Below are 144179 nucleotides of genomic sequence, written 5' to 3'. Positions count from 1 at the left end.
CCTTCTTTCGCTCTCTCTCTCTCACTCTCTACTCTCTTCCCCCTCCCCACCTTTCACTCTTTTGCATATACCACACACACACACACACACACACACACACACACCATGCACACACATACACACACGCATACATGCACACACACATGTGCACACAGTACTGCAAATAAAAACTGTCTATAAATGCTCAGCATTTATCATTTGGAAGCTCCAGGTCTACAGATGCCATTAAAGCAGCTTTTCTCTCCATGGTCAGCTTCATCACAATAACATGTTTCCTCCGTGAGGCTTGAGAACAATCTCACCCTGCTGGAAAGTGAGGCAGGCAAGCATGGAGAACAGTTTAACAAGCTGGCATCCCAGTTGCTATGGGCTATGTACACATACCTTTTCTAATACTGCACTTGGCAGTAGGCCCCTTACACTCAGTTCCTAGGTATACTCCCTCTTTGAACAGTGCACTTATCAACCTGTTGACCTAGGGTCTCCACCAGCATGGAACTCTATGCACATCCCAAATGTAAATGATAAAGTAGGTTTCTTCTCCCTTTGACTTAGAGTCTAGTCAGTCACACTCTGCTTATGTCTGAGTGGGAGACTAGCAATGCTGATCTCATCTGAACTAGTTGTAAGTGCATACACAGCAAGGCAAAACTGTGTCCTCAAGGCAAAGTTTTAGGGTAAAATCCTCTTATAGCTTATGCTTATATTTATGCAAAAATTAGATGTGCATATGATAACAATTTAGTGTATTGTGGTAAGTTGACTTAGGTGATTTTCTATTGGTATGGAGAGATATCATGACCAAGGCAACTGATAAGACAGGGTTAGAGCCCATGACCGTGAACAGAGCAGCAGAGGGTGGGCATGGCAATAGAGCAGTAGCTGAGATCTTCCACCCTGATCCAAAAGCATGAGGCAAAGTTGGGGAGCTAAATAAAAATGCTGTGGGCTTTTAAAGCCTCAAATCCCAGCCCCAGTAAGACACCTTCTCCAATAAAGCCACACTTCCTAAACAGTTTCACCAACTAGGGACTAGATATTCAAATATATGAGCCATGGAAGCCATCCTCATTCAAAATACCATGTAAGGGTTGTGTGCAGTAAAGAAAGAGTTATATCACTTAACAGTTTAGCAATCATTCCCCTTAGTAACCAATCCTCTGTCCCATGGACTCCAATAAAAACATTGTCTACAGTATAACTTTGGCTCTTGAGGACTCTCACGTGACCTGCTATCAACCTTGACAATACATTTCTTGTTCATTTGTACTATTGTTTTTCTTTGACCAAAGTTTCCCTGGAGCTTTACAATCTGGGTGTGCCTTTATTTAACTCTTAAGTAATAACCAAGAACCTAGAAATTTCCAACCCCAACCGTTGGTAACCAACCATTGGTAACATAAGGCATATCATAAAACACATGCTATATTATGATTGTGGATTAAACATAAAGACTCTTAATTCTAGTTCTGTTGCAGGGTTAAGAGACTCTAGTACGATTTGAAAAGCTTGGGATTTGAAAAAGAACTAAGGGCCATGCTTCCTGGAGTGCCACATGTGGCACCAGTGAATTCACTTTAGCAAGAGACTTATTATAAAAAGCCAGATCTGCAGGACAATCGCAAACCTTCATCCTTAAAATGAGTCTGAGCACTGAAATGACCACCATCCTAGAAACTTAACATGATCCTTGATGGTCTCCTGTGATACATGCTCTGTAAACAGGCTCTATGAGTGTGAGGTGGACCTGGTGACTGCCATCCAATGAACACAAGACAAATATGATGGAGTCTCACAAAGTTACTGGCTCTTATGGGGTTATGAAGAAAAAATGGTCAGTTTCCTGATGGCTGCTGGTTGGGGACTTCCATTTACATTCCCATTGACTAACCCCACATCCCAGGTTGACTGGGGTTCCACATCACCTTTCTCTAAAGACCAAGGAGCGAGGGATCTATGTTTTTAAAAATGTTTTTAAAGATGTATTTTCTTTTATATGCATGAGAGTTTTCAAGGAGTGTACTTAATTGCTGAGCTGTCTCTCCAGTCACATTTTAGCCCTTGTACAAGCTAACATTTCAAGAAACAAGTTACAAAGAATAAACTGTTTTCACAAGGACAGAAATAAAAAGAGTTCCTCTTTATGGGACACATTTCAAAGAATTTTTAGACCTCTTTTGAAAACTATATTCCTGCTCCATCACCTGACTGGCTTAACAGAGAACTCCAGCATTATTTGGCTTACACTTTCTCTTATAGATTCATACACCCAATGTCCATGGACATTTCACGGAAAAAAAGAAAGAGGCATTTATTCTCTCAAATTATCTTCAGCTAACATCTACAAGATTCCTTGCAACTGAGTTTCACCTTTTTTATGCATTTTTGGACCACAAAATGGGTACCAAGATAGGACTCCATTCTGTCTAAATAAACATTGGTTCATTGATCTCTGAACCCTGCCTTTCTTGGAGGTGTTATTCTTGAAATGTTCAAGACTGCCAACAATGTTAGGTAGACCTCTCTGAGTCACACCTGCCTGATGAGCTGCTTTTCTACTTTATGGGGAAGTGATGACTGTAGCTTCATTAATATGCTGTCTCTACAAAATGGGAGCACATACTGCCTAACCGCCTGGGTGAAGGGAAGTGAGTAAAAGAAAAATTAGTGTATGTCTCAACCCTTCTTCTGTGTTACTATGTCACTAGAAATTGTCAAGTACCATGAAGACCAGTAATATGTATGAAAATATTTTAAAAGTTTTTATTTTCCTTTCATGCTGTGGGAGTTGTAGAAGGAATATACATGCTTGGCATTAGAACCTTTTGGCTCTAGGGAAGCCAAAGTTGGGTTCATTGAAGCAGAAGCTATGACCAAATTTTACCACATCTCCCTTTAATAATTAGGTCTCTTCTGGTATTCAAAGACTTTATACCCTGGGTATGTGTTCTTTATTTCTTGTTCTCCCTTATTCAAAAAATGCTATCACCTCAATTCTGCTGCATGTTGGTCCATAAAGTAACCTTTGGGATTGTTTTGCTTTGAAGTAAAAAGTCTATGAAACCTACTCAAGCACAACAATCACACATTATCATCCCCTTAACTCAGAGGAGTGAAGAGACCAAACCATCTCCATCTTCGAATGTGTTCTGTTGGAAACTTTCTCTGCTGTAAGTGCAATCCACAAATTTATATATTAAGGATATTTAGAAATGAGTGTTTGTGAGGTAATTGGGCTGAGAAGAGGTCAGGCGGGTGACGTTGCCTTGATGGCATTTGTAATGAGAAGCGAGAGAGTCCTAGCCCAGTGCTTTTGCTTTGCTTTGTTATATGAAGTTCTCTACAAGGTGATGATGCAGCAAAGGGCCCTTGGCAATGCATCCAAATGCAAGCACCACACTCTTATATTTTCCACACCCACAAACAAAATGAATTTCTATTCTTAATAAATTACATGGTTTTGGGATATTTTGATACAGCAACAGAAAGCATTACCATATCGTCTTCCTTTTCCCTCAAGATTCTATAACGAAACCAAAACTCACAAGATTCCATTATTTCTGTTTATATTTCTGTGCTCCTTTAAGGTTTCCCATAATAAAGATAAAATGTGTACACTGTCTATTGCAAAGGCTAAAGGCAACTCACACAGTTCTTCAGAGGAATATTCTCTCCTGTATGAATACTAGTTTGTGCAGAATTTCTTATAATAAATGAAATAGAAAGACTTTTATTTTCTCACTAACCTCAAAAGTTTTGAAATCATCATTAAAATAAAAGTTAGACATGTGGTTCCTGTCTCAAACGTTACTAGCACTAGATTCCAGTGTCCACATGAATGTGATGGACTTGTGGTGGCCTGGGAGCATCCCCTCTACTCAGACACCCTCAAACCCAGGCCTCGGATAAAGACGCTATGGTGAACTCCTTATACATTGCTTACAAGTTAGCCAAGAAAGCAAACTGAATTCAGAAACACAGGATACACGCTTTGAGCAAAATCTGGGGGAGTTGGGGGGGGGGGCTTGAGTGTAAGTTACATTGTTGTGTGAAAGAACCACAAGTGGACTTGAAATTTAACAGGCACAAAATTGTGCCAATTTCAATTAGAAAAACCTGTGGCACTTTGTGTCAACATACCATCAATATATTCCCCCAGCATCACCTGTCTCAAGCAACTGTGCACCCTGACAGAGTGCAGGCTTTCATCCTTACTTTATTTTATTTGAGTAAGTTGCAACTTACTTTGAGCTGGCTACAAAAGAGTTCAAAAATTCTATTATAAACAACCAGAGAAAATGTATTCAGGCTACCTAAAAGTATACGAGGATAATACATTCCTAAGTACTTTGAAGAAAAACTGAAGCAAATGTACTGACTTCCTACTTTTTCATAATGGAATGAACTAAATTACCCATTGGATGGGAACCACACATAAAAGCCTTTCTCTACATAAGTGATAGATCAAAGGGAGGGAAGATGAGTGGTCCACGGGCACAGACCACGCCTCTGGAATTCAGAGACCACGGATCAGCAGTCTGCATTTTAACTACATCTCCTTGACATGAAACACTATTCATGCAGCTCCCACTGAGGAAAGTCAGGTAGGCTCAGCTACAAAGATTTTCTTCGGCTCATCCCTCCCTCCCTCCCTTCTCCTTTCCATTCCATCAGAAGGATGGCAGGTCCCTGACTGAGTTCAGGTGACTCTAATTTAAAATCTGGATTCCATGAGCTCTCCCATCTGAGCTTGCCAGGAGGGCATCTGTCAGCATCACAGTGTGGGTCCCTGGCATATTTACGGTTTCAGTGATGGCTGGCCCATTCCCACAACAGCTGCACTAACTCCCTCACCCCACTTTCCAGCTGCATGAAAACCCAACAAGAGATTCTCAGTGCCAGTGACAGAAGAAAACATGGCACATCCTTGTGTTATCCCATGGCCCTGGTCCCTCTTCCCAAACAATGAGAGGCCATTGGCATGTCTTTCAAATAACCATGTTGCTGCTGTGCCACGCATTTGTCAATATTCTAAAGAGGCCACTCCTTCACTCACCTCTCATTTAACAGACATTTTTCAAGGGTTCCCTATGGGCCAGTCACTGACACACCACCGTAAACATGCCAGCCCAGTGTTGGCCCTGCTGGAGCTCTCTTCTCTCTTACCTTCCTCGGAACTGGATCCTTAACCGATGACCAATCTTCTGTTTTTCTAATTTCCTAGAAATGGAGGAGGAAATGACAGCTTGTCCTCTGCTGGGAACTTGTGTACAGAGAAATGTCTTGAAATAAAAGGAGAGTTAAAAATTTTAAAACAATCAAAGAAAGAACTACTATCCAAGATTTACATTATCCCTGAAAGACGTTGGAAAGATGTAGCAGAGGCAGCCAGGCCAGTGGACTGTGCATCACTGAGGGGTTCCAGAGCCTCAGTCAGCACCAACAGTGCCCACAGTTCTGGTCATGGTCACCCTGACTCCTACAGCTCTCTAGAGGTTGAAAGTCTAGAGGATGAGGAAATAGACCAGAGAGCAGGTGACACCAAAACTATGAAAGAGGTCCTTACAGTTGACAATGTTAGAATTAGGAGGGCAGGGAAGGGACTCCAGCAGCCGGAATAGGGAGCAGGCCTTAAACCTCTGACCTCTGCATCCTCATTTATGAGAGAGACTCTAGATCACGTTTATGGTCTTTTCACTTGCCCAGAATTCTTCCATCTTCTCTCCAAATGGACTTGTCCACCTTTTCTCTGTACCTTATTTTAGGACGTTCTAGATATAACCAAGTGTCTGAGTACTCATGCCCAGCAAAGAATATATAAATGATCATTCATCTTTGGAGATTGCCTTTTTAATTTAGAAAATATCATCTTTACATGTACATGGATCAAGGCAGGTTTTGCTCTTTCCATCTGACCTATCGAAACCCTCGAAGCTGAAGGAAGTGAAGTGACTGACGATCTAAGAGGAGATGAATATATTAGCTGAGTTTGAACCCAACCCTCTCGTCTCTACTATAACACCCACACAAATTGTGTTCAGGGAAATAATTAAGGGATACAAGGGGAAAGGAGGAAAACCTGTGTGTTTGGCCAATGGGAAGGCAGTCAGGATAGTCAGCCCAACTTAAATCACAGTCAGAACAGCAAAGTCTAAGGCCCCAGGAGCTGCTTCCTGGACTAGCATCCCATGGGAAGGCTAAGGCCACTCCATCCCTGTCATCAGCATGTGGACAGTTAGGCTTTATTAACTCCACAATCTGTGCGATCTTGCAGATTAGGTCTGTGGCCCAACCAAGGGCACCGGCAGAAGGGTGTGTTTAGAGACTCTATTCCCTAACACGTTTAGGGAATTTCCTGAGAGAATCTCATGGGCCAGAAGTGAAATTAGATGTGAAACCGAACCATTCTGCCCAACTGCTTCCACTGACACCAGAGATCCATCCCCAGGGATCACTTTGCCCTGCGTCGAGCTATGTGCAAGCACGTATTGTGCAGCGCCAAGGGCAGTACGTCTGTAACCAGTCTGGGTTCCACCTACTCAAGGTCTTCCCTCTCTCACAGAATAGCCCCAAAGTCCTCATGAGCACATGAACTCAGGCCTTTTCTTATTCCTCAACCAAGTTCATACATATATGATTATCCCAAATTCTGTAGGGTTTTCACATATCAACCAATGCTGCATCCTAAACGTTTATTAGCTAATTAGAGAAAAGGAGTAACTACTAACCAAAAAGCAATTAAGAAGTTAGTCTCAATAATGCAGCTGACATTTGACATGGCACCAAAGGCCTCATTTCTTTTATCCTACTTGCTTCACGTTTACTTCTCAATTTCTTACATGCCCACCAGTTGAGGCACCTTGATGTACCCTTGCACATCTTTAACATGGACATAGTTCTCATCAGTGCAGTCTTCACATGAATCTTGGGACCAGATCATTACTTTCCTGGGAAACTGTAGCTGTTGTTACCATCGAGCTAAAGGGAGGGGCTCTCTGCTCACAAAGTACCTACCCCCTCCAAGGTGTTCCCAGGGATATATTCTGTCCAAATATGACTCACTTATTGCTATAAGCAAACACAACTGAGAAGAACTGTAGTCATCCTGGTCCTCAACCTATAAAAAACTACACTTGCCAGGTTGTGAGAGAGTAAAGTTGAAGAAGGCTAAAATAGTTAACACGCATGGAGGTTTAACAGGTTAAACTGTAGTTATCTCTCATTTGTCTTTTAAAAACTGTGTCTGCTGCAAACCCCTTCAGCTCCTTCAGAATTTTCTCTAATTCCTCCAGTAGGGTCTCCTTGTTCAGTTCAATGGTTAGCTGCAAGCATCCTCATCTGTATCAGTAGGGCTCTGGCAGAGCCTCTCAGGAGACACCCATATCTGGCAACTGTCAGCAAACACTTTCTGGCATCAACAATAGTGTCTGGGCTTGGTGACTGCACATAGGATGGATCCCCAGGTGGGGTAGTCTCTGGATGACCCTTTCTTCAGTTCCTGCTCCACTCTTTGTCACTGTAATTTCCTCCTGTGAGTATTTTGTTCTCCATTCTAAGAAGGACTGAAGCATCCACATTTTGGTCTTCCTTCTTCTCGGGCTTCATATGATCTGTGAATTTTTTCTTAGGTATCTCAAGCTTTTGGGTTAATATCCACTTATCCGTGAGTGCATACCATATGTATTCTTTTGTGACTGGGTTACCTCACTCAGGATGATATTTTCTAGTTCAGTCCATTTGCCTAAGAATTTCAGGTAGTAGTTGTTTTTAATAGCTGAGTAGTACTCCATTGTGTAAATGTACCACATTTTCTGTATCCACTCTTTTGTTGAAGGACATCTTTTTGCAACACCATAGGAACGACAATGGTATCAACCAACCAGACCCCACCAGAGCTCCCAGGAAACCACCAACCAATGAGTGCACGTGGAAGGACCCATAACTCCAGCCACCTATGTAGTGGAGGATGTCATCATCCAGCATCAATGAGAGGAAAAGCCCTTGGTCCTCTGAAGTCTCCTTTCCCCAATGTGGGGAAATTGCCAGGGCATTGTGGTGGGAGTAGGTTGGTGGGGCTGGGAGAGCCTCATGGAAGAAGTGGTGGGGGGCAGGTATAGGAGGGGGATAACATTTGAAATGTAAATACATAAACTATCCAAGAGAAGCTTTTCATGTGTATTCATATGTATGGGTATACATGCATATTACTCTAAAGGCCAGCACCAACCTGGTGACATATATCAGGCACTGCCCACCTGTTTTTGAGATAGGATCTTTCCCTGGCCTGGAACTTACCGAGTAAACTGCCTCCTTCTCCCTAGTGAGTGCCATCCCAGATGAGTGCCATCATCCCTGGCTTTTTTATTATGTGTGTTGTGTAGATTTAACAAATGTAAGGAAATGGATTTACCAACTGAGCCATCTACTCAACCATCCATTCACCTTTTCTTCCAAGGGTCAAAGTGCTCTCTCAGCCTCTTTACAACTTTAACCAATGAGACAGGTTATAAGGTTTCAGGCCCAACCCCCCCATCCCCATTAAAAAGTTCCAAGTTGAAGTTAGGTCAGTAAACATTGCAGCTTATGACAAGAAATATATTTCTTGGTTTTGCTGTTAGTGTGATATTCTCTTAAAAAATGGATCTATGCTAAATATTTGATGGTTAATAACCAAGAGCATGGGCCAAAGGTCACCTCAAGTCTGTTCTAGACCTCAGAAGGCTTGAACTGGCTGCTTTGAAGAACTTTAGTGAACTGAATGTATCTTCCCAAAGGACACAATCATGTACAAAATATATAATATATGACTGTGACATTGCTTGGGAAAGGGTTCTTGCATAACTAATTTAGTTCAGAATCTTAAGATGAGGTCATCTGGGATTATCTGGGACCTTTAACCCTATGATGCTGTCTTATAAGAAAAAGGCAGAGGGATGCTTGAGGTACCTGGGAGGAGATCACAACAGATGACAGGGGGATTCAGTAGAGCTGTAATGCAAGCATCTGAGGTCAGCAGAGGCTAGGAGAAACGTCTGGACTCCAACAAAGAGTCTGTGGTAAAATCATGGACCTGCCAAAATCTCAGTTCCAACTTTGGGTCCACAATGGTGAGTATTATTTAAGTCACTTCATTGGTGGTCATTTGTTATGGTCACCACAGAATACTAATTCAGGAGTCCAGATATTGGATATGAAGAGTATGCCTACCAACAGATTGGGAAAAGATCTTTACCAATCCTACAACAGATAGAGGCCTTATATCCAAAATATACAAAGAACTCAAGAAGTTAGACCGCAGGGAAACAAATAACCCTATTAAAAATGGGGTTCAGAGCTAAACAAAGAATTCACAGCTGAGGAATGCCGAATGGCTGAGAAACACCTAAAGAAATGTTCAACATCTTTAGTCATAAGGGAAATGCAAATCAAAACAACCCTGAGATTTCACCTCACACCAGTGAGAATGGCTAAGATCAAAAACTCAGGGGACAGCAGATGCTGGCTAGGATGTGGAGAAAGAGGAACACTTCTCCATTGTTGGTGGGATTGCATACTGGTACAACCATTCTGGAAATCAGTCTGGAGGATCCTCAGAAAATTGGACATTGAACTGCCTGAGGATCCAGCTATACCTCTCTTGGGCATATACCCAAAAGATGCCCCAACATATAAAAAAGACACGTGCTCCACTATGTTCATCGCAGCCTTATTTATAATAGCCAGAAGCTGGAAAGAACCCAGATGCCCTTCAACAGAGGAATGGATACAGAAAATGTGGTACATCTACACAATGGAATATTACTCAGCTATCAAAAACAACGACTTTATGAAATTCGTAGGCAAATGGTTGGAACTGGAAAATATCATCCTGAGTGAGCTAACCCAATCACAGAAAGACATACATGGTATGCACTCATTGATAAGTGGCTATTAGCCCAAATGCTTGAATTACCCTAGATGCCTAGAACAAATGAAACTCAAGACGGATGATCAAAATGTGAATGCTTCACTCCTTCTTTAAAAGGGGAACAAGAATACCCTTGGCAGGGAAGAGAGAGGCAAAGATTAAAACAGAGACTGAAGGAACACCCATTCAGAGCCTGCCCCACATGTGGCCCATACATATACAGCCACCCAATTAGACAAGATGGATGAAGCAAAGAAGTGCAGACTGACAGGAGCCGGATGTAGATCGCTCCTGAGAGACACAGCCAGAATACAGCAAATACAGAGACGAATGCCAGCAGCAAACCACTGAACTGAGAATAGGACCCCCGTTGAAGGAATCAGAGAAAGAACTGGAAGAGCTTGAAGGGGCTCGAGACCCCATATGTACAACAATGCCAAGCAACCAGAGCTTCCAGGGACTAAGCCACTACCTAAAGACTATACATGGATTGACCCTGGACTCTGACCTCATAGGTAGCAATGAATATCCTAGTAAGAGCACCAGTGGAAGGGGAAGCCCTGGGTCCTGCTAAGACTGAACCCCCAGTGAACTAGACTGGTGGGGGGAGGGCGGCAATGGGGGGAGGGTTGGGAGGGGAACACCCATAAGGAAGGGGAGGGGGGGATGTTTGCCCGGATACCAGGAAAGGGAATAACACTCGAAATGTATATAAGAAATACTCAAGTTAATAAAAAAAAATTAAAAAAAAAAGAAGAGTATGCCTGTCCACCAGGGGAAGAAAGAGTCCTGAGACCTACAAGGAACAACACCCAAGCCATTGTCCCCTCTAACAGAAAAGGAAAAAGATTCTCTGGACAAATGTCAGTACTGACATCCCTGCATGTGAATTACATGAATATGAAGTATGAGCTATACATGGTCAGACATGTGAGCTTGCAGATGCCACACTGTATGCTAGAGAGGAGAAGCACAGAATGAAACATTTCCTTCAACTGGCATATAATGCAATCCTGTAAAATCAGAGTTCATTCATTATTAAACTATTTAGTTGCTTTTCTCCAAGTACCCAACTGTGGAAGAGACTCAGATTGGATTCAAATATCATATTGGATCAGCCTTTGTGGAGAAAATATACATGTTGACTGGAGTCTTGACAGTATTCTAGGGTTTTAGCTGCCTGGAACTGGCTTTTAAGGAGAAAAGTAGACTGTCATTGATTGTAAGTGGTCAAATAATGGGGAATCAAGGGGAATAAGAAGGCAGTTCAAGGAAGAGTGGGGATAGGGAATGTAGGAACAATGCCAGCATTCAATTCAAATGGTCCAGTGAGTCTTCGGAAGAGGATAGAAGTTATCCTTTGAGGATTGGTGCCATGGAAGAACAAGTGTCTGCTCCTTAGACTGATCCTCACAAGACATCAAATGAGGAACAGTGATTGGATAAAAGTATAGATCTATAGAGAACAACCTCAGGGGAGTATCTAGTAGAAAGGAGCTACATATTTATGTCTTTTCTCTAAAGAAGCATGGAGAAGGAGAACTGTGGGTGGTAAACTTCACAAGAAGATCCATAGCATTGTTCTGGGTCGGCTAAGCTACTCAGATCCAAGTCTCTCCTATTTCCACCTCTTGCTCTCCTTGCTTGAATGTATAAGAAGTTGTCTTTTCCATGATTGTGGAGCATCCTATGGGAGCCAGGCATTTTGCTTACATAGCTCATGCATTCCTGCTTACCTGCTGACTATCAGCTGTGAACACTGGAGCTGTTTCACTTCCTCTACCCTCCCCTACATTCCCTCAGCTTCTCCAGCTTCTGGACCATAGCTGGTCATTTCAACCCATAATAAGGTGACTCAGTTTCCTCTGGCACCCATACCATCACATTCACCAGCAACAAGGGCTCATGTAGATATCACTCCATCCGGTTTTCTCTTGCTACCATGTACCTGACATCCATCTCCCAACCCTGACCACCTGCCACCTGCCTTACAGGCTGAAGCCCCAGCATTAGATCTGCGAACAAAGTGAGAAACCTTGTGGGAACTGTTCTACCCACTCTTACTGTTACATAGCACTCAACCCATGTGGATTCTAGGAGGCACAGTACTGCCCAAGCTCAAATGGTTCCACTAAATTCCACTCAGAATGGCATTAATTAGCTCTACTGGGCCCTTTATCACAGCAGCAGGTGATTTTGCTCAACTGTACACCAATATTCAAAGTTCTGAGTATGTTCCAACCAAAGCTAGGTAAACGATGGTGTTCAGCAGGTCACAAATACTCAATGCGCTTTTCACTTAAGATAGTTTCAGTTATGAGAAGTTTATTTGCACACAAGCCCATTATAAGTCAAGGAGTATCTGTATAGGTATTTATATGCATATGTTTACATGTACATGCAGATTTGTGTATAATGTATTTATACACACACACATCACCCCCCCGCCATTTTTAGTCTAGCTCTGACTCACACAGAAGGGCAACTTAAGGTAGCATTGGGGATTACTCAATGCAAATGCTTAATGGCCTTGAAATTATAGCTGGCAATTCTTGGACACGTTTTCAAGTGATATGTATGGCATGTTACACAGTCTTACTAATCCCAGACAGAGCCATAGGAATTGCAACAATTACCTCTGGTTTGTAACAGATTACCTTAGTATCTCACCAATCCAGAAAATTGAAGCATTTGACTCAAAGCTGGGTCCCAGTAATGTTGGGTGACTGGCTGGCCACTAGCATATTTGTCCCTACCGGAGATTGAAGGAAGGCACCACATAGTGTATCACCTGGAGACTGAAGAATCTTGATGCAATGAGCAGAAATTATGGCATATCCAAAAAGGGGGATATACATTTATTTGATTGCTTGTCCAAAAATTACACGTGTATGTGTGGAGGTCAGAGGAGGGTATTTGAAACATACAGAAGTTGTCATAATGAGAAAAAAATTAAAGAAATTGGATATCCATATCCAGGTAAGAATTTGTGTACTAATTTCACTTCATAATTGATATTTGATTTGTCCTAAAATGAGATGAAGGTGTTCTTGCCTTGTGAATGATGTGATAGTGGATAGTAAATCACAAATAAAAATACCGAATAAGGCATTATTTCAAGTCCAGTTCTTCGGGAAGGAGAAATAGTTCAGCTCTCGGTAGGAAAGAAAACTGTCCTCATGAAACAATGAAGGCCTCTAGGCCAACACTTTCAGACCTGCTGGAAGAGCATGCACAGAGGCAAGCAGTCCTCTGTAAACTCTGGGTAACCTGGAAGAAACCAGACACCAGACAGGAAGCAGGAGCTGGGAGCCTCCTGATGGCCAGGTGATACGACTTATAAAGACAGAGGCCAAGAGGCCAGAGCATGGGAAATGAAATGGGCTAGCAGCAGGTCAAAGAGCGGGAGGGACAGTAAAAGTTGAGTGATTTCTTGTGTGATTACCGGTTTATTTGGTGTTATCTGGAGTTAGAGGGAAATATAATAGGGGGAACCCAGTGTCTAGGCCTCTTCGCATGCCTACCCAAGTTTTATAGACTAAGGCAGCCCCAAACAGGTTGTATGGAAAGATTATTATTTTAACCTGTTGACCCAACTCCACTAAAATAAATAAATGGCTAAATGCCCCCATCTGTGATTGCTAACATATGGCAACTGGGAGAATAATGTTGTCTAAATCTTCTCACAGACTGGTGTCAATAACTGATGGATGCCACTGCCTTGACAGTGCAATTCACCAGTGCACTTTCCTCCAGGGTTGTGTATTTCTATAAACTTATCTTAGAATTTAGAAGCGGTATTTCAAACTCTCCCTTTTCCTTAAATAGTCATTTCTTTCGGGAGATCTCTCTCTCTCTCTCTCTCTCTCTCTCTCACACACACACACACACACACACACACACACACACACACACATATTTTCCTTCAGATTATGTTTTGGTTGGGAACCTCGTTAATGTAAGAAAGGCTCATTGGTATTAAACGTAGCTGAACACTGGAGAGAGGATTCACGCAGGAAGCAGGTCAATGTTAGTTGCTTACTCAAATCTTAGCAAGCGTGACAAGAATTGTCTCCTTGCTCCATTGAAAATGGGTAGATTTTGAGCTTTTTCCAGTAGATTATATTTTTAAGTGTTCTTAGTTTCTAATGGGGAAAAAAAGGTCAGCGCTAGTGCTTCAGACCTCACACGTTTGCAAAGACATGAAGAAAAGTTTTGAAAAGCTCGTGTTGGAGTTTAGTCAGTGTGCTTGCCGGAGCTGCTAGACGGACGTGTTCCTTGTTCTTCTGACATCGTAGAAAATATCCATAAGTTGTATATCTATAAAGAACCTTTTATACACAAAGATCATTTAAAAGATTTAGACATTGTTTCTCACAATGTCTTTAAAAATCAATATTTGTAAGTATAAATTCCGATTTTTTTTAAATTTAGGAACCAATATAGCTTAGTGGCCAAAATTTTAAAAATAAATAAATAAATACATAAGTAAATAAATAAATAAAACTTGAGTAAAGAAACCCAAAGCCGCTCTAAATTCACAATGGGATAGAAGTGAGCATCCTCGCTTCCTCCCATTCAAAGGATGGCCTCGAGGCTCAGCAAAGAAAACAAAACTGATACTTAGGGGGAAAAAAACCTTGAGTGGTTCTAATGCATTTGGGAGCAGGTGTAGGGCAGCCAAATGGAACTTTAGGGTCACTGGGAAGGAATGTCAGAGCTGAGTTATTAAGTTTAAGCAGAAATTATGGCCTGAAAGTTTAGCTTCGAATGAATTAAGGATGTGCTGAGGAGTGGGTGAAATATTTTCTCGCGGAGTCACGGGGTTAGGCAGCAGGTTGGGATCCTGCATCTGGGGCTGATTATGGGTGCTTTAGGTGGCAGGTGGCTTTAGGAAATGGAGCCTCACAGAGCTTTTAAAATATTTTCCTGGGAAGGGTAAATAATTCGATGCCTTGCTGGCTTCCCTTCTGCAGGCTGTTTGAAATACTCGAGCACTTCCTAAGCCACATCAAAGCAGTTTTGCGCTCCGCAAAGACAAACACCCTCTGCTCTGACACTTGGCCGCAGCCCTTTCACTTCCGGCGTTTTGAAATCTGTTCAGCTCACAACCGGGAGAGATCAGTTACTGGACCCTGTTGTGATATTTACGCAACTAATATTTATCAGTTGTCTTTTTAATACCGACTTCCATAAGCCTGAAACATTTTATTGCACAATTAGTTCCTTTGAATAGCCACAGATGTTGAGCCTGGAAAAATAACCTTAGCTTTGACGCCAAAAGTAGCCTGGTGATGAGTCATTTCAACTTCTGGAAATAAAAAGGAATGCCCTGTTCAGTATTTACCGGGTCAGGAATCATTACGATGAGATCAAAGATGGTGGGTAATTGATTTATTCATAATTATTTCCCATTGACTCGATCTTTAATTTTGTCTTTTTGTGGTTGTTTCTTATTGTTTTGGGAGTTTCGGGAGGGTTGCTTTTCGTATTTTTATTTTTGTTTTCCTTTGAATTTTACTTAAACAATGCTTACTTTGATGTAACAAACCTGCAGCAGTCTATCCTGCCCGGTTGGATGCATCTCAATTAGAAAGAGTTGCATCAAAAATTTTCCTGATGATCAGACAACTTAAATTAATACTCAAGAATCTGTAGGAAACCCCCTTGCTTCTGCTTCAGAATGAGTTACTTGTTCAGCACCCTGGAGTTACATCAAGTGGGCTATTACCCTTGACAGTTTTCCTGGATCTTTTTGTAAAACCACTAATGCATTTGGAGTATGCAAACGTTCCTGATGTGAATTTCACTCTTATTTCTATTCTACTGGAATTCTTGTCCTGCTTTGTAACAAATCTCTGGTTTTTAATTATGTCTACAAGGGGCCCCTACTAAGCGGTTTCTTAGTAGATCTGATATAGCAGATATCTGCTTTCCACCCCCCTCTGTCTCAAATTGTGTTTTTGGAGCAAACGTCATCTTCATTTTTGCACAGGATCGTTTTGCACACATCTCTGAACACAGACAAGGTAGTTTATAAAGTACTGCCGAGCGTTTGGAATGATGAAACATCTCAGGGGCCTTGGAGGTCAACAAAAGCACAAAATTTCAAGCTCAGGACCCGTCACATCAAAGCCACCTGGGACTACTTTAAAATAAAGATTCCTGGGTCTTTTCACGAGAGTAATTTAGCAGGTGTGTCAGTCGGTTTGACGTCACTATGAGAAATATCCGGGATAATCAATTCACAAAGAGAGAAAGGTGTACTTCGGCTGACAGTTTTGGAGGTTTGTCTGTGGTTGGCTCATTGCTTTGCATCCTGTGGTGAGGTCACATGTCATGGTGGGAGTTGGGGGGGGGGGGGGAGTCTGCTCACTGAGAATCCAGGAAGCCAAAGAGGGGTGAAGGAAAGAGTCTGGCCCAAGGTCCTCTCCCAATGCCTTTCTGTAGGTTCTACCTTTCAGAGGTTCCAATGTTTCCCACCAGCATCACAAACTGGGAAGCAATTCTTAACAGGAGACATTAATGTAAGTCACAGGAGGAGAGCTTGTTCAAGAGGGAGAGGTTCTTACAGGTCACTGACATGGGAACAGCTCTAGTAGATTCAAGAACTGATCTGATTTCATTTTCATGACGTAAAACCCTCCAAGTAGCCCCAGGGAAGATTCCTTTAAGTCTGTGTAAATGTAAACTCAGAAAGTGTAGCATGAATTCTTCTTGCTTTATACCCAGAGTGGAAAATTTATGTAAACTCTCAAAGTTATGAAACAGATTAGAAGGACCAATTAGAACTGCATTAGAAACTATTAGAAAGACCAATTAGGATTTTTGTGTTTACCAGCATCTTCTAGGGAGTCGTGGGCACTATCTGCATCTTTCTCAGCTAATATCCCTGGTTTCTCAGTTTGCCACACTGCTCTTCCGGCCTCAAGAACATGCCTCATCTTTACAATGACTGGGTAAACAGGAAACACCAGGTAATGGTGTTGTCATGAAGGATTCTCAAACTCAAAATACCACTTAGCAAAACACGTCACACGCAAGTACAGTTTTAAATAAATGTTAAATAATGCACTTTCCAGTTATCGATCACCAGAGGAAATTAGTGTGTTCATATACATTCATAAATTATTAAGAATACTGATGGACTGCTTATCAAATTAGAAACTTCAGAGAATTCCACTGTACTGTAGCATTACCCCAGGGAGAGGTTTGCCTTTTCTGAAGAGCCTGCAGAGTTTATAATTAACGTGTTTCCCACTTTTTGCCTCCTGCCCCAGTTTTGTGCAGCATTCATTAAGCAGAACCCACCGGCATTGAGCTTGTCTATTTCCCTTACTCATTAACGGTGCACACGTCTCGCGTCAATCCAGGTGAGACCTCAGAGTCAATTTTTCAATATTTTAGAAAAATTCTAACTTTCTGCAGGAAAATGTGAGAAGGAAGCCAAGCTTTCTCACTCACTGCCTCAACTGCTATGAGCATCTGCAACACATTAACACATGGGGGAGTCTGCAGAGGGTTCTACATTGAGACATCATTATCCAAAAACTTTACACCAAAGGCTACCGTCGTGCTGCAAATTCTAGTTTTCATAAATAGGTTACGACTTGTACCTACTTAATATTATAATAACATACAAAACAGATCTGCTGCCATACAAATCCTCTGTGTTCTTCTCAGATATGTCTCCCTCATCCCTAAATCCTGCCAACCACTGACTTTCATTGCCTTCACAATTTTGTGTTTCCCAGGATGATCTGGGGTGGCCTCCTCAGACTGGCCTCCTATACATAGTAGTGAGCACTAGGGTTTCCTTCAACTTTCTGTTGTTTAATAGGTCACTTTTTTCCCGAGGACTAAATATTATCACTTGTCTGGATGCACTACAGTGTATTAATCCATTCATCTACTAATGGACATCTGGATTGCTTCCAGGATGTTGGACTGTCTGCCAACAATGAACGGAGCTACTGTAAACACCCACATGCAGACTTTTGAGCGAACATAGCTTCCAACTCCTTTGGGTAAGTACCAAGAATTGTCATCACTGAACCATATGGTAAGACTATGTTTAGTTTTATCAGGAATTGTCTTCCAACGTGGCTCACCATTCTTGCGCTCCTATCGGCAGTGAATCAGAGTTATGGCTGCTTGATGTCCTCCTGGCATTTAATATTGTTGGTGTCCTGCACTTTTGACACGTAGCAGTACCTTGATCGTGCTCTCATTAGTATTTCACTGACAGAATATGAGATGGAATGCCTTTCTTGAGTTTATGTGCCTTCTTCTGCTCCTGTCTTGCTGAGGAATTGAGTCAGGTGTTTGGACTATTTTTCCTGTTGAATGTTAAGGTTAGGTCTTTATATATTTTGGATACCAATCCTATCTCAGACATCTCTTTTTCAAAATCCTTTCATTGTCTCTCTAGACACTATCTTCAACAGAGCAAAAAAAATATTAATTTCTCTGAAGTCCAGTGTATCAAAGAAGTTCAGCTCTCAGTGATATATCTAAAGTCATTGCCAAATCTAGGATTATTGGATATTTCTTTTCTATGTGATAATTAAAAAATTTGTAGTTTTAAATTTTGAATTTAGGTCTGTAAAACCATCTTTAATTTTAAGAGTGTAAAGTCTGTGTCTAGATTAATATTGAGTGGTGGATACTCAATTATTCCACTATCCCTTAGCAAAAAATAAATGATTTGTTCCTTATGTTGCCGTTACTCTTCTCTGCCAAAGATCATTTGAACAGTTGATTTTACTTCTATGATTCATTTTAGAGATTTCTAGCCTATGATCTGTCTGTATATTCTTTTCACCAACTCCCAATTGCATTGATTACTGTAACTTTATAATAAGCTCTGAAGTCAATTAATACTGGCCTTCCAAAATATTGTAGTGGTTATTTTGAGCCTTTTGTTGCCTCATCCAGGTTTCAGGGTGGTTTGTTGATCCCACAAAGTAATCTTTGAGGACTTAGACTGGAATATCATTGAACTTCTAGAATAAGATGAGAATTGGTATTTCAACAATACTGAGTCTTCCTATTCAAGAATATAGAATATCACCCCATTTATTTAATTCTTCCCCTGTTTCTTTATCCAAGTTTTGCAAATTCTTCGCAAAGATTATTTGCCCGATTTGTTGATTTTGTTGATTCATTTTCAGCTGGTACTAAGGTAAATTACACTTTCCCAAATTACAGATGTCCAGTGATTCAGAAAAGCCATTAATGTTTATGTGTAAACCTTGTCTGACATATCCATACTATTCATAATTGTTTTCTTAAGTCGGGAGAAATTAGCAAAATTCACCAGTGAACATACTTGAGACTACTACTTACTGTTTTGTAAGGTTGTCCTTTGACAGACAAAGGTGAGTACAGATTATTTAAGTTTCCAAGATATTGGTTTTGAGGAGTCTAAGAGAGTTCCCAAACCATACAAGCCATCTTTCAGAACTTGAAGATAAAACCCTACTTCTGAAGATACTATATATTTCAAGAGTCAACATAGACAATTTCTCCATTAGGATTAACTCATAGTATCTAAACATACTTTGTTTTAACTCTTCTTAAAATGGAAGTCCTGTTGGATCAAGCCTTTCTATATTTATGTCTAAAAGGACAGTTCCGTCAACTTCAAAGGCTAATTCTTCTAAGTACAAGTCAATATCTTTCTTCCTTTGGTCCTGGAACTTGACTTCACATCATTCTCTTCTCTCTGGAACAGTCTTGAAAGAAGTCATATGTTTCTTACCCTTTAGAGTTAAGTCAACTAGCATTCAGTAAGTCACCTCCTGCCCCTACCACAGCCAACTTCTTTAAGGCTTTGTTTAATTATCACTTATTGTCTGTACTATGCTTAGCATAGGATGTTGGGAATTTTCCCAGCTTGATGTTGCTAAGATTTCTTGATTTATAGCCTATTGTCTAACATTAATTAAAGTTGCTCATTGCTAAAGTACTTCATTTTACTTGTTTTTCTTTCTGTGGTCCTGTGGATGGAACATGAGGCCTCTTGATATAAGGTAAGCAATCTACCATGGAGCTACTGAGCCATGCTCCAAGCTCTCTCTTCCCCTCACTTCATCATTATCCTCCCCACACTTTTTGCTTCTCATATAGCTATATATAATATGTAATAAATATATATTCATATGTTATATATTTCATAGTTCATGGGAAAACTGGAACTAATATAAAAGATTTATCCCTTATGATTAACTCTCATAGTACCCAAACCATCTTGGATGGTTTTCTTTATTATTATTATTTTTTGCTGTTTGCTTGTTTGTTCTCTCTCTTTTAAGTCTCTTTTTCTATTTGCAAACGTGCATGTTTCTATTGAGATATTCTCAAAAGCAAACACATTTTCCTCAGATATTGGTAAAGTAAATTTACTAAGCCCATCAAAGGCAGTCTTCATTTCTGCTGCAATGTGTTTTATCGCCAGCATTCTTTCTTTTTCTTTCCTTGGACTGCCAGCTCTCTCCTTATACTGTCCTCTGCTGTTTCATACTGTCTACTGGATCTGTTAGAGCTCTTAGCACACAGACTGTATAACCACCACGTTTTTAAACTTCAAGTAGATCTCCTAGTATACCTGAGTCTATTTCTGCTCCTTGATCTGTACACATTTGTATGAATTGAATTAATTTGTCACTAGGCCCCCAAAAATGTGCTGGTAAAGCAAAAAAGAAGTATTCTGAACTGCAACCGTGGGGCTAGTGACCCTGTGTGTCATATGCTTCTCAGTCTTTTATCTCTACTGGTCCTTCAGCGAAAGGTCTGAGTCTGTCTTCCCTTGCACCAGTTCTATTAAAGGCTTTTCTTTTTTATTGGTTATTTTATTTATTTACATTTCAAATGTTATTTGCCTTCCTGGTTTCCACTCTGCAAACCCTCTCTATCCCATCCCCACTCCTGCTTCTATGAATGTGTTCACCTACCCACCCAACCATTCCTGCCTTACCACCCTAGCATTCCCCTATACCCAGGCATCAAGACTCTACAGGACGAAGGGCCTCCCCTCCCATTAATGCTAGATAAGGCCATCTTCTTCTACATATGCAGCTGGAGCCATGGGTCCCTCCATGTATTCTTTGGTTGGTGGTTTAGTCCCTGGAAGCTCTGAGGAACTGGGGGATGCCAGGAAAGCAAGAGGCTCCCAGGACCCAACAGGGATAACATTAGCTCAAATATCCAATAAAGAGGAGAGAGAACTTGTACAGACCATATATAGACTTTAGGCATTGCCCTGGTTGAGGGATGGGGCCACTCACTCATCTCAAAAATGTTAACCCAGAATTGCTCCTGTCTAAAAGAAATGCAGGGACAATGAATAGAGCAGAGATTAAAGGGAATGTCATCCACAGACTGAGCCTGGAATAAGTGTCTCCTGAGAAGCTTTGACAGAGCCTGACCAATACAGATGCAGATGCTTGCAGCCAACCATCAGACTGAGCACAGGGACTCAAAGGAAGGAGTTAGAAGAAGGACCAAAGGAGCTGAAGGGGTTTGTAACCTCATAGGAAGAAGGAAGGCTTTTCTTATAGCTATCTCCTCCAATTAATTGTGGTTCTCTGTGGTTCTCTCTCTCTCTCTCTCTCTCTCTCTCTCTCTCTCTCTTTCTCTCTCTGTGTGTGTGTGTGTGTGTGTGTGTGTGTGTGTGTGTGTGTGTGTGTGTCTTTCTCTCTGTGTCTCTAACTTTGAAGTTAACAGCTTATTTCCAGTTCTCATATAGAGTGAAAAGGAGATACTGACCTTCAGTGTGATTTTAAGTTTTTCTACTTGGGGTGGAGAGGATGTAGAAGCTCCTTAAGTGCTAGACTGGAAAGCAGAAGACAGCCTCAGAATGGTTGTTAAGATGTTGCAGTCTTCAGTTTGCAACTGATGACTCAGTGGTCTGAGTGCAGGGGATGAGTGGCCTCGCTGTTGTTCAGCCCTTAAATGAGAAACCTAAATCACACTCCTGTCCCACATGGCTCTAAGGAATTGCCAGGGAGTGGGTGAAAAGATGGAAAATGCCGGAAGTTAGGAAAGACAGTTGCAAAATAGTGTCTTCTGCTGATGGCAGGGCCTTTGCACATATGGAACCACAGTGGATGTGATTGCCTACCTAACACAGGCACAAGATCCAGCCAGTCAAAATCCGAGAGGAGCCAGGGGAGGGCTAATAAAGCACAGCATCTAGCTGAGGAGCTTTGACTGCTGAGGGTGGCTGGAGTAGGGAGAGTCAATGCTCTTCAAGAAAGAAGCCTCTGTAAATTGTCCATCCTCCGGTAGATGGCCCCAGCTCCATGCGCTTATGGAGGATTCTGATTGGACTGAGTTCATTATAAAAACAAGGACATAAAGATGGGAGGAGAGTATGGTGGCTATGGGAAGAGTCTAAAGGGAACTTAGGGTTGATAGTGTCAAAACACATCATATTTATGGACGAAATTCTGAATGAATAAAAATAGTCAGAGAGGAAGAAGAACCAGTCTTGGACTTGGGTGGCAGCTCAGTGGGTAAAGCACTTACTATGCAAATGTAAAGCCCTGGGAACAGATCCCCAGAACACATGCACAGTCACACTTCCTGGTTTGTGTCAATAATCCTAATGCTCCTATAGCCAGATGGGGGTGGGCTTAAGACAGAAAAGTGCCTGGAAGCTCATACATCAGCTAGCCTGGCATTTTCAGCAGGGGACAAGAGACCCTGTCTCAAACAAAGTGGAAGGTGAAGGTGTCTTTTCTCCTTTCCCTGTGCTTCCTAACCTGTGTAACAACACACAGGCACAGGCACGCATAGGTACATGCGCATACACCCACACACATAAACATACACATGTATACTGATATTAAAAAAATCTGTCTCCTTCCTGGGCTATGTGGAAGTAAACCATGTGAGTTCAAAGAGCTTTTCTTTGCATTCTTTTCTGGGATGGACACAGGTCTAGATTTTCAACTGCATTCTGAATTTAATAAACAGCTTACTACGTGCACCCACTGGGGAATTGCTTTATTTTTCTGGAACTGGATACAATAAACTATTCCTAAATGTACATTTAATTTGTTTTAAAGATTTAGGAAGGGCAGAATTTTAACACAGTGAAGAGTTTTTGCTAGCACAGTAAAGATCTTAATCCCATAGTTAAAAAAAAATAGTCATGATTTTGACAATAAAGCCATAGTCTAATAGAGACGTGCAAATAAATAATTAAAATGATAAGCACTAATTTTTATCTGAAGAAAAAAACCTTGGGGTTGAAATTATGGGGTCCTCGTTCCTGGTAAAGGGACGTAGATGCTCACTGTCCGATAAAAAGGAGCTATGGAAGAACGAGGTACAGTGACCACTGGAGACTGGAAACTACTAACAGGAGTGTTGAAGAAAGAAAACACATTTTGTTTCTCCTTCCTTGCTTTGCCTTCACAGCCCAGTTCCAGGAAACCCCCCCTGCATAAAAGTAGTAGCCACAAAGCCAGTATCAGCCCAAACAGTGATACAAGCAGGCTTCTTCCCTCTCTAGAGTGGCTGTGGTCCAGGAAGATGAGCTGCTCCCTTCTGCCCCTGGCTTTACGGTTTATTCTCTGCAATCGTCTCTCTGGTAGGACTGCACCTGCCTTCCTGTATATTCCGGGTCTAAATGGCCACTGCTGACACGTGGCCTCCATCTTAGCTTCTCTTCCGTGTGTTGTGATAAAACAATAAGGCAAAGGCAGCAAAGGAGGAAAGCCTGACTCTACATCCCAGTTCAAGTTTCAGTCCACCATGGTAAAGAGACACGGGGACAGGAGCTCAAAGGAGTGGGTCAGATTACATACACGGTTAAGAAGCAGGGGGACAAAGGCATGTCTGAGGTTGCATAGCTCTCTTTCCCCTGTATACAGCTCCACATTCCACCCATAATTAAGAAGGGTTTCCTCATATCAATTAATGTAATCAAGATAATTCCCCCCATAGGGACACCCAGAGGTTTCTTTCCCAGATGAGATCCTGTCAAGTTGACACCATTAACCATCTAAGGACCTATCCCATCCATCAAGTAGGATCTGCCTTAAACATCATTCATGGATCTTCAGAGGGGGCCACAAGAACATGGAAGGAGTTGGCTCACTCTCTACTTTCCGTTTACAATTTTAACTTTATGTGAAAGTAAAAATTAGTGAAACACCACAATGAGCCTGAATTTGAAAAACATTTGGTTTCCAGGCAAAGCTAAACACCTTGCTTGTCCTTGAAGCACAGAATGAGAGAGTGAAGTGAGGTGGGGTCCGAGACACAGCACTAGAAATGATGGAGCTTCTTGATGGTCTCTTTGAGCCACTCACTTTGAGACTTGACTTCTCCCTGTGCCCACAGTCCAAGACAGCTATGGGCAACTTAGCAGTTGTAAGGTGGAGTCAACTGCAAGCCTCTTTACAAAGGAGTGTCAAAGTTAATGATGGCTGCTGACTAGGAATAAGCCAAGACATCCCTGAAGCATCTGCAGGATTTCTGTGAAGCTTGAGTGTCCTCCCAGCAGGGGGCCTCTCAGCTATTGGGATTGTTATATAGAGGGGCAAACTTCCAAACATGAATGTCCCACAGGCAGAACAGAAACTACACGGCCTTTTATGACATGCCAAAAGTCACACTGTGCCATTCTTACCATGCCCTGATGGTTAAAGCTGTTACAATTCCTCCCCGATCCAAGAGCATATAGAAGAGACTTGACTTCTTAAGGGGGGGGGGGGGGAGTGATTCTTGAGACTCTTTTAAAGAGGTCCACACACTATTGTCTTATCAGTCTCATGTATGAAGAAACTGGAGTATAAAGCCATATTTGAACCAGAATTAAGTCATCTAATCCCAGAGCCAATACTTGTAACTTCAGAACAACTCAAACTCTATGTCCAATTTGTAGTAAATATATCTATTGTGTCTTAAGATTTCTTAAACTTTTTGATCTACCCTTTCCTCTGTAAGATTCTCTTACAGCACATAGCCTCACTTAACTGTCAACCCTGAGAACCAGGATGAATCCTTGTCTCTGTCTCTCTGTCTCTCTGTCTCTCTGTCTCTCTCTCTCTCTCTCTCTCTCTCTCTCTCTCACACACACACACACACACACACACACACACACACACACACACTCCTTTCCCTATGAGGTAGATTGGTCTGATTCTCACCTGTCCTCAGTAGTCCAGCTCTCCTGTTTCCATAGGTGACACTAAAATAATCTCAAACATTCATTCATTTATCCCATGGATATTACTACCCCATTAAAAAGCAAAGTGAGCCATGGAATGGTCAGTGCCCTTTATGCACAGGTCCCAGTGGTAATCAGTTTACTGGTTTCACCGCTGTGTTTATACCCCATCAACACACGGCATAACTAGAAAGATTAGATACCTTCCCTGGTAATGTCCTTTGCTGTGACCCTAGAATATACCTGATTGACCATGGTCTCTGGCTTCTTTCCTTTTAGGGTCTCTCTGAGGTTCCCAGGCACAGCGCTTCCTGCTTTTGTGAAATTACATACTCCTGCTTCCATCTTCTAACCACAGGGATTTATCAGCCCCTCCCTCGCTCCACCCACGGGGGCTAGGGGGGTGTCCCAGAGCCCCTCTCACAAGGCTCCAAACTGAGAAGCGTTCAAATGTTTCTTCACAACTGGAAAAATACAAAGTCTGCCATCTAGGCTTAAGCACGGGACTCTGTTTTCTTAAGTGTTGAAGTAACCGACTGGAATCTAGTCCACCTTCATCAGGAACCTCACCACATCCATTAGTTTTCCTTCTGGATATTTCTTGAATCTCCCTCACACTGCATGAACTCTGGGTTTTTACCACTTCTTCCCTATAACTGTCTAAAGAGACATGTATAAGGATTCCAGGTCTATAGGGACAGGAATCTCAGCCCTAGGGACCAAGCTCTAAACACAGTGCCTCCTCACTGTCCCCAGTCCTACTTGTGTCATGGTGTAGGCCCTCTACTAAGATGGGACTTGGCAAACAAGAAAGAGTCAAGATACCAAAACCTTTCACCTGAAACAAAAAGATTGACTAGAACCCACCACTACTTAAAACCCTATGGTGGTCATCCCTGAGCTCCATTTTCTAGATCTCTGTGGTGATTGTACAAATAATAACACAATACTGCATCTCCTCTCTCTGCTGATCCTGCTCTGATTCTAAACTCCGGGAAGCTCCCAGCAGATATTACAATGTGTCATATCCCTCTATGTTTTGTTTATCCTCTGTTGTCTGCCTAGAATTCTCTGTTCCTCTCAATTAGCCATTGGAAACTTTGTAATGAATATAATCACTGTGTGCATTGGTGCATGCATTGGAAAGCCCCAGACCCCACCTTTCACAAGCCTCTGGCAGTTTAGGTGCCTAGGCTCTGTGAGCGCTACCAAGCTGTGACTCACCATCACTGTGTTCTAACGCCAGCGGTCTTCTCCGTACTAAGGGCCTATACACACTGACAGCTTGAGTTTAATCTATCTTTGTATCTGTGGTCCCTGGCAGATGTACACACTCAGAACATATGTGCCGGATACAGGCACAAATGATGGGTAAATACTAGTGAGAAATCACTCTGCAGCTGAACAAGGGAATGCCTCTTTTTTTTTTCTCACACTTCAGCTTGTCTTGGGCTAGACACTGCTGGGCCTCTCAAACTGCTGCTTTGTCTCAGGTCCCTAGAGAACCCTTACTCCACCTATACAAAATGTCATGTGATCCTATGTGATGCCAAAGGCACCTGGATAGCATCAGAGTCACAACGATGAGCATCCTTTATCCCACTACTAGTAGAGAACAGATGCAAAAGTTAATAGAGTTTTCTGGATGACAGAATGCTAGGTAAATAAATCTGTGCTTCATTATAGAGAGAGAGATTCCAAAATGTGGAGAGATGAAGAGAGGTCTGAGCTAAGCTGTGACAGTCATCATCTGGGAGCTGAACATCAGAGCCACCCTCCCTGATTGATACCCTGATCACAGGAATCAGAATTTGAGATACCAAGAGATAGCCATGCAAATACTCAATTAGCATTCCAGAACACACTCAGGGAGTTTCAAAGAGCCCAGCACTGCCGCACCACTACAAGGAGAGAAATCTTGTCCCAGCCAGCTTCTCTTATTATCTAGTGCTGTGTAATACCCTCCCCAAGACGCTGGAAAATGCCCCATCTTCCCATGCACCAGGGTCTGTCACCCAGTACTCCTCTGCTTTCTGCTTAAATCTCTTGCTCTAAGAATCTTACCCCCTTTTCACGTGCAAGAGGTAATTTTCTATACAACTTATTAATTTATAGTTTTATAAAAAAAATTGGTTTGATTGCTATGTCTGCCCATAGCTGTAATGGACTTAAAAGGGTTAGAACCTGTCTACAGGTTCTATGCAAATCTACGAATGAAATCCTAGCCGAGCAAGGCAGCCTTACCACAAGCCCACAGAGCATCTGCAGTTCCAGACAAAGAGAACCCACCTCATATTTCTCACTCGCCATGGCTGTTTGGATGTGGACAATAGGTATCCAAGCCACCGATTTGCAGACGAAGTCACGTAGCAACACTACTGAACAGTACAACTAGCTCCTCTGAATACATTTGAGCCTTTGGGAATTAAGTTTAAAATGGGAAGAAAAGCCCGTGTGTATGTGTGTGTGTGTGTGTGTGTGTGTGTGTGTGTGTGTGTGTGTGTGTTTTCTCATAGGTTTTCAAATACCAACAGAGCCATGTTCATATACTTCACAGTAGCCAATGCGAACAACGTACTTTGGGGGGCTTTAATTTGCTTTGTAAATACAAATGTAATTGGTATTTAAGGAACTACTCTAAATCACCAGCACCCTCCTCTGCTTGAGCATGAGTAATCTAATTTCTACAGAGCACATTGGGTTTTGACAGACAGATCTCTGAGGACTGCCTTGTGTGTCAGCGCCGGTGAAAATGAGTTCTGAAGTAGAGTCATACCCCCACGCATGCGTGGAATCCCAATAAACCACATCCCATGCATTCATTTGCCTGCGTCTTCCTGCTGATGGCTAATGTATTCTTTTGCTTCTGGCTAAAAAAAAAAATGGTGAGAAACCGCTGGTGCATATTGATAGCATGAGTCCTCAAGGAACCATAATTGGGAGAAGAGACACACAGCTCATGGACATGCCAGGGGACCTCAAACTGCTGTCGTCCTTCAATCTGCAGCCAACTGGAAACAATGGATCCCCAGACTGTCAAGGGATTGAAACGTTCTCTCATTTTAGGAGTGGAAAATTAAAATTTAACTCCTTGACAAAAGGGGAATCTGCCTGCTAGCGCCACTCACCATTTCAGCTGAGCACTAAATAGTATCTGATTAAAACCTGAGCACTAAATAGTATCTGATTAAAACCACTCCCTGGGGGGGACTTGTTAGCCTCCTTGTCTGTTCCTATTGTGTTGCGGATTATTTGCGATACATGGGTGTCTTTCTATATTTAAATACCTAAATGAGAGTGCAGAAAAAGTAAAGTTGCATGGTGGGAGCCCGATGTTTACAGGGTAGGATGAGCCTGTTTGGGGAGGAGCAAGTCACCAGTAAGTCTACTTCCCAGGCAGAAGCAGGGTGAATTCCCAGACCCTTCTCATTCCCAGCTGGTGAGCTATGTGAAGGGAGGAAGATATTCCTGGGAACTTCTACAGCTATTTGCCTCCATCATCGATCCGCCCTTTATTACTGAGCTATGGTTTCCCATTTAATAATGTGCTATGCGTCCTATAATAGTAGACCAATTGCTTTAGTCATACAACACAAATTATGATGATAAAATGTTTTTGCCCAGGCTCATTGATTTGGTTCTCTGCTACTTAGAAGAGATCGTGTTGATGACAGCTTTTCACGTACAAGGATGTAGTTTCTGGACGATCTGGAAATGAATGCTCCTCTGTATGAAACGCAGCCTGGTATCCGTTCTCTCTGATCTCCCCGACACCTTCTAGGGTAAGATGCCCAATCACCTTTGGAAGCGCTGAATGAACTGAGTTAGGCAAAGACCAGGACTCAGTGCCTCGGCTGCCTCAGAATAGCCTGGATCCACACGATGGCATTACAGTATGCTAGGCACTGACATTCAATTCTGCAAAGAGATCTCACACTCTGTTCCACACCCCAAATGCCAAACAGTGTGCCTGCCAGCTGTCGAATGCTTGCCAAAGGAGGAGAAGTATCTCGGGCCTTTGCTAGTTTTGATAGGGGTCAAACGTGTCTGTTAGTCACATTGCATGTCTGTTTTGGAGGGGCACATGCATCGCCAACACCTATGCATTTCCCAGCCCTCTAAGAACAGGCTTGGGAGAAGAGAGCGTGCTCGAGAAACAGTGTGCACACCAAAAACAAAAAAGTGCCTTAGTAAGAAGGGAGCATATGAAGGCTCATCCAGGACACAGAAGGACCAAGGTCTCAGGGTGGCTATGCTGCCATCTGTTACAATCTGCCCAGTTTGCTCAATGCTTGGTGTCCCCTCCTTCTGCTTCTCCTGTGCTCTTCAGACACAACCTTGGAACATGGAGCTATCACACCATCAAAAACAGTGAATTATGGCTGTGGCTCTATTGTGTGAGTGTACTGCTCCCCTGCAGGGTCTACTCTCAGGATAGTTCTACATACCCATCTCGGTTTCTAACCTTATAACCTTTCACAAAGCCTTGTACTAAACTCCACCATCATATGTATACAAATGTCTGTTGTGCCTATAGTGAGCATGTAGGTTCTTTAATTAGCCAGATGTACCAGGGGCAACTATAAAACTGATAACTTGTAAATATTTTGCCACTTAGATGAGATGAATACAATTGACTTTTGTATAAAACTTCCCTTTACTGACCATGGTCCATTTCTCTTCCTTTTTAATTCAAGGGCGAAGGGATGCTATTCTGGTTTGCTTTTCTGTTGCTGTGGTAAAACACTGACCAAAACCAACTAGAGAAGGAAAGGGTTTCTTTCCTCTTACAACTCCCAGGTCACAGCTCATCGCTGAAGGAAGTCAGGGCAGGAACACAGAGCCTGTACCCATGACCTGAAGCACAGACAATGGTGAAATTTTGCTTGCTGCCTTACTTCCCCGTGGTTTGCACAACTTGCTTTCTTATACATCCTGGATCACCAGCTAAGGGGCAGCACCACTCACAGTCAGCTTGGCCCCTCCCTCATTAGTCACTACACGTGAAAATGCCCACATATATTCCCATAAACCAACTATAACAAATATGTCATCATATCATGAGTATTAATAGAAGTTTCAAGATATTTTGATGCCTGAGATTTGAATTATAAGTATAAAGGAGAATTATTATCATTTTGACATGATTACATTTTAGTTTTTAATGATCTAGATCATTACTGCAGCATGACAAAGTTCAATGACAGCTTCTATTAAAATAGATCTTGCTGAAACTATGGCAAGAAAATATAAAACAATGCTAATTTATTAATATGCCACCTCCAATCTATGCATAAAGACATTATTTAATACAGTATATGAAAGAATAGATAGTATATACATAATGCATATAAGACATTTTATTAAATCTAAGCATAAGATAGAATTATAAACATTTAGTAATTCAGCATTATTTGGCAAGTTTAAAAGTTTGGTTTAAAGGTATTGTTACAACAGGATTTTACAAATAGATTTTTTTCACCCAAGTCATATTTTTTCTGATTTTTTTTGTTAATTTATTTAATCACGTTATATCCTGATCACAGTCCCCCTCCCTCCACTCCTCCCTGACCCACCTTTATAAATCCCTCTTCTACCCTTACAAATCCATCCCTTATGACTCCCATTACCCCCTCCACTTCTTCTAAGAGAAGGAAAAGACCCCCCCCTTGGGTACCATCCTGCCCTGGAGCATCAATGGAAGCAAGACTCAGCCCATCCTCTCCCACTGAAGCCTAATCAGGCAGTCCAGCTAGGGGACGGAGATCTAATGGCAGGCAAAGGAGTCAGAGACATCCCCACTCCAATGGTTAGGTGACCCACATGAAGACCAAGTTTCACATCTGCTACAAATACGGAGTGGGGCCTAAGTCCATCATCCCCTGCATGCTCTTTGGCTGTTCAGTCTCTGTAAGCACCCATGGACCCAGTTTAGTTGACTCTGTATGTCTTCTTGTGGTGTCCTTCAAGTCTCCGGCTCACTCAATCCTATACCCCATTCATCCACAAGGTTCCCTGAGCTCTGCCTGATGTTTGGCTGTGAATCTCTATATCTGTTTCTATCCTCTGCTGGGTGAAGCTGCTCAACACAATTATGCTAAGTTCCTGTCTGAAAGCACAATAGAGTACTATTAAGAGTGTCAGGGGTTGGCTCTCTCACCTTGGGTAGGTCTCAATTCGGGTCAGTCATTGGTTGTTCCCTCCCTCCCTGTTAACCCCTGCTCACTTGTAGGAGGGACACATTTGGGGTCAAAGGTCTTATGGGTGTGATAATGTCCCCCTCCCTCTCTTGGATGTCTCACCTGGCTACAGGAGATGGCCACTTCAGTCTCCACATCCCTTGCTGGTAGGAGTCTCAGCTAGGTTCACTCGTAGACTCCTGGGAGCCTCCCAAGTCATATCTTTGACATCCACCAGTGTTCATGCTCATCATACTCATTAAGTTTACAGGTGTTTTGTACTTTATTTGTGGATCACTTATTTACCAACTCCCCTGTTGTTAGATCTGTAAGTCGGCCCACTGGTAAGGAGAGCTGCTGTGATCTTCATTGAGTTTCTACTTTTACAAATGAGAGACTATCTCTGCGCTATGTGTACCTAGAGATAGGAATGTTGGGACCTGAGGAATATGATCCTTAACTGGACTCATTATTATATTACACAACAGGATGTCTCATGTTTGGAGTATGAATGCATGCAGATCAATGTTGTCTGCTAATTTCAGATAGTTTTCATGCAATACAAATTAAAAGGAATGGGAAAATAACATAGCAATTGTAGTTGCCTTTTCTAAGAATAATTTAAGAAATGGTATACATGAAATTTCAGATTATGGAAGATATAGATATTTTCATACTTTTATCTATAGCATTTTGTATAACTAAACTATTTCCTAGAAAGGTACAAAATAAATATTGAAAAATCAGAGAAGCTTCAAAGAATTCAGAATCAAAACGGAGTCTACATTTAGGTAGTTAAGCAGCAACGTCCACAGGGTTGGCAAACATGAAAATATAATAATTTGTAGAGCTGTAAATTGATACAATTGAGATTATATACCTCTCACAAGACAGCGCCCTAAGAGGAAGTAGTCACTTTCAAGCAAAGAGCCCTCATTTTTTTGCAGCCATCTGTGTCACCAATGTCTTCTTTGAACTTCAAAGCAACAGCCATTAGGATCTAGTACAATAGGGGAGAAAAGTGATTACATTCTGCATTTATCTCAAGGCAAAGCATCAACTGGGAGAAGGCTAGGACAGTGTGCCCCTTAGTTCACAGAACACTGATGGGAAAAGACACTGTATGTAGAGGATCAGCATCTGATCCTCTATACTTGGGAACCACTAGAGACTAAACAAAAACCTTAAGGCAAAGCCTAAACATAGGCTGAACAAACACAATGATAGCCATGCTAACATGGACAGGAAAACTTCATGAGGCTACAACCCTGCACATAGAACTATAATGGCTCTCCCCAGAAAAGAGCACACCAATTGGTTATTCAACAGCTCATTAGCCCTGAAAACATACATACGAATAACATTATACAGATAAAACATTATATTTACATATTTAGGAATATATATGAGTATACATATACATCTCTGTAGGCAACAATAGCTAATGAAAAGGGGGTCCATCCATGTATTTGAAAGAGAGCAATGAGGAGTCTATGAGAGGGTCTGGAAAGAGGAAAGGGAGGAAAGAAATGATAAAATTATGTTATAATCTCAGAAATAAAGGAAATGATCATTTTAAAATGAGTAAACTGAGCTGGTGACATAGCTTACTGAGAGAAAGCTTAGCATTAACAGGGTCCTGAACTCAATCCCCAGCACTGAAGAATAAAAGTAACCCATGATATGTTAATCAGTTAGAGTGGTTCATAACGTTCATATGCAGAACAAACTAAGAACTACCCTGTCTTCCGCATTCCCCAATTATGTAGCTATGTTGTCATTGGCAACTCTATGCTCACTCCCGAGACAGGTAGGATACTTCCTGCTACATCTCTACAGTAAACTCAGGAAGGAGTAAAGCAGTTACTGTCTTCCAAAGAGTTGTCGTACATGAAATTTGTTGAAAGCAGTGGTTCTCAACCTTCCTGACACTGTAATACTTTAATACAGATCCTCATGGTGCGGTGACCCCTAACCATAAAATTATTTCACTGCTACCTTCTAACTCTAACTTTACTACTGTTATAAATTAGAATGTAAATATCTGATATGGAGGATATCTGGTATGTGACCTCCAAAGAATCGCAACCCACAAGTTGAGAAACACTGGTTTAAAATGCCATTAGTCAAGTCTCATGGGTTCTTACAGGAATAGACTGATTCCAAGGAAGGAGACAAAAAGAATTTGGTGGCAAGCCCTACGATGAATCAGCTACACATCTTTCCAATAAATATTCGGGACTGGATCCAGAGCAGAAACATGTTCTAAACCCATTCCTCCCATGTCAGGAGCCAGAAAATTATCAATAAATCCTGAACCCAGGTTCTGAACATTTTTAACCTCTGATGGTTGAGGGAGATTTAAAATGTCCTCTGAGGAAAGGTAGCAGAGCCTGTAAGAGCTTAAGAGAATCTTCAGCTCATAAGCTGCGCAGACCCTCCTTCGACAGAGATGGGAAACAGAAAGCAGACATCAGAGAGTCATGAACATGCAGATACAGATATAGGAAGATGGTCATTGACCTACATTTCACCACAGATTCACAGCACCCCAAAATTCCAAGTGGGTAGCATCTTCTCATACACCAGTCCACACTGGTTTCTATTCTTTGATGTCCCTGCTCTCATCTTATCTATCCCTCTGTGAGAGATCATCCTGTTGTAGTCTCTCAAAGAAGAGTGTCACCCTATTTGGTCTATCCAGCATTTGTCAGGCACTAGGAAAGGAACAGTAAGACATCCCACAAAATAAGACTTCGATCTTTCAAGACATTTCCAGCTGTGTGTATGAGGAGCACACATGCAAACAGACTGAAGCCACCACACAGCATATCCAGTTGACATGCCACATTCCTCGGACCCAGAATGTGCTGAACGTGAAACTGAACTATAGCGCATGACCGTTCCTTCATCCAACCTTGGCTGCCTCTGAGCATGGGAACCTCAAGTGTAGTTCAAACGATTCGGTCTAACCAGACATAGAAATCAACTTTTCCAGACTTCCACATTTAACTCAGAGTAAAGTAAATGGTATATTTGCTGAGATTCTCATTCTAAACACAGAATACTTAGTCACCCTGACTATGTTTTACGTGGCCATCATGGGAGCAAGTCAATAACAAGAAGAAATGTTGAGTTCCTTTGAGAGAAACTAGAGATTACCAAGTGCTAAAGAGCCAAAGGAACTCAGAGCATTCTAAGCACTGTTCAGGTCTTTTTTTTTTTTCCAATTCATTCCTATTCAATGCGGTTTCAAGGAAATCCTAATGCATTGATGGTAGATTGACGCTACAAAAATAAGTCATGAAATCAGAAGGTCACAAAGTTGAGGGGAGTGATAGGGCCAACTTGAGCTGAAGAGGTGATGCTTCGCATGTCTCTGGTTTACCTTCTGTCCTCATGAAAACGGCAAACTGTATATTGTCCCAGAGCAGCAGAAACACAAAAATTGTGGGTCACAACATGCTTAGTTGTTCCTGCACACACTTAACAGTGGAATTGCTATTTGACAATGACATTATTCCTCATTCTCTGTGAGAACAGAGACAGGAAGGAAAGACACCAGAGAAAGATTCCCATGGAGGTATTGCTGCAACGCCTAGTCACTTCTCTCCAGGGTTTGCTTAAAACATAGCAGGTGTGGAGAGAGGTTAAGATGGGAAAATGCTATAGGAGGTGAGGGATTTTCCCTGAAGAACTGAAGCATCTCTGTGGGGTATCTCAGTGGATTCCAGACGTCTCTGAGGTTTTAGAGCCACCCACATCTCCCTGTAGAAAAGTTGAGCTGAAACAAGAAATAATCAGAATAAATAGAGAAGTACAAAATAGTGGGGATGTGGTCCATCAGGTTTGAACATGGTATGGAAATTTAGGGAGATGTACAGCTAGACTTTAGAGCTAGACTGCAACCTGTAAGCTGAAATAAACAATTTTGTCCCCTAAAGTGGTTTTGGTCAGTGCTTTCCACATGTCCCTTTAAAAAGTGAGACTAAGAAGAGAGCTGTAAGGGGACCTCACAGGTTCTGGAGAAAAGGCCAGGACCACACAACTTTAGGAAGACCCCAGGCACTTGCCATCTCTGATATGTATGCCCACTCCAAAAGCCAGTATAAATTGTTTACATTGAGACATGAACAACCCATCCCAAAGTGTTCCCATAAAGTAACATTTTTCCTTATATGGCCAGTAATGTAATCATGATCCCACTATGATCCCTTTGTAAGCCTCCAACCTTCATGACGCTATCCAAACCAGGCTACTTTCAAAGTCTCTGTCTCCAAGGAGTAGCAACATGTGCACTTATGAGGGAAAAATATTCAGTTACTAGCACTCTGCTCTTGCCCCTGCCCAAGCCATGACCTTCTATCATGTCCCCTGCAAGTCTTAGGTCACTGTAGCATCAACTCTAATGCTTCAGGTCCAAAGTCTCCTTAAATATCACCTAATCAAACATGTGTTAAAATTTAGGTGTGATCAATAATAAGGCAAAATTCTTCTCTAGCTATAACCTTGTGCAACTAAACAAAATGTAAAGATGAAAAAAAAAAACACAGACTAAATACTGCCATATCCAAAGGGATGAATAGTAAAGGATAAAAGGTGGCAAATGGTAAACCAATCAAAAGTGTGTCAGGGGGGTTGGGGATTTAGCTCAGTGGTAGAGCGCTTGCCTAGCAAGCACAAGGCCCTAGGTTCAGTCCCAAGCTCCGGAAAAAAAAAAAGTGTGTCAGGACAAATCTATGATATTCATAGATGCACTGGAAAGTCTGTCACTCCAAGGTTTGAAAATGATCCAGCTTTTCTGAAGCTCCACGGAGGTGGGGCAGTACCCCATCCCACCACTCGGTAGTCTTGCAGACAGAATCTATGCATTCTGGGTCTGTGTTTGTGACAGCCCAGATGACCTTTGGGCTGCTCTATATTTTTATGGGGTACCAGGTGTCAAAAACAAAACATCTCAGTGTTCCTATTTATTCCATTTCTGTCTTTCTGTCCCTCTGTTATAACAAGCAATCGTTTTATGGTACAGTGCCACCTCTGCTCTTTGCTGATTAAGTTCGCATGTGCCCTCAGGACAGCTTTAATAAGAGGAATGCTCAGTGATGCCCTTAGAGTGATCCACAACGTAAACTTAGTCATCGTTTGCAACATGTTAAGACTGAGAGGTTTTCAAATCTCCAAGTTTTAATTGAGTTTGCTCAGCATTCTGCTTCCTTTTTTATTTTTATTTTATTTTATTTTATTTTATTTGTATAATCATTCATGGGGACCAAGCAAACCTCCCTTCAATGTTTTGCTCAGAGATCTCCTTGGCTGATAACTCAGCAAATGAAGCACTTGCTGTGCTAATGCGATGCCTTGAGTTGGGATTCACAGAACCCATGCAAAAAGCAGGCATAGGTTTTTCTGTGGCCGTGACCAGCACTCTTGCAAAGAGACAGAGGGGGAGACAAGAGCATCTTCAAAAGTTCACAGGGCAGCTGTCCTAGTGCATGTGGTTGTATACAGCAAAGAGAGAACCATTTAAAACACGGTGAAAGGGGAGCAACACCATCCCAGCTTAGCTTTTGACCATCACACAGAAACCACACAACACACACATTCCCACAGTCACATACATACCAGTAGGCATATATTATCCACATACACAAAAGTAATCTCCTCGAGTCTTATAATTCAATTGCTTGTAAGTGCTACCCTCCATCAAAAATATCAAACAAAAATGCACCCGTGTTCTTTGGCCCATTTTTATAAAATCTCCTTCCCTTCAGTCCCTCACTCCACCTGAGACTTTCCCAATGATCTTTCCATCCATAATTCCACACACATTATATTTATAACTAACTCTACAGCTTTCAAGAAGGTAATGCTATCTTGAAACCATCCCTAGTTTTCTCTGAGACTTTGCCAAAATCACCTTTTAACACCTCCGTGGCATTTTGATGTTTTTTTTTTCTTGCATGCACCTCAAAAATGCTTATAGTCTGTACCCGATTCCCGGTTCCTTCTCTGCCTTCATGAACTGAGTATTGGTTGCAGCCGAATCCTACTCAGTACTATTTTCTTCCGTCACAGGAGAGAAACATTTTATTCTTAGAATAGACAGTTACTCTGGGCTGACATTTCCTCTCCCATCTATCCCAACTACCATCTGTGGACTCGCTACCTGCTCTGCCATAATTATATTCCATGTAAGATAATTCCAATCAAGAGGATCACTTCATAGTGAAAGAAATGCAGTGATAGGTTCATGCTTAGAGATTTCCACAGACCTTACCATGTTTCACACCACCCCCGAGGCACTTGCTTGATGCAATGTTAGAGCAGCCCCTGAAGACTCAGTTACAGTACCATACGGGTAGCAGTAACTAGCACACCTAGGGCCATGTTCTCAGAAGTTTTATGAGCCAGCACTCAGCATAACTGTTTTTATCCAAGAACCTTGTCCAAAATAGCAGTATGGAAATAGGAATATTCTGATCAATTTTACCTGATAACAAATTCTATTTCCTCTACAGATGAGAGGTCTTAACTCCAAAAGGGTGAATGCTTCTACCAGAAGACATATTCATGATCCAACAAAATGAAGGTTAACACAAAAGTCAGGCCACGTTTGACTCCTCATGCTGCTGACTGGACATGAAAAGCAGATAATTATTGCACTAGAGTGAGTGATCAAACTGACTGCCAAAGGGAAGCTACAGTGCTCACCCACAATGGAAGTACAAAGATTATGTCTAAAATATAGAAGATCTTCTAGCAGTTCTAATGTTAGTACCATATCCTGTGAATAAAAGCCACAGCCAGCAGAGCTACGCAATCCAGTCAAGATTAACAATGGCCTGGACAAGTCAGTTCTGTAGGTTTGGGTCATTACCTCAATAAACAGCTATGACTAGTCGATGTACTTACTATAGACAACAGCAAGAAGGCTGGGTAGTGATAACAACTACAACTATGTGCCTTAGGGTTTTACTGCTGTGAACAGACACCATGACCAAGGCAACTCTCATAAGGACCACATTTAACTGGGGCTGGCTAACAAATTCAGAGGTTTGGCCCATTATCATCAAGGCAAGAACATGGCAGCATCCAGGCAGATGTGGGGCAGGAGGAGCTGAGTGTTACACTTCCTATTCTGAAGGCAGCTAGAAGATTGCCCTCCAAGCAGCTAGAATGAGCATCTTAAAGCCCACGCCCACGATGACACTCCTACTCCAACAGGGCCATACCTCCTAATATTGCTGCTCCCTGGGATAAGCATGTACAAACCATCACACTACATCACTAGCTATATGACCAGTCATGAAATTACTTGTAACCTGTCTTTATTACTTTGTGAGTTCTTCTTTTTCCTGCCCTTTATATCCCCTGGATTCAGTCCCTATCACTAAATAGAAGAGAAAGAGGAGTGGGGGAGAGATCCTTAAATCTAATTTCTTTCCTTTTGTTTCTTCTTTGAGCATGTCTATTAAAAAAAAACCAACCCCTGCCCCCATTACCAACAACCACCATACCCTGCCTACTGGGGCTCTTGCATTTAAATGCCCCGAAAGGTTCCAAGAATTCCAAATGTTATACTGTCACAGAAATTATCTGCAGCTGGCAAAATCAAGCTTCTGCTAGAGCATGAGGCAAAACATAGTCAGCCACTGAGACAGTACAAAGCAGCCCCACATCCCCACATCTGGCATTAAAATAAAATTACATTCTTATATTTCTGTGATTTTTTTTAAGAAACCAAAATTCCAGAATTGTTCCTACAATAACTGTCATGGGTGTGACAGTGTGATTATGTGAATGTTTGGGTGATAGATACAAACACATGCACATGCCAAAACACATATTTTAGTTTTCTTATCTCCAGTATTTGCCTGACATGCAGAATTAAACTTATTGACTCACATTATTGAGCTGGTACTAATTCCACATCACTCTATTTAAGATTTCTCTGCCCAGGGTGGGGGTAGTTCAGATCTTATTCAATCTATTGGAAGTATAAATAGAATTTAAATATTTGGGGAAAATGAATGAATTTTCTCTTTCTGGCTGTTTATGACCTAGTGTCTGTAACTTTTCTAACACTCAAACCAGAACTTTTTAGAACTAGTTTTCGTGTGTGTGTGTGTGTGTGTGTGTGTGTGTGTGTGTGTGAGTGTGTGTGTGAGTGTGCAAGTTTCCTCCCTATCTCTCTTTATCTAAAATCCTATTTGAGCTATCCTTTGAATGTGATGGTTAATTTTAATTATGGATTTGATACAGTGAAGAATCACCTGGGAAGATAGTAAGGGCTAATCTGTATCAGGTTGGTTCATGTCTGTGAGGGTATTGCTTGATTTTATTAACTGAGGTGAAAAGACCAACCCATTGTGGGTGGCACAGTTCCCTAGGCAGTGACTCCTAAAGTGCAGAAGAGTAGCAAAACTGAGTTTAGCACAATCACTCATTCATTCATTCATTCTCTCTCTCTGCTTCTGACTATGGATTCAATGAGCTGTTTTAATGTCTTTTTCACTTTTAGTTCCCCATAATGATGAACAGCAACTTAGAATTGAGAACTACATTGACCTTTATTCCCTTAACATTCTTTTGTCAGTATATTTCATCAAAGGAAGAAGAAACAGATCTAAGACATTGAGAAAACTTTGCTTACTACAGACAATACAATCATTATTCTCCACTAAGAAGATATTTCAGTAATTATGTTGTTAATAGAGCCTTTTAAAATGTACTCATTCAGTGCAGTTAACAAAATTGCAAATCCTTAACAAAAACATAATCTTTCTTCTCTGTCATCTGTTTTTCTGAAAGGCAGATGGCCAGTGTCCTCATCTGTATGCACTGCATCAACAGCACTGTGTGATAGGAAAGGGTCCTACCAAGTGACTGATTGACCAATGAGGAATGTAAGCTCCCACACTGAGTTCAGTATAAATGCTCGAGTCTGACAAATTCTGGACCAGGAAGTGAATGGTACCTTGAAGTGTTTGTGTTGATGAGTGTGGTGGGCTACCGAGCCAGACTCAAGTCTCCTGGTGATATATTGATTTATTTACAGATGTTATATGTGTTTATCTCATGTATGAGAGTGTTTTGTATGGATTTGTTATGTAAGTGTTGGTATATGCATTCCCTATTGCCCAAGTGGAGTTCATACTATAACTTCAAGTGTTGATCCTCTTCTTCTACTTTGGTTGAAGCAGGAACACCTACTTGCGTACTCCAGGCCCAAGGGCTTTTGAGATCTTCTGTCTCCATCACCCATATCATTATAGAAGCTCTATAATTACAGATGTGCGCTACTGCATCTGATTTTATATGAGTTCTGGGAATTTGAACTCGAGTCTTCACACTTGCACACCAAGCACTTTAACCACTGAGTTATCTCCCCAGCCAACTTAGTGATATTCAAAATGGGAGCAGTCATTGAGTATGCACCAATTTGAGACTGGACTTCCTAAAATGTGTGACTGGTTTTCTACAACAAGTGGTTTATTCTATGACATTGTCACATGACCAAATGAAAAAAGAGCTAATTATAATAGGACAACATGAAGTGAATTATGCTGTATAATGTAAATGCTAGGTAAGAGGGATAAATCCAAGAAATTGAGCCTCAGGGTGGAGAAGGGGTGTTCAAAAATATAACAAACAAACAAACAAACACACAAGAGAAGGTCCAGTCAAGACCCTAAGGCCAATACAAAAAAATCCAGATACAGGTCAATAGCCAAGAAAGTAAAAATGGATCATATTGTTGAGATCACACTGTACAGGAGAGATTGTGTTTACAGGTTATACAGGCAACCTATAGCAAGCAAGGAGTTAGTCTATGAAGAACTATCTGAGTAGTAAGCTAAGAGGAGTTCCCAGGAATGTATGTGCTCATATGCATGTGTGTGAATGGATAGGGTTAGTAGTAGCAAGAGTATGAAAAGAGATACATTCAAAAGAACAAACACAACTTCATTCTTGCAAGTATTTTGCAGGCAAAAAACAAAATCAGATAGAACAAGGCCAGAGTTAAAAATATTTAATGAATAACCATGAGTCTAAAAGCAAAATTTACCTCATAATCCAGAAAAATACAGTTCCAAGTTCACAGGTAGAACAGAACCACAGCATTCATCCCTCCAGTCATTATTCTCAGATAGTTGCTAACAGAAGTCAGATTTGGCAGGGAAATGCAAGCTATCATGCTGTTCTGACAAGTCTTAGTTAACCAGAACCAGCGCCTCTCAGTTAAGATAGAGAGAATCCCTTTATCAGTTAAAGTGGTCAATGCTAAGTTTCTCTACTGCATTTAGTCATTGGCTGGGCTACGGCCTAGAGTACATGGTCTTGTTCAAGACCACAGATCCTGATAAGTTGCAGTTGGCAACTCGCTCACTCCTTGTAGCTGAAGGGCAAGTTCTTTATTGAAGAAAGAGGTAAGGAACCCCTAACACAACAAGGAAATGTGACGTTCAGAAAGTCTATCTAGGCTGAAAGCAATGTTTTACCTCTATAGACACACAGATCATATCTAATGGCATAACATAGCCTTGAGGTCAGAGACTAAAAGAATAGCAGTGGGACTGGGGAGATGGTTCAGGAGGGAGTAGCCTCAGGTCTTGCTACACAAGCATGAGGATCTGAGTTCAGAAACCTAGAACCCATATTTAAGCTGTAGATCTGTAATCTCAGTGTTTAATGGAAAAAGTTTGAAACAGGCAGATCCCCGGGGCTCCCTGCTCAGCCAATCAAGTAAAAATTAAGCTAGCTCCAGATTTAGGGAGGGGCTCTGTCTCAAAAAACAATGTGGAGAAATTTTTGGGTGCCATAACAGTGTCAACGCTATACCAAATATGGGCAAGCTTGCCTAAGCATACATGTATACAAATACACACAGAGAGACAGGAGGGGGAGAAATGAAAAAGGAGAAAGAGGAAAACAGGAGGAGAAGGAGGAGGAGAAAGAGGAAGAAGAGGAAGAGAAAAAGAAGAGGAAGAGTAGGAGGAGGAAGAAGAGGATGAAGAAGGACAGCAGGGGGAGAAAGGAGGAGAATGAAGGAGGAGGAAGAAAGGAAAGGCAACTGTAGGCTTACAGTTGTTTGAGTTCCTTGGTTTAGGTCCATGGTGATGCACCACATCGTGGCAGGGGTTTTGTAACATGGGACCATCACCTCTTGGCTTCAAGGAACCTAGAGAGAAGAATAGGAGACCCAGGCTCCTAATATCACTTATTCCTTTCTACTTCTCCGTAGCTCCTAAAGTTTCTATCACATGTCAGCAGAACCTCAAGATGGGGATCATGCCTTCAACTCATGGGCCTTTAAAGAACATCCATGATGTTCTATAGCCTCTATAGCAGAGATGGAGGAAGCGTGATTTTTGAGCTAGATGGTGGGTGAAGGCAAGAGATGTTTTGAACATGATGTGAGCATAGTGTAGCAAGTTTCGCTTCTGGTCAACTGAGAAAACTGAGACCAGCCTTGGGGTGCAGCAACAGGAAAGTGACCTTAATAAAAGGCATGTACGTGGGGAGCAAGGTAGGCACAGCTGTAGAGAGGATGAGAGACCAGAAGTGGGAGACAGATCATAGGACAGCTGTCTGGAGGAATTCTGCCCCAGCTTATATGGGGAAGAGTAAGTCGGTTAAATGAGGAAATTGGTTGAGAGAAGCTGGTCAGGATTTGTTGCCTTCAAGGTGCGTTTTGCCAGTGGAAGTTTGGGTATTTCCCATTTGGCGAAAAGATTCTGATTTTCGTTAACAAAAGCTGCCTGTGAGAGTGAGCAAAGGGTAGCACTGTGCTTAAACCTCTGGAGAAAAACCTCAGGACTTGTGTCATGTATACCTAACAAGAACTATTAGAACCCATTTTTAAAGTCAGGTCCAGGCTAATCGTGCAATCGGACACATTCCACGGGTAACTACAGCTTTCACACATTGTATTTGGCCTCTTGGCGTCTCCCTTCTGAGAATGACACCAGGAGCCAAGGAACACTGTAACACTCCACACTGTACAATTCTAATCAGACCTGAGTGATACCACATACTAGTTTAAGCACCACTTGGCACTGTGAATATCTGGTAAATGAAAGACAGAGGAGGATTACACCTGGTGGTATGGAAAATGAAAGAAAAAAACTCCCTTGATTAAAATTCAGCACCTTTAACCTTCCACTGAGCTGTTAAATACCAGCAGGTTTCAGCCCATTATGGAAATGAAGCCCCCTTCAAACAGAGTCATTTTAACTGGGTGTTAGAAAGAATATTATCCATTCAAGAAGCTGAGCATGGGTTGCCAAGAATAAAATATGAACAGTGGGACGACTTCAGAGGGTTCTGGGACCCATGGAGATGACTGCAGATATTGGTCAGTGAGGCTGTGTAGAAGCTAGCAGGGGTGTTATCATAACCCCAGAGGCTTTGCACATCTTTAATGAACAAAATGTATTATACCCAGGAGCCCCAAATCAATTACTTATCTATCCATTTCTCAAGTTGACTCTTCCAAATATTGTCCTGTTGCAGAAATACCTGGATCTGTTGAAGCCTGCTTAGCGCCTGTGAACAATGAGAGAAAGAATACATTACCTACTTCTTTTCTCCTCTAAGCCTGGTCCTCTCTATTCTAACCTTGAGAAAGAAAGATTGTATTCATCTGTTCCCCTCTTCCTCTCTGCACTCCATAAATCTAAGTACTCACATACATTGTACTTTCTGAGTCAGAAATGACAAAAATCTGACAATTATGCCATCTCTCCACTCCTGACTCCTCCTGCACCACCAGCACTTGCAAACACAGAGCTCAGACACCAACAATTAGTATTCATATTCTTGGAAGTTTCCTTGTCTAACACTCCTAGTAGGAAATGTTACTGTCTCTAACATCGTCCTTTCTTTCTATTCCTTCACAAGTCCACAAAAACCCCCACACAGACACACATGTGCCCATACACACAGATACACACAGTCACACAGACTCACATGCACATACAGACATACAGACACATGCAGTCTTATAAACACTCACAAAAATCACTCATACACAGATATACACACACTCAGTAACACACACTCACTCACACATACACAAACCTACACTCGCAGATTACACTACATACACCACTCATATCCATACTCACACACCCTCACACTCACACATTATATACATATACATGCACACACACAAAATACACACACTAATGCACATACTTATGCACACATATGCACACACTAACACACACAAGTACATATACTTATATACATATATACATGTAAATATACATACACACACTCACACACAGACACAAACCCACACTCACACACTATAAACACATACACACACATACATGCACACATACAGATACACACTAACACATATACTTGCTCATACACACAGATACACACACACATAAAGTCACACTGACATACATAAATACACACAACATTAAACACACACACACACACACACACATTGAGATACTTTACTGTGACTCCAGTTTCTACCTTATGACCTTGACTGCATTCTATTCAAGGCTAAATGCCCTTTGATCACTTTCCTATGTGTATCTTCCTTCTTGCTATTCCATAGGATCAAGTTGAAGGTCCTCAGAAATGGCCTGCAGTGTCCTACAAGTCAGATGCGAGTTAACTACAACTGCAGTACCTGCAGGAAGTTGTTTCTTGTCTCTGCCCTCACATACTGCTCTCACCTCCACACAGTTGCCAGTGACTCACTTCCCCTTCATCCTGCTTTCATTCTCTATGTAGGTCATCCTGATTGAAGCTTCTTTGCCTTAGAGACACAATGACACTGAAACCCTGAACTTCTCCTAATGTTGCACTCACCAGATTGCATTTTATTCATGCCTGCCTCTTCCTTAGGGTATGGCATCCACACTTACTCCTTAAATTTACCATTTGAGTTTCTATGTCAGCACTTGAGACTTAGCATTTTGCCAACAAGCCAGCAATTAGAGCTGTCAATGTTTGACTCCAGAAGACAAATATTAAAATGTTTCAAAGTAATTGTAATAGGGTCTAGGTGGCTGGAGAAATATACATTCTTGTAATCCTAGAAATTGTTTGATTTCGGGAGGGAGGATTTGGAGTTTGAGGCCAGCCTGGGCTACATACTAAATTTTAAGTCAATATGGTCTACATGAGACCCTGTAAAAATCATCTATAAAAATGAATCATAGAAATGAGAGTAAGAACTAAAGTAAACTTCAAAGGCCCTCAGAAGATACTTCACATCATACTTTCTGTGACTTCAACAAGTCCTTATGTAATGTCTCACCAAACCTAGGAAAGCCAGAACACCACGGGCTTTCCTCACCCCTCTTTTGTGCTTGAGATCATAACCTGCCGTTATAATAAAGAGCATGGTTTCTGAACATCAACATTCCTTACTTTCCTGCTTGGGAAAGGTGGATTTAGATTGTCAATTCTTATAGACCCTGATAATGGGTGTTTACTAGTGTAAGGGTCTGCAATGTCCCCAAAGGACCGTATTAGTGCATAGCCCACAGCTTGATTCTATTGGAAGGTGGTAGAACTTCTAGAGGTGACGCCCTAGAGAGAAGTCCTTGGTCATTGGAGCTATGCCTGCAAAAGGACCCTTTCCCTTTGGCTTTATCTATCTCGTTGGCCCACCCTGAAGTTAATAGTTTTGCTTTTCCAAATGCATCAGCTATGCCTCCCCATAGGCCCCATATCAATAACTCATAAATTAGAACATCTAAAACTATACCCCCAAATACATCTTTTCTCTTTATAAGTTGGTTATATAAAGGGTTTAGCTGTAATTTGAATATGAAATGTTGCTCCTGGGGTCACATATTTCAAGCCCTGGCCCCCAATTAAAGATGCTGTTTTGGGACCTTAAGACTATGACTTGGTAGAATAAGGATGACTCTGGAAGTGGGGTCTGATATATTATAACCTGGATTCTACATCCTGTTCTTTGTTGGTTTCCTGGATGCTGATGCAGTGTGATCAGCCAGCTTCCTCTTCCTGATACTGTGTCTTCCCCACCATCATGACCTACATCCTACTGGAAACATAATCCAAAATAAACCTTTGACCTTCACGTTGTTTGTGTAAGGGTTATTTTCAGAGATAGTTATGCACACTAATGCAGTGTTGGACAGTGCATCCCTAAGTTTCTGCAGCATCTTGGATCTCAGATGACCTCCCACCTCAGAGGACCAGGTAACTTTGACTGTATATCACAGAAGTCACTTTAATTCCCAAGGGCCTAGGACCTCACATAATAAGGATATAGCTTCACTGTCTCTTTTGCTGTAAGTTCTATTTGTTAAACAATGAGATTTTGTGCTAAGGGTTGCAACTAAACTGAAAGGGAGCTGATGGTAAGAGGCAACATAGAAAAATCTCATGAGAAAGTCTGAAATATCCTTAGCTGGCATCTTAAGGTCCTTAAACAGTGCTCCAAAAATATCTGCTCATGTAACAGATCAAATGACCAAGTGGCCTACTTTTGTTTCTGTTGCTGTGACAAATACCTTGATAAAAATTAATGTAAAGGAAGATAAAGTGATTTATCCTGCATAAAATTTCAGATTACAGTCCATTATTCCAGGAGAGTCAAGACAAGAACTTAAATGATTACATCTACAACAGAGAAAATATGAATACTTAAATCCTTGCTTGCTTGCTGCTTACTTAATTTTCTCTACTCTTATACAGTTCAGGGTCCAGCCTGGGGAACAGTGCCACCTACAGTGGCCTAGGTCAATTAAGAAGAGGATACCCTAGAGACATGCCCTCAGGCCAACCTGGTCTAGATAATTCTTCATTAAGACTCTCTTTTCAGATGATTATAGATTGTATCAAGTTGACAGTTTAATCTAACCAACAGCACATGATTATCGTATTTATTATCAACATTTATAAACATAGATGATTAACATTTATTTTACTAAAACTAAACTGGCAATTTGTTACTCCTCAATGAGGAATTTTTGGAAGGCGATGGATTCTGGAAACAGGTACTCATGTTTCTTCAGTGTTGTAGCCATGTGTAAGTTTCCCAGGATCCAGGAAACACCATAAACATGTACACACAAGCAACTCTAATTAATCTCAGTGAGTCATTTTAAAGATACATAAAAGTAGGAAGAGAACTTGTTGGTAGAATATAGAGGGAAGGAAAGAAGAGAAGGTAATATGAATAACTGATAAAAATACATTATATACAAATACTTTAAAATTCTAATACATAGAATCAGATAAAATGGAGAAACATCACAGATAATAATAAATTATTTTAAAAATAAAATGTTTAAGAATAGCTCTGTAAAACAAAATGCACGGAGAAGCTGGAAAGATGGCCTATTGTGCAAAATGCTTATTCTGCAATTCTGAGGACTTAAGTTCATATACCGAGATCCACAAGAAAGCCTGTTTCCACTGTTGGTACTACCTCCAGCAGGCCTCTGTATCCTAACCTCCCAAAGAGTGACACCAATGAGAGACCAAGTATTCAAATACATGAGCTTGCGGGGGTCATTAAAGCACCACCAATGCATTAAAATTAATAAATATTCTCTTAGCAATCTAAACTTGGAATGTCTGAATACGTGAGAAACATCATCAACTCTTCCACTGCTGACCCAGTTCCCACATCCTGTCATTGCAAAACTAAAGAGGAGCCTTGACCTCATTCCAGCATATAAACAGTCATGCCCATTTACACCAATGCCAATGTGATTTTCTTGCAGAAGATGTATCTTCTCCAGTGGAACTTTCTGTTGTAAATACTTTAGCAAGCAATTGGCCAATTTTAATACAGGATGTGCACAGCATTACATCACAGAGTGCACATATGTCATTCACTAGACATCATGTAATAAAAGGACTTCTGTATTAAAACATAAATCAGAAGGGTTTTGGAAGAATTATGTTTTGAATACCTGAAAACCTTAAGCTCAAGAACTAGAATTACAAAATTCAAGTCTCATGAAATGATGATGGCTTCGTCAACCAGCAAAATTGGATAGCTGCCATGTTAAAAACAATATATTATGCAAAGGAAATGGGAAAACAATGGAAATGCGTCTCCTTTTTCTCTGTATATCCTTGAAGCTCCCAGCAGCTACATTAAGATTTTTTAAATGCTTGATTAATAATAATATGAAATTCCCAGGCACTTCATAAAGATAAAGAAGAGGTCATGGACTAAAAAATAACTTAAGTCAGTACTTTAAAAGAAGGTTTATAATGTTATAAAAATTTCAAGTACACACCTTAAGAATGTAGAGAAGGCCCTGTGAGTAAAGTGATTGCACAAAAGCACGAGTTTCTGAGCATGGATCCCCAATACCTACATAGAAGCAGGAATAGTAGTGCATGGTTATTCCACTAGGGTGGGGAACAAAGACAAATGCATGCTGGGGAAGTGCTGACTTGAAAGGACAAGTTCCAAGTTCTATGAGAAACCATCTCAAACAGTGTTGTGCAGAAGGACTACAGGAAAACACTGCAAGTTTACTTCATTCCTCCACATGAACATTTGCAAAGAGGAACACTTGTACACACACACACACACACACACACACACACACAAAAGAGCACACTCGAGCATGCACGTGCACATGCATGCATAATCATGCATACAACACATGTGTACACACATACACATAAATAAAAGCATGAATATCAGAATAACAATTTAATAAAATGCTTACAAACTGAATACATTAAAAAGATCATCCACCATGATTGAGTAGGCTTTATCTCAGAAATACAGGGATGGTTCAATATACAAAGATGAGTAAATATAATCCACTATGAAAGAAAGAATGAATGAAATAAAAGAAAGAAGGAAGGAAGGAAGACATTCAAAGGATTTCTTCATGCCAAAAGTCCTGGTAAGGTTAGGGATACAAGGGACATATCTAAATATAATAAAGCAGCATAATTTATAGCAAGCCTATAGCCAATATAACTTTAAATGGAGATAAACTTAAAACAATGTCACTAAAATTAGGACCAAAACAAGGTTTTCTACTCCGTTCATATCTATTTAACATAGTATTTAAAGGTCTAGCTAGAGCCATAAGATAGCTAAAAGAAATCAAGGGAATGAAATATAGAAAAGAAGAATTCAAAGTATCATTATTTATAAATGACATAATAATATACAATAGCAATCCCAACGATTCTAAAAGGGAGCCCCTATAGATGATAACAAAAAACTTTACTGAAGTGGCAGAATATAAGATTAACTAACAAAACAAACAAACAAACAACAACAGTAGCCCTTTTACACACATATTACAAATGAACTGAGAAAAAATCCAGAAAAGAACACCTTTAATAATAATAAATAAATATCTTTGGGTAACTCTAAACAAGCATATGAAGGACTTGTACAATAAGAACTTCAAGGACCTCCACATCAAACCAGATACACTCAAACTAATAGAAGAAAAACTAGGGAAGCGGGGCTGGGGATTTAGCTCAGTGGTAGAGCGCTTACCTAGGAAGCCCAAGGCCCTGGGTTCGGTCCCCAGCTCCGAAAAAAAAAAAAAAAAAGAACCAAAAAAAAAAAAAAAACTAGGGAAGCATCTGAAACACATGGGCACTGGAAAAAATTTCCTGAACAAAACACCAATGGCTTATGCTCTAAGATCAAGAATCGACAAATGGGATCTCATAAAACTGCAAAGCTTCTGTAAGGCAAAGGACACTGTGGTTAGGACAAAACGGCAACCAACAGATTGGGAAAAGATCTTTACCAATCCTACAACAGATAGAGGCCTTATATCCAAAATATACAAAGAACTCAAGAAGTTAGACCGCAGGGAAACAAATAACCCTATTAAAAAATGGGGTTCAGAGCTAAACAAAGAATTCACAGCTGAGGAATGCCCAATGGCTGAGAAACACCTAAAGAAATGTTCAACATCTTTAGTCATAAGGGAAATGCAAATCAAAACAACCCTGAGATTTCACCTCACACCAGTGAGAATGGCTAAGATCAAAAACTCAGGTGACAGCAGATGCTGGCAAGGATGCGGAGAAAGAGGAACACTCCTTCTTTGTTGGTGGGATTGCAGACTGGTACAACCACTCTGGAAATCAGTCTGGAGGTTCCTCAGAAAATTGGACATTGAACTGCCTGAGGATCCAGCTATACCTCTCTTGGGCATATACCCAAAAGATGCCCCAACATATAAAAAAGACACATGCTCCACTATGTTCATTGCAGCCTTATTTATAATAGACAGAAGCTGGAAAGAACCCAGATGCCCTTCAACAGAGGAATGGATACAGAAAATGTGGTACATCTACACAATGGAATATTACTCAGCTATCAAAAACAATGCCTTTATGAAATTCATAGACAAATGGTTGGAACTGGAAAATATCATCCTGAGTGAGGTAACCCAATCACGGAAAAACACACATGTATGCACTCATTGATAAGTTGCTATTACCCCAAATGCCTGAATTACCCTAGACGCACAGAACACATGAAACTCAAGACAGATGATCAAAATGTGAATGCTTCACTCCTTTAAAAGGGGAATAAGAATACCCTTGACAGGGAATAGAGAGGCAAAGATTAAAACAGACACAGAAGGGACACCCTGCCCCACATATGGCCCACACATATACAGCCATCCAATTAGACAAGATAGATGAAGCAAAGAAGTGCAGGCCGACAGGAGCCGGATGTAGATCGCTCCTGAGAGACACAGCCAGAATACAGCAAATACAGAGGGGAATGCCAGCAGCAAACCACTGAACTGAGAATAGGACCCCCGTTGAAGGAATCAGAGAAAGAACTGGAAGAGCTTGAAGGGGCTCGAGACCCCATATGTACAACAATGCCAAGCAACCAGAGCTTCCAGGGACTAAGCCACTACCTAAAGACTATACATGGACTGACCCTGGACTCTGACCCCATAGGTAGCAATGAATATCCTAGTAAGAGCACCAGTGGAAGGGGAAGCCCTGGGTCCTGCTAAGACTGAACCCCCAGTGAACTAGACTGTTGGGGGAGGGCGGCAATGGGGGGAGGGTTGGGAGGGGAACACCCATAAAGAAAGGGAGGGGGAGGGATTAGGGGGATGTTTGCCCGGAAACCGGGAAGGGGAATAACACTCGAAATGTATATAAGAAATACTCGAGTTAATAAAAAAAAAAAGAACTTCAAGTCTTTGAAAAAGAAATTAAAGAAAATATCAGAACATGGAAAGATCTCCCAAGCTCATATGTCAGTGTTATTGACATAGAAAAATGACTGCCCTAACAGCAAGCAATCTACAGACTCAGTTCAATCTCCATTAAAGCTTTCAACACAATTCTTTTCAGACTCTGAAAGAACAATTCTCATGTTTACATGAAAAATACAGAATAGCTGAAACAATCCTGAATAATAAAAGAACTGCTGAAAGCATTACCATTCCTAATTCAAGTTGTACTACAGAGCTATAATAATAGAAACTACATGGCATTGGCACAAAAACAGACACATTAATTAATGCAAGCAAATTGAAGCCATGAATCTGCACACATACAGACACCTGCTTTTTTTTTTATAAAGACAGAAGTATGCAATGGAACAAATGACGGCATCTTCAAAAAATGGTGCTGGTCAAATTGGATGGCTGCATACAGAAGAACGCAAATGGATCTACATTTATCACTCTGCATAAAACTCAAATCCAAGTAGACCAAAGACCTCAACATAAAACCAGAAACACTGATCCTGATAGGAAAGAAAGTGGGGAATAGCCCTTGATTGCATTGGCACGGGAGACAACACTCTGTACAAAACAGTTACAACACAGACAGTAATATCAGCAGTTAATAATTGGGACCTCATGAAACTGAAAAGGTTCTGTAAGGACACCATTAATGGGGAAAAGCAGCATCATACAGAATGGGGAAAGATTTTTCCAACTCCATATCTGATAGAGAAATAATATCCAAAACATATAAAGAACTCAAGAAACTAGATATCAAGAAACCAAATAATACAATCTAAGTATGAGATACAATATAATCGTAGAATTCTCATGAGAAGAATCTCAAACACTTAAAGACATTTTCAACATCTTTAGCCATCAGAAAATGCAAATCAAGCTACTTTAGTATTCCATTTTACATCTATCAAAATGGCTAAGATCAATAACAAAAGTGACGGCTCATGCTGATGAGGATGTGAAGCAAATGGAGCACTCTTCCATTGCTGCTGGGAAAGCAAACTTGTGTAGCCACCATGGGTATTAATATGGCAGTTCCTCAGAAAACTGAGAACAGCTATACCACTCTCGGACATACACCTAAAGGATGTTCTAAGCTACCATAAGGACATTTGCTCAGCTATGTATATTGTGGCTTTATTCACAGTCTCCAGAAACTGAAAACAACCTAGATGTCCCTCAACAATAAAATGGATAAAGAAAATGTGGCACACTTACAAAATGGAATATTAATCAGCTGCTAAATGCAATGGCATCATTAAATTTGCAGGAAAATGAATATAATTAGAAAAATCATGCTGAGTGATGTAACCTGGACCCAGAAAGAAAATTATGGTTAAGTATTCACTTAAAATTGAATATTAACCATTAACTAAATAATAACCACGCTACAATGTATAAACCAAGAGACGTTAGGTAAAGAGAAGGGGTAGGTGTGGAACAGGATGCAGGGATAGATCTGTAAAGAAAAATTAGGATAAATTCTACAGATGGACTGGGGAGCAAATGGAATAAGAGCAGCAGGCACAAGTTTGAGAGAGAAGGAAGGAGAGAGTATACAAAGAAATAGATAAAATAGTGGGATATTATGGGATGATATAGAAACCTAGAGGAGGGGAAACTCCCTGCAACCTATGAAGATGGTCCCAATGATGACTCCTAGTAATTGGGAATTCAGTTGAGTTCCATGGAAATCCCCAACTAACTCAGAATGAGGCTAAGACAAAAGGTTGTTCTCTGCAAACTGACAGGTTGGCCTACCACTGAGGACAACATCCACACAATTCATTGAACTCAGGGAAGTCAAGCTAGTGCCTACATAGAATCTTTACCCCTACATTCCAGTCATTTTGTTGTGGGAAGGTACTCTACAGACTACCAAAACAAAAACATGGACACCAACACAGCCACAAAACCTTCCACCTACAATCTATCCTGCCTATAACATATGAATGAGATGGGAATGGTAACACAGCTCTTGTGGGAGTGGCCAACTAATGACTGATTTGACGTAAGGCACACTCCATGAGAGTGAAGTAAACCAATTCTAGCACTGAGTAGGTACCCAAGAACCAGAGACTATGAGCCTAGAGACCTCAGATAGAGCCAAACATGACTGACCTAAGAAGAAAATCAATAAAATGATTCCTAATGATATTCTGTTGTACTTATATATCAGTGCCTTATCCAGTCTTTATCACTGAGGCTTTCTTCAGCTGCTGAAGGAGACAGAGGCGGAGTCCCATAGCTAGACATAGTCCCATAGCTAGAGAGAACCTAAATTTTAAGTCTCCATCAAATCCCTTGCCTCAAAACTCAGGAAATTCTACAAGAGAGGAGGCTGAAATACTGTAAGAGTCAAAGAGACTGGATGACACCAGAACAACATGGCCCTCTGTATGAAGGAAAGGTGTATATGATCTCACAGAGACTGAGGCTGCAATCACAAGCCTTGTGACTCTGTACCAGGTCCTCTGTGTGTGTGTGTGTGTGTGTGTGTGTGTGTGTGCGCGCGCGCACGTGTGTGTCTGATGCTTTTACCGGATCTTGGATTCTTTTCCTCCTGTTGTGCTGCCATGACCAACTTCAATATGATGTTTTTTTTTTTATCTTGCTACATTTTATTTTGTCGTTTGATGTTATCTCTTAAGACACTGTTTATTTTTAATGAAAGACAAAAAGTGGAGTTGGAAGGGTGGGGAGGTGGGGAGGGAATGGAGGTTAGAAGGAGGGAAAACTACAGTTTGAATATATTACATGAGAAAAAAATGTATTTTCAATAAAAGAAAATGAAAATAAAATACAAAGCGCAACTTGAAAGAAGATAACCAAGATAACCATAGATATATGTTCGTTTTTGATAATTTTATACATTATAATGTGGAAACTTTCTATTTAACTACTTCATGCATTTATATAACCTGGTTTTTCTTCTATTTAATAGATGTACACAATGTAGTTTGATAATTTCACCCTCCACATGACTCTGCCTTACCCTCATCTTGCTCTTTGTGAATTGTTCTTCCCAAATAAGTTCCTCACCTTTTATTAATGCCTCGTTCTCTGTGTATGTAACCCATTGAACGTAGTTAGTATTTTTTTTTCTTTTCTTTTTTTTTTTTGTGGAGCTGGGGACTGAACCCAGGGCCTTGCGCTTGCTAGGCAAGCACTCTACCACTGAGCTAAATCCCCAACCCCAGAACGTAGTTAGTATTACTGAACTAATGACAGACAGATGTATGGAAGTTTGGGAAAATGACTAATGGCTCTGTCACCAAGAAATATGATTCTATCCTAACCCACAACCTATTAACTGCCAATGGCTCCTTAAAGACAAGTGGACCCTCATGAGCATCTCCTCTGTCTGTGACAGACTGTTCAAGAACCGATTGTGTGAGGTTACTTATGCAGGTAACTGCAGCTTCTTTGAGTTCATGATTGCAACGACCATGAGGGCATTTCACAGCACTCGTGTCTACCTCATTGTTACATTCTTTCTGACCCTGTTTCTACCAGGTTCACTTTTCTTAGAGGGGATGATATGATATAGGTTTCCTGTTTGGGTACTAAATGGTCACTTAGCATGTTTATCAGTTATAAATCCTTCTGTTAACCAACACCCATGATCAAAAGAAAGTGCTTTGACAAAGACAGAGGTTAGAAGTAATCTGTGAGTAGAAGATAAATATTCACAAAGCATTTTGAAAAGAAATGTACATTGACCAAAGCAAGCAATAGCAGAACTCACTCAAGGGCTTACGATCTCAATCCTGGGCTTATGAGCAGGTTTACAGTAAAAGGCAAGAATTTCCTCCTATGAAATGGACCTAAATGGAAAGTCGCAAGTCATTGGTTGTCCCATAATAGTCATGCCTATACGGCACAGTGGGCCTACCCAGTCTGGCAGGTCAGCAATTTTAGAGTGCAGGAAGCACACCTGGGTTAGACCTTTAACCTTTATCACCCGGTTGCCAGCATGTCACCTAGTGACCTAGTGTTGTGAGCACTCACCGAGAGAAGACATTTTCTTTCTGTTCCAGGTTGATGTCTCTGTGTCCCACTGATAAAATGCATTGTGTCTTCAGTAAGAAGTTTTCTGATCTAGTTCTGTATAATCACCAAAAGCAACAGAGTTGCTTCTTTTTTTTTTTTTTTTTGGTTCTTTTTTTCGGAGCTGGGGACCGAACCCAGGGCCTTGCGCTTCCTAGGTAAGTGCTCTACCACTGAGCTAAATCCACAGCCCCAGAGTTGCTTCTTATATGGTTCTTTATTTCCCTTTTGAAACCTAAGGCTTCTAGGGGCAGTCTTATGCATTCACACAGAGTTCATTCAACCAAGTTTTTGAGGTATATGTGTGTGTGTCTGTGTGTGTGTCTCTCTCTGCATGTGTCTGTGTATGTGTGTGTGTATGTATGTATGTATGTATGTATATATATATATATATATAATTTTTGACAGTTTTTAAATAAGGCATTTTATTTTTCATGTACAATTTTGGCTATCCCTCTCACATCTCTCTTTCATTCTTTCCCCAGTCGTTTTTTTTTTTTCTTGGTTCTTTTTTCCGGAGCTGGGGACCGAACCCAGGGCCTTGCGCTTCTTAGGTAAGCGCTCTACCACTGAGCTAAATCCCCAGCCCCTCCCCAGTCGTTTTTTAACCACCAGTATTTGCGACCCTACTTTCATAGCCCATATACTTTGCTCCCTATCCTCCATAAGGCTTCCACTACCCCTCCAGCTCCAACATAACTACCATTAATTATGTCCAATATTTTTAATCATTATGGAAATTTAAATTAAAAACACTTTTGAGATTATATCTCACTTCACTCAGGATGGCTGTGATGAAGAAAACAAATAACAACTAATGCTGGGGAGGCCGTGAGGAAAGATGAGCTGTTACGAGCATTGTGGATATCAGTGTGGGGTTGCTGAGAACACTAAACCCAGAAGAACCTTATCACCCAGGTGAAGCACTCCTGAAAGACTGGATTGTAAGACAAAGATCCCCGTACATCCCTGCCCATTGCCGAGTTAGTCAAAAAAGCTAGAAAATAGAATCAGCCTAACTATCCATCAATGGCTGAATGGTTTTTGAAATTGTGGTACATGTGTATGACAGGATTCTATCACACTATAAAGAAGAGAGAAATTATGAAATTTGCATGAAAATGAATGGAATTGGAAAATATTATACCGAGCAACGGAGGCCAGGCCCAGAAAGACAAACACCATATGTTTGTTCTCATGTGTAGATGCTAGCTTTGAATTTTTAGATTTATGTGTTTGAGTAAGAGTGTGAGTCTGTAAAGGCCAGGAAGCAAGAAAGGAACAGATGTACTTTCAAAGAGCATATTCCCTTGGCTACCCCTCTTCTCCCTGACCTCACCCCCCTTCACTTCATGTTTCCTCTCAACCTTGCTCTCTTCTGCAAGAATCCATACAACTGTTCTCTACGGTGCTGTTCTAAACAGCAACGTGTGCTGTGTGTCTTCTAATTACACCACATCCTCACCAACACTTGACTTACCCACTTGTAATGGTACTCAGTCTATTTCATGTTTAATATTATTTTGCATTTCTAATTTGTATTTTCTAAGAATTGATGGTGTTGAGAATCTTAAGAGCTGTTTACTTTCCATTCCTATATCTGCTTTGGTGAAGAATCTGCCTGAATGTTTCGTTATTTTAATGTTCTCAGTTTTCATATTGGATTCCGAAGGTCTTTAGCTATTCTGGATAGTAGTCTTTTATGAGACTTTTGTGCTTTGCAAATATCTTCCCCAGTCTATGACTCATCTTCTTACTGTCTTAGCGGTGGCGCTTAAAGAAAGAACTTTATTGTTGTTGTTATTTTATTTTTATGATGTCCAATATATCTTTTTTTCTAGATCATGTATTTTGTGATCTTTTAAAAGAAAATGTCTAATCCAAAGCCCCTAAATATTCACCTTTTTATCTTAGAAAGGCTATTATTTACATTTTATATATGACGGTAATATTTGGTCTGAGGTTATGATGGTTAAACTTCATTGTTAGTTTGACTAGATTGGGAATCAGCTAGAAGACAGACCTTAGTGTTGCACAAAAGTTTAATTCAACAGGGAAGACCTACTCTGAAGGTGGCTGATAATGTCACCCCAATACAGCAAGAAGAGGAAACCATCTAAGCTCCAACATTCATCTCTCTCTGCTTCCTGATTTTGGATACAATGTGAACACCCCCAATACTTCCCCAACATGATTTCTTTCCCCACCATAATGGATGGAATCACCCCAAATCATGAACCAAATAAACCCATCTTTCCATGTTGATTGTCACTAACTTTGTCATAGCAATGGGAAAACATAAATAACACAATGGCATTCTGTATTTTTCTGCTATTATAAAAGAAGTTCATTAGTTTGATGCTTGTTGTTAGAAATGCAATTATATTTCACATCTATTAACTGTATGTCCTCACTAAGTTCATTTATTACTGTGAGTAGTTTTTTGGAGATTCCATAGTTTTACACAGACGATTGTTTGGCTTGCATATTAAAGGCCCCAGCTAGTAACACTCTTTGGGAATGTTCTTGAAATTTTAGGAGGTGGGGCCTAATTGAAAGAAGTAGGTCACTGAGAATTCTCAACAGAGGAAAATCAAATGGCTGAGAAATACTTAATGAAATGTTCAACATCCTTAGCCATCAGGGAAATGCAAATGGAAACTACTTTGAGATTTCTTCTTAAACCAGTCAGATCAACAAGATCAACAATGCAAGTGAGAGACAGCACATGCTGATAAAGATACAGAACTAGGAGAATACTCCTTTATTGCTGAAGGGAGTGCAAACGTGTACTGCCGCTATTGAAATCAGTGTGGTGGTTACTCAGGAAACTGAGAATAGATCTACTTCAAGATGTAGCTGTACCACTCTTGGGCATACTCAAAGGGCTCTACATCCTACTACAGAGGCACTTGCCCAACCACAGTCATTGCTGCTTTCCTTATAATAGCTGGAAATTAGAAAAAACCTAGACATCCATCAATGGACAAATGCAAAAGAAACTATGGTACATTTACACAACTCTTACAAAAACAAAATCATGAAATTCACAGGTTAATGAATGGAAATAAAAAAATCATCCTGGTTGAATGGTGGATTTTAGCTCTTGAGTCAACCATCAGTATACAAATCATGTAACCACAGAGGTTAGGCATAGAGTAAGAGACTTGGAGGGGGGTTGGGTCTGCCTCCAAAGGGGAGATAAAAAGAGATAGTTACAGATGGATGGGGTGGGTAAAGGGACTGGAGTGGGAGGGTCCAATGAGAGGTTTTGCCCAACTGATAAACAAGAGCTTCCAATACAATATGGAATGAAAATTTCTTGACAGCAAGATTTCCATCTTGCTTTTACCTTAGTGAGCGAGTGCTTAGCCTTTCACCCTTAATATTATGTAACTTGGAAGTTTTCATCAGAAACCCTTGAAAGTTAAGAAATTTCTTGTCTTTTACTAGTGTGACCAAAATTAGAGTTGAATTTTCTTCAAACATGTTCTCACATGTATTTACTGAGGTAAGATTTTCTTTTTATTGTTGTTTATGTAAAGATATACATCAATTGATACTGAGCTATATTTTCCCAGCGTCTTCTCACTTACATTGTTAGAATCTAATATCAGCCCCATCCAAGCTCCTTGGACACAACATGGCTCACGTTTCTCTTGTGGGGGTTAAGCTTTTCTTCTTGTCACTGGGTTTTGAGCCAGCTGATAAACGTTCATCCTGTTTCCTTCATTTCTTACAGTCAGAATGTGTTGCTACTTAATAGTTTTTCTATCAAATTTAGAGCATATTCGGTATCATCGTCTCCTGTCTCCCCACCACACGCCACCCAGGGATCCCCATGACAGATCTTTAGAAAGGTTTACGTGGTTCTGCCCCTACTTTATTCACAGGTGGCTTCCACTGCTCTGTGCTCAAGTTCACTGTTCCTTCTTTCTGTGCTTTCTTGGGTCATTGAGTCACTAATCCTCTTTGAATACATCTCAGGATTTTTGCCTTTCATTTCTACATCCTTGATTTTGTTTTTTTTTTTTTTACATTATTTCTGCATCTACTAATTTTAAACACACGGAAAGGGCGTTTTTGGTATTCTGTGATGATTTCAAGGTGCACCAGGCCTGAGTTCCATTTGGTTGGTTAATTGTTTACCATGCAGCTCTCTTCCCTGTTCATTTGAATATCTAATAATATTTTTATGATGCACTGAAATTTTTCCTTTGCTGACAAATAGATACTCGTCTATCCCTGTAAATATCCTTAGGTTTTGGTTTGTGTATTATTACTTAGAAATTATCTTATCCTTTCCAGTTTTACTTTTATGATATAGTACATGGGTCTCCTACACATTGCTCAGGTTAGGGTAAATTAATGTCCATTATTGAATCCAGAGTCTCCTAAGTTTTCTTTTGATTTGTGAGTTTTTGCAGTGTGGATAATGGAGACAGACATCTTAAGCCCTCAGCACGTAGCACTACCACTTAATCCTTTCAAATGTCTTTCCTTGCCCAGAAAATCTCCTCTCACACTGGTGCTGATTTCTAGCTTCTAAATATGAGGACAGCCCAGTTGTTCTCGTGCACCTCACCTACTGCATCTGACAGGCAAGGAGCCAATCAGCTTTTTCCAAGATTCCCCTCCCTGCTGCCACAGCTGAACCACACTTACAGCAGTAATGTGGGAACGCCATGCAGATTTTCTGCTTGTTCTCTCCCCTGTACCTCGGTGGCAGCTACCCTTCATTGTCTGGCACACATTATCTTCAGAAGGGTTTTCCAAATATGCCACAGGTTTTGCTTTTCATTTTTCCACAAGGTAAGATCCCCCCAATACACACACACAACAACCCTTTTTACTCTATTTAATTCAGGAAGTATTACCTGGCTTAACTGCACAGAAAAACATTCTGTTGTATAAACTCTTGGAGCTCTGAAACCCTATTGAGGACTGTCTTAGTCAGGGTTTTACTGCTGTGAACAGACACCATGACCAAGGCAAGTCTTATAAAGGACAACATTTAGCTGGGGCTGGCTTACAGGTACAGAGGTTCAGTCCAGTATCATCAAGGTGGGCATGGTACAGGAGGAGCTGAGAATTCTACATCTCCATCTGAAGGCTGCTAGCAGAGAATTGACTCCCAGGCAGCTATGGCAAAGGTACTAAAGCCCACATCCACAAGGTCACACCTACTCCAACAAGGCCACACCTCCCAACAGTGCCGCTCCCTGGGCCAAGCATATATAAACCAAAGGACCTTTTTGAAATCATTGTACCCCTGTTTAATAACTCGTACACACCTACACACACACACACACACACACACACACACATATTAATAAAAATAAAAATTAAAATCCAATGTTTACTGATGCCAAATTTTAATGTGTCATTTCTTCCCATTATAAATGTCACAAGCCATTTCATCACTGCTGAAAACCACATATATTTTCAGTACTTTACATCTTTGACTTCCTTCCATAATGAGAATTAGAGTTCATGAGCCGAGGTCCTTCTCTCCCTCCCTCCCTTCTCCTTCCCTCCCTCCCTTCCTCCCTCCCTCCCTCCCTCCCTCCCTCACACGGAAGGCCCCTCACACTCGATCATTTTACACCCTAGAAGTCATTTTCTGTCTTCTTTGGTGTCTGTGGCTTATGCCGAGTTGAACATTTCAAACTATATCACTGCACCCCATCCTATGTTTGAAAACCAAGACCCTGAAAGTTTAATGTTCAGTCCTGAGAAGCTAGGCGTTCCATGGAACACCCAGGCCTCTCGGGGCTCGGCCTGTAGTTTTTCTTCTGAGCTACTCTGTGTCCACTCCTGCAATTGCCTCCTAAAGGAAAGTTGCTACAAAATGGCAAGGGCACCCACCATTAGGTTGTTAAAAAGAGACTGCTTTCCTCTTAACAAGAAGTAACTGGAGATGAGAGCCCTTTTTGTCTGTTTGTATAGAAATCTAAAATTGCACATTAAGGAGCAATAAAATGTCACTGTTTGAGCTTACTGTAAACTAACTGTACAATAAATACGGAGTTCAATTTATATCAGCAAAACCATATTAGCAGCTAAGAGCTTGGAGGACCTAGAAGACAGCCCAAGGGGAGGGAGCCGAGTATGAGCATGAGTTCAGTGTTACCCAAGAATGCCACTCCTACCAGATTTGTCATTGTCTGAAAAAACTAAAACTTACAAGCCATTAGGGAAGTTTGTCTGGTTGTTTTTAAAGTGAACAGTATCTATGACCACAGTGCAAATTCTTTTAGTAATGCAGGGGGCTTCATGACACCCAGGGACAAATGAACATCTTTTGGAACCGACAACATCAACACCACTAAAACCTCACAATTTGACCAGCAAGGGCTTCTTTGGTCAGAGTTGTAGTGTTTGGATGTGTTGTTAACTGTTCATGCATTCGGATTTATAAATCCTCATGAGGTCAGGTAAAGGACAGGGGTTGTTGGGAGAGGGTCAGAATTCTATTTACAGTGAAGTTAGACTAAATTTATGTCAAGAAATCCTGTTTTCCTGTGGATTTCTATCATCAGCTTAGGAACTGATTTCCTAGGAAGAAAAACTCAACTTTGCATATTAAAGAAAAATGTGTGGGGAGAAGCCAAAAAGTGGACAATGGCAGAACCCAGTTTCGGTTGCTAACCCTGGCAGCACCTGTCCTACACAGCTACAGGGTTCTGTAGGAATTTGCCAAACTTGGTGCCAAGGAGATGCCTAAGTGCTTAAGAAGACTCACCACTGTTAAAGAGGACCCATGTTCAATTCCAGGACCCATGAGCATCTTTAACTGCAGTTCCAGAGGATCAGACCCCCTGACATCCATGAGCACGAGGCTTGCATGCACATACATACACATGGGGGGAAAAACAACAAAAAGTGTACATAAAAACAGAAAAAAAGAAAGAAAGGAAAGAAGAAAGAAAGAGAGAGAGAGAGAGAGAGAGAGAGAGAGAGAGAGAGAGAAATGTGTCCAGCCAGGATGTTCTGTGGCTTTAGTAACAATGATCTACCATTGATTATCAAACTTTCCCTACCCTAGAACCTTCTCAAAATGTGTCTTAAGAAGGAAACACCAAGAGTATTATTTTATAATTACTGGGCAGCAAGCTCAGCCTAAGAACACCCCCCACTTGGGACTCCTAATACAGCATTTGGAGTAAGAGTCTTTGCAAGGTTCTAGACCAGGGATTCTGAAACTCTGTCCTCTCACAACCTCTATTCACTGGAGAAATGTCATATGACATGGGGAGAAATAGGTATGAAAACCAATCATTTACTGATAATGAATCAGAAAAAAATAAAATTATAACTGTATCACCTGTTAAGGACAAAAAAACAAATGTGTACAATAAGATGGATATAGTTGCTAAGTTTTTCATGGAGAGCTAAACTTCCCATGAATGTCTAATACCATGACCCAGGGCATCTTTAGTGTTTTTCAAAGCTGATGTGTTTTGATTTTGCAATGCCAAATGCTAAAAACACAACAAAACAATGCATAGTGCAGAACAGCATCTAAGGCTGCTTGGGGAGACTTGGAAATGCTCTCTTCACTAAAACCCCAAATTTATGTAGCATTTCTCCAACACTTACCCAAACTCAACTTAGCTATACAAGCAGCCATTTTTAAAATGCGAAGGCAAACTAACAATATTGACGTGACTGTAAGGAAATGTTAAAATTCTATGCTTTCCCTAATGAGGCCGTAATGTATCTTTCTATAATAACCACAAAGTGTTTAAGGACAGTTACACACAATGCGAATTTTACTGTAATAAAGTGAGTGAAGTGTTTCAGGCAGGGTCTCCTGCTGCTGGATCACTTATGGACAAATACAACTATGCACATTATCATGTTTGGTACCTGCACTTCAGGGAAGTCACATGGTGCCGTACTGGTCAACAAACATCTCAGATTCATTGTCCATTTAATTCTGAGCCAGTCTCTGTTCATTGCAGGCTCAGGAGCCTTTTACTGTGGCTATAATTTTATGACCCACACAACTAGTTATGCAACCCCATGTGGAGTCGTGACCACAGTTAAAGAAGTTGTTCTAGATATAGTCTTACTATCAGGCAAGCTGTGTGATTTGACACAATCATGGGGCTATTATGTCAAGACCATGCTTGGTATGTTTGCCTCTGTGTATGCATGTGGCAGTGAACTTAACTGTGTGAAAACATATGGAGGCCAGACCTTGTCACCTGATTTCTTCTGTAGTCCCTTCTCCACCTTCTCATCTGTAACAAGGTCATTCAGAGACCCTGTTTCACCCATTTGCTTAGATTTTCTGTGTCCCCACCCCGAACTGGCATCAATTGTAGCTATGCCTTGGTTTACATATGGGTTCTAGTGATCCAAATTTATGCTCTCCTGTTTGCACAGTAAGAACTTCACCAAATGAGCCTTTGCCTCAGCCCCAAGACCAAATTAACAAAATTCAGTGATTAGCCATAGAATCCAAGGTGTTAATCTCTGGTGAATGTCCACAAATGCCTTCCAGTCAAGGAGCTAAGCCTAAAACACTGAGGTTGTGTTGGGTTTGTTCTTATGCACTTTGTATCCAGATGCTTAGTTCTGTACCCCAAGATCAGGTTGCAGTCTGGATATGGGCATTGTATCGGCCAATGTGCTACAGTGAATGTTCCCCAATAATCTCTGATTGAGTAGTAAAAAGCTAGAGCCTGTGACTGGGCAGAGGAGATAGGAAGGGAGAACTTTGGAGAGAGTAAGGGGATATCAGGTAGTGACCACCAGAAGAAAGAAAGGGGAGAAAAAAGAAGGAGGTCACCATGAATCATGAAAGACTGTGGGGACAGACTACTAAGAGCATTTAGCCAGGAGAAGCTAGCCCTAAGGACATACATGGAACAGAGGAAGCAAGATTCAAAGGGCAAGTAAGGGGACATTTGTCTGGGTCTTAATAGCCTACTCACGTTAGAACAGCTCAGAACCTTCCCAGCATACTGCTAATAGCTTCTTAACGAAATCTGATGTCTCTGTGTCATTTACTTGGGAGCTAAACAGAACAGAGTGAGGCAGAAATCTCCCATAAAATTACTACTATAGGTTGGGATGATCTATATCCTGTCAATAAACTTACAGATTATATTTTTAAAAGAATAATTTTTCAAAAATAAATTTCCAAGGAATAACAGATTTCACACAAATCAGAACCCTTATCAATATTGTCATATGTTCTTTAAATATCACAGACATTATTCAATGTAATGTGACATGACAGTATCATGAATGGGTAAAGACATTATTGAAGTGTTTGAACATCATACTCCCTCATTTGAAAGTAAAGGTGGAATAGTAGGGGAAAAATCCCAATCCTGCTGCTTTTTCTTTTAGTTTTGCCCCCTTTGCTCATGTCCCACCAGCTGTTGCTGCTGCTGCTGCTGCTGATGATGATGAATATGATGATGATGATGAATATGATGATGAATATGATGATGATTATGATGAATATAATGATGATGACGGCAACGGCGATGACAATGATGACAATGATAATGATGTTACCAGCATTGACCTTTATATCACAGTGACCACAGAGGAACACCACCCAGAGACCAAGACCATCCACAGGGCAGTTAGGAATTCATGTTTGCTAATTTATCTATTTCCTGTCTGCAGATATTTTATATGTTGTTCATGGTCTGAAAACAAGGTGACTTTCAAATAATAAAACATAGTAACAACAGAAGAGACTCTTGTTACATAAAGATCCAAAATGAAGTGTTAAATGGGAAAAAGAAAGGCCAGCATCCAGCATGGCTCTTACGCAGGGAAGGATGTCTTCCTCTAGCCACTCCGAACTTGCAGCAGAGCAGATTCCAGACATCCAATCTCCTCCTCGCCTCTTCCTAAGCATTAAGAATTCTGAAATGGTTCTGCCTACTTCACAAGGGGTTTATCACAGAAAACTAATTGTTGATCTTCAGATGCCTGCAGGCCAGCAATCTGTGCTACAAGTTTATCCCTCCTAGAAAAAAAAAATCAAGAAAGGAGGGAGAGGAAGGGAGAGACAAGGAGATGGACGAAACGTGAGCATCTGTAACAAGCTAATTGGACCCTTGTGGGCCACCGAGCAGACACAAAATTAAAACAAACAGAGCTTCGTCTTGCTCACTTTCAGGATGGTTGCCACGCTGGGCTTATCAGCGTCTCCCCCGCCTCCCCCTTGACCTTCATTTTTAAAGGACCTAATTACAGGTCTTTCTGAAAGATCACAAGCCAGTGTCCCTCTCGAAAGAAGAAGGTATTTTGCCTCGGAACCAGAGGCACTGTTAGAAGTTGGTAATTAGTATGACTTGTTAATAGAGTTTGGCTGTGATTAAGCAGTGATTGAGTGTGAGTTTGGTACCTGTCAGTGGGGAAGCCTTGGAGGGTGAGAGACGCTTAATGAGACACCTGTTGTTGGGGCCCACTGGGGTTTGTTGCAGCTGATTGGCACTTGGATGTGGTGTGTAATAAGATGGGGGTGGGGTTGGGCCTTGCAGGTGGCTGGCAACACAGTGAAACCCATCCGTTCCCTTGCATTCATATCTGGCTACATTTCCAAAGCTATCCATCCTTAGCTACAGTCTTCTGTGTGATTAATGTCAAGCCTTTTCTCCCAGTGGGTACTTCAGCTATCCTGTAGGAAAAGAGAACTAAGGCTTCCCTGACCCCTCCTCACTATGTCTTGGGTTAGGCAGTGGGCTTGTCCAGCCTTCTCTTTCCACAGGGAACAGTTAGAGAAACTGAGGCAACATGGGTGAAGTTATATCTATTACGTTTACATAGCTACTCCCAGGGCTAGATGCACTGTGCTCACAGGAAGCACTTCTCAAACTTCAGAAGGGATGCTGAAATGTGTTACAATACTGATTCTGAAAGAGGCCCTGGAGCAGGGCATACAGAAGGCTTCGCACCAGCTCTGAGCAGTAGCAGTTGCAGGCCAGGGGCTGGGCACAAGTTAAGTCAGATGTGTAGCACATACTCTTATATTGGAGCCACACAGACTCTCTAAAAGAAACATAGTAATTGTGGTTTGCTTTATGATAAATACCATCTTGTACATTTTAAGGAAGAGAGAGAAGTGAAATGGCTATAGCACCTTACCTAAATGCAGAACCTGAAGCCAAAAACATTCTGGAACAGAGAGAGAGACAGAGAGACAGAGAGACAGAGAGACAGAGAGACAGAGAGACAGAGAGACAGACAGAGACAGAGACAGACAGAGACAGAGACACCCATGGACACCCACGAAGACATATACACACACAGAGACACACACAGAGACACACACAAAGACACAGACATGCAGACATACACACAGAAGCAGATACACAAAGAAACACCGACAGACAGAAACACAGACACACAGAGAGACATGCACAGAGACACACAGACACCCACAGACTCATGCAAACATACTCATACAGAGACACACACAAAGATGCACAGACATGCAGACACACATGCAGACATACAGAAAGACAGATGGACAGACAGATAGACACACACACACACACACACACACACAAGAGAGAGAAAACTCTGGAAATTTGCCAGAAGCCCACTCTCCATACTTACATACTTCCAGAACACATACGGAGGGAAAATCTAAGTTTGGCCACAAGACCATGCTCTACCGTAGTTCTGGGAACCCAGTAGAAAGTATCCATGCACTCCTTCTCCTCTGACCATATTTCAGCCTGCTGGTGTCTGATCCAAACCCAAGTGGCCAACAATACCCTTCTCAGGTCAGGAGTCAGGATGCTAAGGGAAACTGTTGTTCGTTCTTGCAGGTTATATGCTGAGTCAACACACAGCGTGAACATCACAAGAGCACTGCAGCCACCTGAGCCAGGACAATAGCTGCCATGAAGCCTCTCTTCAGTGCACTCCCTCAGGGTTTGGACCACATGGCTTCTAGAACAAGATTTCCAAAATTGAAAAGGATACTATCTCCTGCAAAAGTTCTGGGTGAATTTCCTAGAGAACAAACTATCTGAAGAGCAGGACAATTTCAGATGTCTTCAGTACCTGATATGAATAGTAAAACTATTTCAATAATTCATAGTAACGTAAAAGCAATTTATTTAAAAAAAAAAAAGGAACTTTGTCTGAACTGTCTACAGTTTACTGAGGTTCCGCTCAGAGTTTATACATGTTTCCTTGTGTCTTGACTTCCTTAGATGGAGAAGCCTGCATTGAATAAAATATGATTCTAAGATAATCATTTATCGAGTATGGTCTCCTTGGGTGAATTATTATCATGTCCAATTTACTGTTCTTTTTCTTTTCTTTTCTTTTCTTTTTTTGGAGCTGGGGACCAAACCAAGGGCCTTGCGCTTGCTAGGCAAACGCTCTACCACTGAGCTAAATCCCCAACCCCATACTGTTCTTTTTAATTGTTATCTTTTACATTTTTTTCTTGACTGACTGACTGATTGATTGATTGATTAGTTGGTTGGTTGACAGGTGTGTGCATGTCATGGCAGACTTGCAGAGGTCAGAGAATGATTTGCAGAAATTGGTTCTTTCCTTTCATTTTATGGATCCTGGAGTGTTGGGGATGGAACTCCCCAGGCTTTCAGGTGTTATAGGTATCAGGCTTTACCTACTGAGCCATTCCATTGGCCATGAATTTATTTTTACAGAAAAATAAAATAGTTGGATGGCATGGGCAATGCTTTTTTGAATATAACTGAAAAGTTGAAAAGTAATTGTCATACTTTAATGACAACAAAAGGCAAGTTTCAAAGAGTGAGTTCTTTAAATAGTTTCAGTGTATTCGCTTTGTTAATACCTGTGGTGCTAACATCCACCATCGTATAGCTCTCTGGGGTCCTTCACATCACCTGACATTCCCAATGGACACTATGCTTTCAGCTACTGGAAGGATATCAGAATTTTAGATCAGTTTCTCCATAGGGATTTGGTGTATTTTTTTAGGGAACACGAGAACAAAAGGTGGTCATATGACAGAAGCTTTTTGGAGAGGCAGATAAGACTTATCAGAATTCTGTCTTTCAACTGTTAAAAATTCCAAGTCCCAAAGGCACCACATCTGAAGGATCCACACGAGAAAGGGATATGCAGGTGCCTTCCAGCAGAGCAAACAGCAGAAGCAACAGACACTCTGGGGGGAGATTCCCTTTCTGCCAAGTGTTAGGCGTGCAGCTGGAGAACAGTGGCTTCCCTTTGGGGCTCTCAGTTTCTTGGTGCATGTTCTACTCTTCTTTCAATTGCTCTGATAAAGACCACGATCAAAGGCAACTTAAGGGAATAAAGAAAGGGCTTATTTGGCTCACACGTTTATGCTCACAGGCCATCACTGAGGGAACTCAGGGAAGCAAGCAAGAATCTGGAAGCAATGTCCATAGAGGAACACCATCTACTGGCGTATCCTTCATGGCTTGCTCAGCCTTCTAGCTTATACAATCAGGGGTTACCTGTCCAGGAATGACACTATCCACCGTGGACAGGCCCCTCCCACATCAATGATTAATTAAGAAAATGTTATAGGACTGAACATTTGGTATTGGTGTGCGCTTCCCGGAGGAAGACTGTTTCTCCCACTCCCAGCATTCCTTAACTGTCTGTTCTTCTAAGTGTGGCACTGAATCCTCCTAGGTTCCCCATACCCACCTATTGTCATTTTCCTTGTTCAACTCATGTTTAGGCAGTTATGTTGGTGAGATTTTTGTGGTTGTAGCTTCTGACATTCCTAGGAGACTCCAACTCCCTATTCTCTGGCTCTTACAATCTTTCCACCCCACGTCCAAACTGATCCCTAAGCCTTAGGCTGTATTGTAGACATCTCCACTAGAACTGGGTTCCATAACTCTGCATCTTGGTGGGTTGTGGTTTTCTGTAATGGTCTCCATCTGTTGCAAAGAGAAGTTTCCTTGATCTCTTATCGACATGACTATGTAAACATGAGATGAACAAGGGCAACAATAGACATACTAAAGTGTATGGAAAAGCCCACAAGGCCTCAACTCTATACAAAGAACTCTTGATAAACTAAGGAATGCTGGGAGTGGAAGAAACAGACTTCCCCATGTATGCTAAAAAGCAAGAAGTTTCTCTAAAGAAACAAATCAATATCCTAAAGTGCCTTTGACTACATCATGTTCTTGTGGGAAACCATCAAAAAGTAAGTAATTGGGGACAAGAGGAACTTGAACCTCAGGCCCATGGCTTGTCCCTTTGCCCCTGGTGGTGGGCATGATACTTCACAATGACTCCTGGACAAAGTAGGATTTTAAAAGTATTGGCCACGGAACTGCCCAAAGAAAGGCAATGTCTGTGGTTGTCACAGGATTCCTTACACATCCCATAAGGAAGAGGCAGTGACCTGTTTCTAACATACACCAAAAGAGTGGCAGCAATTCACAATAAAGCATCCTGCAAGGGAGGGTGAGCAGGCACTGGGTGCCCGCTGTTTCTGAGCTCTACACAGAGGCTATGCAAATGTCCCTTCCCTAGGTCCCCAATGAGAGGGACTTTCAGGTGCATCAGATGCCTTTTCAAGTATTTATTCCGTTTCGCTTCCATGCAAAATGGAATCAGAGTCCTAAAGGCACAAATCCCTGAGCGTTTACGTTAGAGGGAGCTGAAGCATAGGATCTAAATGAATAGAAAGATCCCTCCTCCCAACTTGATAAGGTATGTCTGTCACTGGTTATAATACCACAGAAGTGGAGTTCATGAAAGGAAGAACCAAAAGAGCTGTTGGAGACACACTGAAGAGTCCTACGGAAAGCAGGCAAACCAAGGGATGCAGATGGGCCCCAAACCAAAGTCATCCACACAGCTTAGTGACCTTTTGACCTGGCAAGGCCATTCCTCTGCATGTGTCCAAGTGCTCATCATTATAGTTAGCCATATCAAACTACATTCTGTCACACGCTTCCTGTTCTGGATTTAGCTATAGCTGGCTTTAGCTAGTCATTTTTCTACCTAAAGTTCCAAAACTAAAATGTCCTTAGAGGCATCATTCCCAAGGTATGTGTGGGACTGAGAGTGACTTACAGTCTGTATTATTAAATTTTCAGTGTTTGGAATTGGACTATTAGAACTGGGAACTCTCTAGATGTAACCTCAACTAGGCTCATATCGATCAAGGTGTATACATAACTATAAAATAGTACAGCATAACTGTTAAGCACCCTATGTAAATCATTCAAGAACAGTGGGCGTGGTTCTCTTCAGTTTTACAAATAAGGAATGCCCATGAGAACAGATGACTGTATCAGTCCACTAGGAATGCTATAACAAAGTACCAGAGGCTGGGTGGGTTAAAGAACAGAAGTCGATCTCTCGCCATTCAGGAGATTAGATATCAACATGAAGTGACAGTATTGAACAACTGAAGCCTCTCTCCTTGACTTGAAGATGGCCACCTTCTTGCCCTCATATGCTCTATCTGCCTGTCCAAATTTACTCCTTCTACAGGTACATTATTCAAATTGTATTAGAGCCCACCTTAATGGCCTCATTTGAATTCAAATATTTTTTTAAATATTTTGCCTCCAAATACAATCTTATTCTTAAGTACCCGGGCTTTGCAGCTGCAGTATGTAAAATTGGATGGAGAAGGACACAATTTAGCCCATATCAGGGGGCATATACCCTGATTTGTCTCTACGTCATTCTATTCAAAGTTTCTCTCAAACCCTGACATAGCTTGATGGTTCATTTCTGTGCTCACTGTGAGAGCTGCAATATTATTAAACTATCCCAAAGTCAGGGGAAATTTAAACTCTTGTCTACTCACTAAATCCTCCTGCCTGGGGAGAGCTACACTTAACCGTTACTCTGCAGGTATGGTGACTTGGTGGATAATAGGCAGAATGCAAGACTAGGCACAGCGGTGTGTGGCTTCTTGTTGGTTTCAGAATGAGGGGCAGGCAGCCCGTTTGGATGTGTGGGCAAACTGAACTATCTTCTCATCACCTCTCATCCTGGGTTTCACTGATCACATTTTGCTGTCATTATTCGGCTCCCAAATCACAAACAGATGTAAGCCAAGGGGCTGGAGGGGTGGGGGAAGGTACCTAGGATGCCAATCATGGATGGCACTCCGATGTCAGTGAGCACTGAGATCCTGTCATTATTTGTTCTCACGCCCTCTAGAAGGCACATCAGGATACAGCTTCCTTCACCTGCCAGGGTTTCCCAAGTCACACACAGTGAAGCTCCTGTCCTCCTGGAGACCACATGTCGGGGCCTCACTGGGACTACTGCTGTATCATCTGACAGATCACAGCCCGTAGATTGCCAGGCTCTGCCTCTGCCAGAAGCTATCTCAAACACTTCTCAGTTCATTAGGTGAAGAGGTAAAGATGGTACCCAGCATGTCAAGTGATGGATTTTGTCTGGGATAGGAGGAAGGACAAGCTTAAGGAAATCTAAAAATCCCATGGGTGGGCCAAACTTTGATGGTTTGACTTAGTCAGCCCCTGTTTATCATAATCAAATGAAAATATTATAATGGCTCCCATAAGCAAATGCTTACCATGTGCTGGGCTTTGTGCCAGAACTAGAAAGCCATTTTAATCAAACCATGCAAACTCATGGTTTGCCTCAATGCAGTGAGCAGCAACATTGAGTCAGCCCTGCTTATCCCTCTGCAGCAATGGCTGTCGCTACGCCTACTCCAATCTGCTCTGCAACCATTGTTAGAGGACGCTTCCTAGCATACATATTAATGTGAGGAACATGAATATTAATGTGATGCCTGTGGTAAATTAAATCTGCAAGTATGACTCACTCTTGTCTATAGCAAAATAGTACAGTGTGCTTCCCAGTGATTCCTTGTTTTAGTTAGTTAGTTAGTTAGTTAGTTAGTTAGTTAGTTAGTTAAACTTTAAGGCAAGACCTCACTATGGCACAGTCTTGTCATCAACTCTCAGTCTTTCTGCCTTAGCCTCCTAGGTTCTGGGATTACACCTTTACGCCACCATGCCCCAAGCTGGAAAATTTTTCACACAAAAAATGTTAATAAGTACTTTTTTCCTGACCTCTCTCCAAACAATGGGGAGCTGTGCCCACTTGGGTTGAGAAGGTCAGGTTGCCAGGCTCTTCATGTCTTCTCCAAGACGATAAGGTACCTATGTGATGTCAGAATTTCACAAGATTATAGAAGATAGTTGTTTTCACCCTACTAAAACTCTCAAATTCTCTTTTTGAAGGATTCATGGATTCTGGTCACCTGTCAACATCCTTTAAAACATGCTGGCTTCTGCCACATTAAGCTTCCTTTGGGATGGACATGATCTTCTTAACCATTTGTCCCGTCTTATTCAGCAAAAACCTTTCTTCAAGCAAGTCATGGAAACACATCTCCGTATACCGTGTCTCATGCTCTGGATTGAACTCAAGACCTCCACCAATGTAAACCTCCTCCTCTATCTAATTCTGGGCCTGCGTGAAACCCTACCCCTGGTCCTCAGTTGCTATGCATCCCCTTCTGGGGTATAGGCTACTGAAGCTGCACAGTTAGTGCCTGACTCACACTCCACTTCTGTGTAGAGAATAAGTTAACAACAAAAGCCCTGTTCCATGGCATTCCTTTTGAAGATCAATAGTTCTGTCCCTCTACTTATTTCATAGGCAGGACTTCAAGCTGAACACTAGTTTTTATTCCCATTTTAATGCCCCCTTTATAATTTTGGCCTTGCTATTATCTCAGAGCCCACACAGCATCCAACAAATCAAGACCACTGGTCATTCTCCATTGTACACATCCCAAGCACAGCTGAAGTTTTTATAGTTGAAGTCTTTGTCCTCTGCCTGAAATGTCCTCATCTAATGGGAGGCCACTCAAGGCCAAGTGTGGATCTCCTCATTAGAAACTTCCCATTCCATTCCTGATGAAATATCTCCTAATGAAGATAGTGGAGTGGTATAACCTAATATCATAGCAAGTAACCTACTGACCCACAATGTATTTAGCATAACTGACTCTTCTCTGGGACTCTTTTTTAAAAAAATTCACAGTCTCATGCAAGATATAGTGTACTTGCCTGCATATCCCTATCTAGTTACCTTCACAGTCCCATCACTCCCAACAGCAGAGCAGCAAATCTGCTCCCTAATTTTATGCCTATTTGTGTGTGAGTTACTATGCTTCATTAGGGTTACTTGTCTGAGTGGGGCATATTTACATAAGGATAGTTTACCAATTGCTACACTACTCAGAAATATGACTCCCCTTCCTGGATGCTGGGCAACTATTAAATGTCTATAACTCTTTGCAGAGCGATGGACTCTCATGAATTCATACCCATCCATGGTGTAATGCTAGCATAGTCAGTTTCGTACAGGCTTTGTATAGGTAAAGAGGGCTATTGGTACAATACCCATATCCTGTGTGGAAGGCAGTTTTCCACAACACACCTTGCCATCATCTAACTCTTACATTCTTTCTTCCAACTCTTCTGGGACATTTCCTGGTGAGCAGGAATGTTCCATGATGTTTGTTTCCTGATGAGCATGAATGATGCAGTTGTCCCATTGAGGACTGGAAATTCAGTCCCTTGTTATATGCAATTTGACTATGATTCCCTGCAGTCTCTACTTCCTGCTGCAGAGAAACTTCTCTGATTAAGAATCAAAGTTGAAGTAATCTAAGGACAAAAGCATACACTTTCAGATGTCCACTCAGTGAAATGTCCCTCCGGGCTTATGACCTCCCCAGCTATGAGATTTTAACCAGATTTGCAATGCCAAACATAATTTCTGTCCAGTGAAATGGGTCTCCAATCCAGTCATAAATGGTTTATTTGCCCTTAAGAGCCATGACACTATTGTACATCCTAGGCCTCTGTTAACTGAAACTTCGTGTTGTATATACAATCTACCCCAAGATTATCTTTGATAAGAATCCCCCCACACACAGACTGCATAGCACCAGCATAGAGAGAACTTCCAGAGCAGTCCCAGCCTAATTTCTTCCTGCCCTGTAACCAAAGCATATAGCATTTTCAATAATAGAGTTTTGCCTTCTACTTCTAGTGAGCAACAGAGAGAGATAGCAATAGACTACATTGTTTGTACAGCTCATTATAAAATCCTGCTCAAAAACTCATATGGACACCAAACATTGTAGTTTAATGACCTCGAGCTTCTGAGAACAGAGACTTTCTCATATCTGCAGGCCCAGCACAGGTCCCCACACAATAGGTTCATCAATTAGTCTGACATTCCACGGCATCTGATGACTAAACATGGTCCTGGTCCTCAGGTCCAGTGAAGAAAGCCTGATGCCTTCTGGGAGTAAAGTAAACTGCCTGGAACCGGCCGCATGTATTCACTACAACTAAACAATCCTATTTCGTAACACTAAGTGTTCAGCCACCAGAACACTGGATTTCTCTGCACAATGCTGAGGAAATTCTAGGAGTCATTTCTTGCCTACTTACCTCAGGCTTTGCTGATTTATGCTGCTAGACATTTATAACAGTACAGAATACCTCCCCAGACAGCTATCACGCAACTCTGCTAGGTCATTCAGAATAGTGATCATTATATACCCTGCTCAGGAAATTGCAGAGGCTCTATTTTTCAAATGAATATAAAGTCAAAAAGAAATTTTGACAAATCAGATTCACCAAAGTAGGCCACCCTGACTTGAGCTGTCAATAAGGTGTGAGGGAAGACACTGGGAGATTAACACCCTTTCAGGGTGACCCAGATGTTCTCTTGAAGGTGATAACATGCAATCAGACCCAGGATGGGAACAAAGAGGTAGCTGGGGGAGGATGGTGGGGAGATTCTAAACTGAGACATTCCTACCTACTTAAAAAATTATATTTAAAAAAAATCTCAGTTATATTACTTTTTGACCTCTAGCAGCTACAAGGAAGCTTTCCCCTTGTCACTTGTTGTCACTGATTTTCAGGAATCTGCTGAAGTCAGGGACGCACTGAAGTCAATGAGAGAGTGTCTTTATCTGTAGTTAAAATGTATAAAGTTTTATACATTTGCCATTGCTTTTAATATCATTCAATCAGTATAAATTTACTTACTTGATATATTTATTATTTTAATACTTGGTATATAAAGTCATGCATATATTTGATATTTATGGACATCATTTATGACTGAGGTAAATTTATTTTGCATGTATATGCTGTATAATTGGTAAGTCTTAATCCAATATTTTATGTAATTACTGAGAAAAACACATATCACATTTGTTAAAAGTATGGTAACTGCTTATCCACCCTAGCCTTATAATGATCAAGTTCCTCTAAGGTCACAGGAGAATTGAACTAGAACCCAATGCTCAAGGGCCTGTCTTCACACAAACCAGATAAGCAATGCATTAATAAGAAGGACTGGCATTTCCAGCCTCTGACTATATTTTCTGGCTACAAGAAGATCTGCTGACTACAGCCAAATGCCACATCACACTTACAATATAAGGAAGGTGGAGTCTAGTGTAGGACATGGACCTTCCACATGCTCTTTAACATCTCTACTAAAACACTTCAGCCTCACCTAAGTAAGTGGAGGCACCTGTTAAATTAGACGTGCCCTGATTGTGCTCATTTCCTTGGTGGAATTAGCAACACACACACACACACACACACACACACACACACACACACAGTTGGGCAGTACTCTTCAGGTAGTCTGTGGACCAAAAGGCAATTCTCTATGGTTTAAAATGACTTTGCCAAATGGACAGCGTGGAAGCTTAGCTTTTAATTAATTTAAACAAGTGACAAATTAAAAAGGAAATGGACTTTTAATATAGAAAGAAGAGTAATTCCAAGATGCTAGCATACAGTAGGGATGATACTGGATTCCAGTCACACTCACTCCATGAACACATGTAGTTCAGGCCACCTCGCAGAGACCCAGTGTCCACTGCAGCACAATGATAGCTTAGACCGTGTTAATCTTAAGAATCCTTAAACCATTTTAGTCTATCACTGTAGAAAGAAGATAGTATGGAAATAGAGGAACTGAAATTAACTGGAGTATTGTTTGTCCATATAAACACTCAGAACTAGGGAAATAAAATGCTACTTACAATTAGGATTTATGCCGGTATAGAAAAGCGATGGAAAAAGGTTATCTCTAAGGTGCAAGACCACATGACCCCCCAAATCCGTTTAGGTTTTCACCATTAGTCATGATTTCCCTCCTCTTGAGCAGGCCTTAGATCCAAATAGAAAGCTGTTGGTTACCACCAAGATACATGTGCCACTACTATAGCCTTAAGGATATCACACCTTGGTGGTCATTGTTATGGTTCACAGCTGGGTAGCATTATGGGTTGTTTCCCTTCAGTGGCAGCTTTTATAATGGAAGCTAGTCCCCAGAGATTGAGATTTCAGGTCAGGTCCGGCTCAGTGCTTGAATCCTAGGTTTATACTGCATGCTGTCTTCAGTAATATGGACTTACCTTCAACCTTGAGAGACAAACAAAGGCAACGGCAGTAGTCTATTTTACTTGTGATGTCTCTTACACAACTCTGACTAACAACTGGAATGAGGAATTTTCATGCCTATTATGTAGGATTCATGGCTATCAGTTGTAGTATTATCATCCCAAATAGCAGAACTTGAATATAAATTTTAATATATATATTATGTGTATGTAAACTTATGTATTTATATGTAACATATAAAAACAATAACAATTTGATTATAACATATAAAATAAGAGGCCATGAATTTGAGAAGAGTGGGGGAGTTTTTATGGAAGGTGTGGGATTATACATGTTATCAAGATATAGATATAGATATAGATATATATGATCAAGTTAGATATATTTGTGCATGTATTATATGTAATTTAGGTAAATAAAAATAACATGATTCTTTATAGCTTATCCTAACACCCTTAGTGCTATTTTGTCTTCCTCCTCCTTTTGTAATGACCTCTCTTACCCCTTTCTCAAGTTAAGCCCCCCTCCCCTGTTTTTCCAATTCCCTACTTCATAGACCTTGTATCCTGTTACTCGCTCTAATAACTAAGACCAGTAAAAGCAGGAGAATTAGGAGTCCCCAGAGATGATACCAAGTGCTTACTCCTGAAATTATGTATGTGCAAGCAACACTAAACAGATGAAGAAAGTTATACATCTGTGCAATATATAATATGCAATAATATATGTGTGTATGTGTGTAATGATATGTAGTACTAATGACTAAAGTAAAAGAAGCCATGAATCTGAGAGGAATGGGGGAATGTTCATGGAAGGTGTGGGAGGAAGGAAAGGGAAGAAGGAAATAATGTAATCACATTTTAATTAAAAATATAAATGTATAATTATTTTTAAGAATGTAGTTTTATATGTATTAAGTGTGTATCGAAAAAATAAAAAATAATGCCAATCATTCCTTCCTAATTAAATCTCATGTCCTAAAACACTAGTGCCCCCAAATAATCAATCTGTACATTGTGGAATCTGTCTTTTGGAATATGACCCATACAAACATATAGCTATATTCATCCATATAAAATTATATACTAAAGCAGGGTATTGCCAAAAGATCTAAAATTAAGGTACTATACCTCAGTTCTGGAGTATGTCACACGGTGGGTGAGGGCTGTTAATTAATAATCATGCCCCAGTAGGCCAGTAAATATAAGTGCATGTTACTCTCACCCACAAACACTAAGCTAGTTGTGTACAGTGTACAGGGTATGTCAAAGATGCTGTCGTGGTAAATCTTGACTGAGAACTTCCTGGGAGCTGAAATCATCCCCAGAGCGTGCCTCTGGGATGGTCCATGAGGGCATTTCCAGGAAGGACCAACGATAGTGAAACTCTACTCCAGAATGGGAAGCACCTTCCAACATGGCCCAGAGATAAACCCCAAAGGAAACATGCGCCTGCCTTTTTCTGCTAGTTCCTTGCTAGTGAGTACATATACTTCATTGCTGCTACCCTGGAGCTGCCATCCAAACCCAGTCCTCTTCATGTTTCAAACACTTGACTGAATACCAGCAACCCATTAGGCCTCCAGGTGCTCAGTAACAAAGTGTGGCTACCGCAGCATGAGAGGTCATCATGTTCTGGGCCCCTCCAGTACAGGTGGGTGGCCACCATTGGACTGCCCAACTCACATCATGTAGCCCAATCGAATTCTTTTTACTGTATATGCTACATATAAATGCTATTGGCTCCATTCCACTAGAGACCCCTGACAACTGTAGATTCTCACTATAGCACTCTTTATCATCAGAGAATCAAATGACAACAAACCAAACACTCAAAAGTTCAAAGCCCTGATAGGTACATGCTAAGGTGAACTCCTGCGATGACTAGAAGCAATCTTTCATGGGACTTCGTGGAATTCACTGGGGACTAGGGAAGACTAGTATCGCAGGGGAGGCACCTGCCTTGAACCACCACAGATAAGGGAGTTCACTGTAATGCTTTCTTTAGAGAGCGCAATAAAACTGCTGGGATGGCCCAGCCTACTCTGGGCAGCTGATAGCAATCTCAGGCTCTGCATATGCTCCCCAGCATCCAGAAATGGCAGGCTAGCATTTTCCTCCTGCTGGTGCGGGTGAGCTCCCTGCAACTGTCACTGTTCCTATGTGCTCTCTGTTCCGTCTCTCAAAGCCTTTGTCCCTCTCTTACCAAAGGCTCAGACATATTCTTGAGGCTCAAAAGATTAACAGCCGGTTCGGTGGCCTTCAGGCACTCTAAAGTGTCAGCAGCTGTCCTTGCTCTGTGGACTGGATGGGATCCTGGCAGCAGGAGGGGCAGAAGGCAGAGGCAGCAGGCAAAGGGAGGCTAGGCGTAGGAGTGCGCAGGCACATTCAGCATAGAGAGGAGGGTCACAGAAAGAAAAGAAACTAGGGGATGGGGCTGAGCACTAGGGAAAGAAATTCAAGCAAGCCTGAGTAAACAATTGCAGAGAGCTAAAAGGGAGATCTGTGTGTATTGTGGTGCCTGCATGCATGTGTGCTTATGTGCACAGTAAATCTGCATGTGCATGCGTGCGAGCATATGTGGGCGTGCGTGAGTGCGTATGTGTTTGTGTGTGTGTGCATGCACAAAAGTGCATTATCCCTTTGATATTCAGAAAGAAAGAAGAGTAAAGGAAGCCCAGGGAGTCACCAGAAGCTAAACTGTTCACTGTTAACAGAGAAAGGAAAGCTCTTTCCTTTTATTTCCTTTCTCTATCCCCTATGTCTCTCTGCTTCTCCTGAGCCAGAGACAAAGAAACCCCAGGGCAATGAGCTGCTGCTTTTTCCTGCCTTAGGTCGTTGCTAGTAAGTACTTCTTGCCATTGCTGTTACCACAGCCATCTTTCACGTCCATCAAAATCTAGCCCTTTCTCTTCTCTTCCTTCTTTGTGCCCAGTCTAGATAACGCAGTCAAAAGCGAGAAAGAGAGGATAGGAGGGTGCTTTTCAGGACGGGAAAGTAGCTGGAAGGAGAATGATCCCAACTTGGACCGAAATACAAACAGTGCCCCATGGGTCCTCACACTGGTCTTCAACTCATTGGTCCCCAAAATGGATGGCAGCAGACTGAAAGTCTGACAGAACCGTAATGTCCTTGTCTTTGCGACTCTTCTGCATCTGTCACCTTTGGGTGGTGTTTGACACTTTTCATATCTGTCCTCCTCTGGTGCCCACCTCACTCACTCCGTCTACTGATCAATTTTGGACTCTTCGTCAGTTCTCTTTCTCTCAGATTTGCAGTCATGCCTAACAGCCTGGTAAACCCATTCATTCTGGTCAACCCATTCATTCTGGTCAACCCATTTATGCACTTCTTCGGGAGAAAGCAGACTTTCCTGACATCTCTCCAGGGCCTTCCTTCTCCCTATTTCCATGCTGTCTTAAGGGTTCTTTCGGCTTTTGTATTATTATAATTGGGCGGGGCTAAGCTTGCACCATGAACAAAATAAGAACAACCTTAAAAATCCCCATGCTCAGCTTTGCATCGCAAAGATGGTGGAGCACGCAAGGCTACAACTTTCTTCGCAGGAAGATTATTTAATCATTGGGTAAGTTGTTAAGAGACTTCATTCTCATTTCTTTTCATTAGGTGTATATGTGTGTAGCCATGTGTGGATATGTACACATGAGTGCTTGAGGAGGCCATAAAAGGGATTTAGCTCCCCTGGAGCTATATTTAGGTAGTCCCTTATATGGGTGCTGGGGACTGAACTCTGGTCCTCCAACAACTGAGAAATTTCCCAGTCCCCGTGAGTAAATTTGTAAGTTCCAACTAAGACCTGCATAATTCAGTGAGATCACACAGGTGATCACGCAGAATCCAAAGCTGCTGGAGAGTGGGGAGAAGGGTCCTGGGTCTTGGATTGAAACAGGAGAAAAGAATTTAAAAGGAAGAATGTTCCCCCTTTAAACTCTGCACCACTAACAAGACATAGAAGACATATCCAAACGGTCCAGATTCAAGAGGAGGCAGTGGCTGATCCCCCGTGTATGTGAAGTCGAAAACTAAAGCAATCTAGCCTTGGGCCAAAATAAGAGCCTTGCTTCCATCATGCATGGAGAAGAGATCTTTAAAACAAAAGTTGTTGCAGTCTGAGGTCGTCTCATAAACTGTAAGAGTTCTTTCATGAACATGAAAGCTCCCTGAAATCACCACTCTTCTAACTGGAGGTCTGCGCAGCTGGTCCCTAACCAAGTCCTGTCTGCTTCCCTGTATGTTCTCACTCAGTCCAGGAGTTGGGTTTAGAAATTCTGAGTTTGTTGCTCTGAGATTCCCAACCTCTAAGTAATTATCACTTTGCAAAGACTGAGGTAGAGTGAATGACGTTTATCTCCCTCACTGTCCTCCTTGTCTTCAACAGACAGTTTGGGACATACCACTTAAAATTCACTATTCTTTTGGGTTTCTTACCATAGAAACCACAGATTTTGAAGAATAGGGATCGTTCCTTTCCTGCCAAAGAATGTTTGAGTGAGTGTGTTTTAGTTATGTATAATTTACCATAATTTTGAACATAGTAATTACTCGGTAAATGTGAAATGAAGGACCCAGAAATTCCCCTTCTCCGAGAAATCACCCTGCAAACATGCGGGTATTTATGGTGTATTTCTTTCACTGTTAGAAATTAAGATCCACATAAATGCCCATTAAGAGAGGAATGGTTAGATAAATGTGGCTTGTAACCTATGATCCATTGGATCCATTGAAAACCTGTAATTCATACACAAATCCACTATGTAACAATGAAAAATTAGAAAATAGGACGGAAAATGATAGCTATGATAATGGTATATGAAAGGTTAGTTAGGAATGTTCTAGAAATGTCTACGCAGTATGCTCACATTTTTAAACACTTATTGACACTTCACTGTGGACTTTAATACATCATTGTCTATGGATCAGGATGTCTGAAAGGTTGTACAGTAACTCTCGTTGTCCCCATAAGCGACTGTCTGTAGGAAGGGCTGGAGCAGATACAAAGGGAATTTTATCTCACTCTATATTTCTCTGTATGATTATTCTTTACATGGATGTGTATATCTTTATAGTTGACCATTAGTGAAAAATAACTATTTCCTAAACAAGTGAATAAAATTTTGATGAATGAAGCCTACATAGTTAAGTTTCTCATTTTACATGCCTGTCTAGTTATGAAGACATAACTGATGAAGTTATGCTCATAAAACTCACTTATACCCTAAGGAAGGGAAGGACTCTTTACATAAGACAAGAAGGGTGCTTGCTGAAAATCCATCCAGGGGCAGGCAGATTACCCCATCCTATGAGTGTGCAGACTCAATCCCTCATTTACTTACTAACCTTACTAGGTATATGACTAAACCTCCCTCTAGCTTAGGAAGACCAAATGGTTCTCAAGGTCCCTTTGAACTCTATGATGATGTGGGAGAAAAATTTAAAGAGAGAAAATGTGTGTGTGTGTGTGTGTGTGTGTGTGTGTGTGTGTGTGTGTGAGAGAGAGAGAGAGAGAGAGACAGAGACAGAGACAGGGAGAGACAGAGAGACAGAGAGACAGAGAGACAGAGACAGACAGAGACAGAGAGATAGAGACAGAGAGATGTAGAGACAGAGACAGAGACAGACAGACTATGAGGATGAGGGTCAGCAAATGGTCAAAGCATTAAAGACGTTCATAGTACTGACAGTGGAAGACAGGCCGTTAACAGAATCTGACAGCAAATAAAAGGAGCACTTATGAGGTTTACGTTCACTTCGGGCTCTGCTGTGTGATAGAAATTTTGGCTTTCATCTACATTCAACCTTACAGAACATCCCATAAGACAGGAGAACATTGTTTATAGCATGGCATTTCAAATATCCATATGATAGGCCGTTTGGAATCGATTAAGACTCTGCTCTCTGTCAGCAAGCCTTCTCCAAGCCATATTGCATCCATATGCAACCAGGGAGCATTTGATTGTCCAGTTGTTTTACAATAGATGCGGAAAGAAAAAAAGAGCACACTTTAGTGCAAAAATCTTCCCTAGTAATCTTTATGCAGTGAATTTTCTACATTGAAAAACAATGAAGATACACAGTCGTATGTCCATCATTCATGTTGCAAGTTAACCCCCGATTAATGGCCGCAATAGAATAAATCTGAATCTCGACATGAAATGAATCCCTATGTCAGGAGCCCATTATCCTATGAATGGTCCTTCAGCGACTGCAGATCTAAGACCAGCAGAGATGCTTGGGTTGTCAGCGAGTACAACATCATTTTTGTTTTCTACCTTCTCTTTAAAAATAATGGTTCTGCAATTTTTCAGTATCACAACATCCCATCAAATGCAAAAAGATGCAATGGTTTCTATTGTCCCCTTGATGTTGGTTGGAGTTCTTATTGGTCCTGATGCAGGATCCTAACTAGGCCTTGAAAGAGATGAGTTCATTTGTCAGCCATCTTCTAGACCTAGAGCTGGAAAATGAACAGATGCGGTGTTCCCCCTCCCCTGCCTCTAGCACTTTGTCCTTTGTGCTTGTTTTTTGAGACGAGATGCAACTGAGGTTGACCTCAAACTTGTTATTTAACAGCTTAGTTTGGCCTTGAACTAGCACCAATCCTCTTTACCTTTCCGTCTGGAGTCTTGAGATTCCAAGCATGAACCATTGTGGCCAGCTCCAACTCTCGGAGTTAGGATTCTCTTTACAACCTACAAAACAACGTGTGTGCTGGGGGCCACATTGAGAACCTGGGGAAATCAAAGAGGATGGGCGGGCAGTATGAGAAGAGAGCTGGCCACCAGACTAAGAATCCAGTATCCGACATGAGAGTGATGGGAGCTGAGTCAAGAGAGACTGACAGCTGAAAGTCTTGCAGACCACAGGCTCAGCCGTCTTCCACTCTGATGCTATTTCCCAGACACTTCTCTCTACCCCTCAGCTGACCGGGAGCTCCACTCTCCCACCAGCAGCCTTAAGCTGGACAGGAAAGCTTCACCTCAGCCTCACTGAGCAACCAAGCCTCCTCTTTCTGCTCTTCCTGAATATACCTACCATAGATAGGCCCCACTCATCTGAGAGGCGTGCACTGGACATCAGCTCCTGGAGAGAATGCTACAGGTATACACAGATCCACATTCCTGCCTGAAACAGGCCTTATCAACCAAGCCTCTCAGTCACTGGAACTCTGACAATATTGAAATCCCTGACACTGAAGCCCAGGCAAGCAGTTTTAGTAGACCACGGAGAGCTTGGCAATTCAAACTGCTTTCAGCACCTTAGTCCCTAAATACAAACATTCATAGAGAGATACATATAGATGGAATATATCTATATTCTGTAATATTTTATATGATATATATGTACATAAATGTATGATATTTTACATGTATGATATATAGCAAATTTTATCTTATTTTCCTTTATTCATTTTAGGAAGCTCTTGATCCAGTGAATTTACACTCTTCTCATGTGTGAACCATGGTTCTACAATACATAAAGTGCAGAAATGACTAAGTGACACACATGGGACCTGTATGTGACCTTTGATAAACAAGCCAATTGACCCTGCTACGTCTCTTTATAACAAATTACATTGTGACTCCCCCCTATTACTGCTGCTACATGAACCCATCACCACTGAGTCAAATTGCCCTCATAGTGTTCAGCTCAATGTAATCCACTCTTGATGTTTTTTGAAAACTTGCTACAAAGTCACAACTTCTCTGTCTCTCATGTGTGATTTCAGCACATTTTAAAAAAAAAAATTGGCATCCTTCCCATCCAAATTTCTGAACTTTCTCTCAAAAGAAAACTCTGAGTTTTGAAGTTCCTCTATTAATTACAAACTTACATGATATAATCTAAACAATAAAACCATTAGCTTGGCTGCTTTCAGCCAACGGATCCCTGCTCAGGTTCAAACCCTTTGCAGCTCTGACATTATAATATTATATTTATTTTCTATAAACTAAATTTATTGTCAGGATGTCAAGATTATGGGATTTACAAAAAATGGCTATCTCTGGACCCTATGGATCCACTACTAAAATCTAATTCCTGGTAGCATTTATTAGGAAAACATAATACAATAAAATTTCAAGTTCAATAGTTGTTTTATTCAGTATGAGTTGAACCCTAGTGTCTCTGAAACCTTTTGAGCCAATGAAACATAATGATTAAGATTTAAAATAACGGATCTTTCTTCCCTTCCTTCCCTGAAAATGTGTTTGGAAGAGGGACTAGGGGATTTGCTCAGTGGGTAAGAACATTTGCTTTTCAAGCATACGGATCTGAGTTTGAATCCTCTGAACTCATAAGAGAGGGAATAACTGAGAATCCTTGTAACCTCAGTATTGGTGAGAAGAGACTAGCAGAACCACGGGTTTCACTGACCAACTGCAGGCGCAGTGAGGGCAACATCCATGTATAAGGCAGACAGCTATAGAGAAAGACAGAGTTCTCCTCTGACATCCATGAGCATATTCACACACACACACACACACACACACACACACACACACACAAAACTTCACATGCACACACAAGAAAATATACTTTGGAACAGTGAGGAAAAAGATTCTTAACACCAGAAATGGTACTAATTTTTAAGTACACATCGTTTCTCCAAAGAGCCAATTTTATAGGTTGATAGACAAAGACCACCCTCCTCCCCCAGTGAAATCAAGTAGAGAGCCAGCAGTGTTCAGAGCTTGTTACAAGAACCTAAGTTCCACCCACAGCCTGGATTTGGTAGACATCAAAAGCAGGCAGAGAAGAATCGCTTTCATGTCAGAGCAGCGGCAGAGGTTTCAGGGGTACCCTGATTGCAGGAGGATGACTTGGAGGGGCTGCAGGCAGTAAACCTGCAGAGATGGAATTGTAAGGGCATATTTGATTTTCTCCATTAGTCCTCAACTGGAGAGCAGAGATAAACATCCGGGAACCTCTCACTTATTGATCAAAGCTGGGTCATTCAGGCCACGTTGGCAGGCTTCCTGAACTGGCCCATGCTGCGGGGGAAGAGTTCTGCGTTTATGTATGATCTGACTCTCCTCTGTATACACTCTCAACTCGTACTCCCTGGAAAGTCTCCCTTAAATCTGGCAGTGTTAAAATGTCCAAGCTGTTCTAAAAATAGCAGCACCACCCAATCTGCTAGTACAGTATTTCTTCCTCATGATAACAAAGTAAAATCTACTCAGTATATGTTATTTTAAAGGAGAAAATACTCAAAAAAGGACTAAGTGTCCCATTGTGTTTAATGGTAGCCTTAGGCACAATTTGAAATATATATATATATATATATATATACACACACACACACACACACACACACACACACACACACACACACACTGTTCTTAGACACAAAGTTTGCAGAACCACACTTAGAGTGGGCATTTGCATACTATTCATAAACCAACACTCATGTATATTCTCTGCCTGACCCATAACTTCAATGGCCATATTATTCTAATAACCAAATGTTTCTCTGCTTTCACTTTGTTAAAAATTATGGCTCTGAGCGTTCTTGCATATAGCCCTTGATTCAGGAGAGCTTCAAGGAAGCAAAGAGGAAGAGGGTTTGTTGTTGTTGAGGAACCACAAGAGGAAATAGAGGAGGGGGTGAGAGCCAAGGTTGGTGGCAGGCTTCTTCTCTTGCGTCTCTCCGTTAGGCAGTTTTGTGGTGCTCAGAGGCATGTCTAAGAAGGTCGGTTTACCAGAAGGGAGAACTCAACTTGGCTCATGGTTTCAGACTTCAGTCCATGGTTAGTTGGCCTCATGGTATGTGGGGCTGTAGCAAGGGAGGGGCCTATGACAGAGGAGAGCATTCTGGTAGGGAGCATGGGTAGAATAAAGCTCCTTGATTCATGGTGGACAGGAACAAGGAGGAAGGATGAGAAGAGGAGGATCAACAGGAGAAGAAACAGGAGCAGGAGGAGGAGTTGCAGGCAACATCAGCTGCTAGCGCATGTCGACAATAACCCAACTTCTGTCCAAAGAAACTGAACTTTCTATAACTTCCATCGCCTCCCAATGACGTTTGGAGATGTTCCACACACAAACTGGAACTATTCCTCCACAAACACTTCTATCCTCTTACTTTCTTCCCTCGGTTTCTGTTTCTTCCACTGCTCAAGGCTGTCAACAAATGGTCTGCAATTCTGCCTAGCCCACTTTTCCCATATCATGTCAGGTAAGAAACTCAAGAACTCCCTTCAATAAAAACATCACTGGAGCCAGCAAAGCCCTTCAGCCCAGGAGCCCTAGACATCCTAGCAGAGGGTGTGTTAGCCACACTCACGCTTCAGCTGACAGTGCCCAGATGTCTATTTTCCAACCTCTCCAAACTTCTGAAACTGTCGAGAAGCAGCCTTCCTGTGACCTCAGGGTGATACCAGTCACTCTAGAAAAGAAGAATCAAAAAATAGGTGAAATCCTACCTCATATATAAATATCTGTCTCAGAATGATGCTGTAAGTTTGTGTTATTTCTTGTAAACCCAAACATTTTAGCCAAATCATAAAAATCTGTGTGGAACACCAGGTTACACAAACAGAAAGGAATTCTACTAACATGGTAGGAAACAGTACAGTTCAAAGCAGAGCACTGGGGCCATAACTCAATGAGTTAGGTGCTTGCCAAGTCCAACCTGAGTCCAATCCTCAGAACCAATGTTAAAAATCCGGGCATGGTCGAGCATGCTTGGAATCCCAGCACTGGAGAGGTAGAAACAGGAGGATACCTTGATACCTTGCCAGCTGATCTAATCAAATTATCGAGCTCCAGGCAAATGAAAGACCCTTCTGAGAAATCCAAGATGTATGGCATCCTGAGTAACAACTCCCAAAGTTGAGCCCTGTGCATCCTCCCACATGTGTGCCCATCCCACAAACACAAGCATACACAAACGCACATACACAGAATAAAATGAACACACTGACACAGATGGAGATCCTAGGATGTACGTAATCTGACGGTGGCCTTTAAGGGAGAGAATACTATTAACACTTTCCATACGATTCATGAGATGGAACCTCGCATAGCGTAGTGATCTGACCAAACTAGGTGTTCAATCTCCCTTGTGGCCTTGTACATACCCATTTTTAGGATGGTTCTCAGAGTTGTTGATGGCAGTGTGGAGTGGGATTTACACTTTAACAAGTTCTTATGCTGCTTAAGCTGCTGGTCCACATTGACCATAGGGATACTTTGAGAAACACTGACTTACACAATTGGGACAGGGGACTCTTTAAGGCAAAGCATACTAAACACTTTTCCACATTAAAAGTATAAACGTATTTAACAACTAACGTTTTCCAAAAGACACAGGCCAGGTCAAGCATCCTTTACAGGACCAGAGAGTACCCAGCAAATGAAGAGCCCTGGGATCCAAGCTCCCTTCACCCATATCAGAGGGCACCTTTCTTACTGCGGGCATGCCCCAAGGCAGGTACAATTTATAAAAGAACAGATTTTATCAACTTTTTGCAAAATAGTACATCTTTTCCTAGTAAACCCTTAAAGCAAGAGGATTATACATTTGAGTCCAGCCTAGACTCAAGATCTTCTCTCAAAATAAATCTCCTCACCTAGAGTTTTAGCTGTTGACGATTTTCATTGCTCCCAGAAGAAAGTGAGCAGGGTTCATGAACGGTTCCTGGGAAGCTAAATTAAAGAATTCAAATTGGCTTTGACATGTCCTGTGCAATCTTGGTCAAATTACTAAGCTCATTGTGTACCTCCTTTTCTTTTGAAGGCAGAAGGTAAGGGCATGACTCCCAAGGTGCACTTGGGAGGACTCAGCACCCAATCAGGGCTGCCTACCACCAGCACCAGCAGCAATAGCAGGAGCAACATGAAACTTATGACACGTATCCTAGAAGGACATAGCTTAGATTAAAAAAAAAAAAAAAGGTGGTTGGTCCTCTTCACAGTGCAAGTGCACACAAGTGAAAGACTCTTGACCTTTATCTGCTGTCTTATATACCAGACAAGATAATGAACGCATTGACCTCAGAGTCATTTAAGGATTAAATAAGATGACGCAGATGCTACGCAGAGTCATCTCTAATGTCTCTCTTACATGCAGTAAAGCCCCATGGATTCCAGCGGCTGCTGATGTTTCTGGTGCCACCACCACCAGTGGTTTCTCATGGTAATCCTCACTGGCTGAGGAACCCAGAAGCACCGAGCTGTTCTTCACTTTTCCCTCCCATGGCTAAGCACACGTTAAGAGAATCAGCATCATTTTTTTCTGAGTCACAAACAGAACTGAAGTGAATGTTCTACTAGTCAAAGTTCCTTAGAGGTACAGAGCAGACAAAATAAATATATATTAAAATGGGATATATTATATTGGTTTATACAGTGACCTGGAAGTCCAACGGTAGCAGTCTGTACTGTGAAGACGCTGAGAACCCAGTAGCTGCTAGAAACTAGACATCTCGGTGGTTCCAATATGTCACCAAAGGCCTGGAGGCTTCCTGGAGAGCCACCGGTCTTCAGTGTGCCCAGAGCCTTGTCTCTTCACAGACTCCAGACATGGTTATGTTGACAACTAAGAAAAACCATCACAAATGCCTTTGTCTCATCTATAGAAATCATGATTTTCATTCATCTGATACCAACAAATGGAAATACTTGTATAGTAATCAAGGTCTTATTGATCTAATGGGGTAGAATTGGAAGGGTCTGTCTGTTCCTTAGTCACGTTTCTACCTCACGGCTAAACAAGTGCTAAACAAGAGAGCCTTTTGGTTTTACTAAAGTTAAGGGTTCTTAATCTAGAAAGTATTAAAAAATTAAACCTAACATATATGGGAGGAGAAGAAGACTCTAGTGGCTTTTGCTACCTTAGCAAGAACTACAAAGTGGCCAGGAACAGATTTCTAAGGCTACCTCAAAGGCTGTGGCAATTGCTAGTAACGCTGTGAGAAGTCGCCCAGAAAAGTGATTCAGATATAAAACACAGAATGCTAAGGGACAGAGCAGGGTTGTGGCTCCAAAACTTGGAACCACTAGTAAGGGGCTTAACACTGCTCCATTTTTGCCACTCTGTCTAACACGTTTGGAGGAAGTACTGAGAAGCCAGGACCCAATCAAATGTCAAGTGGCTATATGCCACTAGGAGATTCTAGACAATATCGCTGTGAAGAACTAGAACAAATGATTCCAAATTATAAGAGTGAGGCCCAGGTATCTATTCCTGCATGGACAGATGTATAAATGAAGTATGTAGGACACCCAGTGAAATGCCAGTAGTCTTAAAAGGGAGGGGGATTCTAAAAAATACAACACCATAAGGGCTCTAAGGTAAGTAAAATAAGCCAGTCATCACAAGAAGTCAAAGACTGCAAGCGATTCTCCTACATGAGGTTATCTTACTACCCTGAGAATTAACACAACCCACAAGTGAACACCCATCCCTAAACAGGATGTCTTCATCAACCCTCTCCCTTCAGTGCTCAGGAACCTATGTAGAAGAGGATGCTGCAAGGATTCTAAGAGCCAGAGGTGATAGATGACTCTAAGGGAACAGTGACTCTGAGACACAACGGGACTGATGGACATATTAACACAGAGAGACAATCACAGCACACATAAGACCCACACAAAAGGTTTGAGCCAGATGGAGCTCCAATACTGACATGGGGAAATTGACACAGCCCTAGCCATGAATTTATGTGCCTGTGATCCCTGCTGGCAAAGGAAAAATCATTTCCTCTTATGGAGTCCCACTAGGCAGAGTAACCACCGTTGGGATTGGCCTCCTGCCCAGGGGTAGCTGACAAAATGAAGTCAATGGAAGTTCTGTACATTTTTTGTCTCATTTTTCTTTCTTTGAGCATATTGCGTCTTATTGGTCTTTTGCTTATTTATTTTGACTTACGATTTTGTGGTACGTGTTTGTGTGTGTGTGTGTGTGTGTGTGTGTGTGTGTGTGTGTGTGTGTGTGTTTCTCATTTTATTTGTGTTTGTTAGAAAAGAGCATGCCATTGTGTGAGGAAGGAGGTGAGAGGTGGGGAGGATCTAGAAGGAACTGGAGGAAGGGGAAACCATAACCAAAACATATTGTACGAATTTTTAATGGAAAATGACAGAGGCATTAAGTTCTACATCACTCTTACCACAATGAATCTTTTAAAAGTGAAATCTAAAAATCATTGTAAGATATTATCAAGCTAAAATCTTTGCTTCTACCTACATACTCTGCAAAATACTGTGAGTCACATTTTATAAAAATTCATGGTGGAGGAATTGAAAAGACAAAACATATTAACACTCTTTATTTATTTGTTGACAATTTCCTACATGTATCTACTGTCTTCATCATATCCACACCCACTTCTCCTGGACTTCACCCAATATGTCTCCTTCACACTCCAAGTCCTCTTCTTTTAAATATAACTTATTGAGTCAAATTAGCATTGTTCGTTTTCACATGGGTAGAGGCCCATCCACTGTAGCATGAGTTTAGGGAAACCCACTGGCATAAGGATGCCAGGGGTATCCACTGCAACCTGAGTACAGGGCCATCTACTAGGGCATAAACACAGTGTCATACCCTACAGCATGAACAACTCGCTACTGGTCACATATCTAAAGAAACACTGCCATGCCTCTCACAGCAGCCATCAAATGCCACTGGCTCCTTATCTGGGGGTAGGGGAGCGCATGAGTTCCTCCTAATTCATGATGGAATGCTGACTGACTTGATCCTCTGCAGATCCATGGCAGCCCCACAGCAGCTATAAGTTAGTCGCCACAGTGGCCACACCAAAAAAAGAGCATCTCAGAGAATTCTTCTCCAGCTCTTATATTCTTTCCATCCCTCCTCCCTAGTTGCCCCCTAAGCTTTGATAAAGGCTCTCCTCTGGGTTGAGAGAGATGTCCCATTGAGAAATAAATTCTTTTTCTCTCCTCTTCTCAGGACTTTGATCATTTACAAGTCTCTGCGTTCACCACTGCCGACTGGAAAAAAGAGTCTTCTTTAACCAATGTTGAGAGCAGCACTATCTATGGATAAAACATACATATTTAGAAGGAAGTTTGATATATTCAGTTAGCAACACAATGGTAGGTTCCCTACTAGGGCCTTGCACCTCTCAAGCCATGAGCTTTTGACCAGTCTGTAGTACCAGAAATGAATTTTCTCCTGTGTAACAGGACTCAGATACAACCAGAAAGTGGTTGGCTAGCCACATGAACTCATGTCATTATCGTACCAGTGAACACATCTTGCCTAGCAGGTCATTATTGAACCATGAAGGGTCCTTCACTGGGTAAATCTACCAATGTGATTCTCCCCCAGCATCTTGCATAGCACCATCTGGCACTGTGTACCCTAGACAGCAGAGAGGAAACTTCCAGGTCAGTTCTAGCTTAGTTCCTCTATTTTCTACAACCAAAATGTGTACTGAAAGAAGAAAAAAATTAATGCTGCATTATCAAGATAATTTATATATGAATCTGATACCTGAGTATGTATCTAGAACTCGAAGGCCTAGTTATTTGCAACTTATAACAAGATGCGCAAAAGTTTTAATTGATAAAAAAAATCCATTACATTTTTACAAAACCATTATAAACTTCATCATAACTTCTAAAGATCCACACCACTACAGTCTCAACATTCCACCAAATATATGGTGGTAACTAGTGCTCAAACCAGAAAAAAAAATCATCAAATAAATAATTTCCAAGCAGAGATTGGAAGGGATATAACATTAAGAAGTGGGTCAATCACCAAATAGTCTTCACACCCACAAGGTAAACATGCATTTTTAAAATGCTTTCCAGGCAAACATAAAGATCAGAGTTTCCATCCCCAGAATGTACATAAAATTCAATACATTGGTTGGATATCCATAATCCCGGCACTCCTAAGGTGAGGCGGGAAAAAGAGATGGGAGAGTCCCAAAAGCTTTTGGAAGACCCAGTCTGCTGTGTGCAGCCACAGATGACAAAGGAGCTACACTGCCACAGCACAAATCCTTGATTCCAAGAAGAGAGAGAGAGAGAGCATGTGAAAATGCATTCTTCACACAAGGCGCAGACTCGTTGTTGTAGAACTAAAGTTTTCCTTTAGACGCACTGGGATCTAAGCCAACGTCTGACATCTTCTGGCACGTAGCTCTTTTTCACGCTACCTGTAAGTACAGTGCTGCTGCCATCCTGAGTCCAAGTCCAGTTCGCTCCTAGCTCTCCGTGCACATGGCGAGTCAATGTGGAGGCAGCCCAGGCCCTGCTGTGCTCCTGCCAGCAACTAAACAGCATAAGCTGGGAAAGCTGTCCCCAATGGCTGGAGGATATCTACTGAACGGTGAGAAACTACCACAGTAACCACCCAGACTTTTATAAACTTTGTCGTGGCATTGGATACCAGATCCCGTGAACCCCATAACATACAGAAATACTGTAGTAATTGGCCCATGGAGGAATATAATGGCCTGACCCCATAAGTATATATCATTCTCATTAAGCCTAAAAATACAAGAAGGTAGAATAGAGTTTTCCAACACATATCTGTCTGTCAAACAAGAAGCTAAATGGCAGTTAGAAAAATAGTATCATTAAATATTTTTCACCATATAAGACATTAAGGATATTTGTGAAGGGGATTGAGTCTATACACCTATTCTAATGTCAATCTGTAAATCACATCTCGTACAGGGCATTCTTTTGAAACCAGAAATGAAGTCGCTTGCAGTGTAAGACAAGAACCTACACTGAAGCATCACCTTATCACCTCCTTGTACAGTCCAGGTCCACGTTGAAAGTATTACATGGTACTCTTTTCTGAATACACAAGGAAGTTGACTTTGAAGGATGTTTTCATATTCCAACCTAAATTCTCTAGGGCAACAGATCACTGAAGAGGGCCATTCCAAGAGACTCTTGCATAAGGGGTGGTGCTGAGGCTAACATCCTGTTCCCCAATTGGTTCATGATTTGTCAGTAAAGAAGGCCAGGGGCCAATTGCTGGAGAGAAGGTACAGGTGGGGTTTCTGGATCCCAGGCCCTGGAAGGAGATTGGCCGGGGGTGGGGTAAAAGACACGCAGACACAAGGAAGGAGAGAGGAGTTTTTCTGTCATGTTTTGGAGGAAAAAGAACACAATGTAAGGTGTAAGGTCTCAGGGAGAGCTAGGTCCTGTAGCCTCCACTACAGGCAGGTGGCCAAGAATTTTTGGCAGGGGCTAGGTGGGACTAACCACTGCTGTTCAGGGCAAGTGGAGAGATGGAGATAATAAATTGGTAAGGGCATTCTTTTCTAGGCAGGAGATAATAACGCCCAGCAATTGTGCCAAAAATGCAAATTATAAAGGAATTATAAAGGAACGTGTGTGTGTGTGTGTGTGTGTGTGTGTGTGTGTGTGTGTGTGTGTGTGTGTATACATGTGCATGTGCATGTGCATGTGCATGTATTATCTCCGATTCAAGGATCTCAAATGGGGACTGGTGGTGCCGCCCACTTCCCGGAGCAAAGGCTGGTAGAGCAAAAGGGAAGCCAGGTTCCCTGGCAAAGACATTTAGAACTACGTGCAACACTCTTCCATCCCTGTGAAAGGCTTCCATGGACTGGGGCTCCAATCTCATAGAAACACTCCCAACATGCAAACACACATTTCAGCCTCCACATAAGTAAGCTTCCTGGCAAGTGGACCCTAATTAGTGCGTGTTGCCTAGTGATTTCCTCCATATTGAAGTATTCCATCCTGGAGAGAAGCACTTAAGAATATTCAGGAAGTAAACAACTCGCGAGTTTCAAGGAAATCTTCAAACTTGCGAGATTTACAAGGCTTCTTGCAAAAGTTGTAAAAGCATCAGCAGATTGCAAGGAAGACAGGTTCTCCCACTAGCATAGGCTGAGGACAAGAGATCTTCTGACCTGCCAAGGTGCTTGAGTCCTACAGGGAGGTCAGAGGATGCTCATTCCATGAGTTGTCATCCGGGTTGGAATAGGATTTGTGATGAGGAAGCCACCTATGTTTGAGGCACCCATGCTCCAGTAACTGAACCCTCACCTTCACTCCTGTTAAGTAATCCTAATGTGCTCACTGGTTTGTCCAGCTTGATTTAGGAGAATAATTTGGAGTTATCATTGGTGCCCTGTCTGGGATGAACAGATGTGTTTATGTCTCCCCTAGAAACATTAGCATAACAGAGTACTACAAGAAACCCTCCCAGGGCAGTAAAGTATCTGGAGATGAGTCAAAACCCTCTCTGGAGGTTTCCTCTTCCTGAAGAGGTTTGGTTGGGCTGGCAAGTGAGACACAGAGATCCCTCCCCCAACTCCTTGTCACCAGAGTCAAAATAAAGAGAAGTCCAGAAGACACGAGCTCCTTTTAAGATTTTCCCTTTGATTCCAACACCCCGTTCCTATTTTTTTAATCATGCAAAACAGTTGCTTATTAATGAGCTTTCAAATTACATAAAGAAGGATGAAATGCTCAGAAACACTAATATGCCCTGTGGCATTATGCTTTGAGTGAGGGAAGGTGTCCATGTGTCTGCGAACGCATGAACCCCTGCAGCTGTGGCAACCAGAGGCAGAGTGGGAAAAAATCCTGCTCACAGGAAGAGGTGGGGGCAGGGCTGGAAAAAAGACAGTCAGAAAGAAAACTAGACAGGCTCCTAAACACAGGCACACATAGGCACACATCCTGGGTACCTTAGATGATGGCAATTTCAGATCCAAATGGTTGTGCAATGATGTTGTTACTGTTTTCATAAATAAGCATCACAGAAGAGTGGGTGCATATACAACACACACACAGACACACACACACACACACACACACACACACACACACCTTAACAAGTATAGGATGATTTTCCTCTCTCTGTTCTTCCTTTCCAGATGGTACCAATTAAGAGCAAGACCCCAATCCTAACAGATGTTAGCCAAACAAACCCAAACTGAGGTTTAATGCACAAACTCAGACACATTTACTACACCCAAGAGAAGCAAAAATAAATATAATGTATACACTAGGCCATTTGGGTTAACTTGAAATGACTAGGACTTCCACCCAAAGCTGCAATTAGTTTCGACTCCTTCTTTCGATCTGTAATTAGCATATTAAATGTTATGGTGACGTTTAGCACAATTGTGGTCCTCAGAATACTTTTTTGCTTATAGAACTCGTCCTTCATGTCATTTGAAAACGCAATGAACGCCTCTAAGATACTGTTTCTATTAGAATGAGTGAGAAAGGTGTTCTTCTGAGACTCTAAACTAGTAATATCCACCGCCAAATACATAGTTTGCTCTATGTCAAGACAAAAAGTTCACCTTTCAGCTCTAACTGCTGGCTGTGAGCAAGCTCGGCTGCCTGGCTGGTGGAGCTGCCTGGGGTTGTCTTTAGAGAGTAAGCTGAATGCCTGACAAAAAATTCCTCTCTTCTCCTCACACCCTGTCCCAGCACTGATCTTCTCCTGAACGACAGGTGGCAGTAAAGAGACACGGTCTGCAGGAGCTAATTAAAGAGGGTTTTCTACTTCAGGAGGGGTTATACAAATGATGCTTAAAACACACGATTGGGTAGCGGGGGAAAATAAAAAAACCTGATTCAAGCTTCTCGGCACATGCGGCTCTGTCTCTACATATGTTTCACCTAGCTTGGAGATTCTGCCCACCAGCCTCTTCCCTGACTTCAAGCAATCACCTCAGGGTATGCACCACGTTCTTACTGTAGAGAGCTCAGCTTGTGCACGGAGTAGGCCTGTAACCAAAGACTCTGTAGCTGACCGAAGAAGGTATGCCAAAGTGAACGGACGGACGGACACACACACACACACACACACACACACACACACACACACACACACACCACACTGGTGCAGCTAAGGAAGCTCAAGCTTCTCCGAAGCACAGATTCCAAAGCAGCCAAGCCAAGGGGTGCATTGTGTGAAATCTGCCACGTTACAGGAACATTTGGTTTCTGAACTGCCTGAAAACGGTGACCTTTTTCCAATTGCCAAATAAACATTCTGCAAGCTGCACTGGTGTCGAACCAAAGTATCATCCAATAGTTGATGATGCTGATCAAAGAGTTGTCTTTTAGGGCCTTTTGTCATTTTGACCAGAAAAAAAAAAAGACATTTGCTTAAAATCTGAGCAGAAACTGGCTCACTTTGCTCTAAATGCACAATAAAAAAAAATTTTTTTTGAGAATGCATAGCATACAGATCTCTGAACAAAACACATTCAAGAAGGGGGGAAAGGATAAAACATCGAGTTCCAGAGAATACATGACTAATTTTGAGTTAAGAAAAACTGGGGGTGTCTACTCCAGTGGGAGCTGTCCCCAAAGATCGGCAACTGCAAGCATTAGTCATCAAGGCCTGGAAAATACAATCTGTAGTTTATCTCGTACATTTTGCCCGAAAGATACAATCTATGACAGTCATTCTTACCCATGAAGCTGCAGCATGCCTCCCAGTGACACATCTACAGTTAAGTCTAGCCAAGTCCCACTGATTCACCAGGCTCTCTATGCCTGTCTCTGGATCGCACCCAGTGAAGGCACAGGCTGGCCCCATCCTTTGTGTAGTTGCATTGTTTAGCCCGTAGGCTGGGCAGCAAGCCCTACTTCTGGTTATAGGTTCAAATGAAAGACAGGGGGACGCTGACCATAATACCAGAATCAAGCTGACAATGTTAGCCACCATTGTTAGCTACAGTGGGCTCTTTGGGTATGACTAGCTTGTCTTCATCCTCTGCTTTTGTTTTATATATGTTTGCTTGCTTTTGTGTTTGTTTTTGTGTTTGTTTTTGAGACCAGGTCGCACTATGTAGCCCATGCTGGTCTAGAATTCACTATTCTCCCTCTGCTTCCCAAGTGCCTGGACTACAGGCAAGAACCACAGCCGACTCCAGCTACTTTTCCTCTTCTTGGTGTTTGGCAAACCCAAGGTATTTCGTGGATGTGTGGGCACAGGGAGAGTTAGGGACACTGCAGACAGAGAACCCCAACTCCTCCTTGTCCTGCCAATCTGCTGAGGATACCAGTTCAAACCACTTCTATGGGAGGACATTCTCATCCAAATGGCATGGATGCTTCTTAAGAACAAATTATTTTTTAAGAAAAGTTTAATCTCAATTCAAATATAATAAGTCCCCCAAACACTAACTCTTGGGAGAGGGGGGAAAAAAGAATCAAGGAAATAGCTCAAGATAATGAAAATCTTTCTCAGAAACTGGACTGCATTTAAATTGCAGCCCACACAGGCTGCTCTGCTCTCCCCACTTCCGTCTCTGTATGAGGCCGAAAGCAGGTCTCTGCAGCTGTCTGTACAGCTTGCCTAGAACCTTCTAGGTAGGAGCGGCCACCTGACAGCGAGGAGTTTTGAATCTACAAGCATGAGCGGCTGCACCTTGCCTCTGGAATGTTAGAAATCCCACGAGAAAGGAGCCAGAAGGTTGACCATCGAGCCTTTATCATATTCTCCTGAGTGCAGCTGCATGTCCATGTAGGGGACTTACACAGGGACCCGGAGAGTCATTGATGAAACACAAGACACCCAAGGAAATCAGTGTCTAACAAGCAACAGATCGCTTGTGTGTCAGGTCCTTTAAATGAGTTAGGTATATTGTCACTGGAAATTTTTGTTACGCGAAACTTGCAGTTTCCCAGAGTGCTGTGTTCCTTTTTACTAAATCTAAAACAAGGAACTTCAGAGTAAAGTGCCTCGGAGGAGCTTTACCTGAGATTCATTTGGAAACGGGCATTCCACGGACAAAGCAGGAGATCTGTGGTGTGCCCAGGTCCTACCAGGCAGGCAGCATGGCCGTGTTCAGACTGGTCACACCCAGGGAGGCAGCCCATTCTTCTCACCCTCTTCATAGACATTGAGCTCTTAAATTAACATGTCTGTACTGGTATATAAACTCTTTCCAAGCATCTTATCCCTGAATTACTAAAAAGCAAACCATATGGCTACGAGCTCCACCAAGCATAGCTATGCACATGGGAGGAACCCCAGGGGAAACACAGGAGCCACTGGCCAAAAGGTCTTTTGTGGAATCATCATGGGTTTTTAAGGTAGCCTTCCCAGCAAGCACATAGCAGCCTCTCGTCTTCAAGATGGGCCCATCTCCTTCCCTTTACCTCCCAGGATTGCCAGAGGGAGGTGGACTCAGAAAGCCGCCTAAGTCCTGAGTCTTAAGGTTCATTTGTCTGAGAGGAGCAAGCCCTGAGCAGCTCCTGAGGAAAGACGGAAAGACGGGCTGCCACATCGATTCTGTCTTCTCACTTCCTGATTCTCCATCCTGGCTCTAACACAGGCTGCCTTCTCTTCTACATGAGCAGCCTGAGGACCCTGACTCTACAGTTCGGTCACACAGCCATCTCCAGAAAGAAAAGTCTGGATTTGTGAGGAGAGAGGTTCGGACTTTTAGCAGATGCATCTAGTCCCTCATCGACTAGAATTAGCCCGGTCATTTCAATGCCCTTCACACACCAGAGTTGGTTCTCTCCCATTTAACTTGGTGTATACGGCAGAGTGCAAATTCACCTCCCGGGGATTGTGGTAGTGAAGCAACTCAGCCTGGTGCTCAAGGTCAGCCTCGCGAGTAAGCGGCTGAAAGCCTTCAACCAACAGAAGCTGGGGTTGGCTCACCCTGTGAAAGTACACCCATGCCCTGGCTTCTGCTGCTTTGCTGACTGCCTCTGACTCCTGTGGCTGTGCAAGTCCATATTCAATGTCACATCCTCTAGTGTGCCTGTCTGACTGGGTACTATTGCTCTGTAGGACACCAGCCGTACTGAGTTAAGATGTGAGATGACCTCCGGTTTACCTTGATCGCCTCTGCAGTGATGGTATTTCCAAGTACTGTCGAGTTCTGAGAAACCAGGGCTTTCGTGAATGGGGGGGGGGGGGGCATCCAAAGCAACTCTGAATGGGCCCCCTCTAGTGACCAATCAAAGATTCACCAGTTAATCCAGAAGGCTGCTAGTCAAGTGGCTGCTTCCCTTCCATTTCCGTCCTGTAGGGGAATAACGTTCTCCTCTCCTGCCAGCCTTAAATTGAACTCTCTCCTGCAGCCAGGTTATAGACCAGACATCCCGAATGGCCCCATCACACAAGCTGTTCCCAGGACAGGTTAGAGCACAATACTTTGCCCTCACTCTGATGTCTGCTCTAAGCCAGGCTGGGTTCATCATTTCAGCATTCTGCCTCCACCACCAGTAGTTCACAACTCCATAATTAAGTGAGCGACAAGAACCCTCCCTGGCCTATGTTTTAATGTTTCTCCTTCACTGTAGGTGTCTCTTCAGAGAGCTTCAACTCAAGCTCTCTAATCATTTTCCCTTAAGAAAGGCTGCCAGTCATAGAGACGGAGGAAGTGCCTGACTGAGATTAGGTGGACCCTCTGTCTAAAGGGGTCAGACTAGGGAGAGATAGCATTTAAAACAGGAAGCATGACAGCTTAAAAGGTCCCCGGAGAGCAGGTGTGGAGATGGAGAGGGAAAATGAGCTCAGCGTCAGGGGCCCTTGGCACCACTAAAGGCAACACCCTAGCTCTATCAAGGGTTCCAATCGAGATCTGAGATTTTACAGATTTGACTGTGTGTCCTGGAACAACTCGCTTAATTTCTCAGAACCTCCCTTCTACTTATAAAGTGGGTCTAGATCTCTGTCTCACGAGTGTGCTCAGTAATTAAACACAGAAAGCCACTCCACCTAGTTACCCATTCTAAGAGAAAGAGGTTCCTGGTAACTATCAATTCTCCCTCTGGGGTCTTTTAAAAACAATCTTCCACCTCTGTACAGGCAGGGCCATGTAAGGGACTTTGCTGAAAGGCAGGTTTTAGGGTTAGTCAGGTTCTTAGAAACTAGCCACAGGACACTCAAAGCCCTCTCCAAAGAGGACAGGTACTGTGTGTGATGAGGATCAAGCATACTGTGAGACTTCTCCAGGGTCTAGCAAGAGCTGAAGCTCTGAGGAAACCAGTACTGGGATCGGCCGGCGCTAGGTGGCGCTGCGCAGCAGATAAGCCCTAGGCGGCTGCCTGCTTGGTGCCTGCCCAGAATGAAGCGGTGTCTGGGTGGGGGAAGGAAAGGATGTTTCTGCAAGACCTCTTACCTAGGAACATATCCCCATCAAACCCTAACTCATTTTTGCCTTCTTATTATCATTTTCTGAGTTATACACCATCTTGTATGTTTTTAAATTTCACATCACTACACACACACACACACACACACACACACACATTTTGATGATAGGACACGCACACATTTATCTCTTTTTCCATAATTAAAATGAGAGTTGAAGATCTGGTCACAAAGAAGCTAAATCAGCCTTGTGATTCTTGCCCAGCAGATAGAGTCTGATTTCAGTGAAGCGCGGTTGCAAAGTGATGACGCACAAACGAAATTAAGGAGCTCGCTTTAAAAATAAATCGGCTTCTGATGAAATCCAACGCGCCCCACTCGGCGGAGCAGGAATTCCACTTCTAGAAGAGTGTTGGCAACACTGTCCACAAGTCTCTGCCGTGCTCAAAGCAGCTCTGCTCAAAAGTGGCCTCAGTAGGGGTGGGGCCGCAGCCCAGGAAGCTTGTCCTATAAGTGAGGACTGAACTTGAGGCTATGGAAAAAGCTGAATGAGGTACTCCTAACCCCAGTGGCACAGGAGGCAGAGACAAGTAGATCTCCCTGGGAAGACAGCCCAGTCTATCAGGGAGCATCAAGCCCATGAAAGAACCTTTCTCAAAAGAAAGAAAAGAGGGAGGGGGAGGGGGTGTGAATGCCTTCTTGGGAAGGAAAAGGGAGAGAGAGTGGGAGGGAGGGAGAGAGGGAAGGAAAGAAGGAGGGAAGGAAGGAGGGAGAGAGGGAAGGAAAGAAGGAGGGAAGGAAGGAGGGAGAGAGGGAAGGAAAGAAGGAGGGAAGGAAGGAGGGAGAGAGGGAAGGAAAGAAGGAGGGAGGGAGGGAGGGAGGGAAGGAAGGAGGAAGGACAGAACTCTGGCTCTTGTGATGGCCCACACTCCTGTATGTATCCATGACATCCATGGACATAATAAGAGAGCAAACTAAATTGTCAAATAATGCAGCTATCTCTATGAGCAATAAGAAGATGTGTACAGCAGAATAGTATTGGACCAATGAGAGGAGTCTGGTACAAAAGGCAAGGAACTTTCTGGAATAGCTCTTTTAAGTAGGCGTAGTCACTGGTGTGGAGATTTGGAAATACTCACAGAGCTGAAACAGTTAGGTTTATAGCAGAGTTAAGCCTGCAAACACCTCGCCTCCTCGGCTCACATCCTTTAAGAAGATTCCTCCCGACACGTTTTCCCCTCCAATGGGAAGAATATGGCCTCTTTGTAGCATCTGTCCCTCCCGCCTAATTTTTTTTGTTTTGTTTTGAATAATTTAGCTAAATACTTCATTAGTTGTGTTTTAAGTGCTTATGCTTCCAACTAATGAATTGTCCAAATCCCCATCATCAGACCTCCATCTCAGTCATTAGAACCTTAATTGTCAAGCAGCTGAAATGGTTCCTATTGTTTATTCTAATTGCTATTAGGAAGATGCACCAGAATTACTTGTAATTTATTAGTCACATAAAAATAATGAGGAATAAATAAAGCTCTTTGCCCTGCAGTGATTTTTTTCAAGGTACAGGGGAAGAGCGTGTCTGAGCACAGCTGCTCTTGGCTCCTCTGGCTCTACCAGAGTTGCCCTTTTCCTGCCTGGTAGGGCATGTGAGGCCCTCATGGGTCGCTTGCTATGGCTCCACTCAAGACGCTTGGAAAGGAACTGGCCATCACCATTAGAGCCTCACACTGATTGATTCCATGCTTACTATCTGCTCCTGTGTCACAGTGCCAAGCATAGGCAGACAGGATACCTATTGTATTTGGGGCCAAGGCCAGGGGCCAGGAACAAGGTGTGTTTCATCCAGAACTTTGGGGACTGAGCAAATAGCTCGCTCAGGAAGGTGCCTGCCTTGCAAGCAGGAGAACCTGAATTTACAAATACTCATTTTTAAAAATAACAAAGTGTGGTTACATATGCTTATAATCCAAGCCCTTGGGAATTGGAGACTGAAAGGTCCCTCGTGTTCCCGGGCGAGCTACTCTAGTCCAGTCTACTTGCTAATTTTGAGGCTAGCAAGAAAGACTGTTGAAAATTAAAGTGCAGAAGAGGCAGATAGCAGGTAAGGAATGACACTCAACGTTGTCCTCTGGTGAATACATGCAGAAGCACACATTTTTGTGTGTGCACTTGCACACACAGGAACACACATGCAAGAATTCATGCCCAACATCAGTGTACAGGAGGTGCACAAAACGAAATGCTTGTCTGAGCAGACAAGTGAGAGTCAATCCCCTAGAGCAAGATTTAGAGTGGGTACAGACAGAGGATGTAAGTCCATTTCCTTATGTCTGCCACCTCGCCCCCACCCCCTAGGGAATTCCATCTGCATCACTGCTGAGGCTAACAGTGCCCACCGAGATTTTTCTTTGGGAGAACTGAGTTGCTACCATGAGCAAGGTTCCACATCCCTCTGTTCCACACCTAAAGGTGAAAAACTCCACAAAAACATACACCTGACTTGCAAGGGCTTCCCATCCTAGCCAAGGAGTAGACTACAATTAACAAGCCTAGTTCCCTTCCTCCACCTCTCCCTCATACCCTGACACGCGTTTGCCCTTTCCTTGAGGTCCTTACCCACTCTCCAATGGGGGTGTCCCAGCCACGTGCCCTAGAGCAGTGAGACTTACATCACACTTTCATCAAGTTATGACAAAGGGTGCCAGTTCTCCCAGATACAAGTGCATTCATACTCCATGCTTCCTTGATTTGATTAATTATTCATATACTATTCTTGTATGAAGAATAGGTCCAAGACCACCACAGTTTACAATTATGAGCCCAGCCATAGTAGCCCTGGCATCCCAGCACTTGGGAGGACAACATGGGGACATGTCAACCTTCAGAGCCATTATGGATGCTATGTCAAGAATTTGTCTCCAAATAATTTGATTAAAAATATAAGGCTTAACCTACTGTGGTCACACACTCTGCTTCCCCATCTACAAATGAGGGTAATAAAGGTTTCCCACTGGGCCACCAAGATGCCCCAGTGAGTAAAGGCACTGGCCACCAAGACTGATGACCTCCTGGGACCTATATCACAGAAGGACCATATAATGGAAGGAAAAGGCCAACACCCATATGTTGTCCTCTGACCTCCCTGTGTGCACTGTGGCCCAGGAACACCCACACACACACACACACATGCACACACACACACACACACACACACACACACACAAACTATAAAGAAATAACTAGATAAACTAATAAAACTTTATTACATTTTCATTATTTTTAAATTTTCCTACAAAATATTTTGATCCTATTCTTCCCCTCACCCAAGTCCTTCCAAACCCTCTTCCTCTCCAATGCTAGAAGCTTCTTAAAATATGTACACATAGAAAGTAAATTTAAAGGGACTTAAATGGTGATTTGAATGAGAATGACTCCCACATAGTCTTACATTTGGGTACTTGGTCTCCTGTTAGGGAAGGATTAGGGGTGTGGCTTTTTGAAGGAGGTGTGTCACAGGGGCAGGCTTTAAGGTTTCCAAAGCCATGTGCCACGCCCACTGCACACTCTGTTCCTTGCTTGCTGTTAAAGACGTGAGCTCTCAGCTCTGCTCTGAGCATCTGCTTCCTGCTGCCTCCGCTCTGCGAGATGGACTCCAAGTCTCTGGATGATCATAGAATAATGAGACATTTTTAAAAGTCTGAATCTCTAGAATTCTTTTTCCCTAGCGGTGGGGATCAAGGAGAGTAACTTGAACAGCTAGGCAATTGCTCTGCAATTCAAGTCCTTCCCAGCTTTCAGATTAAATGGAAAGAAAATAACAAAAGAAGTCAAGAGCATCCAGAAACCAGCCTAGTCATCCCTCTCTCAGCCTCTCCATACTCGTGGACAGCAATGTGAGTACAAGGCCGTGCTTCCGCTTCCCCTGGGTTTTCTTCAAGCTTTGTGTGCAGAACTGCCTGCTCCCTCACTGGTGTTGGGCGAGTTACCTCCCCATCAACTTCCACCGAAAGCAGATATGCAGAGCTCAAGACACTACAGTGAGAACTTCTAGCACACACTAACCTTCCTCCCCAGACACAACCTACTCGTTGGTTTCCTTTTGGACTTGGACGCAAAAGGTTTCTGTGTGTCACTCTTGACTACTTTGGAGCACAGTAGAAAAGAGCAAGCATGTAATTTTTGTTTTGTTTTGAGACAGGGTCACATGTATCTCAGGCTGGTACTTAACTCGCCATGTAGCTGATGGTGGTCGTAAGCTTCTGATCCCCCTGCCTCCACCTCTCAAGTGCTGGGATAACGGACATGCACATGCACAGCCATGGGTTGTTTGTTCAGTTCTGGGCTCCGAACCCTGGGCTTCCCGAATGCTAGGCTAGCACTCTTATCACCTGAGCTACAGCCCCAGCAGAACTGCTTCAGCTGAGGCAGTGTCGCCTCTAGGCAAACATTTCTCAGCTTAGGTTGTAGCTGGGCATACCCACAACACTAAACTGTAGTTAAGGAGACAGATACTGACATTTTTGGGGTTCACTGTGAGAATTCTATTGCATAAAAAGATAAATAACCGAGAAAGTTCATTTGGTCCTTCCTTCTACCAGTCCTGCTTCTTGTCTAGAGGGAGGATGTAATGGGAGAATTTTAACAATTTTCTTGGATTTTGAGGGAACGTGGAGGATGACAGAGGTCTTAGTGGGAGTTTCTATTGCTGTGAAGAGACACCATGACCACGGCATCTTTTACAAAGGAAAACATTTAATTGGGGCTGGCTTACAGGCTCAGAGGTTTAGTCCGTTATCCATCATGGTGGGAAGCTTGGTGGCACCTAGGCAGACAGGGTACTGGAGAAGGAGCCAAGAGCTCCACATCTGGATGGGCAAGCTACGGGAAGAGAGAGTGAGCCACGAGGCCTGGCCTGAGCTTCTGAAGCCTCAAGCTCACCCCAGTGAAACACGCCCTACAGAAGGGCCACACCTACTCCAACAAGGCCTCTAATAATGCCGCTCCCTGTGACTTTCTGATGGGTATTTTCACAAGAGGCAAGGACAAAGGACTCAAAACAATAAGTCAGAGAAGCTCTGCTCCTCTACTGCACTCAAAGGATCGCCACGCCAGCTCTGCCGAAGTTTTATCTCTAATATGACTTGCAGTGTGTGAGAGCTTGAAGCGCCACCTCTGGAGGCCAATTCAACACAAAGGAAGGGGTGGAAGGCACACATCCAGGAAGCAAGGACAGTGTGGGAACATTTCTGCAGAGAAGTTGAGCCCAACATCATGCTGCAGATTGCTGGACTCAGCCTCAGACAGCACAGAGGGGCGTGTTCTCCATGCTCTCCGAAGCAAAGAAGAGGACAAGGGTCAAGAAGAGGAAACATCACCAGCTCTGTCCACGCAACTGAACTGCATCATAACAGTAATAGACACGGCCATGACCTTAAGGAAACAACGACTTAGAACAGCCTGTCCAGACGCAGACAGGAAGGCAAACAACAAGATCCCACAAGGCCTTTGGAGCCCCACTGGAATCCAGGTGAGGCCCTGAGTAGCCTGAACCCAAGAGGGAGCAAGGTCCTGGAGATAGGGGTTGGTGAAAGGACAAAGACGTTGCTGTGAGTGGCAGGCTGACAGGATGTGCAAGGGAAGTGGCACAGCTTGCTGGCTTGAACCAGAAGCAGGACAAGGAAATCAGCTCAGGTTGGCTCACACTGTGCCTGGGACCCCTCGGCTCAGGACCATCTTATTTCTTACATAGAGAAGCTCTGTATCAGTGCCTGTGAATGCGCTAGCCTGGGCCCAGCTATCCCTTAGGAATACCCTAATAGAAAAGCCCTCTCTCCATAAAGCTGACATCACATGAGAGGTTTAACACCCAATGGGAGTTAATTTGCCAAGAAATTTTCCAGAGTTTTCTGTGAAGGTGAGAGGAAGCAACAGGTGAATTTTGCATAAACAAACGCATGACAGGAAAACAATCCCAGCCCTTGTCCAGTCCAAAATGCATGCTTCTCAAATGGCAATGTTAACTTAGAAGTTCTTATGAGGTTTAGTGTGTGAAGACCTCTGGACACAAATAAACCACATCAGTATAAGGAGAAAGGACCATGCTTTCAAAGAAAATCTAATTGAATACCAAGTGCTTGCTGTTCCAACTGTGCTAGCCAACAGGCTGTGCACATGCAGTTACAGTACAGGCCACAAGAGGGCAGTCTAACACACCCGTGCCAGAAGCATAGCTGCAGGAGGCTGAGCCTAGGACTTGGAAAAGGCCAACACTTACACCCTCTGCCTGGGAATTCTCTCAACAGAGAAAAACAGAAAGCGCAAGCGAGGGCCACATCGATACCTGATACCAAGCTCTAAGAGAAAACGTGAAATATATTTAAATCTACCAGTAGAACTAAATCGTGATGGAACTACAGAGAGAAAAAGACTATAAACTACTTTTATTCAAAAGATTAAGGCTTAATAAACAGGAAACAGGAAATGCAGGCCGAGGTATGGATGCACAGTATGCTGAAAGGGGAACCACCAAAAAGAATTTGCGTCAGCTTTCACACAATTCCTGTGGGGTTTGCTTCTGTTTTTGTTTTGATCAGGCAGAATTTCTAGGAAGACGTGATTGAGACGTTTAACTTTAAAAGGCTACACGAATCAGGAGCAGTGAACAGCATAGACAGCCATTCTGAACCCGAGGAAAACAACAAAATAAACCGTATTTCAGACAGACAGTAAAATCAAGAGCAGAATTTTGAAAGTGAGAAATGGGGAATGGGTGAGGAAATTAGGTATTTTCTCGGAAACATACAAAGTTGACCTCAGAAGAGGCAGAAAACATAAATAGAATAATAAGAATGAGTTACACTCCTATGACAGAAAAACATGTAATTCATTAAAAGAATAGTTTCATGCCAGGCATCCTAGTGCAGAATTTAGCCCCAGCTCTCTAGAGACAGAGACTGGTGGTTTTCTGTGAGTTCAAGGGTTAGCCTGGTCTACCTATTGTGTTCCTAGGCCAACTATGGCTAGACACAGGAAAAAACAACTTCGATGATGATGATGATGATGATGATGGTGGTGGTGGTGGTGGTGGTGGTGGTGGTGGTGGTGGTAATGATGGTGATGATGATGATGATGTTTCCCTGAATAGCTTGTCAAGCGTTGATGGGAACATGGAATCAATCCCTAGCACCAAAATAAAAGAACTCAAAAAAAAAAAAAAAAAAAGCAAGGTCAAGAAAACTAGGTATGTGTGAGCTCCTCTATGTAGGGTATAAAGATTCAGTTGTACAGTATGACAGCTTTCTGATGTCAACAGTCCCAGTGGGGCCTGGAAAGAGCTTTGCAGTGTTTAATACTGAGGTTCTGGAGGCAGATTCCCTGGCCTCGGATCCCAGCCCCAGTACTTTGTAGCTACCTGTGTGACTGTCAGCCCTTACCTTACCGCTTTGTGTGCCTCAGTTTCCTCACTGGTAACTTAGTAACAACATAGAACTTATAAGGGTAGGAAGAGAGGATGGTTCACACGAAGCACACTAATCGTCTTAATTGCCTCCAAACTATTGCACATGGTGGCCTTTGATACATGCCGCTGCTGCTAGGAGTCCAGAAGGGCTCAACACATTCCCAGATCAGTGGATGTTACGGCCTCTTACTAAAAATGGTGTCGTGCTTGCACGGAACCAGCGCAATCCTCCTGGACACCTTCAGTCAGGCTCAGTTTGGCGATGATGTCAGATACAAGGCGTTGCTGCTTCTCTGCTGCTGGGTAAGTAGTTGTCATTGTGCCTGGATCGGGGACTAACGATGAGAACATGGCCTGTACCTGCTTAGTACCAGCAGATTTTTGGTTTTTGGGGTTTTGGGTTTGGGGTCTTTTTGATTTGTTTTGTTTATGTTTTTTATTCCTCGTGTTTCTTTGGCTGAACCATGGATACAGAGGGCTACCTATGTTCATCCCCCTGCCCTCTCCAAAGAAACAACAAACAAACAAACAAAGCCCTGATGATGCCTGATGTTCTCCTGGAAGGCTGGGGCAGGGTATGCTGGCAGAGGAAGGCTTGTGCCCCTGCTGTTGCACCAGGGACTGCGTGAGCTTTCTGGATATCTACAAAACTACACAGGACTGCTCTCTGGAGTCCCTGGGAACTCTAGGTTTCCGGTTACGCCCTCCACGCACATAACAACACATATTCCATTCGCAGATGCCGTATTCAGATCTAACACAGCTATACACAGCTAGTCACAACTTAGCATAGCTGTATGCCTTACACAACATAAAATAGGTACACACGGGGAAAATGAGAAAGGAAAGTCGTGATAAGTAATGAACGATATAATCATTAAAAAGAAATCATTTAACAAAGGCCAAGAAGACTGAGGAAAATGATTCTGAGGAGATGACAGAGCCGGCCTGGCAGAGCATTCAGTGCTGTGGGTAAATACGAGTTCTATCAACACAGTGTCCGTGGGCCTCAGTAAACAGACACGTAAAACAGAAGAACTTCTAACACACGCTGAGCACAGCTCTGGTCTATCTAATTAGCGTGCTTGGAAACAGGTACGCTCTTCCTACAGGAACCGTTTACAGAAGAGACCACACACAAGAAAGGATAGTTGTAGCAACACTGGTCCTAATGAAAAGAAACGCCCGAATGTTTTAGGTGTCGGTTCAACTATGTTCTGTCCAGTGACATACTATGTGGATGGCTGTGTGAAAGAGCAAGGTGCCTTCTAAGAAGCCCCCTTTAGAATGACAAGGTTAAGGATGTAACATATACAGTAAGCACACACACTCACACGCGTGACTTAAAGTGACATCTTCTCAAACACATTTAAAGGCACAGCACAGGTGCTCTGGGCTTTCCTAGGCCCATTGCCTCCCAGGCATCTTCCCAGCTCCTTTCCAGACATTAACTTGGCTCCTTGTCAGTACTTGTAACTGTTTTTGCTACTCTTAACAATATAAATGTTCTTATTATGGATATTGTTCCAAAATGTGCTGCTAATTTTTTTTACAAAAGATAATATTTTAGAGACTACTGAGATGGCCTTAGCAAGTAAGAGACCGTGGTGGGCAACTGTAATGACCTGAGTTCTAATCCCACGTGAGGTGAAAAGCCAGGGTAGCTGCATGGGTGCCTGTGACACCTGCACTGTGTGGCAGAGACAGGAGGATCTCCGGGGCTTGCACCAGCCCAACTTCAAGTTCAGGAAGACACTGTCTTAAGAGGTAGAGCAGGGAATGATAGAGTGGGTCCCACGGTCCTCCTCTGGCCTCTGCACACATGCACACACTATCTAAGCATGCGCGCATGCACGCACACACACACACACACACACACACACACAGAGAGAGACAGACAGACAGACAGACAAGGAGACACACACAAAGAGACAGAGAGACAGACAGAGACAGAGAGAGGGAGAGAGAGAGGGAGAGAGACAGAGAAAGACAGAGTCAAAGACAGAAAGACAGACAGAGAGAAGAGAGACAGTGATAGAGTGAGAGAAATAGAGTTCCTTCTGGAATTCCCTCAGTTAGGAGAAAGGTCCCTTCACATTCTGTCCTATCAGAAAGACAGAAATGGGTAGTGGATGTACCCCTTAGTACATGCCAAAGCAAAGTGTTATTTTTGTTTAATGGCACTGTTATGAGTTCCTCCTAGGAATAGATAACTTGGTTTAAGAAGAAAATGAAATACATACATACATACATACATACATACATACATACATACATACATACATACATGGTCAGTCTTCAATCTGCTCACTGTGGTCCATGGGTAAATGACCTCAGCATGAATATCTGTGAGCACACATAAGAACAGATTCTTGACCGTCTTCACGGGGTTCTGGAACTTTCCTCTTCTTCCCTCCTCGCAATTCCTCACCTTATTCCTGATGCTTCCCCTCATATCCCTTTGACTGAGCCCATCCCCCCAGAGGAACTAACACAAAAGATAAGAGAACTCTGAAGGTTATCAGACTCTTCTTTGGAAAGCAGTCACCAAACAGGCAGTCTCAGCTCACTCCTGTGGAAATGTCTCCTAGAGTGTGTTCCTCAGGTACTCAGAGGACTTATCCTACCTGAGCTGTGCTGAGCTAGAAATTCTTCCACGGAGCACTTGGCCTGTTGGCAGCACAGGTGTGTTTGAAAGGCATCTCGGTCATCTTTCTTTTGCCATTTTCTACTTGAGTCTGGAAAAATAAAAACACAACCCCTCGAGTTTGCTACACTTAGCGAAACAGCACAACTCAGTTCTGATCTCCATAACTGAAATGGCCTGGACCATTCAGAACCCTACTGCGGCTGGGCTGGCTGGCATCCAGAGATAGAAGCTAGCAAAGCGGGTGCCCTAGAGAAATTCAGCTTCTGCATGGATAAGCCCCTAAATCATTGGCTTCAGCCATCCCTGCCTCTAGAATTCTTGCCCTGCATGTGAAAGATATAAATTCCTATTTACTAAGCCAGATCTGTCATAGCCAAACTCAATCCCCAGACAAGATGGCGCAGGATATAAAGATGAAAAGCCAACTGAACAGAGTTTATAACATTTTAAAGGAGACAGACATCCAATCAATCCATTCAAATATCAAGAAGAATTAAAAAAGTATACATTGAAAGTGAGCAAATATCCCCGTATGGGAGCTGAAGAAATGGGCAGTGTTGCCATGGTGCCCATGATGCTCTCTTGAAGGTAGAGAAGCCATTATTGGAATTCCTCCCTCTAAGGAGGGCTGGGAACCCCATATCAAGGATATATCATGTAAAAGAAATGGTAGCCAGAGACAAGGTAGAAGAGTCCTAAGCAGAGGTTCTCAACCTGTGAATCATGACACACTTGAGGGGTCAACACGCATAACAGATATTTATATTATGATTCATAACAGTAGCAAAATTACTGTTATGAAGTCACAACTAAATAATTCTATGGTTGGGGGGTCACTACAACACAAGAAAGTGTATTAAATGGCCCCAGCATTGGATGGTTGAGAATGACTAGGTTAGAAGAACGGGATTATTTCCCAAGAATTACACAATGCTCCCACTCAGGACTTGGTCGTATCATACAAATACCTCTCTCTGGTCCTCTTTCCTCTGTATGTTGGGCATCACACTCTGCTCATGTTCCTTCACAGGGCACTGACTGTTACCCAGCAATGAAAGCCCAACACGAAGGGTTAGCCAGGTCCTTCCTGCGGCCAGCTTGTCTGAGAGGTGACAGACAATGCTTCACTTCTGTTTGGAGCCCCGACATACAATAACAAGTTCCTCAAATACACATAGAGACCATATTTACTATTTTATTCAATGACTCCATGCCAAGAATAATGGAGTGTTATAAAAGTAGTTTTCTTAGAAAAACTTTTAAAGAAAAAAAAATCCTAGTGAATTGCAATGGGATTCGGTCTTTGTTAAGAGCTGTGCTTGGCTCACAGATGGACTATGGATACCAGTGCTAAATCACAGATGGTATATTTTTTTCCTATATTTCACAGAACAGGCCATTTCTACCACTTTTTTTTTCTTTTACATTTTGCTCTTGGTAATCCTGTAGATTGAAAAAAATACTAAACTAAAAAGAAACGTGAAAGCATTTACTTTTAGTGCTCTTTATATTCTTACTCTTTGGAGGACGAACACATTATTGAATATTCTGTGGCATAATTTACTTTTAAAAAACTCGGAATGTAATTCATTTTAGGTGAGCAATTTGTTTTATGAGCCGTGTATGTTTATTTGGGGTGGTACTGATTTTTTTTTTTTATTGAGTGCAATAAAGACACTTCTTATCAATTGATTTGTTGGATCAGCAATGGGCTGCCTTCCAGATTGAAGCATGGCAGCTTTGAGGAGGACATTACTCAGAGAATAATTTCACCACATATATGAATCCGGGGGCATGAGGGCCGTGTGCACTGCCTATTATAACCTCATTTATAGGATTGCTGCTTGATGGGGCATTGTCCCTCCCCACACAGTGCATTACACATTTGTCAAACGGGCTCTCCCTTTCTGATGGGTTCAGCACAAGCGCTGTTGTGCCACGTTTCATGCCAACTGATAAAATCGGAAGTTCAAAAGTTCACTTCCAGTCCCGCGCGGCATCGAAGCATGCGGGGCTGTGATCGGATGTGTCCCGTGAATCTTTCATTGTGATTGGGGGTGTGAAGTGAAAGTATCCTGTCCCTACCTCCACGGCATTCAAACAAGACCAGAAAGTGATTCTTTTTTTTTTTAATTTTAAAAGTTATTTTATTTTGCAATATTTAATTCAAAAGTATTAATAAATAAATTTATTGATTTAGCTACACTGTATCAAAAGCACATGTAATACTGTATTCATTGAGTAATATTAAATTTTCTACTTCACTTTCCAGTTTTGTATTAACTTTTCATGTGACTATTGGCTATACATAATTTTATAATTCCTGATTCTTTTTTTTTTTTTTTGGTTCTTTTTTTTTTCGGAACTGGGGACTGAACCCAGGGCCTTGCGCTTCCTAGGTAAGTGCTCTACCACTGAGCTAAATCCCCAGCCCCCTAATTCCTGATTCTTAATCCACAAATGGGCACGTCCAGTGTGTCTGTGGGTTCTACACGTCACCGGCTCTCTATCAAACATACATGTGATGAGCACCTTTCTGTGGGACTTTGACTGGCGGTGACTCCAAGACCATGGTGCCCACCCAAAGCCTGTTACTAATACTGTCATGTCCACGGGGATTGCAGTATTTACACTTTCCAGAGGGAGAAAACCACGCTTCCACAATGAAACAATGTTGGCGATCACTTAAAAGTATGCATCACCACGGCCTGGGGTAACGTTCCAGAGTACCTCAGGGAAGCCTCGCCTGGAGCAGATGTGAGTGATATACACACCCACCAAAGCAGAGCCGAGAGATCCAACAGCTGTGCAGATGGGCTGAAGGATGTAAAATCAGGAAGCTATGTCTTCAGAAAAGTATTTTTTTATTCCTCAGATATCACATCTGGCTGCATCAAGTTGTCATTATGACATAGTATTTAAGATGATTTAATGGGTCATTGAGTGTGAGAATCTTGGAGTTTATTTAACTACGGTGCAGTAACAGGATGTTGGGTGTTTTAAACGACGCTCTGACGAAGCAGATAAAAAGAGGTTCTTGCTGTGGAATGACTTCATCATATACGTTTTACTGTAGCCGATATAAATATGGATATCCAACCACAAACAGATTAGAGAGAGACGGGAGAGTGGAGGGGGATGCTTTGTGATAGAGATGTAGAGTGAGCCATGTGAACCAAAGTATAGAAAACTACTCATCCTTGAAGATTCATGAGGTGTGTTGACTGTGTTTGAACATGAGTGCCGAGATATAAATGTGTCACTCAGCGATTCGTCAGACTTTGCAAAGCTAATCCCCCTGATCGGGCTTCTGCTGTCTGCCAAGTCAGTTCCCTGCTTGTTTTGCCAGATACTGTGGATCTGGAAAAGCCTCCTGTTTCCAACATGCTCATCCCTCCACCAGCCCCCACCAATACAACCTATTTCCATTCCTGTGCACATATACTCATTATTTTAAAAATTATATTGTGCACAGTGTATGTGCATGTACATATTTGTGTATGCATGATCTATGTAAGCATGTATGTAGACGTCAATGTTAAGTATCTTCTTCTGTCTCTGTCTGCCTTACTTTTTGAGACATGGTCATTCCCTGACCCTGGACTTTACTGATTCTGCAAGACTCACCGGCCAGCAAGGCCAAAGGTATGCCCTTTCTCTGCCTCTCTAGCACTGAGAATACATGTGCAACCATGCCTGGCCTTTGACATGACTTCTGAGGATCCAAACTCAGTTCCTTGTGCTTCCCCAGCAAGCACTTTACTGCCTGAACCATCCTCCCAGACTTTACACATGCTTTTCCATAAAGTCGGGCTCCATACACCTCTAATAACTCAAGCAACATACATAAAACCCAAACTAGAATTAAGAACTCTGCTCTCTTGATTTCTTCCTCCTTCAAGCACTTTAGTTGCTGTCACATGCCAAAAGCGTAGATGGACACCAACACCAATGTATTTTCTTTCGAGCTCACAGTGGGCAATTCTTTCCATCACCTTCTAATCCTAAAGTGAAGGTTTGCCTTGACATGCTCCTCCCTGAAACTCAGAATCCCCAGGGAAGGGGCTTCAATAGGCAAGCAATTGATGATACACTGTGAACTTTCAGTAGCTTGCAACGGCCATGCTTCAGTATTCACAGGAGCCTACATTCCTATTCTTGATGCCTGTCTCTCCTCAGAGTAGGTCTGTATAACAGGCAGCAGAGTCTGTGTCAAGACTAAGAACTTGAACAACTTGCCTTCCCAGAGTAGTCGCAGACATGGACATGATATGGCACTCCACACGACTCCATTAATATTCCATTACCACACCAGTAACGAAGGGTGAAGAGGAAATCCATGCCTTTATTCTGAGGAGGCATGTGTCCACACAAAACCCTCACCCTTTAGAAGAAGATAGAATAACAACACAGCTGCTGATGGTGCCGTGTGCTTGTGATTATGGGTTTTTAAATATTAACAGAATTTTTTCCTTACTGTTTTTTATCAGTATCTAACTCTAGCACTGACAGCACAGATAGGTTTTTATTCTTGGAGCCAACACTATCCATTTGGCAATGGCTGCTTAGAGAGAATCTGAAACAAACCATGTCATCAGGGACAAAGGGCTCTCTGGCCTATTAATGATGTAGAAACAAAGCAAATGGGGACAAGGATGCCTCTTGTAACAGTCTCAGTCTAGTCCAGTTATTACATCTTGCAAATGATGGCATTGGTTCTACAAGTCAGTGGCACGCTCATCAGTGCTGTATGCAGCTTTATCAGGAGACAAAATGTCTTCCCCAGATCCTGAATTTAGAAGTGAGCAAGCTATTTTAAGGAGAGCAATCAATTTCCACTAAGATCATCTAGTGACAAACAGCAGGCTCAAAATTTGAGTGAAGTTCCTTCGATAGTAATAAGATATTCATTCATTTTTCTATGTAACAATATCACACACCCAAAATATGAAGCACAAAGAATGACATGGCTCTTTGGAATTTCTTGGGCTTAATTTATTTTGTTTCCATGGGTTAAAACCAGAAAGAAGAACTGGCATGGGCATGAACACCTGCAATCCTAACACTCAGAAGACGGAAACGGGATCATGAGACTAAGGCCAAGCTGGTCTGCATGAGATCCAGTCTCAAAAACAAACAGGCCACAGAACAATGAAGAGAACATGGCAACTATAAAGTATGTACTCTGTCTTACTGTAATGAGTCTTCTACACACCAATAAATTTCTGATGGCATACAGCAAGCCCAAGTAAAACATTAGTTTCAAGAATCAAAAGCCCAAACCAATACATTAACTAGAAGAATGCCTATCAGGAACTGGGCAGCAGATATGATAAAAATTTGCTTTTTTCCTGTCTTAGGGTCACAGACATGTAAAAACTAAACAAATGGCTGTGTGCTAGGAACTATGATCAAAGAAACATGGACCTACAGTGGCACAAAGGAACCATATACTACACTTTAAGATGTTGGTGGGAAAGGAAAGTGTCAGACACTTCACATGAAAGACAGAGAGACATCAAAGTGGGGCCATAATAGCTAAGCACAAACAGGGAAGAACTACACAAGCAAGGGACAGCAGATAGCAGAGAAGAGGAGTCGGATTTAGAAGACGGTACGCAATGTGCATGTGAGTGTGTGGGTGGTGTGAGTGTGGCTTGAGCAGCCAGAGTCTAGTGGGGACACCATAGGAGGTAGCCAGGAAATGATCGGGAGAAAAGTGTCCTACCTGGGCATAGCAGTTGCACACGAAACACCACAGCATCCATAGTTTCTTACATATGAACTGCACAATGTCAAGCCAGTGAAAGCTTCCAACATGAAGAGGAGAAGGAGAAGGGAGGTTCCATCCATTGCCAAGGAGCTATCAACAGGTGTTGGCTGTTGAGGGGAAGGCATATCATTTTTCTTCAGGATTATGGCCATTGAGAGGTTCCTTTGTGTCCCAGTGGATGACCCTATGCCCATGCACATATGGACAGATTTAATGGACTCAGTGTGTTTAAAGTCATTGATTTTTTTTTTAAAGAAGCACAGAGTTCTTCCTCTGGGACCCACAAATGTTAGAGGATTTGTAGACGTGTTCGGGATTGTTTACCTCAGATATGTGAGTGAGCATAGGTCTGGGGAAGAGCACTTTGCCTTTTCCCAGTTCTCACTGAAACCCAAAACACATAAGTAAAAAAGAGAGAGAGAAAGTAAAAGTGGGAGAGAGTGGAGAAGTGGAGAGAGAGAGAGAGAGAGAGAGAGAGAGAGAGAGAGAGAGAGAGAGAGAGAGAGAGAGACCTAATATCACACCACAGGGAAAAGAGAAGGGGAGAGGAGGAACTGGATATAAAAAGGAAGAAGGAAGGGAGAAAAGTTAGTGTGTTGTATGTAGAAATGCATGTGGTTGAAAACAGAGATATCTTGCAGTTAGTTGTTTTAATAATAGCTCGATCATTTTTGCCTTGTGTTTCACACAGAAAACATTAAAGGATCATTATGTATGAAGTACCTTGTACAGACTTCTCCTGGGTTGGACCAAACTGCTCAGAGCCCACATCCCTGTATCATCTTGCCCTCAAAGTGGGCTCTTATTTTGTGAACCAGACATCTCAACATATGCTTTCAAGGGTAGACGCCCTGTAAATTCAAGTTCCTGAGAAGGTTACCAAAGTTAACATTAATAGCTGTTAAGAAGAGAGAGCAGTGCAGGGAGGATTTGATCTCAAGCTTCTAGCTACGTAAAATCAAGCCAAAAGCAGACCAGTTTCTAGGTAGCAAGGCACACTGAATAGTTTTAATTCCTTATTCTAAACTGCTTGCTTGTAGGAAAACCCTTGAGAATGTTATGAACCCATAAATTCTCAAAAATATAAATATAAAAATATAAATACTTACTTATGAAACTGTATAGAAAATTTGAATGTTCTTAGAGACATTGCAATCTAAGAGCACCAATGTCCATCGATGCCAGTTTGAAATCCCTGTCTTGATACTTCCTCTTCCAGACATTTTCAAAGGATTTCTAAGCTTCCCCCATTAAGAGTCACAACATGTTGTATATATTGGTCACATTGGTCTGCAACTGAGTTAGGCTCTCCTGCTTGTGTACTCCCTCCTCAGATGGCAAAAAGGAAGAAGTCATAAAGGAGACACACCCCAGTTGCCACTGAGGCAAACTGTTGCCCAAAGGACACAGCAGCTCTCAAGCTTATCTACAAACCTTGCATAGGAAACACACCATGTGATTGCATCTCCAACAGGCCTCCATTAGTATTCTTTAATGATCTTTCCACTCGAGAGGTCAACCCATTCACTTAGATATTACATTAACTGTCTCTCCCAATAAGTCCAAACACAGCAATGGTCTGGTTTCCTTAATGTCTTAAGAAAGAGAAGACTATAGAAGAAAATGGTAATGGCTCATTCTGCTTGGCTCTGTCTTTCTGTCACACGCATTTCCTGCATCCCCTTGGTTAGACCTCTAAAAATGACCAAGCATTCAGTAATCTGAAGCAAAAGGTCAATGGTATTGTTACAACTATTGTCCCTTTTAAAAATCATTCTTTTCTTGTTTCTTTATGGCAATATTACCTTCACCTTTCCGTGAACCCGCTCCACCAGCTGTTTCCCTCTGTCATAAAGCTCGCTATGCATCACATAGGAATAGGATAAACACCACGCTTTATCAATCAAGCCTAAGGGAACTGGAGGCTTCTCACAGCTCCAACTGTAAAGGAGTTTATTACAGGTTTCTGATTTGTAAATTGTCCTTAAGTAAAAACACACCTGAAGCCAAAGTATTCAGAATGTTAAAATGCAAGATGGTGTCTCGCAAAGAGTCTGAATCATAAAATTTGATAGCAAAAGAGAAAGCAAAGCATGATGGGAGATTGTGCGCAGACCTGTTTCCTGGGTAAGCCACACTTTTGTGTCTCCAGCTACCCACCACGAAATTCCAATATGCCAAGATCTAAACTACCTCATAACTCACTTGTACTTTGGAACAAACAGAGTCCTACTTAGAAAAATGTCAACGCCATTCAAAGATGGATATAATAAAAAGCTTGCTGAATCACAATGCAATAAAATTAAAAGTTTCCAATAAAAGATCTCCAAACAGCTGCATACATAAGGCATTTAAAAATGCACTCCTACATTATGAGAGACTGTGAAATAGTTATATCTAGATGACAACAATTATTAAAGTTTCTAGGTTATAACTAAAATGGTACTTCCTAAACTTTTCAAAGACTAAAATTAAATGAACCAAATGTTCAACCAAAGCAGACATATAAGAGTAAGAAAATAAATTCAAGGAAGAATGTGGGAATGAATAAGAATGAAATTTATTTTAGGGAAAAACTAGTGAGCAAAGTTACGAAGATCTAGATCCTCGAAAAGATGATCGTTAAGTATTAATCTCTAGCAAAACTGATGGAGAGAAAAGCAGAAGCACCATGATCAGCATAATACAGAATGAAAAGGGGATGTGCTCATAAGAAGTCACATATGATTATATGAGATGTAACATTATGCTAGTTTGTTTAAAAAGGAATGGAATATTATTTTCACTTACCGTGTGTGTGTGTGTGTGTGTGTGTATCTGTTGTATGTGTGTGTATGTGTGTTGTGTGAGTAGGCTCATGTGAATGGAAATGCAAGCATGTGTGTTGCATTAGAAGCCAGAGGGCACCATTGACTATTATTCTCCAGATTATATTTACCTAGCTTTGTGAGACAGAGTTTCTCAATAGCTGGATGCTTACCACATTGGCTAGACTGGCTGGTACTCAAGCTCCAGCAATACGCCTGTCTCTGCTTCTACATAGCCTGGTTTAGATCATACCATGCTTGGCCAGAAAACCTTTTACTGACTAAATTTTGTCCCAGCCATGAAATGTACATTTTTCTTAAAAAGCAATTTTAATCACTGAATGTCTCAAAACAAGTTAGGAATAGGTTAAGGGTCACTAAAAATTAAATCAGTTGTCAAAGTGAAAACAAGTCATCAAACAAATAATTGGATTATATGCATACACACACACACATATGAATGTGTTTATATTGGTTATGTATCTTATAATACCCATACTTCATCATTAGGGGCATGGGAAGAGGAGTCATCAAAACTTATGCAGTCATCAGATTACACCGAGATTGCTTGATGTTAACAAAAACATAATAATTATATTAATTCCTGGGGGCATCCTTCTCACCAAACTGTAATAACAACTCCTCGTGAGTTCAGGAAACAGCAGCAATTACCACTAGCAACACTGATGCACAACACCACACTGGACACCATGGCCCATGACATATGCAGTGGAAAAGAAAGAAGATGATTAATGTTTGGCTTCCAAACCATGATAATAAGTAGTTTACATCAGGTATTTACAAAATGAGGCCCCATTTGAGGCCGAAACCTCAAATATCCACTGGTTTAAACATTGTCTCCTGCCCTCTATATGGGTGACAGAGAATTCACAGATTAATGTTTACTGTTTGCTTTTCCAAACAAGTTTGTGCATTTTTGTTCTACATAATATCTAACGTAATCCATAATCAAATGAGATATTCAGTACAATTTCTAGGCTCAAGGTCAATGGACAGAAAATCACTACCAGTTTTCCCCTAGCCTAGTTTACTACAAAAGAGCTGCTAGTGAAGCCAGCAGCAAGGATGCAAACAGTTTTTAAGGCACAAACAAAAATATGTCACACCATTACATGCAATCAAAATATGTCTGAAGGATGTGAAATCAAAAATGAACAAATTGGATATACCATAACAATAGCCACACATAATACCTACCTGTGCTAAGCTGTTCTATTCTACAACAGAGGTAGATGATAGATTAGATAGATAGACAGACAGACAGATAGATGGATGGATAGATGATAGATAGATAGATAGATAGATAGATAGATAGATAGATAGATAGACAGACAACAGTCTGGCAGGCAGCAGAGAGATTGATGACAAAAAGAATACTTTAGAAAGGGTAATCTGGCTAAGTGTTAAAATATATTGAAAAAGTGCAGTCATTGAGACAATGTGCATAGAATATCACTAAGAAATTGACAAAGAAAAGAGAATAGAGTACTCATAGGAATACACACACATGGACCATCTTCTATGAACAGTAAAGATCAGCAAGAAAAGAATGAAATTTCAGTAGTAACATATGGTAAATCCTTTCCTTTACAGTGATAGTATATGGTACAGCAATACAGGGCTAATACGTGTTTAGCAAATGACCTGTTTATTAGGACTTCACAAACCCATACCCACTCTTTTTGCCTGCTCTGTATTTCTCCTGCCACACAGCACAAAGCTAAGCTTTCTCACTGAAGCACATGTAGAGTTTGTAAGAGGATGGTTTGTTTTGCGTTCCGATGGGCACTGACCTTCTTGTTATGACTCACCTTCTCAGAATAGGTATTCGTGGTCCTCTGTCTCTTGAGTTGTTTGGAAACAAATGCTTAAAAGTGAAGGAAATCAGTAGTCAACATTGACTCAGACATATATGTTCTACCATAGCAATTAAAATGTGGCTAGATCATTGGTGGGCATGTCTACATGAATAATATGTTTAAAACAGCATTGAAGAAATAAGATATATAGAGATTATTCATACACACTCATTCAAATAGATAGTTCAACATATGTATGAGGACTTGAAAGACAGATACAATTTTTAAAGTGCTGTTCCTGGTCTCACATGAAGACCAAGCTGCATATCTGTTTCATATGTGTAATGGGCCTAGGCCTGTCCCAAGCATGCTCTCTGGTTGGTGGATCAGTCTCTGTTAGCTTTTACAGAACAAGGTTAGATGATTCTGTAGGTTTTCTTGTGGCGTCCTTCACTCTGGTTCCTTCGATTCTTCCTCACCCTCTTCCACAAGAATCCCCAAATTCTGCCTAATGTGTGGTCTCTTCATCTGTTTCCATCAGCTGGTGGGTGAAGCCTCTCAGAGAACAATGATGCCTCATGTCTGCAAGTATAGAAGAATATTAATAGTGTAAGGAGTTCTCTCTCTCTCTCTCTCTCTCTCTCTCTCTCTCTCTCTCTCTCTCTCTCTCTCTCTCTCTCAACAAGGGTCTCAAGGTGTGCCCATCACTTGTTGTCTATTCCTTAACCTAGATGTCACTCAACCTAAGAATGGATAAAGAAAATGTGGTACATATACACAGTGGCATATAACTCAGCTATTTTAAACAATGGCATGAAATTTGTGGGCAAATGGATAGGAATAGAAAAGATCATCCTGAGTAAGGTAACCTAAAACCCAGAAAGACAAATATGGCTTCTGCCCACTTATAAGTTGATATTAGCCATAAAGTACAGGCTAACAATGCTACAATCCACAGACCCAAAGAAGCTAAGCACCAAGGAGGGCTCAAGAGGATATGCTTGAATCTCACTGAGGAGTAATAGAATAAACATTGAAGGGTGGATGGAGGGAAGGAACTGGATAGGGGAGGGAGGTGTGAAGGGGAACAGAAGGGATCAAGTGTGGGAAAGACAGGGGAAGAGAACTGGAATGGGAGGGCATGGATCTCTGGGATAAGCTAGAAACCTAGACAATTAAAACTTCCAGGAATCTGGAGAATGACCCTAGCTAAGACTCCTAGCGGTACAGGATATGGACTGAAATGACAACCTCCTATAACCAGGCAAGACTTCCAGTGGAGAAATGGGAACACTGACTCAGCCACAAAACCTTCAACCCACAGTTTTTCTTGCCTACAAGATGTGTTGGGATAAAGAGGGAGCAGAAATCGGTCCTTTCATGGGTGAGACGAGCCACATTCGTTTATCTCAATCTATCCATCTTTCCATCCTGCTACTCTCAGATTTTTAACTCTTTATACTATTTTTCCATAGGTTTACATTTCACATGAGCGTATATGATTCACTTTCAGTTAGCACTTTAAGAAAACATAAAATTTGTGGCTGGGATGGTTCCCTGTCCTTCCATTGGAAGTCTTGTCTGGTTACAGGAGGTGACCGCCTCACATTCCATATCCTCTATTGCTAGGAATCTTCGTTAGAGTCACCCTCACGCATTCCTGAGAGTTCCCTTTGTCTTAGATTTCTACCTTATGCCAGAGAAAACCACACCCTGATTCCACGTCTCTCTCCCTCTGTCCTCCCCATACCTGACTCTCACCCCTATTCTCCTTCCCACTCCCTCTCACCCAGTTCCCTCTCTCCATCCACTTCTTTGTTTTTAAATTTATTCATTTATTTATTCACTTTACATCCCAATATCAGCCCCACTCTCTTCCCAGCCCCCCATCTTCCAGCCCTTCCCCCACTCTCCCCTCCCCTTCTTTGAGAAGGAGGAACACACCTTGGGTATCACCCTACCCACCCCCATCCAATTCTGATGTCTATTTTATTTTCCTTTCTGAGTGATCCTTTGTCAAGCATCCTCCCTTGGGCTCTCCTTGTTACTTAGCTTCTTCGAGTTTGGATGGTAGCATGGTTATCCTGTACTTTATGGCTGATATCTACTTATAAGTGAATAAACACCATTCATGTCTTTCTAGGTCTAGGTTCCCTCATTCAAGAGGATCTTTCCTAGTTCCATCCATTTGACTACAAATTTCATAATATCATTCTTTTTAATAGCTGAGTAGTATTCTATTGTACTACACTTTTGCTGGCATTCTTCTGTTGAGGGACATCTGGTTTTCTCCAGTTTCTTGCTATTATGAATAATGCTGTTATGAACGTAAGTATGCAAGTGCCCTTCTGAGATACTGAAGCATCTTTTAAGTGTATGCCTAGGAGTAGTACAGCTGGATCTTGGGGTAGAACTATTCCCAGTTTTCTAAGAAACCACAAAATTGATTTCTAAAGCGCTTGTACAAGTTTCCACTCCCACCAGCAATGAGATACTGTTTGCCTTGCCCCATGTCCTTGTCAGCATGAGTTGTTGCTTGAGTTTTTCATTTTATTTTATTTTATCTTTTTATCTTAGCCATTCTGGTGGGTATAAAGTAGAATCTCAGAGTCATTTTGATTTGCACTTCCCTGATGACTTAGGATGTTGAACATTTCATTAAGTCCTTCTCAGCCATTAAAGACTACTCTGTTGAAAAATTGTTTAGCTCTGTGCCCCATTTTTTAATTGTGTGGTTTGGTTTGTTACTGCCTAATTTCTTTGGTTCTTGATATAGTTTGCATATTAGCCCACTGTCAGATGTACAGTCGGTGAAGCTCTTTTTTCCCCCGTTTTATAGGCTACCATTTTGTCCTTCTTATGGTGTCCTTTGGTGTACGGAAGCAAAATCCAGCCACAAAGCCTTCGACCCAAGATTTTTCCTACCTATAAGAGGTTCAGGGATCAAAAAAAGGAGCAGAAAGGAAATGGCCAACCAAATACTGGCCCAAATTCAGTCCCATGCCATGAGAGAGATCCCATCCCTGACACTATTAATAATATTCTGCTATTCTTGCAGACAGGAGCCTAGCATAACAATCATTTGAGTGGCTTCATCCAGAAGCCTGTGAAAAGGGATACAAGAGACCCACAGCCAAATATTAGGTGGAGCTTGGAGAGTCCTGTGGAAGAGGGAGAGGAAGGACTAAAGGAGCTAGAGAGGTCAAGAACAGCACAAGAAAACCTACAGAATCAAATAGCTTGAGGCCATAGGGAGTTCACAAAGACTGGACCACCAACCAAAGAATGTAAAAGTATCTTTTATTCTCCTGAATTTTCACCTTGGGGGTTAACTGCCTCCTTCTGCTCTCCTTCTGCTAACCTAGACTTAATCCTGGAAACTTCTAGCCTCTGTACAGTCTTATCTAGACCTAGAAGGGTTTTAGCTTTGAGACTTACTGTTGAATAAGCTCACCCTTTCTTGTCTTTCTGAGCTGTCTGGCTTGTTCATCTCAGTTATTTCTAATCAGATTCCTCCGAGGCTGATTCAATCTAGCCTTCTCTCAGTTTCTCCTGAATTTTTCTGTTTGGCCTCAAACTGACTCTAGAAATCTGTTCTGATCTTCTGGCTTCTTCTGATTCTCCGGCTTGTTCTGTCTTCATCTGGGTCTAGCTTGTTCTGTCTCTGTACATCTGTCCTGGTAAAACTGCCTCTTTTTCCTCCCACCCTCCTTCTCTACCTGCAGTGCTCCCTTAAGTAGCTTCCCTTTTTTCTCTCTTCTCATGAGAGTTGGGAAAATCCTATTCAGTCAAATCTTCCTCTGATTTGTCCCTTTGTCTGCCACTCAATTAGACATCACTTTCAAACATGGGTGTTTCCTTCTACAAACTAATTTTACCTTCATTGTTTGGGATTAAAGGTGTGTAGTAGGGGTGTATCTGTATTCCTGCCAGAGGAATTAAAGGTGCTAACAACTGAGCTGCAGCACAACTAGAAATGGTGTTTTCAGTAAATAAGACAATCTCAGTGTTCATGGTATGATCAAATATCCTGCAGCAAGAAAGCACACATAGGATGGACCTAGGACCCCTACACGTATGTAGCAGATGTACATACAGCTTGATTCTTATGTGGGACCTCTAACAGAGGAGCAGATGCTGTCTTGACTTTGTCATCTGCCTTTGGATCCTATCCCCTAACTAGACAACTTTGTCTAGCCTCAATAGAAGACATATGCAGTCCTACTACCACTTGATAGGCCAAGGCAGGTGGATATCCATGGGAAGTCTTCCCTTCTATAAAGGGGAAAAATGGGACCAGAGGGGAAGGGAAGGGAAGAGAAGAGAAACTGACTTGGAAGAGAGAAGGGAGGGGAAGCTTTGTTTGGGGTATGAAGTAAACAAATTAATAAACTATAATGGGCCACAAAATAGATCAGCAGGTCAAAGTCCTTGCTGCCAAGTCTGATGACCTCAGTTACATCCCTAGGACTTGCTTCCTAGAAGGAGGGAAACAATTTCTGAAAGCTGTTCTCTGGTCTCCACAAGCACGTGGTGTTATGTGTACACACATGCACACAATAAAAAAATAAGTAAATGTAATTTTAAAAATATTTAAGCCAAGTTTTTTTTTGGCCACCAGTGGATGTCCAATTGTTCCAGTAAATTTTGGTTCAAGCTCTATATTTACTGCACAAAATTGTGTATTATTGACAAAAAGTAATTGACTGTGTTTGTATGGGTTGGTGTCTAGACTCTCTATTATGTTTTATCTACATATCCATCCCTATGCCAAACCTTACCATATATATTTACCATAGCATTTTCCCTATCTTACCAGAAAAGATTTTCCCTGGGGAGGCTAACGAAGGAACGATCATTGTCTACATAATATTCTGTTTATTTTACAAATAAAATCATAGCTCAAAGAAAAGAACCAAACATCACCAGCAGCTGTTGGATCAACTTGCTGAGTACACGTGGGCTGTGTCAGTGTTTTCTGCACTGGCTGAAGGTTTTGTAGGCACAATAAATTTTAAAGGGGACAAAACACAATGAAATTGGGGAGTTATTTAGCAGGTACCATTAGAGAATCTTTTATACAACCAACATCATTGTTAAAAGAAAGGAGTTTTTTTTTTAATAAAACCTGCAAATATGAGATAGGTTCTCCTCCTAGACCTGTCAACCTCTGTGTTTTCTTATTTATAATTGAGTTTAACTATTAAGTGCATTTTGAAAGTTTATGTTCTCCTGGTAAACTGAACACTTAGTGATCTAGAATTTCTCCCTGATTGTCTACAGAAAATCACTGTGCTGTGTCTATATCAGGAGTCAATAAAGGCATCATAAACTTCTTATTCTTTTGGCGGGGGGGGAGGTATTTTTATTGGAAATACTTTTTATTTACATTTCAAATGTTATCCCCTTTCCCAGTTTCCTGTCCATAAACCTCCTATCACTTCCCCTCTCCCCCTGCTTCTATGAGGGTGTTCCCCAACACCACTTCCTGCCTCCCCACCCTGACATTCCCCTACACTGGGGGCGTCCAGCCTTGGCAGGACAAAGGGCATCTCCGATTGATGCCCAACAAGGCCATCCTCTGCTACATATATGGCTGGAGCCTTGGGTCTGGCCATGTGTACTCTTTGGATGGTCCCTGGGAGCTCTGGTTGGTTAGTATTGTTGTTCTTATGGTGTTGCAAGCCCCTTCAGCTCCTTCAATACTTTCTCTAACTCCTCCATTTGAGACTCTGTTCTCAGTTCAGTGGTTGGCTGCCAGCATCTGCCTCTGTATCTGTCATGCTCTGCCAGAGCCTTTCAGGAGACAGCTATATCAGGCTCCTATCAGCATGCACTTCTTGGCATCAGCAGTATTTTCTGGGTTTGGTTGCTGTATATATATATGGGCTGGATCCCCAGGTGGGGCAGTCTCTGGATGACCTTTCCTTCAGTCTCTGCTCCAAACTTTGTCTCTGTATTTTTTCTTGTGAATTTTTGTTTCCCCTTCTAAGGACTGAAGCATGTATACTTTGGTTGTCCTTATTCTTGAGCTTCATGTGGTTTTTTATTGTATCTTGGGTAATCCAAGCTTTTTGGCTAATATCCACTTATCAGTGATTGCATACCATGTGTGGTTTTGTGTGTGTGTGTGTGTGTGTGTGTGTGTGTGTGTGTGTGTGTGTGTGTGTGTGCGTGTGTGTGATTCAGTTACCTCACACAGGATGATATTTTCTAGTTCCATCCATTTGCCTATGAATTTCATAAAGTCATTGTTTTTAATAGCTGAGTGGTACTCCATTATGTAGATGTACCACATTTTCTGTATCCATTCCTCTGTTGAGTGACATCTGGGTTCTTTCCAGCTTCTAGCTATTATAAATAAGGCTGCGATGAACATAGTGAAACATGTGTCCTTGTTATATCTTGGAGCATCTTTTGGGTAAATGACAATTTGTACTTCTCAAAAGAAGAAATAAAATGGATTTAAAAGCACTTAAAGAAATGCCCAATGTCCTTATTCTTTAGGGAAATGCAAATCAAAACTGCTTTGGGATTTCAACTACACTGGTCAAAATGGCCAAAATCAATAAAACTAATGGCAGCTCTTGCTGGAAAGGAAAGGATGTAGGTTAGGGAAGCATTCATCCATTGCTGGTGGGGGTACAAATTTATACAACCACTATGGAAAACAGTTTGGCATTTCCTTGAGGAATCTGGGAATAGATCTACCACTTGTGGGCGTATGCCAAAGGACTGTACATCCTACCATGGAGCCACTTGCTCAACCATCTTAACTGCTGCTCTATTCATAACAGCTAGAATTAGGAAACCACGTAGATCCCTGTCAATAGATATGTGAATAAAGATACATTTGCACAATGGAATAGTATTCAGCTGTTACAAAAGATAAAATCATGAATTTCACAGGCAAACAGATAGAGCTAAAAACAAAAACAACAAAAAAACCACCCTGAGTGAGGTAACCCAGACTTTATAGAACTATAAACACTATTTATTGTGTGGGGTAGTGTGAAAGTTTTGAGTAAGCATCAGATCAATTTCTTCATGATTGTTGAGTTGTTTAGGTGTTTCCTTCAGCAATAGATCCCTACATCAGTTTGTTGAGAAGCCAAGTTGTCAATCATCTTGGCAATACACTTGATTGTTTGTGGGTTTCTATGGGGCCTCTTTGGCCAGCAGCTATAATTAATTTTAAGTTCAGTAGGCTTCACTTGGTGTCAAGAGATATGCGATTGGGGCTTTGTCTCTAATGAATATGATGTTTATTACCTCATATGTCATGGTAGCTATTAAGTATTCGATAAGCAGGCTATAGTTAATGTAAGTACAGAAATTAGGTATAGAGGAAGGGACTAAGTGGTGTGGGGGAATGGATCTATCTAGAAAGGAGAATAGAATAGATAGTTAGAGATGTTAGAGTGGTGGAGATGGGGCTGGAATGTGAGGATCAAACAGGGAAGGAGAGGGAAAAGGAGAATTAAGGCCCATTTTAGGCATCATACGGGAACCTAATGTAGTAAAAGTTCCTTAAAATATGTACATACATGAAAGAAACCTAAATTGGACCACCAAATAACAGAGGAGACAAAACGTCCACTATGTATCTCTTATCACCTCCAGTACTGAAATATAGCTGCTGACCCAAGGAGCCCATAGAAATCACAAACAACATAGGCTATTACCGAGATAGCCTCAACAAACTGATGGTAAGGATCTATTGGTGAAGGGACCATTGAGACAACACAATGAACATGAAGAAATTGATCTGATGCCTATCTAGAACCATCATTCCCCACCCCACCCTCCTACCTCTACACACACAGAATAGTGTTCATCATTCTATAACATACTCTACATACTACTACAGGAAATAGCAAAGCATCGACCTAGCTTTAACACTTCAACTGACAGAAAGATGAGCTAATCCAGTAGTGGCCCAAAGCTGTAGGAGTAACCAACCCATATCTGGCTAGATTTAAGACATGCTACGTAAGATGGAATCCATTCCTGACACTGTTTGGGTGGTGGACAACATGAGACTAGATAGAACAGTGACTTAGGGAAAACCAAATTCTGTTGCTCTGCTAAAGGAATGAATCGACACAGTCCTGCTCAGCCATCAACAGAAAAGCTTTCTTCTGCGCTAGATGGGAACAAACACAGAGGCCCCACAAATGAACTATGTGTAGAGACTGAGAGACTTAGGAATGCTCTAATGGAGTGTCTCTGTCAAATCCCTCCCCCAAAGCTCAGGGAATTGTGCAGAAGAGGAGGCAGAAAGATTGTAAGGAACACTAGGGATAGAAGACACCAAGGAATAAAGAAGGCTCATGTCCTTCTACACAGGACAGGGCTAATGCACATATGAACTCAAAAAGACCATGACAGCATACATAGGACCTGCACATGCCTAAGCCTAATGGAGTCTCAGCACTGAGAAAGGGAAGTAGACCCAAGTCTCCATCCCTAACCCAACAGCTAGCTCCAGTTGATAATCACAATCAGAGGATACGTTTTTTCCAACAGAGTCTCACTGTGTATACAAACTGCTCTTAGGACCACTCCCCCCACACCCAGCAGTAGATAGCCAATACAAAATGAACTCAATAGCAATTTTGGAGGTGTTGTTTTGCCTCATAACACTTTGTTTTTGCAGGTGTATTTTATGCTTTATCTTACATTTTATTTCTTTTACTTTACATATCTTTTGTTTATATTATATATATAATATTGGTTGTTTTTTATGGGTTTTGTGTGTGCAAATGTGTGTTTCATCATATGTGTCTCCTCAGATTTTTCTTTGAATTTTTTTAATGTCTAATTTGTCTGTCCTATTCTGGTTTGTTTGCCTTTTATGCATTAATATTGTTGGTATTGTATAGGCCTATTTGTATTCTAATGAGAAAAAGAAGGGAAGTTGACCAGTGAATAGGGAAGTGGGGAAGATCTGGGAGGAGTTGGAGGAGGGGAGATCATAATCAGGGTATATCATATGAAAAAAAATCTGTTTTCAAAAAATAATCAAAGCCAAATTGTTCACCAGAAGACAAGAAGCATCATAAAGCAGCTACAGGACGAAGAATGGGTGGAGGTAAACTACCACTGAGAACAAACTGAGCTGACCCAGGCAAGCAAGATTGCAACTGAGTTACCATTTTCTCAGGAAATGCTCCTATGTCATTGAGTACAGACTCAGCCAATTCAGGGAGCTGGGCAAGGAAAGGTCATGCTGTACCTCATACCAGTCAACACGCGCAGAGCAACAAGGACAGTCCCTGACAGCTTCAGGCCACCTCAGGGAACATGAACTACTGAGGCTTAGGAGACAGAGCCCTGTGTTCTTCACTCCATATCCTACTAAGCCTGTAAAGACACCGTTTCTGCTGAAGATGGGGAGAGACTGCAGCTACCTAGTAGCTTCTTCATCTGCCTCCCGTGCTGAATGCTCCAGACCAGCCAAGTTGAAAACAACTGCTCTCAATTTTTCTAATGCTGCAACCCTTTAAAACAGTTCGTTGTGTTATGATGACCCTCAACCATAGAAGGATTCCAGTTACTACTTCATAATTCTCCTATTGTTAAGAATCATCATGTAAATACCTGATATTTAGGCCTTCTGATATGTGACCCCTGTAAATGGGTCCCCCAAGGATTGAACATTATGAAAAAAAGAACAGGGCTAAGCAAGATGACTCAATAGGTATAGATCCTGTGGCAAAATTTGATGACCTGAACCCAATTCCCAGGGCCTCCATACCCACACAAGGCACATGGCCCATGTTTGCCCAGCTAGATACATATATACTGGATGAATAATTTAAAATATAAAACACTATTGATGAGAAATAATGGTTCCGCAAATGTATACCAATGATGTGGGTGGGAAGAGAAGAAAATATTACCCTAAATCTGAGTGCCATTTATGGTACTGATTGTATATGATTTACAAGCTAAAACAAAGGATTGGCAAGCATTGGGGACGTTAAGCTGAGGAGGGCTGGATTTGGAGAATCAGAAGTATCTAAGCACTAATCAATGAAGTTGATGACCATTGATGTACGTATATTAATAGATGCTGCCTATCATCTCTGAATTTAAAAATTAATTGTAAAAAAAACTAGGAATTTTAAAACAACAGAGCATGTTTATTAAAGAAGAAAATCAAACCTGTACATCCTGAATTTGTTGCACAATACTATATGGTAGAAGGTCAATAGGAAGAGTTCAGTGTAGAAACATTTAGAAAGAAGAAAAAATAGCAAATTCTTAAAAATGTATTCTAGAAATTTCAGAGTCAAAATTAAGAGTGTTTTGAAAGTATAGATATTGCCAAAACCTGAGTCTTAGAGAAGAATAAAAAGTTAGAAAGGCTCTTTTTTAAGAGATTTCATTTACTAATATGACAGAAAAGCACAGAGGGGATGCTTGCCAAACAGGCATGATGATCACTGCTTGTCCCAAAATGGGATGAGGCAGGAGGATTGCTGTAAGTTCAAGGACAGCCAGGGCTACATAGTTAGTCTGTGTACTCAAGAAGGAAAGGCAGAGAAAAAAAGGAAGGGAAACTGCTTACTGAGGTTCACATGTTCCTCTCAGGGAAAACAGTGCAGAAGAACGGCAGCCATCTGCACTTCTGATTAGTTTCCTGCAATCACCTCACACTGCACACTTGCTCTGAGAGACGTCCATAAGAACTTTACTTCAAATTAAAGCATTTTAAGATTGAATCCAAGGACCAGAAACTAAATTAGAAATGCCAAATATTATAAGTAGAAGACAACAGACAAAATTTCATCAACAGATAGATCAAATCCAGATGAAAATACCCAGAGGCCACAGATAAAAGAAAGGAACTAGAGGTGTATAGAATTGAAATACCATAGAACAGGGTAACAGAATGCAGTCGCAGTAAAGGTAAAGGAGTCACAATTCCTTTCAAGGGAAAAAAAGTCCTCTTTGGCTAAAACAAAAACAAAACAAAGCAAAAACAAAGTCCATTTGTACACTTTTAAGATAGACCGTTGAAAACAAGATGAGGCATAATATTTGAAAATAAGGAATACAGATGAATATACTCCAAGTAAGTATTAACAAGAAAAACGTCAATATACACGCAAGGTGGCAGAAGGAAAGAGAGAGCATTCTCCTCAGAGTCTGACCAGGAACACAGAAACCATTGCACATAATTTGGTAGAGTGGATTTAATACAGTCAACCCATGGGTTTGCAGGGAAGATGGGACTATACTCAGAAGTAGGGAGAAAAAGGGCCTCATCCAGTGCTCTGGGTTCCAGGGTGACTGGGATATCTACAGGTGGTCAGTGATAGCAGGATTCATGATGAGACACAACACAGGCAGACAGAGGGGATAAGCGTTGACACTGTAACTTCTCCACTTCTTCTATTCTGTGATGTCTTTCCAAACTTCTCACTGGCCTGTCTGAAATCCAGCTGAGAAGGGAGCCTGAGGCACTGACACTACTCCACATGACGGTTCTCCTACAGTACTTGTGCAAAGCAGAGCTGGACTGAGAATGTGTGGGGAACAAGCAGGCCCAGGAAAGTCAATGAAAGATGACAATAAGTGCATTGGGTATTTTAGAAGGGCAGAAACAAGTGCGATCAAACAGGAAGTAGGAGTTTACATGAACTGAACAAAATAGCTTGAAGATTAAATACTGGGGCTGGGATATATTGTAATGGTAAAGTACTTGCTTAGCATAAACAAAGCACAGAGAGAGAGGGAGGGGCTGTCAAAGAATGAACCTATGTTAAGGAACCTGCTTTTAATACAAGCTTCCATTGTAAACATTTCTTCTATCACCATGTGGAGTCACAAGTAACTCCCAACGCATGTCCGTCAATACTCTTTGAAGCAAGGTGCTGACCTTCAAGGTGAGTTAAGACAAAAAAAAAGTATATAGAAGCATACCATGAAACCAGAGGACCAAGGAAGAAAAGTGCGTGAGAGGGTCTAGAGAATTAAAATGCACCAAGAGAAGTGTGGAGCTTCTCTAAACGACAGGGTGAAATAGTCTAGCCTATGTAGATCACATTTTGAGTTAGGGGAAGGAGCATGTGTGTGTGTGTGTGTGTGTGTGTGTGTGTGTGTGTGTGTGTGTGTGTGTGTGTGTGTGTGTAATGCACACATGATTATAAAAGCATGGTAGCATGTACTGAAGGATTTTGACATTGTTGAAAGAATTAGAATGGATGAGCAATATCAATATCAATGGATGAGTAACAGTCATGATAGAGAAATTAAAAGGAAAAACTGATGACTGTGTATAAGACTGAAACTAGGTACTTGATGACAAAGAAGAGAAATCTAAGTGGAGAAAGAGGAACTTCAGGAAGCAACCCAGAGAAGGGTCTGGTGGGCTGCAGCGTTGAACATCTGAGGAGGAAGTGTTCCACAGGACGTGCATTTGAGGGCGACCAAGTGGGTTCTGCCAATCATAGGGAAAACATTCCACTGTGACCAGCACTACTGTATAATAATATTGGGAAACACTAGCTTTAGTCTCATTGCATCTGAAAAAGAGTACAGTAAGCATTGGTCATTTGTAACCACTGGGCTACACTCTTGCCTTGTGAGACCAACCCTGAAAGGAACTGAGGTCGGATAACCTTCCACCAGCCTTCTGTGTTGCCTCCGGAACTTAAAAGAGGCATGACTCTACCATGAAATCTTGAGGCACAGGAGTTGTTCAAGAGGTTGGTCTCACAAAGCAAGAGTGTAACCTTGTGGTTACAAATGACCAATGTTTACAGTACTCTTTTTTGGATGCAATGAGACTAAAGCTGTGTTTCCCCATATTATTATACTGACTTCCACTTGTTTCAGTCAGGAAACCTTCCTTGTTATATTTTTATGGCAGAAGTTATTCTTTTGAGACAGGGCAGTAACATGAAGCCAAGCTACCTACTCACCATGGAGCCCATGCTGGCCTTGAACTTACAACCTTAGAAGAAATCAACCTATATGATATACGAATTCTACACAGAGTGATCTGAACCAAATTGGTTTCAATTTTGCTTATTATTATAGAAATCGGTATACTTTTGGCATTTTGTCAGTCCTAATATAGAAATCATTAAAACTTTCCCTTTTTAATGTAATATTACAGTTCAAAACAAAGTTAATGATTAAAACAGTTTGAATTATAATTATATTTTAATATTACTGCTGGGAAGTTAAATTAGCACTAATGAAGACTATAACTTTGATTTTCAAAAGACACATGTTAATTATTTCAAAGGGAGACTTAAAAATAAGTCAATTTGCACTTTTGGTCACTGTAAATTTAATCTTTTCAATCAAGTATTCTAATTAGTTGCACATAAGGAAACTTTTCAACTGATACAATAGTTTTCAAGAACCCGAGACCTCCAAGCATCACCTTCAAACTCATTAGCTCATAATACACTCGAATAAATGCCAGTTTCCAGGAGCCTTCCCTTAGAAGGCGTTGTGAGATGAGTTATTAAATCACCGCCCAGCAAGGCATGGTGATACACCCATTTATTCCCAGCGCTAGGGACACAAGGCAGGTGGATCTCTGTGAGTTCTAGGTCAGCCTGGCTATGAAGTGAGTTCCAGGACAGCTCTGAAATACATCAAGTATTTGGTAAGTGGGGAGTTGGGGAGGATCTTGGAAGAGCTGTGGGGGGGAAAGTACGATCAGAATATATGGTATTAAAAAACTGAATACAAAATAATAATGAAAAGGAAGTTATTTTAGAGAGATTAGCTTCCTGCCAAATAATATGTAATATTAATGAAATTCTACTAAAAAGTTCTATACTTGTTTGAGGCTTTTGTAATGTTCTGTTAAAGTCATTAATTTTCCATATTTATATCATTTTTATTTTAGTCACTGATCTAGGAGAACTTTTTAAAATATAATTTCAATATTGACCTCTCACAATATAAATGTTTGTTATTCTTGTACTTCCTTAAGCCCTGTGGGGCTACATATGTGGCTCCAATGGCAAAACAGAAGGCCTGGATTTAAGCCCAGCACCGTAAAAGGAAATACATACATATATATATACATGCATACATACATACCTACAAACATACATACATGAATAAATCATGGGATAAACAACACATTTTATTTTGATGTATATGATTATATTATATTCTTTATTTCCCTAGTTTTATTTAAAAAGTACTTTCCAGGAATTTCATATTAGTATGCATATCTGTTTAAGTGTGTTTAAGTATTTTCTGATCTTAGATTCATCCCATATAGCTTAATATTAGTAGTTTTGTGGAGTTCTATGATGTTGATTTTGTGGAACTTATACGAAATTACAATTACTGGTTGCTTCAGAGAACTCATACATTTTATATTTGATTTTTAAATTCTCGTGTATTTTATTTCTTGTCATACATAATAGCTTCCTCTTCCTGATTCTTGTTTACTTAAGCACTATGTTGTTTCCAAAGCTATACAAAGGCTACATAGCCATAGGAATGGACCCTCCCGACAAACACTATTAGCCATGTCTGTATACAAAGAGAGATTTAAAAATGCAAAGAATTACAGAATGAAATGGAACAATTTTTAATACAACTTGATTAATCATTATGCATATAAAACTGTAGTAACTTTGATTCATCTTTAGGTATGTTAATGGAACCCATTATAGCAATTACTGTGTGAAAAACAGCTCATGATAATCTGAGCGGATTCTCCAAAGCATTTTTAAAGAGATATAACCCTTGCAAATTTTTTCAAAAGGAAAGCAAAGCAAGGCATAGAAAAAATACTCTTCACTTTATCAAGAGTGGACAAGAAACAGGGAAAACCCACAGCTAATACCAGAGTTGACCAGGAAGCCTTAGGCTCAATCCTACTAAAATCTTGAAAGAGATGCACTGCACTCTTTTGCCTCATGCTCATCACTGGAGTTGTAATATACTAAATTAACATAACAGGAGGGGTAAACGTCAAATTGAGAATGGAAAATATGAACGTGGCTCCTCCTACTGTTCTCTCTTTAGAGAATTCAAGACTAGAAGTTAGTGGGATTTGCTACAACTAAATTCCTATAGCCACCAACAAAGTCCCAAGGGATATTTTCAAAACTACAATGCTTCATTTTTTTTAGAGTTTTAGGTTTACAGGAAAATGGATCTGTAGAGTGTCCTTGCATCCATCCCCACTCTTCCACAGGCTCCATGATCATTAGCACCTTGTATTGGAGTGGTGCATCAACTGAGGGGTTAATGCTGCTACAAGACTGTTAATTAAACTCTAGGCTCCTACCGAAGTTGACTCTATGCTACACAGTGGTTTTATTTGTTTGCTTAGACAGGCTGGATTACATAGCTTTGGTCTTCACAAGTATGAAATGGTACTCACTGCTATGGTATTATAAAGACTTGCTTCACTCTTCTGGCAACTCCCTGTGTCCAGCATGAATTTTAGCTACACCTAGTTTTATTGTATATGTGTGAGTGCTTAGCAGAGGTATGTCTGGGCACCATGTGCATGCATAGTGTCCCCCCCGGAGGCTGGAAGACTGGCTGTGTAGTACACTCTAGAACTAAAGTTACAGACAGCTGTGAATGGCCGGGTGGGTACTAGGAACAAGAACACTTAGCCACTGAGACAGATCTCCAGTCCTCAATAAAAGCTTCAAAACTAGAACACCAGGACCTAAGTTTTAACTCATTGGAAAGAGAAGTAAAAGTATGAAAGCCAGCAAAGTGTTGCATAAGACAATAGGGAAGGGCTTACCTCACCACGTAACCCAAGTATGAACTACTTAGAAGAACTGGAGTAACTGCAGAAATATGTAGGCAGGATAGTGACTTATGAAACGCAGCCTAAAGCTGAGCACATATTTGTGGAAATAAAGGTAGGCACTTCATAGAACCAGACAAGATGGGTCATACCTCTCACCTCAAAACTTGAGAGGCAGTGGGAGAACAATCAGGTGACAGTGGCCAGTCTGAGTCATGAGGTCCTTTCTCAAAGGAAAAAAAAAAGTAATTACTACCTACTTTGTATTATACTTAAAAATTCACCCACATACACTTAAATGCCTAAACTTTAAAAAGTTACTAATGTCATTATGAATATTGTTATTCAATTAGTAGAGTTCAGAGCTGTATACAATTGTATAGTATCTGTTGCTATTTAAATATATTCACCAGAACTAATATACTACAAACATAATTCCTTATGCCACTGTGCTGGGAAGTCCGGCCTACTGCCAGGATGTATTTAACAGTGACACGTCAGGAGCACACCTTGCTACACAGGCTCCCAGGAGTAATTTCACTCTCCTAGTGTCAAATACTCCTGCTCTCTACCACGTGACAAGATGATAAGCTCCTCTCTGGATCAGTCGCCAGACATCAGCATCTTGACCTTGGACTCTTCTCCTCTGATCTCCAGAAGTATGAGTCTATAAATTTCTGCTCATTACAAATTGCCTAGCGTCCGGTATCCCACAGCCTAAAAATGGACTATGACAACCACTTTGATTGCTTTGTAGATAAAGAAGCAAGTGTGTGTCTTTGAGAAGTTGACTGAAAATCAAAAGGGGATTAAATAAAGGTTTGAGATAAACTTCTTGTATTATTGACATTATTAGAAGCACTATTTTTACAGCTAAATAGAAAGAAGGAAAGAGTCTGTGTGTTTTGTTCCAGTCCCTGATGAGGGGAAAATGCATGGCTACTTCATACAAATTGTCAAATAACTACCATGTCATTAAACTTCTTAATTTTTACACTTAGTAAAGAAATTTTCCAATTATTTGGAAGTTGTCTGCACTTCAACAAGAAGCTGTAGGAAAGTTAAAACAAATATCCTGAGGGAAAAAAAACTAAGGAAGTTTTTTTGTTTAAGTATTGCCTTGCCAATAACCCATGGAAACTACTTTTCAGAATTCTAACTTCCTTCTGATTTGTTTTCAACTCAACATTCATGACATTTTCTCATTGTTTTATTAGAGTGAAAGGCCAATTCACTGACTAAATCACAAACACCCCTTCTTTATATCATAGCAGAGAATTAAACTGACTCTATAACTCATTGTCTAAGCCAAGTCTCCGTGACCATGAAAAGGCTTTGTGACTTATGACGCCAGAATAGCACACACTGACTAACTCTCCTGGAAACCAAGATGTATGATCTTCTGTATCTAAAGCTCTGGGTTGAGCACTGACCGCCCTGCCCAGGAAGATTGGATTTTAAGACCTTTGCTCCATCCCAACCTTCCACCATTCCTTAGACTGTAATATCTGGAAATTTCAAATTATACACTTCTGTGTATACTTTGTCTGGGTACTTTACATTCCTAAACATTATATCAAAGCCCTCTAGATAGAGACCAGCGAGTGTTCCAGACTGCTGTGCGGAGCTTGCAAGCTCTCAGCTGACATCTTTGAGGAGGAAGCAGTGGTAGAATGACTTCAGAGATGAACTTCTGAGCTTAGACACTCCCTGCCCTCAAAGGGATGCACGTCTAAAGTTTGATGCCTGACGTGATGCTGTAGAAGGGGAAGACACCTATGGAGGATCCACAGATCATTGGGTAACTTCCCCATAGAAACATGACAACAGCACTCATGAGACCCTGAAGTCTCACAAACGAAAGTGGTTATGAGTGAAAATCCAACCTCTAAATATCTTTCTAACCTCTTGTTCTGAGATCAGTTTACTCTTCCCAACATTGGCAATTCAACACAGGGGAAAACAGCCATTGTCTGTGCCATCCTTTTTGAACACTGGACCTCTCAAATGGTGATCTAAATAAATCATCATATCTAAATATAGCTTAACTCAAATATTTCAGTACAGTATCAAGTGGGCTAGTGAGAGCCCAGATCTTAAATGTTCTTTTGCTATCACAATTATCTCCCTAGTACAACTATTCATCATCCCCCTGGCAGAACTGCCAGTCCCTGGAAGACGAGCATTTTGATTGATTTTTCTTTGTATGGGGTGGCATCCCAACTGTCCTTTGGAGAGACATCCTTCCACGGGTGCTGTCTCAGGTATGTTTATCACTGTATTGCAAACCATGTTGAAATTCAATGGCCCAATCCTTAAATTCACTGTTGTTTCATAGGACTTGGAAACTCCGGGGATGTTTGCTGGCCAGACTGATCTTAATAGTGACTCTATGACTCTATAGTCAACTGGAGAGTTAAGACTCTTTCTTGATGGAAAGATTAAAATAGATCTGGAAATTCTTTTACTTTCTTCCTTTAAAATTTACAGAGTAGAGCATAATTGCACTCTATCTTCTTGAATGTGGGCCAAGTATATGACTGGTTTCTAGGAAGCAGAATTCAGCAGAATGCAGCAGAATAGAAGCCTAGCACTCAGAGGCTCTTGGCACTTGTTCTGGGTTGCTTGCTCAGCAGTGGACCATCCTGGCATCAAGACACAGGCATCCTATGGTGAGAAGTCTTCCTGGGAATAACAGAGAGCTACGGTTCATGGCCAACATGTCCCAGAACAGAGCTGTCTTGACATCCTACAAGTCATGACACCTGACTTCTCAGAAACTTGCAGCACTGACTAATTCCTTCAATTGGTACCTTGCCTGAACTCTGAAGTCAAAGTGTGGCCAGAGATAAGTCACATTGCATTCCCAACCTTCAGGAATTATCGAGAAGGAACTGAAGGTTATTTCAAGCCACTCAGTTTTTGGGAACAATCTGAAATACGTTAATGTCTGGTTATGTCTATGGGTTTATGAGTATATTTGTTAGGTTCCTCCAGAGCCACAGAAACAATAGGATGTGTAAATCTCCACCCAAAAGCACATGTTAGAAATTCAGTTCCATAAGAAACAGTGTTAGAAAGTGGAGCTTAATGAGAGGTAATCAGGTCATGAACTAATGCCATTAATGGGGGGAGGATGTTATAAAAGGGGGAGTCTCTCCCTCCCCTCCTCTCTCTCTCTCTCTCTCTCTCTCTCTCTCTCTCTCTCTCTCTCCCTTCCCCACCTTTCCACATGAGTTGATGCAGCAAAAACAACCTTGCCAAAAGGTCTGCCTGTTCCAGCTTCCAGAACCACAAGTCAATTTCTGTCCATTACAAATTGCCTAGAGTCTATTCAGTGATAGCATCACAAAGGAGACTGGAACAGTCTATGAAGATATGAAAAGAGAAGGAGATATCATAGAAATCACTTAGTGAGTTACAGAGGCTGAAAAGTTTTATCTAGTGCTGTCTGCAAGCTCATAACCAGGAGAACCGGTCATGGAACTCAGTTTCGGTTCCAAGGCCTAAGAATCTGGGGAAAGGGCTAGCAATATAAGTCTACTGTTGAAAGATAACAGCACAAATAGCAAATCAATGACTGCATGAATGCTGAATGAACGAATGACTGACTGAATGAATGAATGAATGAAGAGTGTATTAACTTCCACATTTGACTTTCTCTACTAGGACCCTTGATGGATTGGATGATGCTCACTCACAGGAAGTGAAGGCAATCTGTGCTCAGTCTCTTAAGTCACATACACATCTCTTCCAACATACCTCTGCAGACACACAGATAAAACTCTTTCCAAGATTTTAGGTATTTCTTATTCCAGCCAAGTTAGCCATCGCAAGGAAGAGTAAGCTCGAGACAACCCTTGAGGTCTAAGCTTGGCAGTAGGATACTGCCTTTATTACTGCCTAAGGAAATTTCCCAGGCCAGCAAAGGTTCAAGTGCAGGGGAGGAAATAACAAAACCCTATCTTCTCTGGAGGAAATAGCTACAAAGTGAATAACAGGAAAGAAATATGATGATATCTACTATATAATTGTCCTTCAAGATGGTGTTTCTCCTGTTGTCCCAAGATTGGCCATCAAGCTAGGAGTCAGTTGACTACTCCCTTTCCTCCATGCTAGGACTTTTAGCTAGGGATGCCATGAATGAATGGCTTAATCCTGATAATGAAAAGTTTGAGACACTGCTGCATTTGTTCTTAACGTCTTTGTTCTTCTTTCTGGGCCTTGTAAATGCTTTCTGAACTCAACTTTTTATAATGAATCCATAATATCATGTAAGGAGGGTGGATGATATCAACTCTCTTTTTACATATGTAAGCTCTGAACAGTTATGTTCATGCAGAAAGAATGGTCATGAACATGCAGAATCTTTTAATGCTTTATAATCAGAGGCATCCCAATGATATTTAACCAATTAAAATCCACTAGCCTATAAAATAATATTGTTACAGATAAGTGTGGTGGTTGTAATTTCCATACTTATGAGGTGAACTAATAAGTTCAGGGGTTCAAATATAGCCTCAGTTACATGGGAATTTGAATTCATCCTAGGGTACATAAGAACCTGTTTCAATTTTCCTCCAACTCCAAATACACACACACATACACTCATGCACACATGCACTCACACACGCATGTGCACATGCTTGAATGTACTCATGCATGCACATGAACACACACATATTATTAGTGGTTCTTTCTGGTGTTGCAGAAACAACAAGTCATGGTGCTTAAGAGTACAGACTTTTAGTTACAAAGATACTGAGTTCAAATCTCATATCCACCTATTATCTCAATCTTAGGCAATTTCTCAAACCTTTCAAACTTAGTTTCTCCATTGGAAAAAAGCATATGCCCCAAATATAAACTCCCTTCTTTTAAGAACTCAATATAAAATACATCTATACAACCTACTTAGTCCAGAGCTTAGAACATAAGAATTGTTCTTATCTACTACTCTTTTTTTTTTTTTGGTTCTTTTTTTTTCGGAGCTGGGGACCGAACCCAGGGCCTTGCGCTTCCTAGGTAAGCGCTCTACCACTGAGCTAAATCCCCAGCCCCCTTATCCACTACTCTTACTATTAAGATCATTGATGCTAATAGTGATGTTACTTCCTATTGAATATTTAAATTGATCTCTCAGACCCAAAAGGACATGCATATTATGTACTCACTAATAAGTGGATATTAACCAAAAGTATACAGAATACCCAGTATGCAATCCATAGAACTCAAGAAGGTTAACAAGCCAAAAGGCCCAAGTGAGGATGCCTAAATCCCACTTGAGAGGGAGAAGAAAGCAATCGTGGTTGGGGGAGCAGAGGGAAGGAGGGACCTGGGTAGGAGAGGGCACAAGGAGAAAAGGGGAGAAACATGATCAAGTATTAGGAGGGAAACAAAAGTGAAGTCCCGAGGGCCAGCAGAAAGAATGGAAACAGGCAACCTTGGGAGGTAGGAGGTAGGTTAACCCTCTAGAACGTACTGGAGATCTGGGACTCTCAGGACTCAAAGGGAGGGACCTTGGATGAAGTGTTCTACAGTGGGGAAAGAGAGCTTGTAGAGTCCACCTCCAGTGGGAGGGACAGGACATCAAGTGGAGGGGTGGGGTTGCCATCCCACACTCAAAAGCTCTGACCCAGAATTGTTCCTGTCTGAACTGGAGGGACAAAAATGAAAAGAGAATGAGAGAAAGGAGGTCCAGTGGCTGGCCCAAATTGGGAACCAGCTCAAGGGGAGGCTGGGGAACCTAACACTGTTACTAATGCTGTGGTATGCTTGCAGACAGGACCCTAGCATGGCTGCCCTCTGAGATACAGAACAAGCAGCTGAAAGATTCAGATGCAGATACAAGGACCCAAACAATGGACAGAAGCCAGGGAGCACTGTGGTTGAATTGGGGAAAAGCTGGAAGAAGCAGAGGAGGAGGGCAGCCCCATAAGAAGACCAGCAGTCTCAACTGACCCTCAAGATCTCTCAGACACTGAACTACCAACCACGCAGCATACACCAGCTGAGATGAGGCCTCCAACACACATACAGCACAGGACTGCCAGGTCTGGCCTCAGTGAGAGGAGATGGATCTAGCCGTTGAGAGACTTGAGGCCCCAGGGAGTGGGGAGGTTTTGTGGGATGGGGGTGGAAGGGTAGGGCAGGGAACAGGGGATCAGGGAGGTATGGGATGGGGAGAGGTCAGGGGTGGACCAGGAGGGAGATAAAGACTGGACTGCAAAAAAGGATTAAAGATTTTTTTTTTTTTGGTTCTTTTTTTCGGAGCTGGGGACCGAACCCAGGGCCTTGCGCTTCCTAAGCAAGCACTCTACCACTGAGCTAAATCCCCAACCCCTAAAGATTTTTTTTAAAAGGAAAAAAAAATGTTCATATCCAGGACTTGAACTATAAGTCAGGGACAGTTGACTCACCAAGTGGAACCCCAAGTTTGGTCCAGGAAGGACAAGCATCAGCCTCCAAGTGCATCAGTATATGATGGCAGAATATGATGATATACTACCGAGAAAAACCAGCACAAGATGATGTGAGCATCACTTCTCCAAAATCCATCTGGTTGGACTAGAAATACCAGAAGCCAAGTCCAACTTCTGGAGAAGAAAGGCAAGAACAACATAGACTTCAAGGCTGGGCTGTGACTTCATCAGGGCAGTGGAGCAATGTTCAGAGGTGGTAAGAAATGAACCAGATGAAAAGGCCACTGGGTGATGTCCATTAGCTACCCAGGGCTCTGTTTATACTGCACTGGCTTAGGCATTAGAGGCTCTCCAAGTCCGGTCCATCATTTGGAGCTACCTTGTACCGTGTTGCTAAGACTGGCTCTCCAACCAGCTGAAGGCAGCATGCAATATAGCTATTCCTGTGT

The 144179-nt window shown here is 41.7% G+C and overlaps 2 long non-coding RNA genes across 2 annotated transcripts; both read right to left on the bottom strand.

Moving 5' to 3' along the window:
- Positions 1 to 32047: 32047 nt before the first annotated feature.
- On the bottom strand, positions 32048 to 111873 carry LOC120099848 (uncharacterized). Its single transcript, XR_005499209.2, has 4 exons — positions 110783 to 111873; positions 87273 to 87374; positions 43737 to 43819; positions 32048 to 32270 (listed from the first exon to the last, which is right to left on the bottom strand). It is a non-coding gene; the product is annotated as an uncharacterized LOC120099848 (long non-coding RNA).
- On the bottom strand, positions 65082 to 74235 carry LOC134485133 (uncharacterized). The gene is made up of 2 exons (XR_010063058.1): positions 72585 to 74235; positions 65082 to 65548 (listed from the first exon to the last, which is right to left on the bottom strand). It is a non-coding gene; the product is annotated as an uncharacterized LOC134485133 (long non-coding RNA).
- Positions 111874 to 144179: the final 32306 nt, after the last annotated feature.

This window comes from Rattus norvegicus, chromosome 1 (genome assembly GCF_036323735.1).
Source record: "Rattus norvegicus strain BN/NHsdMcwi chromosome 1, GRCr8, whole genome shotgun sequence".
NCBI classification, from domain to species: Eukaryota; Metazoa; Chordata; class Mammalia; order Rodentia; family Muridae; genus Rattus; species Rattus norvegicus.
Note: the sequence above shows the minus strand (reverse complement) of the source record. Positions and strands in the feature narration are given on the sequence as shown.